This window comes from Strix aluco, chromosome 34 (assembly GCF_031877795.1).
Source record: "Strix aluco isolate bStrAlu1 chromosome 34, bStrAlu1.hap1, whole genome shotgun sequence".
NCBI classification, from domain to species: domain Eukaryota; kingdom Metazoa; phylum Chordata; class Aves; order Strigiformes; family Strigidae; genus Strix; species Strix aluco.
In genome coordinates, this window is record NC_133964.1 from 1647085 (window position 1) to 1789835 (window position 142751).

At 48.2% G+C, this 142751-nt stretch overlaps 1 protein-coding gene and 2 pseudogenes across 1 annotated transcript; 2 read left to right on the top strand and 1 right to left on the bottom strand.

The window, feature by feature from the left end:
• Positions 1 to 26199: 26199 nt before the first annotated feature.
• Positions 26200 to 101831, top strand: LOC141917155 (acrosin-like; annotated as a pseudogene).
• LOC141917176 (serine-rich coiled-coil domain-containing protein 1 pseudogene) lies at positions 61230 to 65487 on the top strand (annotated as a pseudogene).
• Positions 92644 to 96119, bottom strand: LOC141917177 (sperm acrosome membrane-associated protein 6-like). Its single transcript, XM_074810259.1, is given in 10 exon segments — positions 92644 to 92722; positions 93011 to 93191; positions 93505 to 93525; positions 93528 to 93657; positions 94144 to 94247; positions 94491 to 94570; positions 94657 to 94678; positions 94938 to 95006; positions 95341 to 95415; positions 95918 to 96119. Coding segments are annotated over 10 exon segments (963 nt in total).
• Positions 101832 to 142751: the final 40920 nt, after the last annotated feature.

A 142751-nucleotide genomic window follows, 5' to 3' on the forward strand; every position in this document is an offset into this window, starting at 1 on the left:
AGCATGATCATGTTAGCCCTCGTTAGCATATTGAGGGGTGTTAACTTTAATATGCATTTCGTGGATAATGAAGCAAAGGTCATTCACCGGACAGATGGCCCTTGAAGTTTTGGCCAGGTGCACCAGAGCAGAGCCGTCCTGTCTTCACAGGGCTCCCTCCTCCAGTCCCATCTTGTGTTATTCGGGCAGCCTTATCAGCTTCGACCTCCACAGAATGCACCCTGTGACTCATAGTTTTGTCTTGCGAGTGTTTGAGGCATTTCTTTGATCAGCCTCAACTTTTGCTTTCTCAGGCTGTTTTTCTTAGTTTCTCACAGGCCTGGTTTCTCATCTCTCACATCCCACCCTGTGATTCAAACACTCCAAGTTCTTCTTTGACCATTGTGATCCCAAAAGGTATAGGGAAAAGGAAGACAGAAGGTGAGAGAGCATATAGCTAATTGCTGCAAGGCATACCATTAAAAGCAAAAATTTGCATAATATCACAATACTAATATTTACAAGCCATCTTCCCCACCCCGTGAGTCCTGAGGATCCCAGTGATGTGACCCATGACCCAGGGTTCCATCCATCAAACTAGTCCATCAGTCAATAAAAAGGTTCTCACTTCCCGTTGTTGATCATCTTCATCATGGCACGGTCTCCTCTATAGAGGTGGTGGCACTGTGGATGGGGATGCAGCGTTCTCCCTCAGTTAGATTCAGCACACCGCACAGTCCATGTTCCTTCAGCAATGCTAGCCAGATTCTGCAACACCATCTTAGATGCTTGTTGGGTCTGCACCTTTAATTCCTTAAAGGTATACCTTGTTAGTACATATAATTGCTAAGTTAAATTTCCTAAAACTATTTGAGGTTACACAATCACATTATCAGGTCTATAAGGATTTAAATGGGAATACAATTTAATATTCAGGTACAATTCATTAATGCTTAATTTGTGGGATCAGACCCCTTCAACTAGTCTTTGATGACTGCATCTTGCTGTTGATGGATGTGGTGTTGTAAGGACCACATACAGTTATATGAGCTAGCACTGTGATCTGTTTGGTATTTGCAAGCACCAGTTTGCAGTCACAGGTGGCTCACAGGCTTCCTTTATTTTGGAGGTGATTCCCAATAAGGTAACTTAAGGCACAACTCCAGGTTAACCTTCTAATAAGTGAACTCATTAAATGTACCTGTAAAATTTCCTGGATTGTTGATTGTAATTGATTGGCAATGATTTATTCCACACTCAGCAGGTATGATTCCACAAATTATATAATAATGTAAGCAGATTACAAATAATAACTAGCCAATAATGCCTACAACCATTGAAAGTGCTAAAAGTAACATAGGTCTCCTGTTGTCCAGGATCAATGCTCTGTAAAACACATATATACATGACAAAACAATGATGGTTAGAAAGAAGGGACAATCCACCTGGTACTGATGCGGTATTCTTTCCCATGGGCATCAGTAGCCACCCATGAACAAATATTGATGGGAGTTTTTAGGGTTAGGGGTACTTGCCCCACGGTGGGCAAGTCTACTAGAACAGGTTGTCCAGGATAATGGAGCGGGTTTGCAGGGTCTTTAGTCTCTTTTTTCCTGGCGAGTATGGACAGAGGCTTAGGACAGAACGCGGTAAGTCGTGGGCACCCATTAATTCCCCACCGGCTGTTTATCTTCATTACTGCGTCTGACACCCGTTGTGGCCATCCTGGTTCGAGGGGTTTTAGGGCCTGCTTTAACAGTCCATTGGTGCGTTCCACAATTCCATTTGCTTGGGGATAGTATGGAGTATGGAAAATCCACTGAATTCCTTCATCTTGAGCCCACTCCTGAACCACCCTGGCAGTAAAGTGACTACCGTTGTCTGATTGGATCGATTTGGGCTTAGGCAAGTAGCTAAACCAACGTTTTAACCCCTTCACCGTATTTTCTGCAGTTGCTCGAGATACAGCTTCTGCTTGAGTTAGGCCTGATACTATTTCCACCCCCACCAATACATAACGTTTTCCCTCAGAGAGCCGGAAAGGGCCAATATAATCCACCTGCCAGGTGTCCCATAGTCCCTTGTTGTCCCTTAGGTGTAGGGGTTGGTCCTTAAGAGGGTTGTGCTCTCCCAGCCGAGTACGACATAGACTACACGCTGAAATAATGGTATTGCACAATTCCCTGGTTACGGACCATCCCCTGCTTATCGCTTCTTTAAACAAATCTTTGCTTCCTGAATGACCCCGCTTTACATGCAGCCATTCCAGTAAGTGTTCCCATTTCTCCTCCTCACCTTCTGTAGCAGTTCTCATCAAACGAGTCATTGAATCCACCTGGTTGTTTAGCAGGTGGGCAGGGTGATTTCCTGACTGGTGTGCAGCGACCCATCCTACTAAAAAGGACTTCTGTTTTGCAATGTTTAAGATTTCCTCCCACTTTTCACGCTGCCACACTGGTACCCGATTTACTTCCCAGTGGTTTTGTTCCCAAAATGTAAGCCATTCGGTACATCCCTTGAATACGGCATAGGAGTCTGTGTAAATAAATACTGGTTCTGTAGTCTCAGCTTCTTTAACAATCACGCTCCATACCGCTGTTAACTCTCCCACCTGAGCACTTCCCTCACCCTCTGTTATGATTTGGTCCCCCGAGTCAACATGCAGTGCTACTGCTCGGTATTTCCATACCTTTCCCTCTCTTCTAGAAGATGCATCGGTGAACCATACATTCTTTAGATGGGTTTCAAATGGGGGAGCAGGTTTTATGTATGAGGGAGGAGGTTCAGGGTGGTCAGAAGGTGGATCTTGTATTTTGAGCACTTTGGGTGCCCCCTCCTCTATCTGATATGTGTGGCAGTAATGATCTAATTGTGCTCACCACTTCCTCACTGTGTCTCACTGCGCAACCCCCACAGGAAGGGGGGTTCTGGCCAGTACTGGTTTCAGGACCTTAAAGGGTCCTCGTAGAATGATTAGTTGCTGCCTTATGATTTTTTCAGCTTCCTGCAAAGTTAGGGTAACCACAAAAAGACCCTTCTCCCAGATCGAGTAACGCTTTTCTGCATCTTTGAAACTGCACGAATGAAACCCTATAGGGCGAGTGGTACCCTCTGGCCCACGTTGCCACATATGTATGGATAGTCCATGAATTGCAAAACCCCACTCAATTTGGAATGGATCTGTTGGATGTATCAGCCCTAAAGCCTGATATACTCCAGCCTCAAAGATTAACAGCTTTAAGGCTTCTTCATGGACAGGAGTCCAGTCCCAAGTAGCCCTTTTGCGTGTCAAATCATATAAAGGACGAGCTATGATGGAAAAATCGGGAACATGTTTCCTCCAAAATACCAGCAAGCCTAAGGCATGTTGCAGCTCCTTCTTATTTTCAGGGCTCTTTACTTCTTCCAGGGTAGTTAAAGTTTCTGGGGGAATACACACTGTTCCTCCCTGCCACCAAATACCCAGAAACTTTACCTCAGAGGATGGGAGTTGCACCTTTTCAGCTGGAATTTGGAGCCCTAAATTTTCTAGGTGGGTGATTATCTCTGTCTGGGTCTGTCCCACTGCAGCAGCATCAGAGCCACCAATCAGAACATCGTCAATATATTGATATATCCTGACCCCTTCCCTTGGAGGGATTTGAGCAAGCTCCTGTGCTAGTGCATAATGAGCGATGGTCGGCGAATGGCAGTATCCCTGGGGGAGACGTGTAAAAGTAAATTGCACGCCTTCCCATGTAAAGGCAAAGCGATCTCTGTCTGCCTCCTGTATGGGGACCATAAAGAACATATCTTTCACATCAATAGTTGCTAAGATCTGGTGGGCTTGTTCCTGTATGGTTGCAATCAGTTCAGCTATGTTAGGCACTGCAGCTGTTAGAGGACCTGTATTGGCATTTAATCGCCGATAGTCAATTGTCAGACGCCACTTTCCGTTAGGTTTACGGACTGGCCACACTGGGGAATTATAGGGTGAGTGAGTTGGAACGATTATCCCTTGCTCCCGCAGCTCTGCTATTACCGGAGTGATCCCCTCCCTTGCACCTAACGGTAAGGCGTAAGGTTTCACATTAACAGTTTTAGAAGGAGGAAGCGCAGGCGCTTGCTGTAGAAGTCTTATAGAGGCAGTTGGGGACCCAAATTTCCATTCCCTTCCTTTTGAATCCACCCAAGCTTGTCCCTTCAATAGGTCAAGTCCCAGGATATTTGTGGGGAAATTTCCCAGGATCATCATAGCCTCTGTTGCAGTTTCATTCCCAGGTAACCAGCATTTCACCCGAGCAGTTGGCTGTGGCTTAGAGTCCCCGAAAACATCTGTAACCCAGATCTGCTTTTTGTCAGCAATTATGCCATTCCGCTTGGCAACCTCAGTTTGGAGTGCTGAAATCTGAGCACCCGTATCTACTAGAAATGTAACTGGAGTTTTAAAGGGACCGAGCGGAAAGGTAATCAACAAGTCTCCTTTAGTATTCTCTGTGAGCCTCCTTAAGTGGACCCACCCGCCATCCCCCGGCTCACTTACTGGGGATGGCGCATCCAGTTTCCCGACCCTAAATCAATCAAGTCTTCTTCAGGGGCAGTTGGTGTTTGAGAAGCAATTACCACCATCTCGTTAGTTTCCAGCTCTGTCCCTCCCTTTTCTCGAAAGGTCCGCTCGGTTGGGGGGGGCAGCTTTCTTTTGTCTTTCCAGGCTCGAATGAGCTTTTCTAAAACTGTAGTACGCATACCATCCATTAACTCTCAGGGAATCCCCTGTCTAATTCCCTCAGTCCACAAGAGGTTTCTCTTTGCTCTTAAAACTTGCAGAGGGGAAGGAGGCGGATTTTCCTGCTGTTCCACTCTGCGTACCGAGGGCTTAGGTTTACCCATTCCCCTGGTAAGGCCCATTCTCCGGCCATAATTTATTAAGTCCTGAGCTATCTCTCCCCAGGTCATGGCTTCTCCCCCCGCCCGTCTCCCCCCTCGCAGGGCTAATGCATTCCGCAAACGATCTTGTAATTGTACTGCATGTGATTTCAAAGAGTCCGGCAAACCCTGAATCAGGGGAGTCATTTGATCAGGGTTAGCAATTAATAGCATTGGGGAAGGCTGCTGCGGAACCAAACGCCTGTCATGCATTAATTGGAGACAAGCAGCCTTCTGCAGACTTTCAGTCAAATGATTTACGGTTGGGGTCTCAATACATACTGGATCCCCCCTTTCCAAGGGGTCCAGACCCCCAGCCCAATAAGCAGCTCGTTGAGTTAACGACCACGGCTCTCTCTGGTCATCAGTAACTAAGAAAACCCCTGGCCCCCAGTATCCCTGGGCCTCATCTTCTGATAACAAAATTCGGTCGCCACCAGTCAAAGATACCCTCCACACGTATTCAGTCTCAGTTTCCTGAGCTCGTCTGGTATATTTCTCCTGAATTTTTGCAAGCTCAGTCGCTGGATATGGTGTAGTTCGAATGGTGACCTGCGGAGCTCTTCCACCCTGACCCTCGGTGGTCTCCGTTTTAATTAATGGTCTTAAATTTGCCCCCTCATTTCCGGGGTAAAAAATTTCTCGGCTTATCTCTAAATCCTTTGTTGGATACAAGGGTCTGGCTGCTGCTTTTGCCAGACTCGTAACTCCCTGTTCACTATCCGGAACAGAGCCGAAATCTGTCCGGTTGCAGGTTTCTTGTTCATTCCTCTCTTTTTCGGACCGTGAGATTTTTTCTCGGTCCAAGGCATCTAACAGAGCCATGTGAAATCGCTGAGTGGTGTTACGCTCATCAGCTAATTGGCTTTTCAGAACTTCAGTTTGCTCTTGCCAGAGTTTAGCTTTTTGTTCAGTAACTTTACGTTCCTCAACCAATTGATCCTGGAGAGCTTTTACCAGATCTTGTAAGGATTTGATCATTTCCCTTTCTAATTGTTTCTTAACATGTTTATCTTTTTGGGCTGCAGTCAGTGCTGCCCCTAATACAGCGCACACTACAGCTTTTCCTTTGCCTGGTCGCGACCCTTGCACCCCCGCAAGTGCACTGATATAGCTTGCCACTGCTTCTGGATTATGCCAATTATCGTGGGCCCAAACCTCTACTAAATGAGGAGGACAAGCCTTATACTCCTTCAGTTTCTCAAAAATAGGGGAGCAGTCAAGCACCGACATTTCCTGGCCAGTCATGGCTTGCCACTGCTCGAACCTCTCCTGGCTTAGAGCTGAGAGGTCACTTCCCGATTCTCCCTGTCCTTATCGGATAGAGAATCGGTATCCCTCCGACCCTTTCCCAGCGTATAGCTGAGGGGCCAATTCCCAGTTCTCCCTGTCCGAGTTGGTCGGATAGAGAACCAGTATCTCATAAGACTTTCCGACACCGAAGGGGATCCTGCTGACTACGCCAATTTTAATGTCACGTCCCGCTCAGACGAGGGGGACAAGTGACTCAGATTCGCAAATCCCCAGTGGAGCGGACAACAAGTCTCCAAGTCTAAACATTTATTAACTACTCACAATGTACTAATTGAACACATGATAGTTGGCTAAGTACATAGCAAGTTGTGGCAAGCAATATAATATGCCTTGCATTGCTTAATAGGAAAGGGAAAAGAGGGAGATAGAGGGAATGGGGAAACACAGATCACCGGTCTGGGTTTCTGCGCTGATCCCGCCGCCGAGGGTTCCGGGAGGCACGGGAGACATCCGTCTTTTTCGCTGGCATCCGTCTTCTTCGCTTCACTGCACTCTCTCTCCTCGGGGCGCCCCCCCCCTCTTCCCTTCTTGATTTATACCCACTTTCCTTGGGTCCATCCCCTAGGTCGACCCCCATACCTACGTATCCCATGTACGGGGAGGGGTGAGGTGTTTCATGGGATGATGTAATTAGCATGATCATGTTAGCCCTCGTTAGCATATTGAGGGGTGTTAACTTTAATATGCATTTCGTGGATAATGAAGCAAAGGTCATTCACCGGACAGATGGCCCTTGAAGTTTTGGCCAGGTGCACCAGAGCAGAGCCGTCCTGTCTTCACAGGGCTCCCTCCTCCAGTCCCATCTTGTGTTATTCAGGCAGCCTTATCAGCTTCGACCTCCACAGAATGCACCCTGTGACTCATAGTTTTGTCTTGCGAGTGTTTGAGGCATTTCTTTGATCAGCCTCAACTTTTGCTTTCTCAGGCTGTTTTTCTTAGTTTCTCACAGGCCTGGTTTCTCATCTCTCACAGCTGTGAGGGCAGGTCTGGTACTGAATATATATGATTAACGTGACTTCACCAAAGCTCTAGAGTTAGTTTTGGTTCAGTGTGACCAGCCAAGAAAATGGGATGCTTCTAGTCAAATATTTAAAAAGATTGAATGCATGAATTAGCTATAAATTACTGCTCTCTCATCTTGGAAATGAAAGAAATGTTTCCAGGCCCAGCGTCCAGCCCCAGCTCAGGCTCTCCTGGCTGTGCCCCAGCTGCCCTGCTGCAACACACCCTGTCCCTCTGCACATCCGAACTGCAGGCGAGGCAAGCTGGGAACAGGACGGAGGGGCGGTGCTTCAGGGAAACAGTCCTCCAGCCAAGGCAGAGAGCGGCCGCCCGCCTTTGGTCTGTCCGCGAGTAGGCAACCAGGGCTCAGGACCGTTTATTTCCAGAATTATTGCTGGCTTGTTGAACAAAAGCTCCATTTCAAATATCCTACCACTATTTCTTATGTTTGAAAAATGCTAAAGACCTGTTTCTGGAGGATTAGCGATATGTTAATCTCTCTGTAGAAAGAATTAAGTCTGTACACTCACGGGATGTCTATACAAACTACTGAAGGGAAGAATTCAACAAGGTGAAGAGCCTTAGGCGAAATTTTAAAAGATATTTAAATTCCATAACTAGTCTTCCTTGATGATTGTTAGTGGATCACAGAAGACAATAAAAGACAGCTGATGTTCAATTTAAATGGCAGAGAAATGGAAAATTCTGTTGGCCTGGAATTCATTGATTTGATAATAACCTGAGACCCGTTGGAAGTAAGACCTCAGATGGCAACAGATAAACCAGTCTAATCTCCGGAAGAGCCTCTGAGAAATACACTCTCTGACAGATGAATCAGGGCTTTGGGACAAGCTGTGGTAGACACTGTGGAAGTTGCAGCAGCCTCATGAGGGGGAAGGTGAGCACAGCACCAGGAGGAGGAGGAGAAAGCATCACGGGTGGTGACAACAGCAATGCCAGCCACACTGCGTGTAAGGAGAGACTGAGACTTCTCATGCAGTTTTCATCATTTTATTTTCCTTCTTTCATGATGAGGCTACTAACAAGTGCCTCCGAGTCCCCTTGGGGGCTGGCGCGCACCCCAGCTGCTGGCCCGGCCCTGATTTCACCAGCTTCTGGCCACCCTAGCGGCGGCGGCGGCGTGGCCGCTTGTGGGCTGAAGAGTCCTGGGAGCAGCTGGCCTTCCTCTTGGGGCGTCGCCGGGGTCCCCCGGGTGAGCAGTCCGTACCCTGGCCAGCAGCGGAGGGACCTGGCACCGCCTGCCCCAGCTCTTCACGGGGCTCCTCCTGTGCTCTGGGGTCGGGGGCAGGAGTGTCCCCCGGGGCGGCGGCAGGGCCAGAGGTGGCCGTGGGGCTGTGCTGCTGCTCCTCGGCAGCCTGGGAGTCCCGGGGCTCCAGCTGCTGCATGGAGCGCTCCCTGCACCGCTCTGCCACCAGGGCAACCAGCTGGCGCACAAACATCACCGTCCGGTGCTCCAGGAGGGGCTGCAGCTGCCGCACCAAGGCCTCCTCGTCCGGCCCGTAGTAGCACAGATGTGCGATGATGTCGGCCTGTGCAAAATCCACCATCCACCAGTACTCCCTGTACGTCTCCAGGAGCTGCTGCCTCAGCCAGGGCATCAGGGGCTCCAGGATCTCCCTGCAGTCCCGGAAAAAGCGCGCCCAGACACGGGGCAGAAAGCCACCCACGGGCACTGGGTCCACAGCCTGCTGCTCGTCCTGGTGGCCGGCAACCGATGGACGGGAGGGGCGCTGCTGGAAAGTCATCTCCAGACAATCTTCCTCTGCCCGCACAGAGTAGACAATGGACTGGACAGTCTGCCTGCAAAGGGGGCACGACGCTTTCCTCTTGGCCCACCGCACAATGCAGCCCAGGCAGAACTGGTGCAGACAGGGGGTCACATAAGCGGCGCCATCTCGGGTCTCGCCGCAGATGGGGCAGCTCCACTCGCTCTCTTCAGCCATGTTGGCTTGTTGCGGCAGGCTGGGGAGAGCTGAGGACAAGGAGCTGCTCCCTCTCGTTGGCGTCACACGCTGCAAAATGGAGACAGGCCCCGGTCACTCACTGTCCCGGCGAGGGGAGGAAGAAATGCCCAGGCCCCTGGCGAAGGACACCCTCCGGCTCACCGAGCGCCTTCGCCCGCCTCAGGGGGACACTCCCCTGCACAGCTCACCTCCACTGCCACGAGTGCGCCTGTCAGTGCCCGGCTGCCTGACCCAGGCAGGGCCGGGGAAACACAGGGGATGGCTCTGGGACAGGCACCAAGAGCTGCTGCCGGCAGCCCCCAAAGCACCACCCAGCACCAGGATCAGCCTCGCTCGACCCTCCAGACCTCGCAGACACGCTCGGCAGGAGTCCAGGCACGAGCCAGACTGGGCCAGGCTCTGCTGGCCCCCAAATATAAGCAGTGAGGGATGTGACGTCACAATCCATCGCTCGCTGACGTCACAGACCACCGCACGGTGACATGACAGTGGGCCTCCTGTCTCCATGGCACTTGCCCTTGTCGGGGCCTGGCTGGCACTGGCACTTGTGCAGATGGAAAATGTATCCGTTCCCCTATTCCTTGGACGTAGAAACGAGCCACTCTTCTATGGCTTGTACCTGTTCCAGTGCAAGCACAAGTGGTCTAGAGAAGACACAGCTGAAGCGCGGCAGATGAGAAGGAGCCATCAGTAATCCATGTGAGGAAGCTCGAAAGCAGAGGCACAGTTTGCACAGAAAATGCCCTGGTTATGGCCGAAACACAGTTCTCAGTGTCAGAGATTTGTGGAGAGTTGCTCATTACAGGGAACTGACGCCCAAAAAGGGTTTCTCTGCGTTCCTTTCCCTCGTCATCACATACAGCTTAAGTTAAATTTAAACAGCAGTACAATGGAAAATTCTGTTTGCCTGGAATTCCTCCATTTGATAAGCTGAAAGCCACGTTGGAAGTAAGACTTGAGATGGCAATAGCTGGAATAGTAAAATCTCCTGAAAAACCTGTGAGAAATTGACGAGTCGGGGCTTCAGGGGAAGCTGTGATGGACAATGTGGGAGTTTCAAAGCTGTTTGTAAGAGGGTTTAGCACCAAGTATAGAAGAATATTTTTTTAAAAAAAATGGTGGATTTGAAAAGGATTATTGGATCTGCAATGTTATGCCAAGCTTTGAGAAACAGTTAAAGCCTGGCTTTAACACCCTGCTTTGTGCATTTCCAAACTCTGGCCCGTGGATCACCCCACCCACCTCCAGCTCGCAGAGGGAGAGATCCTGGTGCTCCTTTTTGGGGTAACACTGGCTGTGAAACCAGTGCTGGCACCTGTGAGATCTGAAACTTTGCCACGGTACCACATTCAATAAACAGATTAAAGTCTTTGTTTTACCAGGCAGCAACGTTTCAGCTTACCATTTCCCCCACACCTCAAATTAACCCCCTCCAGAATTTGCTCTGCTTTCCTGCATTCTCTGCGTTGGTCACGATTTGCTCCTGTCCCAGACCAGGCAGAAACCCCCAGCAGAGACACAGTCCCGGTGTTGTGAGCTAACGGCATGCCAGCCGGGCCAGGAACGTTTGGCTAACAGATTTCCCCGAACGGCCCGAGCCTCCACTCCCTTCCTCCCCTCGCGCTGCCCTCTGACCCATGCTCGCTGCTGCCGCGTCTCCCACACGTGGCACTTGCCTCACCTCAGCCACCTACGGCCGATTCGGCTTTCCCGTGTGGGCCAAAACGCAGCGCGCAGAGTAATGAGGTGAAGGACAGCACAAGTGTGTGCACCTGGAGTCGTGTGCCACAGCAGCTCTGAGCTGATATGCCAGCAGATGTCACAGCCTCCCCTAAAATTCTTGGTCATCCCCAGGATTTTCCTCCAACTTCTCCTTCCTTTAGCTTCCAATTTCTTTGCTCTTAGAAAAACACTTTGTGCAGCATAACCAGAGCTCCTGACTGGTTTTTCCTGTATTCAATCTATATCCTGATACAGGAGATCAACCCTGACTTCTGAGCTCTCCTCCCCTTCGTGAAGACCCACGGTAAGAACGTCGCTGTCTGAACAGGGAAAAGTGCTCCACGAGGACACATCCTTTGCAATGCTGTGAAAGAGTTGGGTTCAGTCAGAGCATTTGTGAGCACCAAAGGACACTGCAGTATAGAACATTTCTCTCCTAGGGAACTTTTGGACTAAGAAACAGCAATTTTGGGAGCTTTGGGACTCAAAACCAGCTTTTTAGGGAGCTCTTGGCCTGAGAAACACCCACTTAGGCAGCTTTTGGGCCTCCAAAATAACCTTTTAGGGACCTTTTGTGCTCAGAAATACCAGTTTGGGGAGATTTTGGACTCAGAAAGACCCATTTAGAGAGATTTTGGGCTCAAAAGCAGCAATTTCATGAGATTTGGGGCTGAAAAACACTCACCTGGGGAGCTTTTGCACCAAGACACAGCAATTTAGGGAGCTCTGGGGCTCCAAAATCACATAATCACAGAATCGTCTAGGTAGGAAAATACCTTGAAGATCATCTAGTCCAACCATTAACCTTAACATTGACAGTTCTCAAATATACCATATCCCTAAGCACTATGTCAACCCGACTCTTAAATACCTCCAGTGATGGGGACTCCACCACCTCCCCGGGCAGCACATTCCAACGCCTAACCACCCGTTCTGTAAAGAAATGCTTCCTAATATCCAGTCTAAACCTTCCCTGGCACAACTTGAGGCCATTACCTCTTGTCTTATCGCTTATTACTTGGTTAAAGAGACTCATCCCCAGCTCTCTGAAACCTCCTTTCAGGGAGTTGTAGAGGGCCTTGAGGTCTCCCCTCAGTCTCCTCTTCTCCAGACTAAACCCCCCCAGTTCCCTCAGCCGCTCCCCATCAGACCTGTGCTCCAGACCCTGCACCAGCTCTGTTGCCCTTCTGTGGACACGCTCGAGTAATTCAATGTCCTTTTTGGAGTGAGGGACCCAAAACTGAACACAGTCATCAAGGTGCAGCCTCACCAGTGCTGAGTACAGGGGTAAGATCCCTTCCCTGTCCCTGCTGGCCACACTATTTCTGATACAGGCCAGGATGCCATTGGCCTTCTTGGCCACCTGGGCACACTGCTGGCTCCTGTTCAGCCGGCTGTCAATCAACACCCCCAGGTCCCTCTCTGACTGGCAGCTCTCCAGCCACTCCTCCCCAAGCCTGTAGCACTGCTGGGGGTTGTTGTGGCCCAAGTGCAGCACCCGGCATTTGGCCTTATTGAAGCTCCTCCAGTTGGCCTCAGCCCATCGCTCCAGCCTGTCCAGGTCTCTCTGCAGAGCCTCCCTACCCTCAAGCAGATCAACACTCCCACCCAACTTGGTGTCATCTGCAAACTTACTGAGGGGGCACTCAATCCCCTCGTCCAGATCATCAATAAAGATGTTAAACAGGAGTGGCCCCAAAACCAAGCCCTGGGGGACACCACTCGTGACCGGCCGCCAACTGGATTTAACTCCGTTCACCACAACTCTTTGGGCCCGGCCATCCAGCCAGTTTTTTACCCAGCAAAGCGTGCGATCATCCAAGCCTCGAGCAGCCAGTTTCACCAGGAGAATGCTGTGGGAAATGGTGTCAAAGGCCTTACTGAAGTCAAGGTAAACTACATCCACAGCCTTTCCCTCATCCAATAAGCAGGTCACCCTGTCGTAGAAGCAGATCAGGTTTGTCAATCAGGACCTGCCTTTCCTAAACCCATGCTGACTGGGCCTGATCATCTGGTTGTCCCGTATGTGTTGTATGATGGTACTCAGGATGAGCTGCTCCATCAGCTTCCCGGACACTGACGTCAAGCTGACAGGCCTGTAATTTTCTGGATCATCCCTCCGACCCTTCTTATAGATGGGCGTCACATTGGGGACCGGGACCTCCCCGGTCAGCCAGGACTGCTGGTAAATGATGGAAAGCAGCTTGGCGAGCACCCCAGCCAGCTCCTTCAGCACCCTCGGGTGTATCCCATCTGGTCCCACAGACTTGTGTGTGTCTATGTGATGCAGCAGGACTGTCTCCTGGATTGCGGGGGGGGTCGTTCTCCCAGTCTCTGTCCTCTGGCTGAGGAGGCTGGATTCCCTCAATACAACTAGTCTTGTTATTAAAGACTGAGGCAAAGAAGACATTAAGGACTTCAGCCTTCTCCTCATCACTTGTTACCATGTTTCCTCCTGCATCTAGCAGGGGATGGATACTCTCCCTGGTCTTTCTTTTGCTACTGACATAGAAACATTTCTTGTTATCCTTGATTGCTGAAGCCAGGGTAAATTCCAGCTGGGCTTTAGACCTCCTGCTTTCTGCCCTCCATAGCCTCACAGCCTCTTTGTAATCACTGTGAGTGGCTAGTCCCTTCTTCCAAAGGCTGTAAACTTTCCTTTTCTCCCTGAGTTCCAGCCAAAGCTCCCTGTTCAGCCAGGGTGGTCTTCTCTGTCGCCGGCTTCTCTTACAGCAGCTGGGGACTGCCTGTTCCTGAGCCATTAACACTTCCTTCTTAAAGAGTGCCCAGCCTTCCTGGACCCCTATACCGTTCAGGATCGTCTCCCAAGGGATCCTTTCAAGCAGGTGCCTAAACAAGAAAAAGTCAGCCCTTTGGAAGTCCAGGATGTCAGTTCTGCTTAGCCCTCTCCTGGCCTCTCTAAGAATAGAGAACTCAGGGTGATGATGAACCAGGCCCATCACGAGAACAGGAGGAGGCAGAGCCAGTGATAGTCACCCAATCCTTGTCCTTGAGTGAGTTGCGATACATAAGAAAAGATTTCAGCCCCCATCCAGGTGAGCAACTTGTTACCTAGCTGTGCTGGTGCTGGGGTAGCGGGGCCAGTGGCATGGAACTAGAGGGCAGGGAGGCGAGGCAGCTGGGATCCCTGTCTAGGGAAGGGGGCATTGTCAAAGCCATTGGAAAGTGTTATAAGTAGATTGCTCAAATTGGTGTGAGTCAGAGCCAATCAAAATTTCAATTGTTTACTTAGCAAGCGGCAACAAGCAAAACAGCGCTGGGCGGCCGGGGAGTCCTTGCTCCACCAACGGCGCGCACTCACTTCCCGAGGGTCCATCTTTTTTATATCCTCCGCCTTCCGGTATCGGGTCTCTCTGAGAGGTGTACCCTGCGTCTGCGCACTTTGCAGTTAGGGGGTCGCTCCATCCGGGTCTTCCTCGCGTCACCAATTCCTCGTATTTCCTGCTTTCCTGAGAGTGGCTCACAAAGCTTTTGTTTATATCTTACAGAGTACAGACACTTCCCCTTTGTCCTTCTTCCCTTTGTCTTTCTCCCCTTTGTCCTTCTTCCCTTCTCCCTCTTTTCAATCTTTTGTACAATAGGAGTCCTTGCTTCAGCATTTCAACTTAGATAAGCACTTGCAGTCAGTTAGTCGTTACACAATGTAATAGTTAAGACTAAGCTTAGGCCTACATAGTTTATGGAATAACATGTCACGAGCTCCCAGTATCTTTAATGGAATTTGATGAACAAACAGTTTACTGTCTATCACAGAAAGGAGACACAAAATCTCAGTCTCTGGAGGTGACTTCTGTCAATTGTTAGGGAGAGGTATCCCTTCAAGGACGACTTCACATGTCAACCAAGTAAGTGGACCACTATGGAAAGAGGCATTTGATACTTGAGGGAGCTAGCTGTGTGGGAGGCAGTTTACAATGACCCAGATAATGCACGGCTACCCACAGATCCAGATGAAGTCTGATGCACCCGGCCCATGTGGAGGACTTTTGTACAGAGCACACCGTCATCATATGCCAGTGCATTAGCACTAATGGACTGGACAGACGAAGAGGGACCAACAGTGAATGAACTGGCTCGTCGACTGTGACAATATGAAGAAAGTGTCTCTTCCCTCACCATCACAGCTGTGAACAAACTATCTCAAGATGTCCAGCAACTTAAAGAGAACATGTCCTACTCCCCACCTGCACGGACCAGAATCTCAGCTATTAGGAGCAATCATTTCTCTACTCAAGAGAACCGGTACACACCACGGGGGAAGCTGTGGCATTGCCTGCATGACTATGGAGAAGACATGAAGAAATAGGATGGAAAACCTACCTACCTCCTAGAAAAGCAGGTATGTGAGCTGGAAGGAAGAACAAGTACAGAACGTCGTCCTTTCACGAGAAATGCTCCTCCGGTTTCCAGTAATCAAGATGAGGCTGAAACCCGTGCACACCACACTAACCCATTTGTCATTAGCAAGTATTATGATCAACATTAGAGGGGCCCTGCCTCCATCCAGGAGGAGGACAGGGACAACCGAGTTTACTGGACTGTGTGGATTCGATGGCCTGGCACATCTGACCCCCAGCAGTATAAGGCTCTGGTGGACACTGGTGCGCAATGCACCCTAATGCCATCAAATTTTAAAGGAGCAGAACCCGTTTGTATTTCAGGAGTGACAGGGGGGTCTCAACAGCTGACTGTATTGGAGGCCGAGGTGAGCGTAAGTGGAAAAGAGTGGGAAAAACACCCCATTGTGACTGGCCCAGACGCTCCATGTATTCTTGCCATAGATTATCTCAGAAGAGGGTATTTTAAGGACCCAAAAGGGTATCAGTGGGCTTTTGGTATAGCTACCTTGGAAACAGAAGGAATTAAACAGCTGTCTGTGTTACCTGGTCTATCAGAGGATTTTTCTGTTGTGGGATTGCTGAGGGTTGAAGAACAACAGGTGCCAACTGCCACTACAACCGTGCACCGACGGCAGTATCGCACCAGTCGAGACTCTGTAATCCCTATCCATAAACTGATTCGTTAGCTAGAGAGCCAAGGAGTCATCAGTAAGACGTGCTCCCCTTTTAACAGCCCCATATGGCCAGTGCGAAAGTCTAATGGAGAGTGGAGATTGACAGTGGACTATCGTGGCCTGAATGAAGTCACGGCACCGCTGAGTGCTGCTGTGCCAGACATGTTGGAATTGCAATATGAACTAGAGTCGAAGGTGGCTAAGTGGTGTGCCACGACTGATATTGCCAACGCATTTTCTCCATCCCTCTGGCAGCAGAATGCAGGCCACAGTTTGCTTTTACCTGGAGGGGTGTCCAATACACCTGGAATCGACTGCCCCAGGGGTGGAAACACAGCCCCACCATTGGCCATGGACTGATCCAGACTGCACTGGAACAGGGTGAAGCCCCAGAACATTTACAATACATTGATGTCATCATTATATGGGGTAATACAGCAGAAGAAGTTTTTGAGAAAGGGGAGAAAATAATCCAAATCCTTCTGAGAGCCGGTTTTGCCATAAAGTATAGTAAAGTCAAGGGACCTGCACAAGAGATCCAGTTTTTAGGAGTAAAATGGCAAGATGGACGTCGTCAGATTCCAATGGAGGTGATTAATAAAATAACAGCCATGTCCCCACCAACTAACAGAAAGGAAGCGCAAGCTTTCTTGGGTGTTGTGGGTTTCTGGAGACTGCACATTCCAAATTACAGTCAGATTGTCAGCCCTCTCTATCAAGTGACTCGGAAAAAGAATGATTTTGTATGGGGCCCAGAGCAGTGACAGGCTTTTGAGGAAATTAAGCAGGAAATAGTTCATGCAGTAGCCCTCGGGCCAGTTTGGACAGGGCAAGGTGTTAAAAATGTGCTCTACACTGCAGCTGGGAAGAATGGCCCTACCTGGAGTCTCTGGCAGAGAGCACCAGGGGAGACTCGGGGTTGACGCCTGGGGTTCTGGAGTTGGGGATACAGAGGATCCGAGGACCACTATACTCCAACTGAAAAGGAGATACTGGCAGCATATGAAGGGGTCCGAGCTGCTTCAGAGGTGATCGGGACTGAAGCACAGCTCCTCCTGGCTCCCCGACTGCCAGTGCTGGGCTGGATGTTCAAAGGGAGGGTCCCCTCTACACACCATGCAACTGATGCCACGTGGAGTAAATGGGTCGCATTAATCACACAATGGGCTCGAATAGGGAACCCCAGCCATCCAGGAATATTGGAAGTGATCACAGATTGGCCAGAAGGCAAAGATTTTGGAATGGCACCAGAGGAAGAGGTAGCACGTGCTGAAGAGGCCCCACCACATACTAAACTACTGGATAAGGAGAAGCCATGTGCCCTGTTTACTGACGGGTCCTGTCGCATTGTGGGGAAACATCGAAGGTGGAAAGCAGCTGTACGGAGCCTGGGTTGCTGAAGCTGCTGAAGGAGAAGGTGAATCGAGTCAGTTTGCAGAGGTGAAAGCCATCCATCTGGCCTTGGCCATCACCGAGCAAGAAAGGTGGCCAGTGCTCTGTCTCTGCACTGACTCATGGATGGTGGCAAATGCGCTGTGGGGGTGGTTACAGCAGTGGAAACGGAGCCACTGGCAGCGCAGAGGCAAACCCAACTGGGCTGCTGAATGATGGCGAGAGCTTGCTGCTGGGGTAGAGAACCTGGCTGTGAAAGTACCTCGTGTAGATGCTCACGTACCCAAGAGCCGGGCCACTGAAGAACATCAGAACAACCAATAGGTGGATTAAGATTAAGGTGGCTCGAGTGGATCTGGACTGGCAGCATAAGGGTGAACAATTTCTGGCTCGCTGGGCCCATGACTCCTCAGGCCATCAGGGAAGAGATGGAACATATAGATGGGCTTGTGACCCAGGGGTGGACTTAACCATGGATGTTATTGCACAGGTGATCCATGAATGTGAGACATGTGCTGTGATCAAGCAACCAAACGGTTAAAGCCCCTTTGGCACAGGGGACGATGGTTAAAATATAAATATGGGGAGGCCTGGCAGATTGATTATATCACACTCCCACAAATTCGTCATGGCAAACACTATGTGCTTACAATGGTGGAAGCAGCCACAGGTTGGTTGGAAACTCATGCCGTGCCCCATGCCACTGCCCAGAACACCATTTTAGGTCTTGAGAAGCAAGTCCTGTGGTGACATGGCACGCCAGAAAGGATTGAGTCAGATAATGGGACACATTTCCAAAACAACCTCATAGACGCCTGGGCCAAAGAACATGGCACTGAGGGGGTGTATCACATCCCCAATCCCACACCAGCCTCTGGGAAAATTGAGCGGTACAATGGGTTGCTAAAAACTACACTGAGAGCAATGGGGGGTGGAATTTTCAAACACTGGGACGTGCATTTAGCAAAAGCCACCTGGTTAGTCAATCCCAGAGGATCTGCCAAGCAGGCTGGCCCTGCTCAGTCAAACCTCCTACGTACCATGGATGGGGATAAAGTCCCTGCAGTCCGCATTAAAAATATGCTGGGGCAGACAGTCTGAGTTATTCCTGCCTCGCGTAAAGGTAAACCCATGCATGGGATTACTTTTGCCCAAGAACCTGGGTGCACTTGGTGGGTGATGCAGAAGGATGGAGAGGTCCGATGTGTGCCTCAGGGAGGTTTGATTTTAGGTGAGAACAGCCAATGAACCGGACTGTCAAATAACCCTGTTATTGCAATTGGTGCCTTGCAACTTCCCCGTGCCACATCCAAAGCCTCCTGCTCCACCGACTGAGCCAACTCCGCCTCATTCCTCCAGCCTTATAGACTGTCATGAGAGATGGAACCCGAAGTTATGGACTAAATGAACTCAGCAGACATTGTGGAGGGATGTCCCATAGACTAAGGGAATGAGATCTGTGAGACCTGGGAAAAAAAAGGGGGTGGTGATTTCTTAAGATGTATTTGGAAACCTGAGCATGATGTCAATGGTATGGAATAAGGGGTGGAGACTGTCCTGGTCTCGACCAGGATGGAGTTAACTTTCATTGGAGTATTTTACACTATGTGATGTCATACCCAGAGATACAGGGGGGCGGGCTCTCGCTCGGGTTTGGGCTCGCGCCGTTTGCTCGTCGGGTCATGTTGCTGTGGGGGCGGTCACTGCACTTGGTAAACCACTGCTGCATTTTACCTGTTTCTTTTTTGACTCATTATTGTTACTGTTGTTCTCTCGTTATATTTAGTAAATTCTTTCTTTTTATTCAACTTATGGATTCTCTTCTTTTTGTCCCTCCCCTATTTCACCAGACGGGGCGGGGCGGGGGGAGGTGAACAGCCGGCCACATGGCGTCTGGCTGCCGGCTGAGTTCAAACCTCCACACTCTGACTTCTGAGGCTATATATGTCTGTCACACTACAGACATTTCATACACTATAGTTTCCCTCTACCTCCTTCCACGCTTACAGTGGTGCTGCTTTGAATAGAATTTTTCTACTAACAGGTATTCCATATTACGAGCTTGCAACTCTGGTAGCCACAGACGATCATTTTCATGCACACATTGTGGTTGCTTCACTTAAAATAGTGTAACGTCATTGGAACTTACTCTCCCTATTTATCTTAACCCACTCTCCTCAAGTTTTTACACTTTTTTGAGCAGTCCTACTCACTGTTGTCTGCTCTTCCACTTGGAATCAGCATGGAGAAGCCATGCAGTTGCATATTGGTTCTAAGTTCAAAGTCACAATTTTTTCCTGTTTGCTCTGTTAATACAAAGAGTTTTCACAGGCCCAGTGCTGGTGTGAGCTACTCACACTTCACTCCTCTTTCAGCTGGTAGCTTTAGGAGGAGCAGTGGTGGTGACCAGAGACAGTGGGACTGGAGAGGCCCTGCAGTGAGTTCAGATGTGCAGCTCCATGACCTCCCTTCTGATGCAGAGAAGGATCTCAAACCGTATGTTTGCATTATGCGTGATATAAATGCATTTCCTCATGTTCCTCTTCATACTAGTGTTGGCAGAACAAATCTCGCAAAGTTAAAAGTTGTAATAGCTGGTAGGGCGAGAGCGTAACAGAGTTCTGTCAAATTACTTGACTCAATCAAGGATGTTTTTTGGGGCAAGCTGATAGCTTAGCACTTGAGGTGCATGATAATTTGTTTTTATATCTGTTCATTTGATGCTGTACCATTAACACTGGCGTTATCACCATACAACGCCCTCTGATTTAAGTATTTTTGATACGTTTCCTTCAGGAGCAATCAGGAGGTACAGGAGCAATCTCTGCTCCAGCCGTAAACGCTGTTCCCTGATGAGATGAACCCTTCCACCTTGTTCTAGCAGCACTTCCAACGCCCAACAAGTGTCTCTAGTGCAGCTGTTGGGTTTGTCTTTTTACAGTGTGATGTGACAAGGCCGGCTGACAGCAGTGGTCTTCAGCCCACCATAGAGTCTTGGGTATGTTATTTCTGCTGGTAGGAAATCTGATGGCAAATAGCCATATTATAATAATAACATGCAAAACCAAAACAAACAAAAAAACCCACCGAAAAACTCAGTATTTTTATTGTCTGTGGAACCACAAGCACATTAGCAGCCTGTACCTTATGACTCAAACACGTTATGAATGCAGAGATGAAAGTCCCATTAGAAAGCACAGGTGGGTTCTGGGTGTGTAGACACGCCATTCAAAGCTGGCTGACTGCTGCTCCTGCATCTTTGGAGGGATCGCGTGGTCTCTGCTCACTGACAGAACTGGCCTCTGGATCTCCCGCGAGACACTACACTCCCTGTGTAGTGATTCAGCGCTGGAGCATGGGAAGAAGCGATCATTAAGTGGGTCATGTGAAGAAAACGTGATGAAGATTGCTCCCTGACATCCCTCTGAGATTTGCTGGGCACTGATTTACATCACTGCAAGGACAAATACACCGACATTCGTCGTGCTGGCCGATGGCTTTACTGGCTGTAACTGTGTTAGAGCACTCTTACAGCCCTGCTTCCGTTGTGTGTATTGTTGTACAGATACCGCTGATTATGTTCAAAAGAAAACAAAAGTCTAATGCATCAAAGCAGAGCTCTGTTCAAGTGTCTAATGTCTTTTTTCCCTCCCCCTGCCTCCCCTCCTCTTCAGCTTGTCCAGAGGATACAAACGCTGTTGCAGTTGCTCTCCAGTCTTCAGGCAAACCACTATTTACTATCCAAGAGGTTTGTTAGGCATTAAATGTAATGAAATTTATGCAGGTGTGGAGATGAGCTGCCTTGAAAATATCCCCTAAAGCTAGAGTGAAGTGCCCAATTTAAGACCTGAGACTCCAGGAAACAAACTCTGTGTCTGGTATTTTGAAGGAAGTGTTAGATCTCTTGTCTTAACTAATTGTTTCCTTTTTCCGGCTGTCCTGGGTCAGCTGGGATAGGATTAAGTTTCCCCAGCAGTGGGGGGAAGCTCTAGCCGGGTTATTCCATACCGTGCTGACGTCACGTCCTGGCGCCCAAGCGCGGGAGCGCGGGGGAGTCGGTGAACGCGTGTGTTGTGCCATCTCTCTGCTCTCACTGCTGTATCAGTAGATATCTTGCTCTGTTCATTGTTATTACTGTTACTGTTGTTGTTTGTTGTGTTGCTGTTGCACTGCTGTATTAAACCTCTCCTTATCTCAGCCCTGGCGTTTGTATTTCACTCCCTTTGTGGGGGAGGGGCTCGGACCCTGGCAGGGACTAAACGACCACACCAGCTCACTTAAATGGAATTCTTCTGCTGCTTTGAGCTCTGTCTGCTCCCCATGCCCACTTCCTTTTAAAGTTGTTCTTGATATACATGTGTGTGTATGTATTAGTTGTTTTTACTGTAACTTTGTAATCAGCGATATTTTGACTGATTGGATTCTAGGTGCAAGAAATGTTAATTCTGCCATAGGGAAGCATAACTTCTTTGCTCAGCCATCTTCAGAATCGTGTCGGTCCCGATGGGCGGTACAAGCTGGAAGTTAGATCTGCTCCTGAAGGCAGAAGTCTCTGTGATTAATCTGGTAGATGCTGTTGTCTCTTGTTCAGCTGCGCATGTTTGCTGAACCCATGGGTTTCATGCTGAATTTCTTATCTCCCCTCCAGGCAGTGATATCTCAGCAGGACAGCTGCATCGAGATGCAACGAGCCACCATGATAGACCGGGAGAAGCAACACCGGCTGCAGCCTACCCGAGGCAATCTGCTGCTAGAGCAGGAGAAACAGCGGAACTGCGAAAAACAGAGAGAACTGGTGAATGTGCAGAAACTGCAGAGGCAGCTGGAGCTGGAGCAGCAGCACCTGGAACAGGAGAGGAGTCGGCAGCAGAGGGCATTTGAAAGCACAGAAGCTCAGCTGCAGGAGACTCGGCAGCTGAGAGAGAAGTTGAATCAGGGGAGGGAAGAGCTCGAGAGGCAGCGAGAGGCCTGTCAGCATGACCTAGAGAGGCTGCGGGAAGCTCAGGGAGCAGCCGAGAAAGAGAAGGAGCGTCTAGATCAGTCAGGAAGCTGAAGAAGCAGAACACAGTGTCAGGCACGTTCTGCCCAGAAGTGGGACAGGTGAGAAATTAATTTTCTTGGAGTTTTACTTCTGTTAACCTGCCTGCCCCTTTCTGCAGCGCTAACCCATGTTTGCTGTTTGCCGGGCTCCTTGAACCGTCATCTGAAATAGCTGGTGACGGCTACTGTCAGAGACCAGGGCTTGGCAGCTCCCCACTGTCTGTGAAATTCCACCCAGACATTTAGTAATCAGAAATTTTTTTAGAAAGATAGAAACAGAGAATAAGTTATTTTTGAACGTGGCTGGCTGAGGATTTTTTTAAGTACAGGAACTGCCCTATGGCAGGCAGGTGGTTGCAGGGGTGCTGCCTTGATAGCATTTTGTACAGTTGATTCTAAAAACATTTCTCGTGTTTCACAATGTGAAGGTTGGGGTCTGATTAAACGGGCTCATTTGTTACTGTCTTAAAGTCCTGCTTTCCGTCCATCCTGCCATCACCTAATGCAGTGTGCTTCTGCGTTCCTTTGCTAGGTGCAGTATTAAGCAGTCTGGCGCTGCTGAGGCTCTCTTCAGTGTTCAAGGACCTGTAATCTTGCTCTTCCATTTACCAGCACGCTTTGGGCTTCGTCTAACCTGTTGCATTTTTTTCACTAGCAACTGCTTTATGTTTTCAGGGCTGAGGGTGGTCTCTCCTCATTGTATCCGAGAGAGTGAAAATACCCGTTTGACTTAGAATGCCTTTTTCCTCACGTAGAAGCAGATGCTAAGTCATTCTGTTAGCTTCGGTGGAGAAGGGCTGGAGCCATCTGCACCCGTCCTGAAAGCCTCTGTGCCACTGAGCATCTCCGGGATGGGTTACCTGGAACGGCCGGAGGTGGCTCGTAGGGACGGTACCACCCTGGAGAACCGCCCCCTTCCTGCGCTGAGGAGTGAAGGGCCAATACATCTCCTGGGTGCAACTAATCAGATACAGACACCAGCTGCAGTCCGGCAGCAGGTTCCTACTAAATTGGCCACTTTTACAAAAGGAAGCAAAGAGAAAGGTGGGAAGCACAAAGCATCTGGGAACACGGAAGAAAAAAATAACAGCTGTCAGTTACATTGTGCAGTTACGTTGGCAGGGATTTTGTTACTCATTTCCTCAGGGTTTTTAAATTCTAGAAATAAATTCAAACTTTTAATTAGACTTTGATGCCTCCAAACTTTGCCAGTGGAGAGCTGGGTGAGCCTTTTGGTGTTTGTGTCTTTTTAGGATGCACCAAGCAGCTAAGTACAGATCTCAGGAAAAAGGTAAATAAATCATAAAATATGGAATTGAAGCACCTGCCACTCTTACAGCTCAGCCTTAATTCCACACCATCACACACTGACAATAGTCACTGGCAGTGTCTGGGTGGCTTCTGCCAGATTGAACCTTCCAAGAAAAAAATTTGTCTTTTATTTTACAAACAAGACATTGGCATTACTGCTCATGAGCAATCCATAGACATCCCCCACTGTCCATTTCTGCTATTTCCTCTATTAACAAGAACCTTGAGAGCATTTCCAGTGCAGGCCAGGGGCACCGAGTCGCCTATATCCAGATCTACCGTAATCTCCCAGATCCCATAAAGGGCCACATCCCCTGGTAGAAGGAGCCCCTGAATAAAACAAGGGAGAACTGATTTCTGTGCCCCTCTGCCACAAACCTTGGCCAAGCTGCTTCAGTCCTGAGCCCAGCACATGAGCATCTGCTGCTGCCCAGCTGCAGGTGGCAGCTCCTTCAGGCCCAGCACCTCATGCCCTTTCAGCTGGGTGCTCTGCTTTGAGCTCCTCCTCCATCAAACTGGCATCTTTTACTTTCCTTGGAAAGTCTTCCAAGAGCCAGTTAGTGCTTAAAATTCAGATCTATTATTTTATACAGACTACAGAAAAGGGCATTTCCTTCCTTAAAACGCTACTGTGGGACCGAAGCGAGGCCCCAGCTGCAGCCCAGGACTGTCTGACAGGCTGCTCAGCCTGCTGGGCCAGGTCACACGGCCTGGCCTACGGCAACGCGAGCGCTCCTTGCCCCCAGCCCGTCCTGCCGTCTCGGCAGGCAGCTTCCAAAAACTGTATCCTGAGAACTGGAGACAAGGAAAAGATGCCCTGAAACACGGAAGGAGCATCCTGAACTGCTGCTGGGCCTTGGGAACACTCTCCTCTGGACTATCTGGCCATCCCCAGGGAGGGCACGTCGCAGATGGAAATATTAACCCAGTAATGATTTAGCAGCAAATCAAGATTTATTAATGACTAGCAGCACTTAATCATGAACCAATGTAAGGATTTACAAAATAATTCAGTAAAATACACTATGATTCGAATAGCCACTTCACTAGAGGTTCGAAAGTGAAAAAATTCACACTAACTTGCTATAAGGTATCCTAAACCAGAATATATATATATATGCCTATTCATAAATGTAAGATGCACAAACACACGCTTCCTCTCCCCAGAATCACCCCATCTCTCCCTTCAGTTATCTGTGCAGTGTGGCCCCTCTCACATCATTCCCCCTTAACCACCGGCAAACCCTGGTGCTGGAGTAGCCACAGAGGACGAGTTGTCTTCTCTCAGGCCGCCTTCTGCCTGCTCTCTCGAAGCAGATCTGGGGCACCACCTTCAGGTCAACTTCCCCAAAACAAAGCATCCTTGAGTCCCGTTTCTCTGGGGCCCAGCCCTGGTGCCTCAGAAGCCTCAGGGGCCTTGACAGCAGCTGTTCTGCTTTCAGCGGGAGCCTGCCCTGGCACCCTCGGGTCCAGGCTGGGCACTCAGCTGTGTGCCTGATGTCTGTCCACACAAGCCAGGATGACAGCAGGGAGCTCCCGTGCCCTTCGTCAGCTTTGAGACTGCTGTTCTTCAGGCCACTGCTCTCACCCCTCCAGGGACCGGCCCTGCTCAGCAAGCGCAGCGCAGGCGGCTGCCTCCTGCTTCTCTGCCAGGACTGCCATGCACCCCGCACGTGAGCATGGCTCTGCCGTCGGCCGTAGGAGGCAGACTGAGGAGATGAGGCTGCTGCAGCGTTTCCCAAGGCCATGGAGAATGGCACGTGGGGCTGATAGCAGGAGCAGCCTCCTCTGCCTGGAGCTTACAGCTGCCTGTCCTTGGCCACGCACACCAGGGGCCACAACCGCCCTTGTTGGTGTTGGCCCGGAACAGTGAGACAACTCCTAGAGAGCGAGGACATGGCGCCTGCCAGAGGGTGTTGCTGGGGCTGACGTGGCCGGTGCTGCCTCTGTGCTGCCCCATGCTGTGTGTGGGAAGGGTGACACTGCTCGTCTGTGCTGGGCTGAGGTGGCTGCACATCCCTGCTTGCCTGCACAGCTGGAACCAGATGGGCTCTGCCACACCCACACATGTGCTGCTGCCTGTAGCAGTTCTGTTCTCCAGTGTACCAGTTTTGGGAAGGACCTGGTGGCAGAGGGCTGCGGAGAGCAGGGGCGCGGTGAGCTCCCCAAAGAGGTTGTGGTGCCATGCTGGGTTTTTCCTGCTGGCCGTTGGCAGGCAGTGCTGGGGGCCGGGCGCTGCTGCCTGCCACGGGGCCTCCACACCCCATCCCGCAAGCAGAGCATTCAGCGGCGTCTGTCGGGGGTGTCCGATCCCAGCTTCTGCCTCCCCACCTGCTTGGAAACCCCCATGTTGTCCCCCCCCCGGCCCTAGAGACCACCGTGCCCAGCCCCCGGAACCAGCGACGCTGTGACATCAGCCCCGTTGCCAAGGGCACCGCGGGCACCGCGAGCCCTGCGGGCACTGCCTCAGCTGCTGCACTGGTGGTGACAAGCCCTCGGTTCTTGCAGCTGGCACATGCCACTGCAGCGATGCATCTGCTCCGTCTCCTCATCCTGCTGGCTCTGTGCTGGCCTGCGCACAGCGCCTGGGACAGCTGTGGGTAAGTGGCCAAGGCTCTGGGAGGGAGCTTGGGCACCCTGATGGGGGTTCCCTGGAGGGTGCCCGCTGGTCCCCCGTGGCCACACCACGGCTTCCCCATCCCCACACGGGAGCCTCGGCTCCTTGCAGCACCCGGGCTGCTGGCACAACTCGCCTGCGGGGCTCCAGCAGAAACAGGGGTGGCCACCCGCCCACCCCACGGGGCTCCCTGGCCTCGCTGTCCATGCAGCGCCCCATGGGGAGGGCAGAGGGCTGACCTTCAGCCGGGACAGCAGCGAGCCGTCGAGCAGGACGGTGATGAGTTTCTGGTTACAGGGGGACCTGCGGGCTGCAGTCCATTGCTACTGACGACGGCACCTCACACGTGGTGGGGGGCACAGACGCCCAGCCAGGGGCCTGGCCCTGGATTATCAGCATCCAGGATCCCTGGGCAGCGGGCACGGGGCATGTGTGAGTAGGGTCCCTCATCAGCCCGCAGTGGGTCCTCACAGCAGCCCACTGCTTCACCAAGGCCAGGTAAGGAGGGCCAGGAACGGGGATATCCCCTGGCACTCACGGGTGCCCCGTCCGCAGCACCACGTGCTACTCCTGTCCCCTTTCCTTGCGGTACGCCCAGTGCCTGGGCACTGCAGACCCCACCTGGGAGGCTGCTCAGGAGAGGGCTGGGCTCCTGCCACGGCTTCCTACAGCCTCCAGCTCGACACACCATGAGCCCAAGGCATGCAGGGGCAGTCGCAGCCTCTGTAGCACTGCTTTCCTCTCCCCCACGTGAAGCAGAGGGCAGGGAACTGCTGGGCTGCTGCAGCACGTGGCTCCACTCCCTCTGAGCCCTCTCCCCATCTGCCTTCCAGGCACATCACCATGTGGCGCATGGTGGTCGGGGCCACCCGCTTGACTCAGCCGGGCCCAGAGGCCCAAGTGCGCAATATTAAGCGGCTGCTGGTTCACGAAGACTATAGCAACATCTCGCAGAGGAATGACATTGCACTGCTGGAGTTGGACTGGCCTGTCCAGTGCAGCAACTCCATACAGCTTGCCTGCGTGCCTGACGCCTCGCTGAAAGTGTCAGTGCTGACAACCTGCTACATCAGTGGCTGGGGGTCCACAACGACGAGAGGTGAGTTCCCAAAGAGCGCTCGCGTCCCGAGTGCAAGCTCGGCACACGGGGGAGGCGGGCTGGGCTTCCTGACAGCAGAGGCGAGAGCCAGAGCCCGGCTGTGGGGACGTGTGCCCATAGAGAGATGGGCCTGGCCCAGGGCCCACGGCGAGACAGAAGGGCAAGGCCGGTGCAAAGCCAAGCCCCAGGGAAGGGGCTCACCCAGACAGGGCAGGATACCTGGCAACGAGCTGCTGGGTGTTAATTCCTTTCTGTGCTCACAGCTGAAGGACCAACAGATGTCCTGCAGGAGTCCAAGGTCCACCTCATCGACCTCAACGTCTGCAACAGCAGCCGGTGGTACCTAGGGGCCGTCCACCCCCACAACCTGTGCGCTGGCTATCCGCAGGGTGGCATCGACACCTGCCAGGTAGGAGCCTGCGACAAGGCAGCACCCAGCGGCACAGGCAGCCCCGGCACAGCCGCCCAGACACACCCTGGCACGGGCTTTGCCTGGCCAGTCGCCGTCCTACCGCTGGGTCCCCACCACTGGCGGGGCTCACCTCCCCTTCCCCAGCTGCAGCTCCTTGCCCAGGGCCCCACTTGCCCCAGAGGCCCGGGACTCTGCCCAGAAAGCCCACCCAGCGCTCCTGGCAGCCCCGAGCTCCAGCTCCCAGCCCTGGAACATCCCTCTTGCACCCAGCCATCATCACTGTGCAGAGATGAGCGCGAGCCCTACCCCACAGGCCCACGACCCCCTCCCAGACAAGGTTCTGTCGGCCCCAGCACCTGAGCAGAGCCTCTGTGCCGCGGATACAGCTCTGGGAGGTGCTGGCAGAGAGAAGGAGCCGGCCCTAGTGCTGCCAGTGACCACCCGACACCACCTAGACCCTCTCTCCTCCGCTGCAGGGGGACAGCGGTGCTCCTCTCATCTGCAGAGACAACCATGCTGACTACTTCTGGCTCGTTGGGGTGACCAGCTGGGGGAGAGGCTGCACGAGAGCAAAATGGCCCGGAATCTACACCTCCACTCAGCACTTTTACAGCTGGATCCTAGAACAGATGGGGCTGAGCCCAGCAGCAATGGCTGCTCCAACGCCACGGCCAGCCTTCCCCTCAACTCCCCTTCAGACGCCAAGGCCAACACCAACGCAATCAGGCGGGTTCAGCTTCTGCCCCTTTCTACTGCAGAAGTTGGTGGAATTCTTCACTTGGTTGCAGGAGCTCCTGCAGAACCTGAGGGAAGGCCTGAGCAGCAGGATGGACAGGATCCAGTGCAGGCTGCAGTGCACCATGACCATCTCCTGCAGGGGCTCTGCCTGCTGAGCCAACGGCAGCCTCAGCACCAACAGCTTGCTCGGTCCTGCCCACACCCCTCCAACTGCACAAAAAAATGATGTTGTCTTAGTTGTTGAATAAAGTTGCCACATTTCACAGCTCACCATGCTTCAGTTCCATTCCGTCTCCTGTCAAAGGCAAGGATTGCACTCCCGGCACCTGCAAAGTGAGGCTGCAGGCAGCCAAGTTGGGCACAAAGGGAAAGAGTCACTCCAAGGGGTGACCCCAAGCCTGGTTGGAGGGGAGGGGGAGGGTGCGGTGGGAGAAGGGACCACTGGTCACAGGGGGTGAGAGGTCTTGGGGACAGCAGCTGGAAACACAGAGTGTCTTAGGGCAGGTGCTGGTGGGACCCCGCTGTGCGTGTGCACAGTGCACCAGTGAACTTGAAACTGGACTCTCGTGACCCGGCAGACACGGCTCTGGACAGAGCCAAGCTGTGCCTGATGCCAGGGTGAGGAGCTGGACATCCCACCACCGATATCCCAGGCGCTTGGTGTCCCTGCTGCCAGCTGAGCAATCTCTGCACATGCTGTGCTGGTGAATCAGGGAGTGAAGGGTGTTTGTGTTTCACTAGTAAACATCCACTCCTGCCCATCGGGAAAGGCAGAGAAGGACTGGCCTCTGCTCCTGGCTATGGACGGGCTGGTTACGAACTCAGGGGCGCTGGTAAAGGCCTTGGCCTGTCTGTGTCAGTCTGTTCTGCCCCTCACATCAACCGTGTGTGTCTGTGCGTGATTTTGTGTATCTGCTCTTTGGGATGCAGCATCAGTCTTTGGAACACACACACGGGGACAGCAGCAGCCACATCCATGAGAAGAGGAACCTCCTGGGTGTGAGTCCCCCAGATTCAGCTCTAGTGGGACTGAAAGGAGAAATCCCCCGTGCTCAGCGGTGCCCTGGCTGCTCCCTGACAGAACAGGGAAGGAAACCCAGAGAAACTCTGCAGCAGAGATCACGATGGGCAGAGGCAGCGCTGGCTGTGAAGGCGATGGCGAGGGCTGGCAGCTGGGCTGGCACTGGACAGTAACTGGGATGCCTGCTGACAGAAGGGCAGCAAGATGCGAGCTCAAAGCTTTATACAAAAAGTTATTTAGTGATTGTTCTCTCCAGTAGGTACCATGAAAGCATCTTGGCAGGACCCTGCCCTGCAGGCCCAAACATGGCTTCTCTCTCCTGGCCAGCTTTGCCTTGAAGAAACCTGCAGTAACGACATCACCAGAGCTCTCGGGGCCTGAGAAGATTCACTCTGCCGAGGGCAGCTCTGAGGAGCCCCAGAGATCCAGAGCAGAGGGAAGAACAGTCCCAGGGTGCAGGGCTGAGGCAGACGGGGGCTTCTCTTCAGGGCAGCTCCTCTTCCCCCGACAGACTGTCACCCTCCTCCTGCAGGTCAAAGCTCTGGGAAGGAGCAGGACAAAGAGCTGATGAGAAGTACGAAAGCAACACCTGCACTCTGCTGTGGGTCTGTCAGATTCAGTCTGGGGCAGCGTGGGCTCTTCAGAGGGTCCCCACCTCAGCCCTTCCACCCCGGACACCAGCAGCACACAAACCCCGTGGGGTCACCAGCACAAGGCCAAGCTTCCCACACCTTCAGAGTTTTACCCTCTGCCCCAGGCTCTGCTTTCCCCGAGGGAAAAAAGAGCTGAGCTGCAAATGAGCAGTGCAGGAAGTGGAGCCTTTCTTACCTCCAGTTCCCCCGTGACCTCGCCCAGGAAATCTGAATTCTGTTTCAAAACAGCTGCTGGAGATTTTTCCCTTCTGATTTACACCCTGGGCAATGTCACCTGGCGCAGAGCCGGCATCGCGTGCCTTTTGTTCTCAAAGAAATCAGTTCTCTTCCGCCCCAGTCAGAGGGAAAGGGAAAGCTAGGCGCATGACACGTGGCGAACTTTGGTTCTTCCTGCGTGACCAGGGGGAAGACATGAGGAAGTGGGATGGTCAACCCACCTTCAAGTTGGAAGCTCGTGTACATGAATTGCGAGGAAAGACCCCTGCCAAGAAGAAGACATCTAAGAAGGCTGTTAATGTAGCTGGTGTGAAACCACAAGAAAGTAATCAGCGATCTCCCAGGTACAGGAAGACTGAGATCACCTCCCTTGGCCCTGATGAAGGAGTCTCCAGCCTGGCCCGGCAAGGGTCAGACAGTGAATACTCTGACCAAGAACAGGAATAGAGGGCCCCTGCCTCCAGCCAGCAGGAGGAAAGGGATGATCGGGTGTATTGGACAGTGTGGATTTGATGGGCTGGCACATCAAATCCACAGAAGTACCAGGCTTTAATCGACATCGGGGCACAGTGTACATTAATGCCATCAAGTTATAGAGGGGCAGAATCTACCTGGATCTCAGGAGTGACAGGCGGATGTCAAGAACTGTCAGTACTGGAGGCCGAGGTTAGCTTGACCGGGGACAAGTGGGAAAAACATCCCATTGTAACTGGCCCCTTGTATCTTGGGCATTGACTACCTCAAGAGGGGGTACTTCAAAGACCCAAAAGGATACCGATGGGCTTTTGGTGTGGCCAGTGTGAACACAGAGAAGGTCAAACAGTTGTCTAATCTGCCTGGCCTCTTGGAAGATCCTTTTGTTGTGGGACTGCTGTGAGTTGAAGAACAACAGGTGCCAATTGCTACGAGGACCGTGCACCGACGGCAGTATTGCACGAACCGAGACTCTCTGGCTCCCATCCAAGAACTGATCCGTCAACTGGAGACCCAAGGTGTCATCAGTAAGACACATTCACCTTTTAATAGCCCAATATGGCCAGTGCGAAAGTCTGACGGAGGGTGGAGGTTGACAGTAGACTATCGTGGCCTGAACGAAGTGACGCCACCACTGAGTGCTGCTGTACCAGATATGTTAGAGCTCCAATATGAACTGGAGTCAAAGGCAGCCAAGTGGTACGCCACAATCGACATTGCCAATGCATTCTTTTCAATTCCTTTGGCAGAAGAGTGCAGGCCACAGTTTGCTTTCATGTGGAGGGGTGTCCAGTATACCTGGAATCGACTGCCCCAGGGGTGGAAGCACAGCCCCACTATTTGTCATGGACTAATTCAAACTGCACTGGAAAAGGGTGATGCCCCTGAACATCTACAGTACAACGATGACATCATTGTGTGGGGCAACAAGGCAGAAGAAGTGTTCAAGAAAGGACAAAGAGTAATTGAGATTCTTCTGAGAGCTGGGTTTGCCATAAAGAAAAGCAAGGTCAAGGGACCAGCACAAGAGATTCAGTTCTTGGGAATAAAATGGCAAGATGGACGCCGTCATGTGCCTACAGATGTTGTCAACAAGATAGCAACTATGTCTCCACCGACCAACAAGAAGGAAACACAACCTTTCTTAGGACTTGTGGGATTTTGGAGGATGCATATTCCAGGTTACAGTCAGCTGGTGAGCCCTCTCTATCAGGTAACCCAAAAAGAAAAATTTTGAGTGGGGTCTTGAGCAACAACAAGCCTTTGAGCACATCAAACAGGAGATAGCTCGGGCGGTAGCTCTTGGGCCTGTTCGGACAGGACCAGATGTGCAAAATGTACTTTACACATCAACTGGGGAGCATGGCCTCACATGGAGCCTCTGGCAGAAGATACCAGGTGACACTCAGGGTTGACCATTAGGATTTTGGAGCCGGGGATATCGAGGATCAGAAGCCCACTACACTCCAACTGAAAAGGAGATACCAGCAGCGTATGAGGGGATTTGAGCCGCTTCCGAAGTTGTTGGTACAGAAGCACAGCTCCTCTTGGCACCGCGATTGCCTGTATTACATTGGATGTTCAAAGGAAACATCCCTTGTACGCACCATGCAACCAGTGCTACCTGGAGTAAATGGGTAGCGTTAATCACACAACGAGCTCGACTGGGAAAACCCAACCGTCCAGGGATCCTGGAAGAGATCATGGACTGGCCAGAAGGTAGAGATTTTGGAGCACTGCCTGAGGAGGTGGCTCGTGCCCAAGAGGCACCGCCATATAACGAGTTACCAGAAGATGAAAGGCGGTATGCTCTGTTTACTGATGGATCCTGTCGTGTGGTAGGAAACCATCGAAAGTGGAAAGCTGCTGTGTGGAGTCCCACAAGACAAGTCATTGAGGCCACTGAGGGAGAGGGTGAGTCAAGTCAGTTTGCAGAAGTAAAAGCGATCCAACTAGCCCTAAAGATTGCTGAACGAGAGAAGTGGCCAGTACTGTATCTCTAGACTGACTCCTGGATGGTGGCTAATGCCCTGTGGGGATGGCTACAGGAGTGGAAGAAGACCAATTGGCAGCACAGAGGTAAACCCATCTGGGCTGCTGCACTGTGGCAGGACATCGCTGCCCGAGTGGAAAACGTGGCTCTAAACGTACGTCATGTAGGTGCTCACGTGCCCAAAAGCCGTGCCACCGAAGAACATCAAAACAATGAGCAAGTAGACAAGGCTGCCAAAATTGAAGTAGCTCGGCTGGACCTGGACTGGGAGCGCAAGGGTGAGCTATTTGTAGCTCGATGGGCCCATGAAACATCCGGGCATCTCGGGAGAGATGCAACGTACAGACGGGCTCGTGATCGAGGGGTGGACCTGACCATGGAGGCCATCTCACAGGTCACTCATGAATGCGAAACATGTGCTGCAATCAAGCGAGCCACACGAGTAAAGTCTCCCTGGAACAGAGGGCGATGGCAGAGTTTTCGATATGGTGAGGCCTGGCAAATTGACTATATTGGACCATTGCCACGAACACGCCAAGGCAAGCGCTACATACCATGGTGGAAGCAACTACTGGTTGGCTTGAGACATACCCTATAAATCATGCCACTCCCGAAATACCATCTTAGGTCTTGAAAGGCAAATTTTATGGCGACATGGTACTCCTGAAAGAATCGAATCAGACAATGGGACCCATTTTCGAAATAATCTTATAAACTCCTGGGCAAAGAAACACACGGCATTGAGTGGGTGTATCACATCCCTTATTACCCACAAGCGTCTGGAAAGATTGAAAGATACAATGGACTGTTGAAGACTATGTTGAGAGCATTGGACAATGGGGGATGGAAGCACTGGGATATGAATTTAGCAGAAGCCACTTGGCTAATTAACACCAGAGCATCTGTTAACCGTCCTGGTCCTGCCCAAACAAAACCCCTTCATACTGTGGGAGGTGATAAGGTCCCTGTAGTACACACAGGGCAATGGCTGGGGAAGGCAGTGTGGATTGCTCCTCCCTTGGGAAAAGGCAAGCCCACTCGTGGGATTGTTTTTGCTCAGGAACCTGGATGTACTTGGTGGGTAATGCGGGAGGATGGGGCTACTCAGTGTGTGCCTCAAGGAGATTTAACCTTGGGGGGGAAATAATCTGTGGGCTGAGTTGTATGTTGCAGGAAGTGATGGAGGAAGTAGGAACGACGAAGAGTGAACCAGATACCTGTGATGATGACCCAAACCTAGCCGGTGCTGGAGTCCAACAGTCAAACATACTGCTCCTGTCCTGAACATCCATCCTGACAGATGGGAGCCAAGTCACTGAACATCTGGAGGAGTGAAGAAAGCTTACGGAATGAATAAATGAGTGTTATGTGGGACTTGGGCATGACGTAAATGGTATGGAATAAGGGGTGGAGACTGTACCGGGTCTGGCTGAGCCAGAATTGGTTTTCCCCTGTAGCAGCCCTCATGGTGCTGTGTTTTATGTTGGGAGCTGGCAGGGTGTACACTGCTGAGTAGTGCTTACACAGCACCAAGGCTCTTTCTGACATTTCCCCCCCCACAGTGGGACGGGGTGGGCAAGATCTTGGGAGGGGACACAACCAGGACAGCTGACCCGAACTGACCAAAGGGATATTCCAGACCATATGACGTCTGCTCAGTATAAAGCTGGGAGAAAGGAGGAAGCGGGTGGGGTCACTCTTGGTCCTCTGAGGCAACCACTACGCATATTGGATCCCTGCTTCCTGAGAAGGTCCGACATCGTCTGTTAATGGCAAGTAGAGAATAAATCTGTTTTCTCTTTTTGCTTCCGCGCGCGGACCTTTACTTCGCTTTGCTTATATATCCTCTTTACTCTCTTTGCCTTGTTGAGAAAAAAAGGGGAAAGGGGGGATGCGATAGAGCGACTTGGTGGGTACCTGGCATTTAGCCAAGGTCATACCACCACAAAATGGCGGAGAAATGGAAAATTCTGTTGGCCTGGAATTCATTGGTTTGATAATAACCTGAGACCCATTGAAGTAAGACTTGAGATGGCAACAGATAAACCAGTCTAATCTCTGGAAGAGCCTCTGAGAAATACACTCTCTGGCAGATGAATCAGGGCTTTGGGACAAGCTGTGGTAGACACTGTGGAAGTTGCAGCAGCCTCATGAGGGGGAAGGTGAGCACAGTACCAGGAGGAGGAGGAGGAAGCATCACGGGTGGCGACGACAGCAATGCCAGCCACACTGCGTGTAAGGAGAGACTGAGACTTCTCATGCAGTTTTCATCGTTTTATTTTCCTTCTTTCATGATGAGACTCTAACAAGCACCTCCAAGTCCCCTTGGGGGCTGGCACGCACCCCAGCTGCTGGCCTGGCCCTGGTTTCGCCGGCTTCTGGCCACCCTAGCGTCGGCGGCGGCGTGGCCGCTTGTGGGCTGAAGAGTCCTGGGAGCAGTTGGCCTTCCTCTTGGGGCGTCGTCGGGGCCCCCTGGGTGAGCAGTCCCTGCCCTGGCCAGCAGCGGAGAGACCTGCCACTGCCTGCCCCAGATCTTCATGGGGCTCCTCCTGTGCTCTGGGGTCGGGGGCAGGAGTGTCCCCCGGGGCGGCGGCAGGGCCAGGGGTGGCCACGGGGCTGTGCTCCTGCTCCTCGGCAGCCTGGGAGTCCCGGGGCTCCAGCTGCTGCATGAAGCGCTCCCTGCACCGCTCTGCCACGACGGCCACAAGCTGGCGCACAAACGTCACCGTCCGGTGCTGCAGGCAGGGCTGCAGCTGCCGCACCAAGGCCTCCTCGTCCGGCCCGTAGTAGCACAGATGTGCGATGATGTCGACCTGTGCAAAATCCTCCACCAGTACTCCCTGTACATCTCCAGGAGCTGCTGCCTCAGCCAGGGCATCAGGGGCTCCAGGATCTCCCTGCAGTCCCGGAAAAGGCGCGCCCAGACACGGGGCAGAAAGCCACCCACAGGCACTGGGTCCGCAGCCTGCTGCTCGTCCTGGTGGCCGGCAACCGATGGACGGGAGGGGCGCTGCTGGAAAGTCATCTCCAGACAATCTTCCTCTGCCCGCACAGAGTAGACAATGGACTGGAAAGTCTGCCTGCAAAGGGGGCACGATGCTTTCCTCTTGGCCCACCGCACAATGCAGCCCAGGCAGAACTGGTGCAGACAGGGGGTCACATAAGCGGCGCCATCTCGGGTCTCGCCGCAGATGGGGCAGCTCCACTCGCTCTCTTCAGCCATGTTGGCTTGTTGCGGCAGGCTGGGGAGAGCTGAGGACAAGGAGCTGCTCCCTCTCGTTGGCGTCACACGCTGCAAAATGGAGACAGGCCCCGGTCACTCACTGTCCCAGTGAGGGGAGGAAGAAATGCCCAGGCCCCTGGCGAAGGACACCCTCTGGCTCTCCGAGAGCTTTTGCCCGCCTCGGGGGGACGCTCCCCCGCACAGCTCACCTCCGCTGCCGCGAGTGCGCCCGTCGGTGCCCGGCTGCCTGACCCAGGCAGGGCTGGGGAAACACAGGGGATGGCTCTGGGACAGGCACCAAGAGCTGCCGCCGGCAGCCCCCAAAGCACCACCCAGCACCAGGATCAGCCTCGCTCGACCCTCCAGACCTCGCAGACACGCTCGGCAGGAGTCCAGGCATGAGCCAGACTGGGCCAGGCTCTGCCAGGCCCCGAATATAAGCAGTGAGGGACGTGACGTCACAATCCATTGCTCGCTGACGTCACAGACCACCGCTTGGTGACGTGACAGTGGGCCTCCTGTCTCCATGGCACTTGCCCTTGTCGGGGCCTGGCTGGCACTGGCACTTGTGCAGATGGAAAATGTATCCGTTCCCCTATTCCTTGGATGTAGAAACGAGCCACTCTTCTATGGCTTGTACCTGCTCCAGTGCAAGCACAAGTGGTCTAGAGAAGACACAGCTGAAGCGCGGCAGATGAGAAGGAGCCATCAGTAATCCATGTGAGGAAGCTCGAAAGCAGAGGCACAGTTTGCACAGAAAATGCCCTGGTTATGGCCGAAACACAGTTCTCACTGTCAGAGATTTGTGGAGAGTTGCTCATTACAGGGAACTGACGCCCAAAAAGGGTTTCTCTGCGTTCCTTTCCCTCGTCATCACATACAGCTTAAATTTAAACGGCAGTACAATGGAAAATTCTGTTTGCCTGGAATTCCTCCATTTGATAAGCTGAAAGCCACGTTGGAAGTAAGACTTGAGATGGCAATAGCTGGAATAGTAAAATCTCCTGAAAAACCTGTGAGAAATCGACTCTGACAAGTCGGGGCTTCAGGGGAAGCTGTGATGGACCATGTGGAAGTTTCAAAGCTCTTTGTAAGAGGGTTTAGCACCAAATATACAAGAATATTTTTTAAAAAACTGGTGGATTTGAAAAGGATTATTAGATTGGCCAAGATATGCCAAGCTTTGAGAAACAGTTAAAGCCTGGCTTTAACACCCTGCTTTGTGCATTTCCAAACTCTGGCCTGTGGATCACACCACCCACCTCCAGCTCACAGAGGGAGAGATCCTGGTGCTCCTTTTTGGGGTAACACTGGCTGTGAAACCAGTGCTGGCACCTGTGAGATCTGAAACCTTGCCACGGTACCACATTCAATAAACAGATTAAAGTCTTTGTTTTATCAGGCAGCAACGTTTCGGCTTACCATTTCCCCCACACCTCAAATTAACCCCCTCCAGAATTTCCTCTGTTTTCCTTCATTTTCTGCGTTGGTCACGACTTCAAGTCAGTTTTCAGTTCAAAGCTGTGGCTTGTTTATATAGTAAATTTTCAAAAGGTATCACAAGTCCACAAGTCACGTGCACCAACAGCTTAAATAAATCTTCTGTGGGATCACAATGAATGGGATGGAAACACAACGGTAATTCGACCTGCAAATGGGTAGGAGAGGAATCAAAGAAATACACGTCGTTCCCTAGGAAGGCATAAGTGCTTCAGGGAGCTGAGCCGAAATAGGAGCCTGCTCAAACACTCAGCGCATGAGGCGACACGGAGTGTTTCTGTATTTGGGGAAGTGCACTGGTTTTTCTCTCATACTGACTGTGATAGAGCTGTACATCATGGGTGTTTGTGATGTTCATAACAATAATACTGTGGAATAACAGAGTATGTGATGCAGTAATAACTGTCCTTTAGGATGGGAGCCAAAGCCCAGTAAATTCATGAAGCAGACTAGATTTCCAGCCACTAGCTGCAGACCGTGAACTTTAATCAGAATCACAACACGGGTTTCGATGACTGTCCATCTCTACTAGAGACTAGAATATTTGTGGAAACTGACCTTAAAATGAGATGTTTGAATAAAGAAAATGCTCTCTGTTCCATAACTCCTAAGGGTGAAACTAGGCATAATAGACATGAATGTGAACACGGATGCATCTGAGCATGTCTTTGAATCTCAGTTTGATGCTCCCTGTGAGAGCCTGTGGCTTGGTGCCTCCTCTCCTGGAGTCGTGTGCTGGCACACGCCAGTGCGATGGCTGATGAAGCAAAGCTGCCCCTGCCGCTAGAACAATCTGGAGTGAAATGCAAGGCACCAAACTCTCCCAGACTTTGGTACAAAATTTGAAAATTCCCATGCAAGTACTATGCTTTAAAATCACTGTCTCACCTTTGCACGTATCTGCCTGAGATTGCACTACGCGTGGTATCAAATACAAAGTGAGGGTGGTTCTGTGGAAAAGGCAGCAGGGTCAGACTGAGCAAGCTTCCTCCTAGCCCCAGCTCAGGCAGGGGCTTCCAGTGAGAGCCCGTCCGTTCATTTAGTCCCACACGTCCACTCTCAGCTGCAGCCTGAGCATTCAGACACATTGCATTGCAGAAGCCCATAAACAATCTGCCTCCCGGATTAAAAACCTTTAGTTTTTAGTTAAGCCTAAAACGTAACTTTTTAGTTAAATCCAAATGCTCTAATTTTTACTTGGGTACATCTTTACTGTTGTATAGGCATTCAAGGTCTGCCACAGGTTGGTTTGTCTGACTGCTAAAGATCTAAAAACTAATGTGCTTTTTCCTGTGCTTGAGGAAATATGGAGTTGATGTTTTATACAAAGACCAAATCTTTCACCTTGCAAAAAAAGCACATGATCATGTACATGATCATCCATGTACAGCTTTCCAAATTCTTGCCAATGTGACCAACGCTGTGTGGAAGAACATCAGGAACTGAGTCAGCTCATACATTTTTCTGGGTGTTGCCAAGATGCTGGTGTTGGGTGTTGGAAGTGTGGGAAAAGCCAAACAATGAGAAATCTGCAATTTCCTTGACACATGGTGCCCAGAACAAACACAGGACGGGATGAAGATCCAGTCATTCGTGTTTGCTGTGGCACCAAGGAGGAATGCGAAGTGAGGTGGAGGCCGCGCGGTCCCATTCGTTCACGTCTCTCCTCTCAAGGACTGTTCTGCAGCAGTCTGCCACCTTCTCTCTCACCTTCCTCTTCGCCCACAAAAACCAGCGCACCCCTCGCTCCAAGGAACATGCTGTGTCGTTATTTGAGAGATAATGCCTTGGCCACGGTCCCACCCACTCACACATACGTGCTATGATAAATAGTGCCCCGAGTTTGTACCTCCCTGGGGAGGACGATAATCCGACACCAAAGCGGAGGGACAGATGGACGGGTTTGTGCTCTCGCCCCCCCCAGTTTGGACGCCTTTTGGTAAAATTTGAGCCCTCGGCTACGCCAGGCACTAAGTGTGTGTGTGATTGCAGTCGTTTTCCTTTTTGTGTGTAGTGCTCTATAACCAACCTGCAGTCTGTGCATTTATCACAGGCAATCTTACAGAATCTAGAAATGTTGCATAAAAAATAAACCGTACTATTGGTGAACCTGACGGCTTCTCTTGAACGCAGCCAGCCTAAGGGCTGTTTGTGCATCTGGTGTCAGGCCCGTAGTCACAGCCCCAGTTGGCATCCCTGTCAAGAGATAAGTCCAGCCGCCCCCAGCCCCTCTGATCTCTGAGGGCCAGCTAGAACGCAAGGGGATTCAGCTCTTACCAAATTTAGCCTCGCCTTAAACGCAACAGCTGGTTATAGATCATACAAGCCAGTTGAATAATATAAAATACATGACACATTCTTCTGGTTTTGACATTAAATATTCTGTGACCAATATTTAAAGTTTAACTAGATGCTTTGACTAGTAGATTTTTGTCTTTCCATTTACTAAGCTAAAGAAGTAGAGAAACAAGTATTTTCTCCTCTCTAAAGTCAGTATCAATTGATGGGTGCAAGAAGAACGGACATTTCAGGGGAGAAGTGAGATCTACAGCAGCAGAAGTGAAAGGGAGAATTTGGGGAGGGACTGCTGGAAAGCTGGCATCGTTCTACCCGGGTCAACGGTATCGAGCAGACCCTGTGGCATGGAGTGCCTGTAACAGCTGTAACTGTGGGATTGGGGTGTGTTTATTTATTTAAAGTCTCACGAACATCAGCTTGTAGTTGGCACCACCTGTCAGCTTTTCAGTGACCAGTATAAAAGGAGCTGATGCTCCTGGCTTGTTTCTTTGGGTGGAGGTAAGTGTGTGGTGTTTGTCATCTCTGTTGGCATCTGCTCTTAATACCTGTTTAACAGAGCATCTTCTCTCAGGGACTTCTTTTCTAATGCATATTAGGGGATGATTGCTGGGAGTTCTGTGTTGTTACTTCATATCAGACTAGTTGTCAGCAAAATCCCTTTGAATATTGGAGCATTTTTAAGAAAGAAAAGAATGTGGTAGAGTTCTTGCAGCTTTTTTCTTTTCTTCAAGCAATTACAGTAGAAGCCCTACAAGCATAGATCTAGAATAAAAAAAAAAAAAATAAAAAACTTGTGTAAAACATGAAAAAATGAAAGGCAAAGCATTGAAGAAGTGGTCATAGGACTCGGAACTGGCCTTGTTTTGGTTCTATTCTGACTTACCGAAAATATTCTGAAAATAAGAATTCAAAGCAGTAAGTGGAAACATGCATATACTGATTGTCCTTAAAGATTCTGTAAAAGTGTAGGGGAATTTTATTACAGCTGTGCTCCTAGAACAGGAAGAGGAAGATGTATCCTCAGGATATTTTCCTGCAATTTTGGAGCGTTTTTGCAGACTTCCAACAGTGATGTGATAAAAGCTTCCAGACCTCTCTGTTTGGAAGAGCTCTGTCTTGGGTAATTTTCCTGCCATCCTCAGCATGGGCCAAGGGGAGCTGGGGGGCCTGAAGCTTTGGCAAGAGCATGTTTGGTTTTTTTTCCCCTGCAACTTTCTCTGTCAAATGGCCCTCAAGAAAAATAGCCTTCACTTGTGCCTTAGACCCAGAGCCAGCACATGATTCACCAAATGCATCTGTTATCTAAGTGCAGTGAAAGGTGGGGAAGGAGGGAAGAAAACAGGTGAAAAAAAACGGAGTTTGGGTTTTGTGGGGTTTTTGTTTGTTTTGGTGGTGGTGTGGGTGTGGTTTGTTTTGGTTTTTTTTACAACTAGTTAAGTTCTCTGATTTGATTTATCCTATGCCCAGATAGCACCCATGCCAGCAGGAAAGGGTGAGGGGACGGTGAGCCCCTGGGTGGGAGAGGAGGCCAGAGCCCACCTGGGGAGGCAGGAGGGGTTGAAGTGTCTCCCCACTGTTGGCTGGGGGATTTGGCAGGGCCTGACAGCAAACAAAAAGGAAAATCAATGTTGTGTTTTGTTTCTACCCTCAAGAAAGGAAATATTTTAAAAGGGAAGAAAAAAATCAAGAAAAGCGATGAATGTATTTCTTTCAGTACTGAAAACAAGGAGCAGATTCATACTGCCAGATTCGGTCTGCAATCACCCTTCACTTTCTGAATATTATTGAGGTACACACGGTTATGACTGATGAGCTTCCTTAATGGAAAGCAGCATGTCTGGCAGCAGTGTGACAGCCGCAGGGATTTCCAGCTGGTGCCCCGGCTGAGTAGGTAAATGGCTTAGGATGCAGGTTGCACCCCCCTGCAGATGTTGTTCTGAGCCCTCTGCAGTTCCAGACTGCACTGCACTCTTCGTGCTGGTCTTAGAGCCCTTCCTTCAGCTGGGCTCATGTGAAGGATTGCAGCAGAGGAGTGGGGGCTGCATGGGAATTTCCTTTGCTGAGACATCAGGGCTGGTCTGACCTGTGCTGTTGTGTTTTAGGGCACTGCCAAGCACAGGAGTGTTCTTCTGCCCGGCTGGGCCATTCCTGCCAGGTAGGATTCCCATTTCTTAGTCTGAAGGACTCTGTTTCAACAACCCAGTGAAGTTGTGTAAGATGGATTTAAACAAGCCCTTGAGCTGGCTCATGTGTTTTTGCAGTTAATTTAGTACTTTATTAAGCGCAGCTACACTATTGGTTTCTAAATCTGGTGCATTCGGTGTCTTTTTTGTCCATACAGCACATTTGAAAAGGGTTTTACTAATTGCAGTTCAGTAGGTCAGACCTGTTGTATGTTGAGATCACTAATTGCATTCTCAGGGCACGCATAGAGCTTGATGGTGACGATTGTGATTTTTTTTTGTTGAAATTGCTACTCCCATCTCATCCATGGAAATGCTTTCTGTCTGAAACACAGCCGCATTGTGATTTGCTGTGATAAATGTCAATTGATAAATGAGAGTCAGGGTCTCTTATTTGAACCTTATTACAGATTCCAAATTAAAACTCATAAAGCATTTTTCTGGATGCATGAATGGTACAAGGTGTGGGGAAGAACAGGTTTTGGAAAATATGTAGAAGATCCCACAACTGGACAGGCATCATGTTTTTAGCACGGACTGATTCTTGCATTAATCATTAAAGCGAACACTAAAGTGACTCCCATGCCAATGGATTAAAGCAATACACTTAACAATGTGTATTTCCTGCTCATTGATGTGTGAAAAATCTTTGTTTCCATCTTTTGTGCATATATCTAGGAAGGAGGTGATTGATGCTGCTGCTACTTGCAGTTTTATTGCAACTCAGAGCTGCAGCTGCCACAAGTTCAGCAAACAGAATCTCCAAGTAAAGATTAAAAACAGTTTCCGTCTGTGGGAATACAGTAATTCCTGAACTGGGAGAGGTGCTGGTGACCAGATCTCAAAATCATTGCACTTCAGCCAGCAGTGGGAGCTCTCTGGAGCAGATTTCTGTTTGTGGTCATTTATTAGCTAATATGAGCAGCTTCATTTTGCATGGATGATGTAGCTGATGCATGTGAGGTCCACAGTGCCTCACAGTCAGGTCTTACATGTTTATCCGCATTAGGAACCTTGTGGTGGGAGTACAAATGCACCACGATCACTTTGAAGACTTAGGAAATGACACAGCAGCTCTGATCTGTCAGTCCAGTTCATGATTTCAGTTGTTGTCAGTGCAAGATCTGCTGGATTCATATAAAGGTGTATTTCATCACCAGGTTTATTTAGAAAGGGTAGGAGAGTGAATTTGTACTGATGTATATTCAAACTGTCCTGGCACCAGACTCTTCGGTTGATTTAACTCACCTTAATGCCATAATTCATTAGAACCAACTCCATGGATACGTGTACAGTAAGTGATGCTTTGTAGTGAGCAGTGGAAAAGGGTGGTTTTCTGTTTCTTTAACATGTTACAGCACACACAGGTTTGCTAATCTAGTTCTATGTACATATGGATCTATCTTAAGGTTAATTTTTTTGTGAGATGAACACCTGTAGTTCTGCATAGTGGAGCCTGTGGACTTCAGAAAGTATAATTGCATGTGAAATTGTCACACAACCCTTTCCACTTAGTTCTGTTTAAGAATTTTGCAGTAAGCAGGGTGCTTTATCCCAGCCTGTGAGATAGCGATGTTGGTTTGAGTTTAATAGGAGTGTGTTTAGTGTATGTGTTCAGAATGTAATATGTGTGTTTTTGTGGATGTTGACAGTGCTTACGTGTTGTATAATGAGCATTGTCTGTTTTAAAGATTGGATAAGAGGATTGCTAGGTTTTAAGAATGGGGGGGAATTGTTTCTGTTACTATTTGGTGCATCAGTGTCCCTTCCTTATGCCTCTGCATTGTCTATGTTTCTCTGTTCTTACTCCATTTATTGTAGAATGTGCTTCTTCCAAAAATTGTGTTCAGAAGACCGCTTAGAGTATGGAATGTAAGGGCATAGGAATGCAAGACTAATTAAAATGAATGGATTGTGAGGATGTGGCTTGGGCTGGAGGAGAAGGAATGGGCGTACGTGGCAGGTGAACAAGGAGGCGGTGGGTGATACGGAGCTGTGGATGAGGTTGTGCTGTTCTAATAATGCCTTCTGTGTCCTTACCATTGATCAAACTGCTGTGGATGTTAGAAGGTGACTCAGGCTTTGTTTCTGTGGTCTAGTCTGTACAGATGTACAAGTGCAGTGTTTGGTTAAATTTGTGCCAGCTCCATGTAGGTGCTGGGATCTGTCCATGGGCAGCTGACAGGAGGCGGATTGGAGATACCTGAGCTTCAAACATAGAGTGAGGAAAACAGAATTCTGCCTCTGCACTGCTCTGCCAGCAGGAAGGCTTTTTCTCTCTCTCCAGTGCTGTAGTCTTTGTCTCTTCTGATATTCCTCACTCTCCTCTCTGTAAGATCATTTTTGTCTGTAAAACTTATTTTCCCTTATCATCATCTTTTTTCCTCTTTTTTTTTTCTTCAATCCTTTTCCTCAGGGTTCTTGTAGGATTCTTAGCTGTAACCTTTCCTGCTACCTCTGCTGTTTTTTGCTTGCTCTCTCGTGATTGATGACTGTGCTTCTGACCTTACTCTTTAATTTCTACAAACCTGTGTGGCACCCCCCAGAAGTGCCTTTGAGCGGCTGGAGCTGAAACCTGGATGAACAGTTCTTGCTGAACCTGTTTGCCTTCGGGTGGCCATCATGAGATCGTAGTTGGTGGAACTTGGTCAAGAAACTCTGGTTTTCATTGTAATAACACTAAATAATTAAGTGTGCACACCAATCTGTGTGGACCAGAAATGCAGCAGCATAGTTTTCCATACCCTACTGCTTCATTTATTTATATATTTTTAACTATATTTAAATTTAAAGCTCTGCTTCTAGGAATACTTTTTCCATGACTTTTTATATTCCGACTATACTAATTTATTTCTTCATATGCTGTCCTGTTCTGCTTAATTCTGTAGTAAAACCTATGACAGACAACTTGCGTAAGAGCAATACAGGTAAGTCCGTGTAGTTCAAAAGCAGTTACTTGTTTGAAAAGAATTTGTAACTTGAATGAGTATCATCTGACAGTATGTACAGTAAAGCTTTAAGGTGGTTTGCTCTTTCTCTTGTTTGAAGTAGAATAAGATTTTGCTTTAGGAAATTGGCTTCTTTAGAGCGGTTGAGTACTTTCAGAAGTATTCAGTGTGCACATCTATATATTACTGAGAGTGAAGCAGCAATAGGAGATTTATCAGCTGGCTGATGCTGATTACAGACATCTCATTCTGCAAATAATTTGTTTATTTTCTTTCAGGTAAAAAATGACGATACAGTAATTTTTCATGCAGTTAAATCCACAGTGTATTAACTTTCTTTGCTGGTATGGATTTTCTGTATCAATACTGATTTTGAGAAGAGAGACCTTCTATTTGCTCGTGGAAGAGGCCAAGCAGCACACACTGACCCATTCCCTCATTCAGACTGCAGCTGGAATTGGGTAGTGAGGCTTGTAAGGGACTAATGAGCTGTCTGAACTTTGCACTCCCTGAATAAGATCCAGCAAGCTTTTTCCTGGTTTTTAGAAGAAGGAAAATGCTGAAAATTGAGATCTTCATGTACTTTGCCATACAAGAAGCAAATTTAACTGAGGAGATCCACACATAGAGATGTACACACAGTTGCTGAAGTTTTATTTTTAACAATGAATGAATCTGATTCTAAAAATTCCCAAGTTTGTGGGAAATCCCAAATTCTGAAGTTGGAAATGACTTTAAACTCTGACGCTGTTTTGGTGTTTGACCATCGGCGAGAACCTTGTATAACTTTGTGTGAAGTTATCCTTCTGTAATGTCATTGTCTGTAGGGTGGGTGTGTGGCTCCGGTAACACCTACAAACCACCCAGGGCATTTGGATGGAAAAATTCTGAGAAGTCTTTGAATGATGATGACTTTACAAGGTAGTTTGTAAAATAGCACTTTGAGGTTTGAGTGTTGTGGGGTGTTTCTGTTTGTTTGCTTTTTCTTTGTCTCCTCTTGAAACATTGTTTAAAATGGTGATAAAATGCGTTCCTCTGGCCTTGTGCAGTTTTTCTAAGTGTAAGGGGTTTGGGGGGTTTTTTTGGTAATGGTCTTTATTGGAGGTTCTTTGTTGCTTGCAAAGTTCATTCGGTATGTCAGTTGAACCTGAATTTAGTTGTAAAACATGAGGCCTTGGTTTGTTCCTGTAAATTGCTGGGTCATCTTGTTTGACTATATTACGAACTCTAGTATTTGGTGAACTCTGTAAGATAACTCTGCTTCAGAACAAGTAGAGAGACAGTGTGGTGCCACTGGCTCCTTGTGGACAAGCCCTTTGGAAGCTGCACTTCTGCTTTAGTTCAGGGGGTGGTTAAAGTGCTGCAGAGGCTCAGACAAGGCAAAGGCCTCCCTCGTGTTCTGCCACACAGGTCACACGATCTGCTACGCGCGGGGTTCTCCATCGTGCAGTGATGCAGTGGGATATTCACATCGACAAGGCTTTATTAAAGTACTTGTCACTTGAATCCAAAGGTAACAGAAAGACAAGCTTCAGGTTTTTCAGGAAAAGTCTGTGTGGTCATTTTATTATCAATTTAACATAGTCTTCTAAACCCAGACTCTGTTGTGGATTTAGTTTTAAGTTGATCTCTACTCAGTAAAATATTTAAACCTATGGTAGATTTTTGCTGCAAACAGTGGCTTAGGTGAGACTTTCCTTTTTCATAGTTGTTCTCCATTATGAGAAAGTAGAGATGTAAAGGAAACCAGGGGTGGTTTATGTATTAAAGCATCCCTAACTGTCACACCACCCGGTGGGTCCCTTGTCTGCCTCCTGCGGTTCCAGGTTCTGAGGAGTGCCAGCAATTTGGATGTTCACATCATCTTGTGCGGTAGGAAGGAGTACTTGAGTGTGTGTTTTATCTTTACCACTTACCTGGAGTGAAGCAAGGAATTTATTTTTTTTCCTGTTTGGGTTTATTTGAAGGAGTAATTCTAGTAGTGAATCAAAGGCAACTTTTTTACCCATCTCCTGAAGCCATAGTTATAGGCAAATAACACTGTTTTTATCTGAAGTGAGAACATGTGTACATTGTGAGTGGTCCTGGTACAATGGAGGGTTGATTTCAACTATTTCCCTTGTTCTGATTTCTGCTGGCATTTAGCTTGTGCCTTAAGTACTTAGGGAGCAGCCTTTGATTATCTTCTAAAAAAGGTACTGTTATACACTTAGAGACGAAGCATTGCAAGTATTAAGTGATTGTGGATGTAGTGTCAGAGGATTAAAGCCCAGAGCTCACTTTCCCTGTGCAGATACAGTGGTTCCTTGTTCTGGTCAGTGTGATGCCGTGGAAGAGACTGATCACTGCAATACCTCCCTGCACAAACTGCCCTGAGATCCTGCTGATGGCCAGGCTGCAGCATCAGGCTTCAAGTCCCTTGATGTGAGTCCTTCTGTTTGAAACCCCTCAGGGAAGAAGTGTACCTGTGATACTGCCTGGAAGAGTTAACTTGTTCAGTTTTGAAATTAAGGCAATTTTTCTAATTGTGCTACTTCCAAGAGCTGTTCTGTTGTTGGTTTGCCTTTCATATATGGGAGGTTCTGCTTTTGAGAGGCAAAAAAGTTCTCAAGGATTTAAAAAGATCCATTTTTTATAACACTGATTTCTGATCAGGTGTACATAGGGAGGTGGCCAAAGGTAATACCAGCAGTGGTGACTCTGAAAATCTTGGAGTAAACAAAAGCCTTGTTCACATTTTTTGTATTTGATTAAACAGCTTAGAAGGATTTCCTGGTACAGTTATTTGGGCACTAACAAATGGTCAGGCTATTGTAATATGTGTGTTAAGCTCTCTCCAATGTTCAGGTGTAATCAGGATCTTGAACCTGGTATTAGCCCTCTCACTGATTATATGGGCCGGGTGTATCGATGGAGTGACACTGAATGTCTGCAGGTGCCTGACTTGTCACTGTTTTGCTGATTAGGGATATCAATTAAACTCAGACACCAGAGTGAAAAGAGCAGGCGTATTTTACTAGAAATAACTAAATAATATAACAGAATAATACAGAAAACATACAGTAAGGAAAGACAGAATAGTGCACTTAAATAGGAAAATACAGGGTAATGCATCAAATCATTACTACTTGAGAGAGAGAATAGTGATTAAGAAAGATCCATCCCCACTTGCACCCATTCCCACCATCCAGACCTGCAGGCGCTGGGCAGCCCCGGTTACAGCGAGGATTTGGAGAACCTTTCCCGGCAAGTGGGAAATCCTACGCGGTGCGTCCACCCGTAGGTGAGGCTTCCAAAGTCGCTGTGAGCGGGCCCAGCCTTATATATCTAAAAATCAATAAGCCAGAATAGCTGGCACCTTTTGTTTTGAGCGGAAATATCTGGTTTCCATCTCACATTAGGTTCCCCCCAGAGCCTGGCCAGGGCTTAAGGGAGAAGCTAAGGGAGTTTCCCTGCTGGTCTAGTTAATTTATGAGCAAGGTCACAAGGCCAGACAACTGTTTCTGTGGCCCTGTTATCTTGCCCACACATAAAGAAAGATAAGGATACATTCAGGATAGACATGTTTTATGATGTTTAAGCTACATCTTCTATGCATATTTCACTAATGACTACATACTGGGTTAGCAGTTTCAGTTCAGGGCCTGTTGCTCAGGCTTCAGTATTCCCACCTTTTACATCAGAATAGGTGGTTTGCTATAACTTAGTATAATACCTATTAGCACAGTGGTTATCAGTTATAAAATGTACAGGATTCATCTATAGGTCAACTCTGCCTTGGGCTTATTGTCCAAGCGTTAGCACTTCAGTCACACACACACGGCATCTCTGGACATGCAAAGCAGGTGGAGTCTGCAGGTGTGCAAGGGTCAGCAGGTGTGTATTGTGTGAAAAAGGACCCATCAGTCACACAGTGTGTTCCCTGGGTTTTGGTGAGAGCATTTCATGGGTAGAGCATTACACCAATGATCCTTCTCCCAGAGGCAGGGAAGGCGAAGCACCGGGACACTGGTACCTGCCTAAAGTCACCAGAGAGTCCGCTGGCAGGAGCTGCCTCTGCATCTCATAAATCTCTTGTCCATTTTATGTCCACACAACCACAAGGAGACATTCATATTGAACTATTTTCTAAAAAACTCTGGAAGTGCTGCTCTATTGTTACAGGCATTGTATTTCAGAATGCTTTCAGGTGTTTTTAAGCATTATAATTCTCCATGTTCAGAGAAAAGAGGAAAAACCCAGACCCCTTTTTTTCTTGCACCGAAAAAGGCTTTCACACCCAGATGCAAAATCCCATCCCAGAGCAGATTTTACAGCTCAGTTATTAACCCCTGGAAAAGAATTCACACTGGGAGTGCTGACAGTTCCCTAATTACAGTGATTCTAATAGAACCCCTAATAATAAGGTAGCACCCAAGTTCGCTGAGCTGCTGTGTCAGCTGGCGAACCCAAGCTCACAGAAATCGCTTTCTGAGTGGCAATGTGGGGTGATGCCATTCAGGGCTGGTTTGCATCTGCTGTTCTCGGTGAGCATGCCGGCTGATGTATGAAACGGTGTTTTCCTGCTGTTAGGGCTGCCTGGCCTGCTGCTGGAGGTGTGTCTGAACACAGCTGAGGTTATCTCTGCGCCTTTGAAACGAAACCCAGTGCATTCTTAGACTAGATAAACACCAGTGTTATTCTGGGCAATTGAGGAAGGATTAGCAGTGTTAAAAATAAAAATGGTCGTTTTTCACTAGAAAGATCCTTAAGGCAGACTTCACTTTGAAGCAGCGGTATTTCAGTTACTGTGTGATAGTCTCCACAGCAACACTTGCCCACACGGGGTGGGAAACTGATACACCAGTGACCCAATTTTTCAAGGTCTGTCCACTTTCCGTTCTGCTGTGTCATAAGCTAAAGATTTTTCCAACTTGTTTAGACTATAGAAACTAGTTAATGGAGTTGGACTTGGTGAGAGCAAGGGCCTTGAAGGGGCATTGCATGTGCGGTGCTGGAAGTTCCCCTGCGGAACAAATCCTGTCCCAGGTGAGCTGCCGTCCAGAAGTGAGCACTGGGTCACGCTGGGTGCTGTGGGCAGACCACAGTCTCTAGGAGCAGCTGGTACTTGGACTTTTTTTCTGGGCTGTGAACACACTGCCAACACAACACCTGGTAGTGCCAAACCAAACATCTGAGCCTGGGTCCTTCTAAGAACTGACCTGATTGAGCTGTAACTGGTAGTCTGGTGTGCTGCGAGACTTCTGGAGTAGGAGAAAGATACAAAGGGTTGCTGCTAAAAACAAACATCTTCTGTGCTTGATTTGTAAAACATACTTTCAATAGGGGATGAAAAAGTACATTTTTGGAGTAATCTTGTTTAGTAAACAGGGCATTTGAGATAATAGTGATGACAGTGTTGATGTGTCTCCAGGGAGCTAATCTTTAACATAACGGCTTCTCTGATGGCTGCTCAGACAATCACATTGATCACTGAGTGCTGCTGAGACACAGACTGTGCTTCCAGCATTGATCCATGACAGCATGAGAATACTTTGGGTAAGTAGTCATGTATAAAATTAACTGCAGTTTTATTTTTCAAGTGATGTAATGTCAGGAAAAATAAAGAAGTCTTCACCCATAGCAAAAAAATCAGTTTTATTTCATATTTATTGAGTATAGTGTTTTAATTAGCATGACTTCATTTCTAAAAAAATAGCAAAATTGTGTTGCTTTCCTGAAAGTAAGCAGTTAAGTACTAACTGAAACATAGTTACATTTCTTTGGCTCTCTTAGAGATGGAAAGAACAAGTTGTTTTTGCAGGTGGATTCATAACCGTGGCTGTAATATCTAATAATGCAAAGTCTCTTTTATGTTATAAATTAAGACAAATGCCAGGATCTGGTTTTGATGCTACTGGATGTCCTCTCCTGCTAACATTCATTTGGGGGAAAAACGGCTGGAAAATGCTGAATAAAGCTTGAAGGCCTGAAGCCATAGGCTGGGGCTCTCCCAGGCAGCTGCTGCTTCAGCTGCAGCCATTGAGAACCCTCCGCAGAGCCGCCTCGGAAGGGCCAGGCGCTGCCTTGGGCTGGCAGCCGTTTTCAGGCTGTTCTAAAAGCCGGTGGGAGAGCAGTGCTTACCCCTGGAGCCCAGGCTGGGAGCGCTGTGTGCAGGTCATTGCTGCTGACCTAAATCCCAGCCCTGGGGTTCAGTGCTGTGCAGTGTGTGTGCTGCACAGCTCAGGGGGCAGCAGGCAGTCACTGCTAGTGCTTTGGGACTGGGACCACCAAAACTGCAGGTCAGGGGGAGACACGAAGGGAAAAGCTCTGCTGTGCCCTGCAGCCACTTACAGCTGCTGTACAGTTTTCTTACTGTTTCTGTTTGCCATGTCCTGATGGCTGTGGTAGTATGGTGTGTGCTATTTAAAGCTGACTGATATACCAGAGCCAACCCAAGGTGTCGCAGGATCCCACTTCTCTTGTCCCTTAATCAGCAGACAAGCCATCGCCGTACTGTGGTGGGACAAAATTTCTTGTCCTTTCATGCTGCATCCCAGCAAGAACAATGCAAGAATAGAGCTCTGTCAATTTTTTCAGTACTTCAAGCTAAAATATCTCAGTTATTTTAAAACGTTCATTTTGAGATGTCAGTGATGATCCATGAGGCTGGGAAGATTCTTAATTTATGAAACCAGTTTGGCTGTCACACCTCACTTTTCAAACTTAATGGATTCAAATTCCAGGTTATTTTTCCCTTGCATTCTGAGCTGCTCATTTTATTTTGCTGATCTGTGATAGAGAAGGTGGCCGAAATAAAACGAGAAGAAAAATAGCAAAAATTATTAATGTCCAAGTGGTAAGGATATGTTCTTGCCCTTATCTCTTCTTCTCGACACCCCTCACCACCTTTAGCCTCGCTTCTTTCTGCTTTCCATGCTTCCAGTTTGAAACTGGGTTTTTTATCTTTTTGGCCTGCATTTTCTTCCCGTTGCTCTTTGCTGTGCTCAGATCCTGGTTCTAGAAGAGATGGTGAGTCTTATTTTCAGCACTCTGTAAAGAATATGGTGGTGATTCGTGTTAAAATATGATGACTTTGTTAAGAGTTTACCATGTACATAAGTTAAAGGAGATTTGTCATAGTTTTATTGTTAAAAGGGGTTTGGAGGTTTTTTTTCCCCTCAGTGACAGATGCTAAGCAGGTGGAAAATTACTGGCAGGACCCCTGTCAGAAGTCCCCAGCAACACCGGATTGCGCAGGTGAAATATGATTGGAGGAATCCCTGCCAGGAGCCCCAGCAACACCAGAAAGCCCGGGAAAGTTTGAGGGACCCCGCTGCGCATGTGAAGGAGGGACTATAAAAGAGAGTGACGTAGCACCACCCGGTGCTCGTCGGTGCGGAGTGGGAAGCCCCCCCTGCCCCCCGGCGTGCCTAGTTTTTTTTTTGCTTGTTCTTATTGCAAATAAATTTATTAAAGATATTTTCGCCTCTGCCTCGGCATTTATAACAACTCGATGACTGACAGTGGAATTTCTTTGATGAGGCAGACTGTGCCTGTAGAGTCTGTTCTTTGGCTCTGGCACCAGTACAAGCTTTCCAGAGGGCTCGCTGCTGAATGTGATGCTCATCTCTAGTCTGGACAAAACCTTGGCACTTTGATTCATTTACTGTCTCTTTTACATTTCCTTCCCTGTATAACCAAACGCTGATATTGCTTGGAGTCATGTTTAGAACATTTAGTGCAAGCAATTAGAGAGCTTTTTGGCTGCTGTCTTTTTATTTTTAGAATCTCTGTGAGGCAGAGTGAGGGAGTTACCTCTGGGGAGTGCAGCCATCAGCATGTGTTTTAGATTCCATCTGTGGCAGAACTGAATTTCTGCATGGCTCACCAGACCAACCTGCAGCCAGAGGACTGGCTCTAAAGAAATCCATGCTTTTGGTCCCTGAGGTCTTTGACTCAGTCCTGAATATTCTGGCAGCCGCAGCCACTGTTACACTAGCAAGCGCTGGTTTGGGGTCAAAAGATGTTGATGCATTTTATTGTGTTCTGTGTAACAGAAAAATCCAAACTATTGGGTAATTAATCTGTGTTTCAGATGGAGTTCAGTGTGCCTGAACTTGTAAAGCATGGGCACGAAACAAAGCTTCTCCCCGTCCTGAAGTGCAGGTGATGTGATCACACATTAACCTGAAATGATGGGTAGCTGGGCAAGCAGGGTACAACTGGGTGTAACTCAGCCTCCCTTGTGTAAAGGGGTGAGTTGGGCACTCTGTTATTGTGTGTCCTGTCCTGCCTGAGGCAGTTCTGATTGTGAGTTGTGGGCTGTGTTTACAGATGAAGTTCCATACAACCCTTGGTGCTGAATCCTGTCAGGCTGACGTCGTTTCAGCTGGTGTCTGATATTACCTCCTTGTGGCACGGCTGGGGCCGTCCTCTCTTGGGGGTGTTGTAGCTGTGGGCACCGTGGTGCCATCACTGCACCTGGCCTGTTACGCTCAGACGCTTCTCGGCACAATAAATGTTTCCTCCTTTCCTCGTAGGGAGGTTGCATATATTCTCAGAAGTAGGGGTTGATTTGACCTTTTACTCACCAAATGAGTAACTATACCTTAATGAGTTCCACTTTCCATCTGGCTTTTCCCATGCAATTTAAAGAGAGGTGATCAGAACAGGAGCTTGTCTGTGGGTTTTTATTTCTCTCAAGTATTTCTACCTCCCTTAAATAAAGAGACAAAATAGTTCATGTAGGCCAAAACAGAGCATCAGGGAACTGTTGCCAGCTTCTCTTAGAGTTTTTGCCCTGGAAATGCTTCCTGTTACATATTGTGTTCCTGTACAGTCTGCTGCTAAACGGGGGAATGACTCAAGTAAGCATTCCTGGTCAGCCTTACCAGCCTTACCCTCTCTCATTCAACAATATGAATTCACAGAATCACAGACTGGTTTGGGTTGGAAGGGACCTTAAAGACCAACCAGTTCTACCCCCCTGCCCTGGGCAGGTTGCCCAAAGCCCAGTTCCACTAGCCCAGGTTGCCCAAAGCCCCGTCCAACCTGGCCTTGAACCCTTCCAGGGAGGGGGCAGCCACAGCTTCTCTGGGCAACCTGTGCCAGGGCCTCCCCACCCTCACAGGGAAGAATTTCTTTGTTGTATCTAAGGCTTTAAAATTTTACACGTGAACTTAAAATATCCATTAGATTAAAATATTCCTGGTATAACGCATCATAATTCTCTAATAACGCAAGCAATACTTCCCTGCAACGTTCCATCTAGTGTCTCAAGCTGCTTTTAAACGACAAAACTACACTGCCTAAGTATGATCCCCATGTTAAATGAGAGGGACGGGTTCTCATGGGTCCCTTGGACACAGAGCAGATCATTGCTAAGTATCTGGGTATTTATTTAGTACTTGAGGTAAATGGAAACTGTAATGTTCCATCTTTTTGTAACTTCTCTGTGTTGAACTTTGTTTTGGATCCTGACATTAACAGAAGTCTGTGTTGTTTTGTGACTACAAAGCTGTGAATTCCCAAAGAGTTGGTTCCTAAATCCAGAGGAAAGCAAATGAAATTAGGTGTTTATTTTTCTAGGACTCCTATGAATTTATATGCTTTTTTAATCTTGTGAGGCAGCTCTGAGTCTGCAGGCTGGTTTCTTCTTTCCCTTTCTGTGCTTGCTTTGGGGGCTTCAGTTTCATGCTTGGACCTTCTCAACCTTCATTTTTCAAAACCAAATGCAGGTCTTTACTATCTGTGTGTAAACTTTGCGTGTGTGGTTCTGGGCATTAGTGCTGTGGCACTTGATATCCCTGGAGTGTGCTGTAGTCGTTGCTGCAGGAATGTGAGCCACCGTGTTTTGATGTTTGATTAACAACTCGCGATCAGAATTTGAGTATACGAATATATTCACTTGTCTTGAGTTTTCTTCTCTGTCATTGTTTTTATTAATGGGAAGATAGAAATGAGTCTGATAAATCCAGAAATAATTCTATTTTCAATATAACAAAGGGGGAATTGCCTGAGCCTTTGCTAAGATTCATGGAAGTCTTAGGTAGAATGTGATTTAATGATTTGTGAATCATGATTTATTTCTGAACGTAGTATGATTGATCCCTAAAAATGTATTTTTCTTGTAAGTGGTGCCCATTGGAGTACATTAACATATAAAGGAACTGAAGCCGTTAGTTTGCAGTTAAAATAGTAAAATTAGGCAGTATTAGGGGTGGTAATTATGAATGTATTTAATATTGAGCCCCTCGAGGCACGCATCTGATGTGTGGTAAAACCTGCGGGGAACAGGAATCACGTGGGTCCCTTTCATTAGAGTTTAGTGAGCTGTGAGTACCTTGCCTGGAGCAGTCAGACAGGATTGTAAGTTCATTTTGCACCACCAGACTTCTTCCAAGGCGTGAGTTGGGAACTGTTGTTCTCTAATGATGAGCTTAGGGGAACTTGGAAGAGCCTCCTTGCTCCTGTGGCTGTTAATGATCTGTTATTTCGTGGTAACTAGTCAACAGCTGCTGCAGTGGTGTACTACAGTTACCTTATTATTAATCAAAGACCAGTCTGTAAATTAGTCTGCCCAACGTTAGGCACAGCTTTCACTGTTTGCTTTCATGAATGCTGTTAGACACATTGATTTATTTTATTTTATTTTAAAATCATTTCACTTCTCTGGCTCCCCCAGAAGAGTTTTCATTGCTCAGCCCTGTTCACTGTGAGGATGTAAGGTGGCCGTGGTCCCTCTGTCTCAGTGCTCTGTGTTCAGCAGCAGCTCTAAGCAGATGGTTGGGGAGAAGCAGGAATGGAGCACGGGTATATGGATCTTCAGAGCTGCATGATTAATTTGTTAGGGTTTTATCAATTTTCATTATAATTCATTAAGGGATTTTGTACCTGGTCAGCATAAAAAAAGGTGCTAACAAAATCCTGCTTCCATCCACTTCAGTTGGGAGTCTCTGTACTAGGAGTGATTAGATCCTACACATCCAAGTGTTGCTTTTGCACGAGTTAAAGAAGAATTACAGGTGGGGGGACTGAGGCTTGTAGGGATGAAAGGCCAAATGGTTGAAATCAGCGTGAGTCACTTCAGTGGAGCCCCATGAGTTTACACCAGATGAGGATTTGGTCCGTGTTAATGCAGTTAAGGTCACACATTCCGCCGGTGGCAGAGGTGATCAGTGACCCCAGCCCTTGTTGTCACTGTGGTTGCCATGCACACATCAGAAACAAGCAGCACTTGAGACTGAAAAGCAGCTGGAAAATGTGCAGGAAGCTTTAGCATAAAAAATGAATTGTTGATGACGTGAAGTTGTGATTCTGGCAGATAAGAGGAATAGACCCAGGAGAGCACAGGACAAGTACTCGCAGCTCTGCTGGGACCATGCAGTGCTGAGCCAGCTGTGAGATGGTGCCTGAAGCGAGCAGAGGGACGCGTTTGGGGTGCGCTGAGAGAGAGATTTCTAGAAGGAGCACATTAAAGCAGAACTTGTATTTGCACTGGCTGTGCAAATCAACTGGATCGTGCTTTAGAGCCACTTACGGTGTCTTGTGAGCCAGCAGGATATTTTAAGGAAGTTGTTTGGGGTTTTTTTGTGGGGGACCTGATAGAGGTGCTTTGAATGCCTGTAGGAATTGTAGCCAATATTGGTGCTTTGCTTCATGCTACCAACACATTTTAAGCAGTGAACAGCACGCCGTGGGTCTGGAGCTAGGGCCGTGTTATTGCCTGTATTTTCCTCGTGAGAACACCAGCTGGATTCCTCAGCGGTGATCTGTTCCACTCCAATTCCAGAACAAATGACAGGCAAGGAGTCTCTATCTCTCAGTGTCCTGGGCTGAGGCAAATGCTAGATCTGCTGCTCTCCAGTGTGCAGATGAGTGAGTGCTCTAGTGGGCACGTTACACCTATTTTTCCTGCATAAAGAAAAAAGCAGATCCTTGAATACAGCTGAATGTAGAGTTGCTGTCTATAAATGAACACATCCCATATTTATGACTAAATTCTACTATTTAGTGTGAAGACCAAACAATTATTTTCCTTAAAGCCTTAATTGAACGAGATTTTCTGCTGTCTCTAAGCATCATAAAAACACAACCATGTGCATCATGAGTGGGGGTGAGAGGAGAGGAAGATGTGAGGGGAGATGGATGCCATTTGATCCTATTGAGTCCTCCCCAGTCACCAGACTACCACCGCCGTGTCCACCAAAGATGTCTCAACATCAGTCAATGTCTTTTTGTCCCGTTATGATACAATTTCCACGTGCACTCAGGGACCCGCGAAAGTCCAATTTACCTGTTAAAAGTGAATAATTCATTGCTGAAGCACGTTTGGGAAAGGTAATCGGGAGTGGATGCCATGATATTTGAATCACAAAGCAAGCATATACTCTTGGGTACTTCTATTTCCAGGTTGTTATTTATACTTGCAACTGTTTCTAATTAAACTATGAGTGTTGTGAATAGCAGGTGTTGTAGAAACGCACTGTACACTTCTCCAGAATCTGGGTGAGTGATACAGGCGAGATACACGGTTTGTCCTCTGTTAAAAACCAACACAACCCACCAAAAACCAGTGACATGGACGTGACTGCTGCTTCACTGGGGTGTGGTCATTGCCCTGTCTCTGACCTGTTTGTGTCTGATTGGTGACTAGGTGAGAGCTCGTTATTTCTCTTCTTCACACAATCAGCTTTTTGCCAGTACAGGATCCCAGCTCTTACTGAAGAGTAACTGGCTGCTGGGTGTGTGTAAAGACTGCCAGGAAGTTTGGGTCACTCTGTCCTGGTATTTAGTACATTATACAGAAGTGCTTTGATAACCTTTGATAACCTTTGATACAGAGGCTTCTGAAGTAGGGAATGATTGTAATGTAGGTAGGGGAGAGCTGTGGCCTCTAGGTTTCTATAGATGAGTTTCCCTGGTTCTCTTTTAGTAAACCCACAGTTTACCTGGTACAAGTGATTGACAGCCAGCTGAACATGAGCCAGCAGTGTGCCCAGGTGGCCAAGAAAGCCAATGGCATCCTGGCTTGCATCAGAAATAGCGTGGCCAGCAGGGACAGGGAAGTGATCCTGCCCCTGTATTCGGCACTGGTAAGGCCGCACCTCGATTACTGTGTTCAGTTTTGGGCCCCTCACTACAAAAAGGACATTGAATCACTTGAGCGTGTCCAAAGAAGGGCAACGAAGCTGGTGAAGGGTCTGGAGCACAGGTCTGATGGGGAGCGGCTGAGGGAACTGGGGTTGTTTAGTCTAGAGAAGAGGAGACTGAGGGGAGACCTCATGGCCCTCTACAACTCCCTGAAAGGAGGGTGCAGAGAGCTGGGGGCGAGTCTCTTTAACCAAGTGACAAGTGATAGGACAAGAGGTAATGGCCTCAAATTGCGCCAGGGAAGGTTTAGACTGGATATTAAGAAGCATTTCTTTACAGAATGGGTAGTCAGGCGTTGGAATGGGCTGCCCAGGGAGGTGGTGGAGTCCCCATCCCTGGAGGTGTTTGAGAGTAAAGTTGACTTAGCGCTGAGGGATCTGGTGTAGTTGGGAACTGTCAGTGTTGGGTCAATGGTTGGACTGGATGATCTTCAAGGTCTTTTCCAACCTAGATGATTCTGTGATTCTGTGAAGTGGGATAAATTTACACACCCAGTGATAATGACTGAAAGAACGAGTCGTGTGTGACCTGTCTCATGCTAACGTTCGTCTTCTGTCAAATCTAAGGCCGTGAATGTTCACAGGTCAGTTATTAGGAATAATCTCTATTATTATTTAGACACAGCCTTTGTATTTCCAGTGGAAGTTACAATATGTGCTTTTTGCTCAGTTTTCTGCTTCCTTCTGCTCTCAGCTTGGAGAATCTTGTAATTATAAACCCAGCTGGTTTGTTCTCCAGTGAACTGACAGTTGAGGTGTGGGTAGGAAGGGGAGTAATGGGAGCAAATGTTTTGTCTGAGCAGAAAATGCCTGTAGTGATTTAATGTATTTTCAACATATTTTGCTCATCTACGGCAGCTGTAAAACTGCATTCTAAAGTCTGTTTTTCAGCAGTCATGATGTCTCCTTAACACGCCAGGAAAAGCCCTCCCTGTCTGTGTGTAACCCTGCGGGGGGTGCATGTCCATCCCTATCGGCACGCCTGCAGGTGTGCGGTCACACAGGCAAAAACCCGACACACCAGGTCTGGGAGTGGTGAAAGAACCACGAGGGTTTGTAGGGGAGGGTGGAGAAGGCTGCAGGAGGCTTCCCAAGGCCTGTTGTGGGCAGACTGAACTGTGGGCAGAGGAGGCAGCGGGTGCAGTGACCCCTGGGTGAGTTCCCAGGGCTCTGCTGCCCTGTGCCGCGGGCTCTGCTCCTGCTCTGGCAGCCGGTGGGTGCGAACTGCCCCAGGGCCAGGGCAGGGGAGCAGCTGCCGGGCATCAGCTCGGCTGCTGGGGGGGTTGTTCTGGGCACGCCGGGGGGTGCCTGGGCCAGTGCCTCTGGCCCACTCAGACTGAGCTCAGCTTGGGGGTTCAGTCGCAGGACCTGGGTACGGGCTGGGTCGGGTTGGAGCTTGTTATCAGAGATCACCAGTGACTTCTAGGAATTAGTGGTTGTTCCCGAGCTGTTTCTCTCCTCTTAAACTGCAAAATTGCTTATTGATTCCTGGGGCTTGGGAATGTTGTGGCTGCTTGGCAGTGCATGTTCAGACTGGAGCTGTACCAGCTTTTTAACAAAAAAATTACCCGTGTAGAAAGTACAGTCCCATGTCTAGTCAGAAATAGTCTCTGAACTTACTTGTTACCCTTTTTTCACAGTAATATAACATCTATATAGTTTTATTACTCCTTAAATATTCTGTTCCCATTTTGATTTTTATGTATGTGTGTATATACACACTGTATAAATACATATATTGTTCATAGATACTTGTTGTAGCCACATCACACACATTAAATTGCTCATTAGATGAATGAATTTGGTTTTGCACTTGACGTACAAACATCGTTTAGATAAATGACCTGATTTTTGTTCCTATGTGCTGAACACTTGCAGCTCACAAAGCTGCGCTCTGGCATTGTACCTACAGCCTCTCCTGTTCTTGTGATTATATCACATGTTTTTATTGCTCCCTCTGTGGTCCTGTCTCTCACAGCAATAGTTTACTATCATGAGAACAAGAAGGAGATAGAACTGGTATATATTTCATAAAGATGAATTTTCTTCTAGTACATCTGCTGTGCTGATGAAAATATTTATGAAAAATGCCCAGTGTCTGGGTATGAAACACTTTTCGCTACTTTCAAAAAGCTGCAAAAATAGCTAATTATAAGCAGGTAAGCTACAAGAGGATTTCAAAGAAGTGTTCAAATGAAACATTAAAGTTCAAATGTTTTCAAATGTCAGGAAGTATTTCTTTGCAGAACGGGTTATTAGGCAGTGGAATGGATTGCCCAGGGAGGTAGTAGAATCCCCATCCCTGGAGGTGTTTAAGAGTAGGGTCGATATAGCGCTGAGAGATATGGTGTAGATGGGAACTGGCGGTGCTAGGTTAATGGTTGGACTAGATGATCTTCAAGGTCCTTTCCAACCTAGTTGATTCTGTGAAATCTAGAAACATGATCCCGTATTTGACAGTGAATTCCTAGAACTTATAGTTCCTTAGGAAGAAGTTTTGGTGGTGTGTATTTTAGCTGGACTGCAGTGCCAGCATTTTCCCTGCTGTAAGGTGACACATACAGCCTTTAGCAGGAACACAGAAAGGGATTAAAAATCCATCTGAAAGTTCAGTGAAGATTGGAAAATTTAAATCCTCTTTTTTCTTGCAAAAAATCTGAGTATTTAGGAACACAAAATAATGTTTTGTTCTACTCAGATCATGAAAAATCAAGTCTCTAAGAGAGCTTACAGTTTATAAGACTTGTCCCAAGAACTTACAAAAACAAGGACATTTGGGTGATACATTTGTGTATCTTTTGGCATGTAGATTTTATACTGTTACCCAGGGTCATCTCATTGTATAATATATCATACCTAATGCTGTATCTCTCATCTATAGAACGTTTTCAGACACATCTTTGCTCAGCTGCTGGGTTTTCAGCGCTGCCTATTGAACATCACTTTGAAATTCTAAAAATCTTCAGTAAACAACTTGCAACTGTACATAAAATTGATGTTGGCATCTTCGTGTATTTAGGCTGACTTAAAGTCTGTTCAAGTGGACTTTGAGGCTGAATCATTTATATATAATTTTTTTTCTTTTCTTTTTTTCCATCCCAGATTAGTTTATTGGCTGTGAAGAGCCACGGACACTTTGTGCCCTGATGGGGGACTCAGGATCCAGACGATCGACTCTGGTATCTCGGTTGCCAATATTCAGGAGAAGTATGAGCTGGAGACACGACTCCCTTCCTCACCTTCTCTGCTGATGCCACTGGTGCCCACGGCCCCTCCCCATCCAGCACTAACTCCAGCTCAGGGAGCACAGGCAAGCGCCGGAGTATTTTCCGCACTCCTTCCATCAGCTTCCGTAACAGAGAGGGAGTGAGCAGAAGCCTGACTCGGCTGGTCAGAATGTCAACATCTCAAATGGTGCCCAGTCCTCTCGTGGCACTGTTCAAAACCTGAGCTTAGAGGAACACATTAAAAGCAGAGGAAGGCATTCCGTTGGCTTTGGCAGCTCACGTAGCAAGGAGATAACAAGGTCTTTGACAGAGGAGTTTGAAGAGGGAAGGAGCCCTCAGCTGATAAGAATGTCTTTATCAATTGCATAACTCTGGGAAGAATGAGGGTGGCGATCCAGGCTTTGCAGAGGCGCAGAGCCGGTACTCTGTCAAACAATCCACACGGAAACTTCTCCCTAAATCTTTTTGATCACACCACGGGTTTTCCAGACCAGATCCGGAGAGTCAATCCGTTCCCTCCGTGCAGCAATCCAGGCGCTTGCTGGAGGTTAAATCGCACGCAGAAAGCAAACCTGTGATGGCCGAGGCCTCTTCTCCGTGCTCGGCCCGGATGACAGAGGGCGTGGGAAGCTCCTTGCAGCCCCCGCTGCTCTCGGGGGACCTCACGGCTGCCCAGGCCCCTCCGGCTTTGTCGCCCTGACAGAGGATTCTGTTTCGGATCTCGATGCTCTGCCCAGTGGCGGGACTGGGGTGCTGCTCACAGAGGGGTTTGGCCACAAGGGCTCTACCTCTCGATCTTCTTTAATCCTGCTGCTGCTCCTGTGAGGAAATGGAGATTGTGGACAGTGCTGGCCATTCTGCTGGTGCATCTCCCGTGAGTCGTGCAAGCTCCTGTAGCGTTGAGTCTAATACCTTATTCAAAACCCCAGCTGCTAATCAAACAGAAGTATTGTTGCAAGCCAGTGAACTACACGTGAGCGATGCCAGGCACATAGGAGAAAGTAACTCGGGAAATGCATGTTCAGAAACCTTTGCATAGAGAAGAACCAGGGACGCTGTCTTCAAAAGCACAGGGGTTGGGTGGGGGCAGAAATGAAAGCACGGCGTCCAGGCACACGAGAGAGACAGTTCCTGTAATGGAGCCGAAGATTGTTCCATGTTCTGAACCCCAGTCCTGTAAAACACAACAGGGTTATGAAACAAACCCTTCTAAAGGTATGTTTTGTGGTCTTGTCATTGTGGGGTTTGGTGGGGGTTTTTTGCCTCAGTTCTTCTGTAAGAATTGTTTGGTCATAAAGTGCTTTTGTAGAGTTGCAAGTGCTAGCTAGGAAGTACAACGCGTAACTTTTGAGTCCTCCTCCCAAAATTACAGGAATTAAACAAAAAGTCTATGATTTTAAGCTCCCGTCTTACAGTTTGATAACACCCCCCAGTGCTGTTCATAGCTTTGCTTTCCTGTGGTGGAAAATGAATTCAGAGAGAGCACTGCTGCTCGTCTCTTGTTGAGGGCTGGAGCTGGGACTTTTGGGGCATGCCTAGTTTGGACTTGAGCCAAATAGTTGCATTGTTTGAGATGGAAACATTGCCAGAGAAATACACCTTCTTTTAGTCTGGTTATGAAAAATAACACAGTTATCTGTATTGATCTGGGTTTTGAAATTTCCTGACTCTTTCCTGCTCTATTGAACTGATGGTCTAGAATAGCTTGGAGTAGCTGTTTCTGTGGCAGAGTGTGAGACGTCCTGTTTCTGCTTCCATCTGAAATAACACTGTGCAAGTTCTCATTATGTCATCTGTGAAACGGAGAGAGTTAATTACCATCTAAATTTCACACTGGATCTTTAGCTTATGAAGAGAAATTTGGAAATATTAACAAGATTAAGTGGAAAGGCTTTGCCTAGAAATGAGATGCAGATGGACAAAGGCACCAGGCCCCTGAGTGAAGGACACATGTCAGAAGGCATTTATCTCTGACAGTTTATTTTCTCAAACCAACCTAAACACTGGTGCTTTCTTGCATAATTCTGAGGCTGTATCTGGTGGGCCAGAATTTGTGAGTTAACAAGACTTCATTTCTAGTGTTTGCATTAAGAGACGAAAGGGTGTAAACTCATATGAATTCATACCCATCTTTTTGCTTGGACATTTATCCAGACATGCAGATTATAAGCAATCAAAAGCCATCTTGCTTTTTGAATTGTTTGTCAGTGCAGGGCTTGGTTGGCTATCTTGTACATAAATGGCAATATAAAGTCAAATCAATCTACTAGCTTAGCTTTCACCAGAAGGGACCTCTTTCCCTCACAACCTTAGTCAAAACATTTCCCTTGGTGTCTGTTCACAGTCCTGAGCACTTGGTTGGCTTCCTTGCAGCATTGACTCATCTGTGGGTGAGCTCATCCTTTTGAACAGGAGTTACCAGAGGGTACTGCAGAGCACCCAGGGAGCAGCTCGCAGCGATGGTTGGGAACACACCGGGCATTTGGAACTCCCCCATTGGCAGTTGGATGTGCACTCGGTGTTTTTGGAAGGCAGCTCACCGGAGTTGAAACTGTGACAGAGGGATTTTTGTAAATGGGATTCATGTTCACAGAAACACTAGAGCTAATACGTAATAGAGCTAATACGTAAAAGTTGATGATTAATTGTTATGGTTTTATAGTGCTGTTCAAAATGCAATTTTTTTTTACTTGTGTGATGAAGAATGTATTTAAAATTAGAAACTGGCCAAGTGTACAAAAGGACCATTGAAAAAAGATACAAAATCCTGCCATATGAAAAGAAACAAATGTAGGAAAAGCTTACATGGCATTTGGTAAGATACGGTTATAAGTAGTTTTATCTGTTACAAACAGACTGGCTTGGACATTTGGTTTTGCTAAAATAGTATTTAAAAACAGATGTGAATGCAAAATATTTCTGTGCTTTTTTTTAAATAGATATTTTCTGTAGCAGGATTCATAGCTGATGTCATTATACATAGCATTGTGAATGTGACATTAATGTATGAGCAGGTTGATGTCCCACAGATTTCTTAGTGTGCCTTTATGTATTTTTCTGTGATACGGATTTCTTTGAAAAGCCTTAGAGAAAACGTCTGTTCTCTCTCAAAAGGCAGAAGATAAGATTTTCTGTGTTACATTTATTATGCTATTATGTTTTTCTCTTTCCCCATCTCTAAATTTGCCCTAATGCCTCCAAATGTAATTTTTCCTCTTCTTTTCTGCTGTGTTATTGTTTAACAGCAGTAATTGGGACTGGGATTCAGCCTGCTGGCTGCAGGCTGGGTTTGGAGGGTGCGGGTGCAGAGCTGAGCTAGGAAGGGCAAACAGAAACCAAAACCAATGTGCATCCCTGTCCTATGCAGTGATAACAAAGCTGTGACCTGGCCCTACAAAACCTGGACTCGCCTCTGGACACAGGGTGGGGCAGGCTGGGTTGTGGCAGCAGTGGACCAAGCGATAGTTTCTCTCATGGATTTTACTGGACAGCAGTTTGGAAATGTCCTGGAACGAGGGAAGAAAGGAAAGGATGGAGCAAGGGTCCCTCTGGATTCTGTGAGGAGCCGTGGACTCGGCTGTAGCATGCCGAGTGTGCTGGTCACTGGGGGCTGAGCAGTGGCGTGGTGGCCCAGGGGACAGTTTTATCTGGGTGAGCAGGATCTGCTTTCTGCAGAACATGCTCTGTGCCATCGCCTCTCAGCGTAAGCATTTCAAGCAAAGCAGTGTTCCCATTAAGAAAATATTTGTAGAGAGTAGTTCTTTTGTAATGATTGCTGGTTCCTTCTTTATTTCTGGTTGACCTTGCCAACAGCTTCAGTCCATACCGAGAAGGCAGATTTGTGGAGAAACAACTGAGATCCTCTTCAGAGGTACTGCTGGAGGCAGTCGGCTGCTCATAAAACCAAAGGATGGAAATACAGAAGAGCTGAACAGCCTACGGAAGCAGAGAGCAAGCTCACCCTCTTCAGAAATTAACAGCATGGTGAGTTTTATTTCCATATGCCTAAGGTTTTGTTTTTCTGTGTTTGGTGTAACTAGAACGAGAAGCAGCAACTTTACAAGTAATGGATGATAATAAAGGGGGGAAAAAAACCAACGAGCTGTCTCAGGCTTCCAAAATCTGATCCAGGCTCAGCTACAGATATTAAAAAGTATTTTTTTCAGGACATGATGTTGTGGAATATTTTCTGTGAAGAGATTCTTGTCATGCTTTGCTGATCATCCTGGGAGAGGGAGACTGCAGCAAAATTCAGTGTGACTATTTCTGAGGTTAAATACAGTGAACTACTGTGTGGCAACACTTGGTTGTTACTGTGGTAGTTGCTTCATGAACTCATGTCTGGTATGAGGGAGATGAGATTTCGATCAGAAGTTGGATAGAGAGGAAGTGATCTGGAAGGAGGCTCGTTTGAAAGGTTTGAGCGATCCCTTTCGAAACTGGTGACGAGTTTGAATGCTTTCACTCTGAGCACAGGGTACGGAGGAGAGGAAAGGATCTCTTGGACCCTTGAGGGTCCCGAGGACTGGAACAGCTAAGAGAGATCAGATAACTGCAGGAGAGGACTTCTGAAACCTCTTCTAGTAAAGCAATAGTAGAAGGAACTGACTGACTGACAAGTTTGTGTGTTCCTATAGCCAGGGAGAATAAACATTTCAAGGTGAGTGTAATTTATACTTACGCATGTGCTCTCCAGTGAGTGAAGGAAAGGAAATAGTAAGATTGAACATCTGCAGCAGTGGCATCTGCTCTTTAGCTTATGGGAATCACTAAAACAACTTTTATGGACATCATTAGATCAAAATATTTTATTCATCGTGCTAGCTGAAAAAAGAAGGATTCACTTTGTACTCATATCTGAAAACAGCTTTTCACAGAAAGCCAGAAGCTCCAAGTTTCTTACCTCTGCCTAGAGTTTCTAAACAGGTGTGTAAATAAAGGGGCTTTTCTGTTTCAGGTTTACGTAATAGCTGTTATGTTACGATGATGCAAGACCAAACACACCCCTGAGAGACTCAGATGTGAGCACAACTGCTCTTTTGAAGAGAGAGTTTTTTCAGTTTTTCGGAGATGATTGGTTCAAACTGATGTTGGATTTCCAGTTACGTGCGCTTTTGGTGGAGTTTTACAGGCTAATGCCAAAACTCAACAACTCAATCTGTTGCTTAGACAACTTTTATGAGTGTGTGCTGCTTTGGCTGCCCCTAAACGTAGAATCTTCTCTCTCAGCCGAGAAGTCAAGGAAGGCTAAAATTGTCTTCCTTTGTGCGATTTGCCCGTACGAGTTCCTGGTTGGTCATTTAAAAATAGCTTCCCGGAGAAGGAGCTAATTTAGTGTGAAATGCCCTTATGGAACCTGTGGTGGGAAACCGGGGTTTGGAAGTTTCTCAAGAGGATGTGAAGTCTGTGTTTTGCCTCGGTGTATCTCACCCCTGAGTCTGAACGTGGTATCCAAATGTTCCTTTGTGGCTGGGCTCACAAGTGCTGCTGTGGATGGCAGGAGAAAATGACATCAGCACTGAGCACATTCTGACTGTGCACGGCCCATGCACAGCAGATTTTTCAGTGTGCCAGTGTCCTGAAGCAGTGCTCACTGAAAACACTCACCTGACATGGAGTTACTTGATGTCTTTTACAGAAACGCTTGCCCGTACGCTCACTTTGTGTAACCTGGGCAGGTTGGATTACCTGCACTTCAGTGACAGGATTATTCTCCTCTTAGCAGTATCAGATTGTGCAGATTTATCAGTATTCACTGATGAATTTTATACTCCCTGAGAGGGCAGGAGGCCAATTAATTTTAGGAAGGAAGCCTTTCTGGTTTCTAGATTGTTGCTAACTTGTCAGATAAAGTAGTACAGTAATGCAACACTTACTTCAAAAAAACCCTTGATTTTTTAATATTAATTCACCGGATTAATACACCCAGAGATACAGCATAGAAATAAAGAGGTAGAATTGCTAAATAGTAGAAGAAACCTTTGCACTATTAAAGCATATAGGTATAGCATGTTTCTCTGTTTCTGCAGGAAGTTCACATCTAAGTATCAGCGAATAACATTTTTCAAAGCCAGAAAGAACATGATGACATTTGAAGATGCTGTTTCATGTAGGCATGCACAGTGCTGCGCAGGTGTAGTTCCTGCCCTAAAAAGCTGGTTAGCTGTGGCTCCAGCCTGTAAACCTGGTTTGGGTTGTTAGACCCAAGCTGTTAGGCAGATCTGTGTTAATGTTAATACTAGGCTGGACTGATGCCATAGGGCTTCATTCTGTTCAGCCCTGTGTTAATGATGGGACAACACAGTAACAGCAGGAGGTCAGCAAAATGTGCATGGGGGTGGGTGGTGATTTGAGTCTCTTCATGTTTTGTGTATGAAATCCACAGGGGTTTTTCCAGTTCCATTAGCAAGATTGTCCACAAATTCACAAGTGCTTGCTCACGCTTATTGGTATTACAGTCACAGACCGAGAACTTTTACGTCAAGGTAACTGTGCATGCTTATGCGTGAAGGCAAAATATATCCCAATAGCTATGGATATCACCTTCTTATGTTAAGAAAAAATGCTAGATAAAAGCTTTTTTAGTAAAAAGTGAGGTATAAGAAGTAAACCAACCAAAACCAACACTACACTCCCTCACCCCCTTTCACACACGTGCCCTCCACGCCACCCCCATCCCCCCACCCCCAACCAGAAAGCAAAAGAATAAGCAGAGTTCCCTGGAAGGAAAAGGAATTAAAACTGGAAGAAATTGAGTGTTTGTAATAATACATATCTGAACAGATAAAAGGCCCCTTCAAAATACTTCTCACAAGCAATGTTTAGCACCACAGTAACAGATTGTTACCAGTGAATGATCCTAATGAAGAATAAATACTGGGTAAAGAACTGGAGTTATTAAATGAAGTGTTATTAAAAACCTTAACCCAGCTTTCTTGTGTACCTATAAAACCATTGGTCACTCCTCTGTGGCTACCCGTATTCATTTTGTTCACTTTTGAAAGGAGATGAACCCCCGGCATTCAAGGGCTGACGAGTTGATGGGAGGTGGCCTAGGCTCCCTGGCAGGGCAGCGCTGCTGTTCAGTTCTGCTCCCAGGCACCCAGGGAGGGGCAGGAGCTGTGGATGCTGGTTTCTGGCATCATTCAGAGCTCGTGTGAGGAGCTTTGTGGTGTAGAAGATACCCTTTCCTCACAAACTGAAGAAGGTCCTCCAAGACCCTGTTTGCTTTCTTCTCCTTGTTGGCCAGCGTTGTGGGCGGCTTCTGCTGAGGGGCTGGCGGGAGTAAGGAGCCAGAAGAACGGAGGGGTGCTGGGTTTTCACAGGAGGTGAGAAGACGAAAAAAAAGTTGAGCATCTGAGAAACTGTTCTTCCTCCTAAACAACTTGCTCAGCAGAATATTCTTGCATGATTGGCAGTGCTCTTTTTGAAGGCGATCGATAAAAGCTTGGCTGGGTGGATCTCCTAAATACTGAGAATGTGTATCAAACCTGCAAAGATGGTCACCACCTCCCCCAAGAGTGACATTAACTCCTTGAGAGGTGTGGGAAGCAATGATAATCTGGGCAGGAGCAATGCTACTCATAAATGAGATTTAGGGAAATAAAAAAGTCTTTCAAAGTAACTCTGCAAACATGCCAATTCCGTAGTACTGTGAATAATGACCTGAAACAGCCCCTTGAGATGAACTGCTTAGGTTACTGATGATGGGTGGTTTCCATCAGAATGGTTTCAAAGCCATCATTCTTGCAGTGACCGATTTCTGCCACAAGATGCCACCATTTCACTAAAAATGGTGTCAGACTGTAGCACTCCAGTTAACACAAGAGGTGAAAACTGAAGTTGAGGACAGGTTTTTGGGACAGTTTAATGTGGATTAGCCTGTGCAGTATAATAGACCCTTTTCAAATGAACATGGTTGGTACTGATGCAGTTTAAAGAGATTTATATTGCTGTAGAAACTCTGGTCATTCAAACGTTCCAACTATGAAGTCATCAGTTACAACTTTAAAGATTTAGACATAACATATAGACTAGTTACCTGCGTCTCAGAAGATGGATGGCGGCTATGGCTGACCTCTCTGCTCTCCAGCCAGGTGGTGCTTTTTTCCCCGATGTATAAGAGAGGGAAAATGAAAGAAGGAAAATGCAAAGCGGCATGGTGAAAGACCTGAATGACCTGAAATGTGCAGCCCTACAAGACCAATGAAAAGAATGTAAATGTGGGTAGTTGAAATGTAGGAGAGAATTAGAATAACCACATTGAAAAAAATAGGATCTCACCCAGATCACGGTAAGTTCTGTAAGAGGATTAGGAGATGGAACAGCAGGGAAAAGAGTTGATGGGAAAGAGGAGAAATGGAGGTGTGTGTGAGCAACAAATTTATCCATCACTTCTCACAGTAGTGGCTAACATGGAAAGGTGACTATCCTAAATACACCCTTTACCAGCAGTAGAGAGGAAATGTTTTTTAAAAAAAAAATAAAAATAAAAATTGCTATTTTTAAAAAAAAAGAGTTGCTGATAGAGATTTTGAGATACTAACAAATTACAGTCATTAAAACCAGATAGCCATGAAGGATGATACAAATGAAAGTAGCTGTGTGTTACTACAAGTTAAAAAAAAGTTCAGAGGGTTGTTGGAGCTCCTAGAGCACACTGCCCAGCCTCAGGACGTGAGCTGCACTGTGCTGTGTGCACACGTGTGGTGTTACTCTGTCAGAAATACGGCTGCACACGTGCAGTGGAACAAGACTGCCCACTGACATTTGGCATCTCCAATGTGTCTTTCTGTCCCTCTGCAATTGTTTACATGGAAAATAACTGCCTGTGTTTGTGACTGCTCCCTTGCACACACCTGGCTATCAACACATGTGCCATGTAACTAAACGAAACCTTATTTTTCTGCTTTTTCCTGTCTCGGTGAACATGACTCCTGTCCTTTGTCCTGCAGGACTGCATTTCTCTGGGCACTCTCTTGAGCACAGGTCTTTCTTCAGATTCTTGTACTTGAATCTTCTCTAAATGTTGCCTGTTTTTAATTTCTTAAATTCAGCTACAAGTTTCCATCTTTGCAGGTAAGAATACTTATGTTTGCCTTCAGTGCTGCATCATCCTCTTCTTTTGCCTGGAGCAGGGCAGCCTGGCCTGCGTGTGTCAGTCCAACGAGAGCTGCACAACTGATTTTTCTGGATTGTTGCTCTGACTGTGCCCTTTCTTTCTTTGCATCTTTCCCACAGCTCCAGTACATGAGATGAAACTGCTTGTTGCCAGGTAAAGGACTTCCATGGCCTAAGGCCATCCTGGCTTTTTTCCCCTCAGCTTTAACAGTGATACAAGTCTTCCTTGCTGCTTGTCAAACTGTCAAGTAGTTGCATTCCTGTTTTCTCCCGCACTGCCTGTCATGCACTAGCATAATGGCAGTTACCACAAAAGTTTCTTCATTTGCTTTCTCAATTTTAATGTTTTTTTTTTTCACTTGCCCACAAGTAACAACCCAATACTGAACTAAGATAACTTTTCAAGATGCGTGCTGGTACTGTATTACTGAGGTTTTTTTGCTTATCCATCCCATGCTGACACTTGGGCAAAATCTCCTTTTCCTCATGCTTGTACTATGCTGCATATGTGGGGATGCTCTGAGTATCTAACATCTCAGTAAGTATATTTACAATATAAATTAAGAAAAGTATATGCAAACCGCTGTTGGAATGGAGGGTGATATTTCGTGGGCTACTGCAGGGTTCAATATCATAATGGGAGGGGTTGAATATGTCAGTTAAGCATGAAATTTGTAAAATTAATAGACTAGTTTAGTGTAGAGAGGGTTGTCTGAAACTGGGAAGACATAACAAAGGTAAATGCTTGACACAGAAACAGTGAGATGCTACAAAAGAGATATTAACTGTAAGTATTTGAGATTCCTGCTGTATCTCTGGAGGGTGCAGAAAGGCAAAACATAGGTCACTTGAATGGAAATGTGTTATGGCCCCTGCTTGGAATGTCTATTTATGATAATTATCTAATTAGCAGCTGGTGTCTAAATTTTACTTAGGTGTCCTGGATATTCTGTGTGAGCAGCTGTACCTGGGTTTTGATACCTCGGTGCTTTGGGGTGACTCAGCAATTAATAGTTGGGATTCTGGTGTATTTCAGAAATTGTACTTGCAGTGATGGAACAGTTACGCAAACCACTGTGTCCAAATCTGTCCTTGTGTCTGATATTGTACATTATGAATCAGTGTCCAAGTCTGCAGCTCATGAAAGTGTGATCAGTGCTTCTCAAAGATGACTTTACTTTGAATGTTTCCTGAGTAATCTTATTATCAAGCACCAGTTCTAGCCTGGCTGCTACATGATGAAAGAAACAACAGGATCCTGTGCCCCCATGGACTCCACTGAATGTACATGAAAAGGGCAAAAATGTTTTTTTATGTTCCTCTTCTCTATGCTGAATAGAATGATATCTTGCTGGTGTCTGATGAAGCACTGATCATGGGTACAACTGGGCTGACTGCTGGTCTAGAGAGGGTTGAAGTGATTTTCGTATTTGCTCCATGTTGCTTTAACATTATTTTCTTCTGCTCTTTTCTCCTTGAATATGGACTTGACCTTCTGCTTCATACCTTCTGACAGGCTGTGCTGAGACCATTTGGAAGAGGAGATTTTTATGCAATCTGTGGCCAACACATTAGGTGGCAGATGTTATTGAACATACTTGGAGTTCCTAGAAGAACATCATCACCATCGTTCTGGTAAGTCAGATAAATATTGACTATCTTCAGCAAGGTATTATGATTCTAGAAATGTAATATAAATGTATTCAGTACAGTTACTTGGAAATAAAAAGGTCATTTCCTCGGACGGGAAAAGCAGTATGCATTTTGCAGTGTTGTTTCTCAATGCGTTTGCCATTTAACAGAAGGATACTCTTTATAGTGCATTGGGACTTCGTAGGGTCAGTTACGAAGTGAAGTGATTTTTACAGCTCCAGAAGAATTCCAGCACCAAGGGCAGACCCATCTGATTTTCTAGATACTTAATGACTGCTGCCTTCCCCAGGCAGTTACCAAAAAGACCACTGCTGATATAATTGTGATACCATTTTGTGTGTGCTGGAATAATATGCTTCGAATAAAAAGGGTTTGACTTGAGACATGAGTGTAACTTAATCCTTCCTCTCATGGTTGGTGAGGCGCTGTGGCACTGCCTTGGTTAACAGCAGTAGCCAAGGTCAGCTCATGGTGTGTTCAGACTGGTTTGATAACAGGATTCTGCAAGGTCTTGGTGCGTGGTGGCACCTGCAGTGGGGAATCCTGCCTTTCCTCTGGCCGTGCTGTGGGACAGCGCAGGCCTAGTCCGTGAGCAGGAGGAAGGTCCTGCTGCCTCCACAGGCTGTGGAGAGACTTCACGTGTGTGTGAGCTTTGTACTGGGTAACAGGGAGAGCTCGGATCTGTACTCTCTTGTGATACTCTGTTATGGCAGGGACGGGCTTTTAAGCAGGAGCAATTTTCACCCTCTCTTTTACCTGCTGTTTTCTGGCCCCTCTCTCTGCACTGCTGACGTGGGTCACCCCGGTGTGCGTTGGTGCACACGCGTGTGGCAGTAGTGTCCGTGAGACGTGTGCTGCCGCTGTGCACCATCGCCAGGTCCCGTCCCTCCTTGGGGGCACGTTTAGCAACGGTTACGGAGGGACTGCTTGAATTGTGCTCCTGTTTCACATGTCCTGTGTGTGATAATTATCTGGTGGAACGCAAAGAGCCTTTAATCTTTGGTTTGCAGAGACCCCAGCAATATGGCCTCAACAAGAACCACACAAGAACCACCTGTCTAGTCTGGTCATTTCTCTACTTCCTCCTTGCTGCGTGCCTGGACTGCAGCATCCTCATTTCTCCCTCCTGTAAGACAGGGAAAATAAAAGCATTTTTCAGAATGCAGGGGAAATACTTTTCTTCTGCTTTCTAAAGAATCAGGAAGAATTTTCCGAAATTATCTCATGGTTGCTGCATTATATATGCAATGAAGCCTGCGTTTTCCTGTAGTACATCTTCAAAATCTGTGATATTTTTTGCAAAAATGTGATTCTGCAAAGCTGGAAGGAAGTATGTTTTACCATGATGCTTAAAAACACCATTTTATAGGATGTGTTTGTTAATTTCAAACATTCCCCAGACATCATACACATCTGTATATATTCAGTTTGCACTGGGAAATAGGAACTAGGGAGTGAACTTGCCTGTGAACTTTAAATGGAGAGGTTATGAAAGGAGAGAACAAAGAACTCACGTTTGCTTGTAAACACTGCACAAGACTGGAAAAAAACTTTCTGAAACAGCCAGTTTTGAATATGAAAATATAATTCAACTTCATATTAGTCACAAATGTTCGGAGTTTCCAACCTCTTCTTTTTTGTGGGAATTATGTTTCTCTGTAACTGCCAGTTAAAATGTCAGTTTTAGTCCAAATCTTGAAATGAAAAAAGGAAAGAGGGTAAATACTGAAAAAGGAATTAGACATGTAATCTAATCAAGTTACTGTCACAAACAGTACTTCACCTAAGTTATCACTTGAAGGAGGATGCTTTTTTTCTTAATAGAAACAGAAAGATCTTTGATAAGAACCTGAATAAAAAATAACTGATATCACTTTTTCATACTGAAATGCATCAATGAGTCTTGACTTCCCAGAAGTTGATGTGGGGAAAGCATAAATATAAATAATAAACTCCCAAGCAGATGTTCAAAGCATCTAGAAGGGGCAATGGGAATTTATAAAGAAATGCAGTTTTAGTACAAGTGCTCTGCTATTACCGTCATTTAAGTCCGTTAGTGCAAAATGTATTTATTAAAGAAAAAGATTTTCAAAAAAGTCAAACCTTTTATGCAGATGTGATTAAGAAAATTCTTGAAGTAATTCTCAGTAGTGCAAAGAAAACAACTGGGAATGATGCTGCAGCTTTTACTTACCAAAAAAGAGTAATAAAGGTCCACATGTGAAACCTGTGGGAAAAAATAAGGAACAGAAATGAAACCGAGAGTTACTGTGGAAATTCTATATGTATATGTTTAAATTCAGTTCTGGGGAGCTGTGAACACCTCTGCGTGCTTGGCTTTGTCCGAGAGAGCGATTCCGTTGTAGAACCACAGAGCACAGGCGCAGTCCTGCACTGCTGAAGCGTGGGGAATTCTGCCCTCGGTTTGAGCAGATGTTGTAAGCTGAAGCTGGATCTCTTCAGCAGCCACCCCGCCGTCAAGCTCTGCAGGCACACAGTGACCCTCAGCCCAGGGCGATGGCTTGGCTGTTTGTCGGGAAGAGGTGGCCGCACTGCGTGACCCCCGGGGCAGGGAAGAGGTGGTAATGCCATAGTGGTGTTTCTGCACAAGCAGCCAATCTTCGCCTGTGGAGCAGGTTTCTGGAAGACCGACCCCCTGGGCCTGTCCAGCCCCAGCTCAGGCTGAGCCCCAGCTGCCCTGCTGCAACACACCCTGTCCCTCTGCACAGCCGAACTGCAGGCGAGGCAAGCTGGGAACAGGACGGAGGGGCGGTGCTTCAGGGAAACAGTCCTCCAGCCAAGGCAGAGAGCGGCCGCCCGCCTTTGGTCTGTCCGCGAGTAGGCAACCAAGGCTTATTGAACAAAAGCTCCATTTCAAATATCTTACCACTATTTCTTATGTTTGAAAAATGCTAAAGACCTGTTTTTGGAAGATTAGCGATATGTTAATCTCTCTGTAGAAAGAATTAAGTCTGTACACTCACGGGATGTCTATACAAACTACTGAAGGGAAGAATTCAACAAGGGGAAGAGCCTTAGGCTAAATTTTAAAAGATATTTAAATGCCATAACTAGTGTTCCTTGATGATTGTTAGTGGATCACAGAAGATAATAAAAGACAGCTGAAGTTCAATTTAAATGGCAGAGAAATGAAAAATTCTGTTGGCCTGGACCTGAGACCCATTGGAAGTAAGAGTTGAGATGGCAACAGATATACACTCTCTGACAGATGAATTGGGGCTTCAGGACAAGCTGTGGTAGACACTGTGGAAGTTGCAGCAGCCTCATGAGGGGGAAGGTGAGCACAGCACCAGGAGGAGGAGGAGGAAGCATCACGGGTGGCGATGACAGCAATGCCAGCCGCACAGCGTGTAAGGAGAGACTGAGACTTCTCATGCAGTTTTCATCGGTTTATTTTCCTTCTTTCATGATGAGGCTACTAACAAGTGCCTCCAAGTCCCCTTGGGGGCTGGCATGCACCCCAGCTGCTGGCCCGGCCCTGGTTTCGCCGGCTTCTGGCCACCCTAGCGGCGGCGGCGGCGTGGCCGCTTGCGGGCTGAAGAGTCCTGGGAGCAGCTGGCCTTCCTCTTGGGGCGTCGCTGGGGTCCCCCGGGTGAGCAGTCCGTACCCTGGCCAGCAGCGGAGGGACCTGCCACCGCCTGCCCCAGCTCCTCACGGGGCTCCTCCTGTGCTCTGGGGTCAGGGGCAGGAGTGTCCCCCAGGGCACCAGCGGGGCCAGGGGTGGCCGCGGGGCTGTGCTCCTGCTCCTCGGCAGCCTGGGAGTCCCAGGGCTCCAGCTGCTGCATGAAGCGCCGCTCTGCCACGACGGTGACCAGCTGGCGCACAAACGTCACCGTCCGGTGCTGCAGGCAGGGCTGCAGATTCTGCACCAAGGCCTCCTCGTCCGGCCCGTAGTGGCACAGATGTGCAATGATGTCGGCCTGTGCCAAATCCACCATCCACCAGCACTCCCTGTACATCTCCAGGAGCTGCTGCCTCAGCCAGGGCATCAGGGGCTCCAGGATCTCCCTGCAGTCCCGGAAAAGGCGCGCCCAGACACGGGGCAGAAAGCCACCCACAGGCACTGGGTCCGCAGCCTGCTGCTCGTCCTGGTGGCCGGCAACCGATGGACGGGAGGGGCGCTGCTGGAAAGTCATCTCCAGACAATCTTCCTCTGCCCGCACAGAGTAGACAATGGACTGGACAGTCTGCCTGCAAAGGGGGCACGATGCTTTCCTCTTGGCCCACCGCACAATGCAGCCCAGGCAGAACTGGTGCAGACAGGGGGTCACGTAAGCGGCGCCATCTCGGGTCTCACCGCAGATGGGGCAGCTCCATTCGCTCTCTTCAGCCATGTTGGCTTGTTGCGGCAGGCTGGGGAGAGCTGAGGACAAGGAGCTGCTCCCCCTCGCTGGCATCACACGCTGCAAAATGGAGACAGGCCCCGGTCACTCACTGTCCCGGCGAGGGGAGGAAGAAATGCCCAGGCCCCTGGCGAAGGACACCCTCCGGCTCACCGAGCGCCTTCGCCCGCCTCAGGGGGACACTCCCCTGCACAGCTCACCTCCACTGCCACGAGTGCGCCTGTCAGTGCCCGGCTGCCTGACCCAGGCAGGGCCGGGGAAACACAGGGGATGGCTCTGGGACAGGCACCAAGAGCTGCTGCTGGCAGCCCCCAAAGCACCACCCAGCACCAGGATCAGCCTCGCTCGACCCTCCAGACCTCGCAGACACGCTCGGCAGGAGTCCAGGCACGAGCCAGACTGGGCCGGGCTCTGCCGGCCCCCGAATATAAGCAGTGAGGGACGTGAGGTCACAATCCATCGCTCGCTGACGTCACAGCCCACCGCACGGTGATGTGACAGTGGGCCGCCTGTCTCCATGGCGCTTGCCCGTGTCGGGGCCTGGCTGGCACTGGCGCTTGTGCAGATGGAAAATGTAACCGTTCCCCTATTCCTTGGACGTAGAAATGAGCCGCTCTTCCATGGCTTGTACCAGTTCCATTGCAAGCACAAGTGGTCTAGAGAAGACATAGCTGAAGCGCGGCAGATGAGAAGAAGCCGTCAGTAATCCGTGTCAGGAAGCTCGAAAGCAGAGGCACAGAAAATGCCCTGGTTATGGCCGAAACACAGTTCTCACTGTCAGAGATTTGTGGAGAGTTGCTCGTGACAGGGAACTGACACACAAAAAGGTTTTCTCTGTGTTCCTTTCCCTCGTCATCACATACAGCTTAAGTTTGCAAGCGCCAAAGAACACTGCAGTATAGAGAATTTCCTTCTAGGTAATAAGGAAATAACAGAATAGTCTGCTAAAAGGACAGACATAAATGGTGATGAGCAGGAGAGAGCAGCCATTATCAGTAAGACACAAGGAGAAGGTTGTGTGCAGAGAAGCAAAAGATTATTGTGTTTGTTGATAGCAAAAGAACATTGAACCAGGTAAAGGTAGCAAAGAAATAGGAAATTAATGAAGAATTCAAGAAAATATTACATTGTCCTTTGGGTTTTTATCTTTAAATTTAATTCCCTTTCATCTTTTTTTTTTTTTTTTTCTTTTTTTCCCAAGGCAGTGAATTCCTGGCCCCGTACAGACTCCAGGGTTAACAGACTGAAATACCTGCTCTTCCTGCCTGCATGACAGCAAGATCCAGTTTAAGGCTGGGAGGAAGGAGAGGGACTCTTCATTGACTCCTCTCCATGAAAAAGGGTATAATATTCTCCAAAAGATGGCAGATAGCACAGTATTTTCAAAACAAGCCAGTATGCCTATTATTAAAGGAATCAGCAAACCTGCTTAGATTTTTTTTTTTTTTACTCAAGGGGATTCATTTGCAATGTCCACATCAGTGACTGTTCCCTTAGCACATTACAGATCTTTCTGTGAAATCTTAATTAAGCCATCAGATTCTCTTTTCTGTTTCTCACAGAAAGACAGTGTTCCGCGTAACATACAATAAAATCCACTACTGGAGGAAGGTGCTTTTCTTTATCATCTAGCTGAGATTTATTTCCTCGCAGCCTCCTAGCCCAAGGAAGATGATCATCTCCAGGCCACGCAATCCAATTTAAAAATGTCTTCTCATGTTTTGCAACTGTGCATGAGAAACGATTCTCATGTTCATGAGAAGTATTCCAGACGGAGCTGGAACAATAATGTTTTTAAGGGCTTCATAGAAAGAGCTCTTTTAGCAGTTCAGAAGCTTCCCTTGCCAAAATGTCTGTACCAGGTTATCTTATGTCCTGAAGCAGCGGAGCAACGTTTCCCCCTGAGCTGCTGCCTCTTCCTACCACTGTGCCCGTTTGGAGCTCCTTAAGAGTATCCGTTGACTTACGAGGCACGACCAGAGAGCACTAAAAAACCCATCTTGGGTGTCAATGGAAAGTTTCCATCAACATATTCTTTCTATTCTGGACCCTTCCTGAACAACCCACCAGTACGAAGAGACTGAGGTTTCTGCTAGACTGCTGCAAATCTCATTGTCTTTTCATCAGAATTAAGTTTCTTACCACATTTTCCAACTTTTGTCTTTCCTTTCCTGTACCATCTGGAGCCATCTGAAAACCATGGATGATCCTTTCAAGTCAGGATCCAGCTTGTTAACCCTGTTACAGAGTTGCATTTTTTTTTAGTTAGGTTAGATTAACTAAAGAATATGTTTAGTACTTCAGATCCCGCATCCTATTGAAGGTTAAGATGCTATAGTTGATGCCATAACTGAAAATAATCCTATTCTACTCCCTTGTTTAATGGCACGGAAATCCTGCTCCGAGATGAATGTGGTATGTATCTGGCCACTCAAAGGTCATGTTTTTGTGTGCAGTTGTGTGCAATATTAAGCACATGTCTTTTATTTCTATTTTTTTCCCAGGTTTACCCTAATTTCCACATTAGGGAGAGTTGTGCTTCCCTTGAGTTAGGTATATTCACACAAAGAGCAGAAGGAATTTTCCACCTAAAAGGTACTACAGTCTGAAAAAAGCCACAGGGGCAATTAAGAAAATCCCTTTTGAGGCAAGAACCTGCTGAATGAGTCCTACAGGAACACGCACAACAAATTTGAAATAAGAAAAAGAGAAAATTAAAAGTTGTTTAGGAAAGTGCAATGCCTAGACTTCAGGTGAGCAGGGTTGGGCTTAGGCAGGGGGAGCAGGCAGGTGGGATCCATGGCAGGCTGCTCTGGAAGGTGCAGGAGCTGAGGAGAGCTGGCAGACCATTAAGGAGAGCATCCTCCAGGCATAAGAAGGGTCCACTCTGCTGGGAAGGCAGACAAGCGGGTCTGTTAGGACTTGGCTAAAAGGGACATCATGGCAGAACTGCAGCGCAAACATGCAACACACGGGGGTGGGAGCAGGGACAGAGCATGAAGGAGGAACTTAGAGAAGTTGCCTGGGCATGTAGGGCTGGTGTCATTCAAGCCAAAGCTCAGCTGGAGCTAAGAGGTTGTCAAGGGCAACACAAAGAGCTTCTACAGCTGCCTCAGCAATAAAAGGGTGAACAAGGAAAATGTGGGCGCGCTGCTGAAAGGGCTGGTGATTAGTGACAGCAGACACAGGTGGGGCTGTGACTGAACAAGGTTCAAGGGAAGGAGAAGGATCAGCAGTGGCTGAGGGCTGAGTCAAGGGTCACTTGTGAGAACTTGACCCACACAAGTCGATGTGTGCCACAGGCCATACCCAGTGCGCTGGGATCTGGCTGGTGTCCTGTAATGACGCTCTCTATCGTCTTTGAAAGGTCGTGGAGGTTGGGGCAGGTTGTCAAGGGCCGGAAAAGGGCTGTTAATCGCACACAGCTGCCTTCAGCAAAGGCCAAAGGGATGGTCCAGAGAACTGGGGGCTGGAGAAGAGTCCTCTGCTTCTCATGTGTCAGGCTTCACCTGAGGGCTGTGTCCTGTCTGGGGCCCCAGGCAGAAGGTACATTGATAAAGCAAAGGAGTCGAGGGGAGGCCACCGGGCCCATGGGGCTGGATCACTCGCCCTGCGAGGAGGGGCTGCAGGGCTGGGGCTGGCTTGGCCTGGAGCACAGACAGCATCAGGACACCAAGCAGGAGAACGGACCAAGGAGGCAGGGACAGGCTCCTTGCAGAGGCGCCTGGTGGGACGCTGTGGTCCAAGCGGTGATGGGGTCTGACAACCTGTTATGAAATTAAGCTTTCCTGAGGCAAGAGGAAAGAGGAGCACCAACACACCCACACGGCCACTCACCCCAACCCTGACAGCAAAGCCATCAGAAGCGATTCCACAGTGCCAGGGGACTCCCAGGGACACTTGGTGTCTGGGTCCTCCGGCAGCAACAGCCAGTCATGCAACTGCCATTTGAATGGCATCGTCTGGAGAGAAAGAAGAACTTTCTGGCCATGGAGACAGCCCAGGTGGTGCAGCAGATTGCCCAGAGGTGTTGTATCATCTCCATCTTTGGAGGTTTTCGAGCACCAGCTGGAAAAAGCCCTGAGCATCCCCGTCTGATCTCACTGCTGACCCTGCTTTGGGCAGCAGATTGTACTTCAGACCTCCTGAGATGGCTTCCAGCCTGAATTATCCCTGTGATCCTAAGAGGAAATGCTCTTCCCCATGCACAGGAGGGAAAGGCAAAGGATATATGAGAAGGAACATGGCTGGCAGTGCCCACACAGCGCACGAACATCCATGTTTCTGATATTTCGTTTGTTCTGGATACATCTGTTAAGAACAAAGGTCACTGCAAAGGTTTACACGTATTTCCTGTCCCCCAGCAGAGGGGTCGATTCTAATGAGCTGACCAAGCAAACACAGAGCTGAAGTCCATAGAAAAAGGAGCAAATTTCTGAAAAATGGCCATGCAATTATTTACAAAATTAATAAAATTGAGCTTAAGTAAATGCAAAATTTATTGCAATTAAGGAAAAGTTTAGGTTCTAGGATAGGCTGGACTGTTTGCAAGAAACCTCTGCTTCACCAACGGAAACTCACCCACCCCAGAACAGTCACTGAGTCAATGGAGATGACACGGAATTACAAATGACATTCTTTTTCAAACGAAAGCTCTGTATTTTCCTATTTTAAGCACAATATTTTGAAAGGATTAATATGGCAGTTTGCATTTTCCTACATTATTTTCATTATAATATCTCTACACTGCATTGAAAGTTTTACCATTCTATTGAAACTGAACAGAAGATTTTGCTGAAGCTATGACAGGTAATTGAATTAAATTCTTTATTTCTTTTTTTTTTTTCTTTTTGTTTCAGCACAGGCAAGAAGTGGAAAGACTGAAAATTGTACTCTAGTAAGAAGCCCATCTTGAAACATTTTCTGCTTTCTTAAGGAGCCAGGGTTTGTTTCCTGAGAACTGATCTCAGTCTTGCAAATGAAGAAACAGGACTGAGCAGCAACATCACTGAGCAATACAGTCCCATAGTAGCAGCAGTAACATGTAACTTCATCATTACTCAGCCTCCCTTGCTGCTAATTACTCCTTTAGAATGGCAGGAAAAACATCTGCTACTGATGAAAACATGGACCAGCTCGAACAATCTAATTGTGCCTCCAGAGCGAACTGGAAGGCCGTGGTCAGGAGCCGGCCCCCTCGGGATTGCCCTGGTCATGTGTCTCATCTCAGAATCTGCTGCCTTCAGTAAAAACACAGGTATGATGATAGTGGTGCTCTTCATTGTATTCCATAAAATACAGTAGAGTTCCAATGTAACTTTTCAATCAAAGCCCCGGTAATTTAGAGGCTTGATCTCATGTCAGAAGTGACTAGGCCCGCTTCTGTCCCCCAGTCCCTTATTTTAACTGGATTTGGTGCCTTTAGCTCTCCAGCTGTCCTGACAACATGGCTCTGAGCTTTTGGCCTGTTGCATACAAATGAAGTTTAGGCTCAAAGTCACTTCTCACTTTAGACAATTCTTCACAAATATTTCAACTTTGCAGTTCATAAATGACAATAATCACTTCACAGAGATTTATTCTGAATAAGTGTCACTTGAGTTTTTCAAGCATATCTAATACCTGCGAAGTGTTAAATTATGCATCAAGATTCCCAGTTGAATACCTCGATGTTTTCAAGACTTCAAGTCAGTTTTCAATTCAAAGCTGTGGCTCGTTTATATAGTAAATTTTCAAAAGGTATCACAAGTCCACAAGTCACGTGCACCAACAGCTTAAATAAATCTTCTGTGGGATCACAATGAATGGGATGGAAACACAACGGTAATTCGACCTGCAAATGGGTAGGAGAGGAATCAAAGAAATACACGTCGTTCCCTAGGAAGGCATAAGTGCTTCAGGGAGCTGAGCCGAAATAGGAGCCTGCTCAAACACTCAGCGCATGAGGCGACACGGAGTGTTTCTGTATTTGGGGAAGTGCACTGGTTTTTCTCTCATACTGACTGTGATAGAGCTGTACATCATGGGTGTTTGTGATGTTCATAACAATAATACTGTGGAATAACAGAGTATGTGATGCAGTAATAACTGTCCTTTAGGATGGGAGCCAAAGCCCAGTAAATTCATGAAGCAGACTAGATTTCCAGCCACTAGCTGCAGACCGTGAACTTTAATCAGAATCACAACACGGGTTTCGATGACTGTCCATCTCTACTAGAGACTAGAATATTTGTGGAAACTGACCTTAAAATGAGATGTTTGAATAAAGAAAATGCTCTCTGTTCCATAACTCCTAAGGGTGAAACTAGGCATAATAGACATGAATGTGAACACGGATGCATCTGAGCATGTCTTTGAATCTCAGTTTGATGCTCCCTGTGAGAGCCTGTGGCTTGGTGCCTCCTCTCCTGGAGTCGTGTGCTGGCACACGCCAGTGCGATGGCTGATGAAGCAAAGCTGCCCCTGCCGCTAGAACAATCTGGAGTGAAATGCAAGGCACCAAACTCTCCCAGACTTTGGTACAAAATTTGAAAATTCCCATGCAAGTACTATGCTTTAAAATCACTGTCTCACCTTTGCACGTATCTGCCTGAGATTGCACTACGCGTGGTATCAAATACAAAGTGAGGGTGGTTCTGTGGAAAAGGCAGCAGGGTCAGACTGAGCAAGCTTCCTCCTAGCCCCAGCTCAGGCAGGGGCTTCCAGTGAGAGCCCGTCCGTTCATTTAGTCCCACACGTCCACTCTCAGCTGCAGCCTGAGCATTCAGACACATTGCATTGCAGAAGCCCATAAACAATCTGCCTCCCGGATTAAAAACCTTTAGTTTTTAGTTAAGCCTAAAACGTAACTTTTTAGTTAAATCCAAATGCTCTAATTTTTACTTGGGTACATGTGGCAACTGAGGCACGGACTCCTGATGAAATCCAGAAAGAAAGAGAGTTTATTGTTACAACAGTACATACTTATGCTCTCGGATGCTGTCGGTAAAGCTCTTACTTCATAGTTAACAAATCAGCAATTAGACAGCTATCAACCTTTTCTCCTATCAGCATCAGACCACTCTAACACACACTGTGCAGACCAATCACCTCTCGTTCACGCGTTGTTCACGCGGCGGTAACTTCTCACAGTTCAGCACTTTCCCACAGCTCAGTGTTGCAGCTGTCCGTTGTTTTTCCCTGCCACTTTGGCACAACTCAGCAGTTTCTTATCTTTCTCCCAAGGCCTGTTTCTCATCAAAGCCTTGCTGCTTCTCAGGGGCTGCGCAGGGCTGACAGGCCGATGTCTCCCACATCTCCCCTTTCTTTGTTTTGCAGCTGCACCTGCAAGACTTGTTTTGAGACTTCTCAATTAAGGGTTAGGCAAACTTCAAAAATCACAGCATGCTCAAAATAGTTCCACAGAAGGCTAGAAACAATACAGCAGTTGCAGTTACTAATTAAAAAGAGTAGGCTAATTTCACTACCCATAACAAAGGGATATGACTAAATACGACAAAAATAAACAGTAAGGAAAATACGGAATAGGACGTTTACTTAATGGGATACTAACATTCAGATCCGCAATTGCTGGGGAACCCTGGATGCAGCGAGAATTTAGAGTACCCTTCCTTGCAAAGCGGAAATCCTACACGATGCGTCCATCCGTAGGTGAGGCATCCAACATCACTGCAAGCAGGTCCAGCCTCTAAATCAACGGGCCAAAATAACTGGCAATTTTCTTTGAGCGGAAACATCTGATTTCATCCTCCTGTTGGGTTCTACCCAGAGCCTGGCCACCACTCAAGGGGGAAAACCAAGGGAGTTTCTAATAAGGTTATACCCAAGGCAGGGACTGTCTGCTGAACTCAAGAGCGGGACCAAAGAGCTGAGCTGTAGCCTGTTAAAACAGAGTTTATAGAGGAAGAGAGTAAAGAGGGGGTGGGCGAGTTCAAAACAGTCAAGTAAGCAGAGAGGGTCAAGAAAACGGGTATTTCATCAGGCAGCACGCAAATACTGCACTCTCAAATGCAACACCTCAATGCAAACTGCTGAGACTGTCAGAAAAGACATCAAGTTAAATTTCAGAGAGGATACACCCAATAGCTTAGTCCTCAACTTCGGAATACTTGAGAATTACACCAAAAATCTTGTCCCAAGACACCTTTTTTCCTCCTGGCCTCTAAAAATGATCTCCAGCCAAAGTTTTGAAAGCATATAGCAACAGTCAAGGCTTCATCCAGGCTTATGGCATAAGATATTTCATGCAGACAGCAGATGGCTTCACCCCAAGTAAAAACCTGTGCCAGTGGGCTTGTCATTGGACTTTTAATTTGACTTTTTTTTTAATATATAAAAGTTACTTATTATCTTAAGAAAAAAATTTAAAATCTGAAATTTGAGTTTCAAGAAACAGAATTAGAAGAACCTGAATTAAATTAGCTTGCTTTATCTCACCTTTTTTGGGGGGTGTGGGGGTGAAATAGCCAGCAGAACAGAAAGCAGTGTGTTTCCAATTTTGAAAGTTCCTTTTAGCAAAGCAGAGTTCTCCAGCCCAGTATCTGGCAATAAGGTCATCCTGCAAAATTGTCTTTCATTTCTTCAGGTTTTGAAATATCTTTGAGGTATAATGTACTGATTCTCCACGAGTTTTCTCTCTTGCAGAGAGATATTTTTGAGCATAGCAAGAGATATCAAAAGCATTCATAAAGCATCAATGTTTTCTTTGCAGTAAAAACCTTAGTCTGAATAACAAAGTGAATTTTCAGGAACTTGTAAAAAGTTGTATTCAAAACAAAGATGCCACCACTGGCTACAGAACACCACGGTTCCCTCTGTTCCTGTAAAAACCAAGCTATGAAAGTTGGCCAAGTGATGAAATGCCTAACAACTGCATCTTTATCACCATTGAAGATTGGTTTCCTTACTTGTCCTGGTTTCGACCAGGATGGAGTTAACTTTCATTGCAGTGTTTCACACCATGGGATGCCATGCCCAGGGATACAGGTGGCCGGGCTCTCTTGGGCGGGCGTGGGATTTCGGGTCCGGCCCGGGAGTGTGTTGCTGTGGGGGCGGTCGCTGCACTCGGTAAGCCACTGCTGCATTTGACCCGTTTCTTTTTAGACTCACTATTGTTACTGTTGTTCTCTTGTTGTACTTAGTAAATTCTTTCTTTTTTTATTCAACCTACGAATTCTCTTCTTTTTTTGTCCCTCCCCTATTTCACCAGCAAGGGGGAGGAGAGGAGGTGAACAGCCGGCCACATGGCGTCTGGCTGCTGGCTGAGTTCAAACCTCAACAGTTTTCAGCGCCCAACATGAGGCACTGAGGTTTTTTTTGTTTGAGATAACAACAAAATGTGTAAAATGTGGATTGCTTGGCTCCTTCAGATCTTATCACCTCATTTGCAATACGTGTTTCCCATGCTGTTGCTCACCTTCCGTGAGAGTTGGGTTAAGATTTTGTTTCTGTTGTACTATGTGATGCTCATCTATGATAGCGTGCAGTCATCGGCCCTGGGGCTATTTACAGTTGTGTTTGAGAAATTTGGGGAGTTCAAATATTTTTGTAATGGCGCCAGAGGAAGAGGTAGCACGTGCTGAAGAGGCCCAACCATATACTAAACTACTGGATAAGGAGAAGCGATGTGCCCTGTTTACCGACGGGTCCTGTCGCATTGTGGGGAAACATCGAAGGTGGAAAGCAGCTGTGTGGAGCCCCACGCGACGGGTCACTGAAGCTGCTGAAGGAGAAGGCGAATCGAGTCAGTTCGCAGAGGTGAAAGCCGTCCAGTTGGTCTTGGCTATCGCTGAGCGAGAAAAGTGGCCGGTGCTCTACCTCTATAGTGACTCATGGATGGTGGCAACTGCGCTGTGGGGGTGGTTACAGCAGTGGAAACGGAGCAACTGGCAGCTCAGAGGCAAACCCATCTGGGCTGCTGAAGTATGGAGAGAGATTGCTGCTGGGGTAGAGAACCTGGCTGTGAAAGTACACCATGTAGACGCTCACATACCGAAGAGCTGGGCCACTGAAGAACATCAGAACAAGCAGCAGGTGGATCAAGCTGCTAAGATTAAGGTGGCTCAAGTAGATCTGGACTGGCAACATAAGCGTGAACAATTTATGGCTCGCTGGGCCCATGACTCCTCAGGCCATCAGGGAAGAGATGCAACATATAGATGGGCTTGTGACCCAGGGGTGGACTTAACCATGGATGCTATTGCACAGGTGATCCATGAATGTGAGACATGTGCTGCAATCAAGTGACCAAACAGTTAAAGCCCATTTGGTATGGAGGACAATGGTCAAAATATAAATATGGGGAGGCCTGGCAGATTGATCATATCACGCTCCCACAAACTCGTCATGGCAAACTCTATGTGCTTATAATGGTGGAAGCAGCCACAGGTTGGTTGGAAACTCATGCCGTGCCCCATGCTACTGCCCGGAACACCATTTTAGGCCTTGAGGAGAAAGTCTGATGGCAGCATGGCATGCCAGAAAGGATTGAGTCAGATAATGGGACACATTTCTGAAACAATCTCATAGACGCCTGGGCCAAAGAACATGTCGTTGAGTGGATATATCACATTCCCTACCATGCACCAGCCTCTGGGAAGATTGAGCGATACAATGGGTTGCTGAAAACTACACTGAGAGCAATGGGGGGGTGGAATTTTCAAACACTGGGACGGGCATTTAGCAAAAGCCACCTGGTTAGTCAATCCCAGAGGATCTGCCAAGCAGGCTGGCCCTGCTCAGTCAAACCTCCTACGTACCATGGATGGGGATAAAGTCCCCGTAGTGCACATGAAAGTGGGGAAGGCCGTCTGGGTTACTCCTGCATCGGGTAAAGGTAAACCCATGCATGGGATTACTTTCGCCCAAGGACCTGGGTGCACCTGGTGGATAATGCAGGAGGACGGAGAAGACTGATGCGTGCCTCAAGGAGATTTAATTCTGGGTGAAAATAGCCAATGAATTGAACTGTCAAATAACCCTATTATTGCAATTGGTGCCTCACAACATCCTCCTGCCACATCCAAAGCCTCCTGCTCCACCGACTGCGCTAGCTCCACCTCATTCCTCCAGCCTTAAAGACTACCATGACAGATGGAACCTGAAATTATGGGCTAAATGAACTCAGCAGACATTCTGGAAGGATGGCCCATAGACTGAGGGAATGCTATCTGTGAGACCTCAAAAAAAAAGGAAAAAAAAAAAAAAAAGGGGTGGTGATTCCTTAGAATGTATTTGGAACCTGATCATGACATCAATGGTATGGAATAAGGGGTGGAGACTGTCCTGGTGTTGTCCAGGATAGAGTTAACTTTCCATGGGCTGAGAGGGAGCACAGCTGAAGGGCTGGGTCCTGATTGATCACTGGACCATTCCATGTCCTGTGACATCAAAGCTCAGCATATAGGTGGGTGGGTGCTCTCTCACGGGTGTTGTTTGTTTTGGTTTCAGTTTCCGGGTCGGCGGGGCGGGCTTCTCTGGTGGGTCAAGATCACTGCTGGGGATGAGCTCTGTACCGGTTGCCATTCGGTGAGCCACTACTGCATTTTATCGGTTTTGGACTACTATCATTACTGTTGTTCTTTTGCTAAGTAAATTTTTGTTATTTAAACTACAATTTTTTTTTTTTCTGTCCCTCCCCTATTTCACTGGTGGGGTGGGGGGGTGGGGGGAAGCAAACAACTGGCCACGTGGCAGTTTGCTACCGGCTGAGTTCAAACCACAACAATGCATCCCATTAAACACTGGTGTTAGTGATTGGTAACTCAGAGTATCTGTATGTAAAGCACTTCAGCGTTAACACTGAATTTGAAACTGAGTCAATCCTGTTAAACAAAAGTGTGAGCTGGGTTTGCCAGATTGTCTCTCAAGAGTTGTCAGCTTCTGTAACAACAGCTAATGTATTTGCAAAGTACATTTAGGCTTATTCCATTTAGCCTTGTTTAAGAAGATGTAAATTAATATTTTCTTCCCTTTCAGCTAATTGATGACTAGACTTTTCTTACAAACAGTTTATCTAAAAGTCACCGCATTACCTGGCATAGGCACTTGTTGGCAACTAAAGCATCAGGAGAAACACCTGCCTGATGACACGCTGGGCATGTATGTTCCTCAGATTCCAGTAATGCTGTTCTAATACCTGGGTATAATCAGAATCATCAAAACAGGTTTTAGCCAAACTAAGGACATTGTTGGGGTTCTATTCAGTTATAAAAGCCTGTAGACAGTTAATGGGTGAATACGGTCCTGAATGAGAGCATGAAGCTATAAATGTTCAGCAGTGTAAAAAATTTCTAGCATGCAGGAAACAGCTGCCCAGTTTTGATATTTCACTGTTGTAACATTTCAAGACGTAGAGTTGGCCGTGTCTTGATGTTTTGACTAGTCTTTCCTCCGCTGCCCAGCACAGTGAGAAGTCACCAACCTCAAGGTTAATGAATAAGACACATCTCCAAAAACCATTAGTAGGTTCAAGTTCTGATGGTTTTAACCAACTCTCCCGTGGAGAAGAATGTGGATTAAATGCCTAACAAGCCATTTGCTGCAGACCACAGTAAGTCACCAGCGTTGGCTCTATAGTTTTGTATGAGAGAAAGGACTGTGCACAAACTAAATGCATTTGATAACTGTAAGGAACTGTGTTAGACATTGTTTGTCTCAACATTGCTGCTCCGCGACCACCACTTCCCACCCCCAGCATCCTGTTGTTCTAAAGGAGTACGCTACAGAGTCCCCAACAAAACCACGACGTCCGCTCAAAGTGAGAACGACAGCCTTGGCAGTGCCTGCCAAGCTGTACCTGCGCGCAAGCTGGGTGCGGGGCGAAGGGACCGCAGGTCGACACACACACCCCCCACCCCCCGCCAGCACGGCCACCATGAACACCTGGGCATGCGCGTACGGAGGACCACAGGGCGGCACATATTACAATGAGCTCCGTGGAAATGGGCGGACTCTTCGGGGAAATTGTGGGGACTAAAGGACTGCGTACTCCTCTCTTGGTGCCACTGTTTTTGCAACCTGCTTCGACACCTGTTACCTGGAGCTGGGACCTCGGCGGAGCTTGGAGCACCACCACCTGCACCGAGGCCGAGTCTACGGAACATCATTGGATCCCTGGTGGTGGCGGTAATTAGCTGCATCTCTACCGTTTTCTGGCTTAGGGATTCTGGCTTTCTCTTTCCTTTTCTCTCTGTCCTATCACTATTACTAATTGTTACGGGAAATAAAGTTCACAAGGTTATACAGCATCTGACCTCGTTTGTGTCTTAATCTCGCTCTTGGGATCGTTTAAGAACCTGCCCCGATATTGGATCGGGACAATAACTAATACTGTAATCAGCTGCAGCATTACGCACTCTTCTCGTACTCATCCTTCCGCATGGAAAGAGGATTTAACTAGATGTATAAAAAGGGAAAAAAGCCTTCTGCCTTTTTTTTTTTTTTCCTTTCTACAAGAAGAGTCCTTTCCTATTTGGGGTATACTTAAGTATTAAACAGAGCTGGTAACAAAGGAATTTTATGATCTTTCTTCGTTCAGAAGAGCAGGTGTGATGTTTTAAATTAACAAACATGGGAGTAACACTTACATTCATCACAATAACTGTTTCCACGTCAGGGAATAATAACTGCATCGGTCATGATTTCTTTACAAATGAAACATAAGAGCTCCTCTGGAATAGGATCATCTGAGGAGGAGGAAGAGGATGGCTCCTCTGGTAAAAAGGGAGGCTTTTCCATCTTTCCTCTGAGATTTTGTGCTTGGCAGCTGATGGCTTCTGTGCTGGAGCTCCAGCAAGGCTGCCTGAGCTGCTGCTGTACAGTTGAGGGCCCCCCCCCCAACCAGCTCCAGAGCATGCCATAAGGAGTCAGGGTCCTGGAGGACAGCATCACTGCGCTGCATGGAGCAGATGACCACGTAGGAAGCCCTCCACTGCGGGACTGCATCAAGCCAGCTCCATGCTGTACTGAGCCCTTCCAGTGCTTGCTGTTGTATTAAATTTAATAAGTTGCATTATATTGTAATAAAGTTGTAGTAAGCTGTATTAAGTTATCACGGCCAAAATAATTCACACGTCACAATGTTTTTCTTTCTGCAGGGCAGGGGCTGTTTATTTTCTTTAATATCTCTTTTTTGCTTCTTACATTAATAAATACTCATACAATAATACAGACTTTTGCTCTCATCAAGCTCTTACTTCATAATAAGCAAATCAGCAACTAGACAGTCATCAACACTCTTATCCCACAAACAGTTCCGTACCACGCAGGCAGTCTCAGTGCTGCCATTTTCTTCACCACACTAGCACAGCCTGGTATCTCTCTTCAGAGGCCTGCTTCTCCTCCAGACCTTGCTGCTTCTCCAGGCCTACGCAGTTCTTCCCTGAGCAGAGCTCTCCACCTTCACCAAGCTCCCCAAAGCTGAGCTCTCTGACTGAGCTCCCCAAAAGCTGACCAGCCAATGTCCATTTGGCTCTTAAGTACTGAATCTCCCCCAGCTGACAGGCCAATGCCCACTTGCCTCTTAATCATTTACCAGTAACACATGATTTGACTCTTATCATATTGAATCTCCCACAGCTGCACAGAGCTGACACTCCCATGTGCTGTGGCCCGGGGCAGAGACAAGAAAAGAGCCCGAGATGTCCGAGAGGAAGGGAGAGCCCGTGCCTGGTGGTTGCATCTTTGTGTCACCCTCCTTTGCCAGCTGTGCATGCTCTTGTCATCAGCATTCAGGATGGGAAGAGCTTCATCCCCTTCCACTTGTTTCTCACAGCATCCACCTGAGGGAAACCTGTGACTAAAAGGAGTGGGATTTCCATCCCTCCACATCTGCTTGTTAGCAGCAGCCGAAATAGGCAGGGATCACAAAACCGCAGTGTGTTCCTAATGGGAAACATTATTACTTGGATAAGGAATGGGAGCTGCAGCCTCCAGGATGAGCCCAGGGTGGCTCTGTCATGTGGCCAGATGACTTCAAGAGGAGAAGGTCCTTGCCTGAGTCCGGATCGGCCTCTGCAGGATGGGGGAGCACAGGCTGGGTCTTCAGCCCAGAGATCACAGCTCAGGCTTCTCAACCCCCACCAGCACTGACAGCACCAAAGACTTAAACACAGCTGGAATGTCAGCCCAGGTGACGGAAGCGTTTTACCAACTGCTTGGGACCAAAGGCACCAACAGGATATGGGCATACTCTGCGTACTGTGTTTGCAGCCTGTTTTTTCATATTTTTCTGATAGCTGTTTTCTCTAACGTAAGTCTAGGTACATTTAAAGGCAACACAGAGCACTGGAGATACTGTGATCACAGTCTTAAGGGATTTTTCTACTCTCATCTTCAAGGAACTTTACAGCATTCTTCCTCTACTGTTTGGCTGCTTTGTTACAGACACAACATCTAAAAAATCTGTAGCAGCAATTTATCCTGGGTTATACAGTGGTAGAAACGTATGTGATAAAATGCTTTTAGGCAAACAATTGGAGGAGAAAGTAACTTGGCATTTGTAGTGGCCATGACGTAATAAAGGCATTATTATACATTAATATCTCTGATACGTGAGTATCAAGAGAAAGCTTTCCTGCAGCTGACTTTCCCATAGTGCTAGCGGTTGAACTGCAGGGTCAGAAGCGTCACAACTATTTTTTGGACTGCTTACGTGCTGCCCAGTACCCAGTTTTTCTGTATGCAAGCCCGTAGATTTCTGTATGCAAGCCCAAGACCCCCAGATCTCCATCTCCATCATAATCCAGTTTAGAACTCTGTAGTTCTGTTTCTAGACTGTTTTAATTTACACATGCTACTCCCAATGCAAGAAGAGCAACTGCAGGAATTTTGGTCCTCAGGGAGGGAGTGACGTGTCAAGCTCCCCTACGGTGAATCCAGGCTTCTGGAATCCCCTGGGGGACCCTGTTGTCCAGATCTGTGGGATGTCCAGGTGTCACTGAGGCCTAGGATGCTCCAGCATTGCCAGGTGGCCCTGGGAGGCAGAAGGAGGAATGGAGAAAGAGGAGGTGAAATGGAGAAATCTGGGGTGGGGGGAATCACCGGGCATGGCGGGGGGGGGGGGGCGGAAAGGGGCAACTGATGGGTCTAAGGGTGAAAGTACGGGACCCTGGGGGCAACTGGGTCAACTGACTGTAACTGCAGCCCCAAAGGGACAGTGGGGGTTCTGGGGAAAAGGGGTGAAAAGTGGCAGGGTCTCAGGGGCAGTTAGGGAATTTGGGGGAAGCAAGGCAGCCTGGTGTTGTCCTGGGTACAAGGGAGGGGTCCTGGAATGGGCCAGAGGACAATGGGAGTCCCAGGGGAAAGAGGGGGCCTTGTTCATTTAGGAGTCCTGACAGTCTATGCACCACCTTGGACACCTGGGTCCCCTTGCATCTGTAGGGAATCCCGAGGGATCGAGGGTCCAGGGGGTTTGGGAGTCCCATGCAGGGAGCCCCAGAAGCACGGGGATTACAGGGTAAGGTTCACCAGGTCAGGAGGGCTCACCAGCAGCAGCACGAGCGCCATGAAGCCAAGCGTCAGCTCCATCCCCAGCGATGCCATGTGGTGCAGGGGAGTCCTGCCTTCGGGCCAGCGCAGCACAGCTCTGAACTGAGCCTGGAGGCCCTGCTCTGCCTCCACGCTTCCCCCTGATACTGTGGGGACCAAGGCACCTCGGGTCACGGAGCACTGCCCCCCAGGGACCAGGTGTGCCTGCAGCACCTGCTCCAGCCACAGACCTCCCTGCCCCCAGGGACCCAGGTGTCCGGGGGCCCCTGCGCCACCCCACATGCCCCACTGTCCCCAGAGGAGCCAGGCATCAGGGACCACCTGCTCCACTCCACCTGTGGTGTCCTGGCACCCTGCTCACACGCCCATGCACCCCCCTCCCATGGACCCAGGTGTTTGGGGTCCTGCTCCACCCTCCACTGCTCATTGCCCCCAGGGCACGCAGCTGTCTGGGCACACCGTTGAGGTAGAAGTACTTGCAGCCAAGGGCTCAGAGAGGACTCCCAGGCAACAAGCGACGGTTCCTGGAACGGGGCCCTGGAGGGTCAGACTGAGAGGTCCCTCCACACTCTCCTGCAGCTCATCAAACACTGCCAGATCATGTGTGCGCAGCTGGGGACGGGGGAACACATCACTGCAGCCTGGTCCACCAGGTACACCAGACAGCATACATGTGCAGGACGCACATGCCCATCATGGCCCCTTCATCCTTCCTGTACCCTTTGCTCATGCACATGCATGCACCTTGTGTCCCACACGTGCTCCTTGTGCCCTGTGTGTGTGCACACAGGGCTGCACAAGCAGAGCACAGGGAAAAGTCACTTCCTTCACACACAAGTGCACATGAATCTGCAAAACACACGGGTGACCTGCCTCCTGCTTGAGTGCACCCTTCACGTGGGCGGGCACTTGCTTGCATCCTGTGCGTGCTTACACTCACGCTGCTGACAGCACACGTATCTCCTGTATAAGCAATACCCGTATCTATCGATAGTCCTCACGCCAAGCGCATGGCTGTGTGCACGCAGGCCTTGTTACCCATACCCAGTCCTCTCATGAATGTTTACGTACACCCTTGCCCATGGCTTTGCAACTCACATCCTTGGCAAACACCCAGGTAAGGGGCAGGTTGGAGGGGGTGGCAAAGGGCACGTCACAGTGCAGTGTGATGGCTTCACCCGCGCGGGCCCACGTGTCCTGCACTGGGAGCATGGACAGGCACGTGAGCTCCCACCTGCTCAGTCACTGACAGAAATGACCACGCTCCTGGGTGACCGCACATGCTCCGGGGCTCACAGGGGGGGTGGCTGGGCACGCACCTTGGCACTCATGGTGGGCCCTGCCCGCATGCCCATGTGTGCAGAATGAGGGTCGCCCCCGAGCCCGGGAGGCACCCAGCTCCAGGATGGGGCTGTGGATGCCTGGGCCCCCCCACGGCCCCGTACCTGGGCAGTCCAGGGGAAACTGGCAGTCCACGGGGCGGCAGGTAGCACACTGGAAGACACAGGTGGCTGGCTGGTACCCTGGGAGGAGAGAGTGAGTGGTCCCAGGGAGAAGGGACATGTGCTGAGGGACAGGGGGTGGCAAGACAGCGGGATGGGCACTCACCACAGGGGGGGGACGCAGGCTGGAGCTGGTGGGGAGGAAGCAGCATTAGACTGGGGATCAGTGGGGATCCACATCCCTGTGACGAGCTGTCAGGGCTCAGCCCTTGTCCAGCCCAGATGGGGTACCTGGGGGTTTCTCCAGGATGGGGATGCCCAGGGTGAGGGTCCATGGGGTATAGATGTGCAGGGTGGGGATGTCTGTGACAGTCCCTTGAGTGGGGGTCCCAGGGCTCAGGGGTTCCCCAGGGTGGGAGTCCTGGGTGGGTATCCCAACCGGTCCCATACCTTCCTCCAGCTGGCTCAGCTTCGCCCAGATTGTGTTGACAGCTTCCTGCAGAGACGCCTCAAAAGGGTCTGGGGTGTCGCACATGTCCAGGTGAGACAATGTGCGCTCCTCCCAATCCCCATAAACCCTCCCTGGACCCCACAGATCCCCTGTACGACTCAGCTCGACCCCATATATCCATCCTGGAGTCCCATATATCCCCAAATACCCCCTCAAAACCCCCCAGAAGCTGGATACCTTGAAGGCCATATACCCTCAGATTCCCCAAATATCCCCTTAGAGCCCCCAGACCTCCACATAGCCTGTATTTCACCACCCTCCCCATTCAAGACCTCCACGTCCCATCCCCCGTGCCCCATGTCCTGGCCCTACCCCCTCACATGTCCCACGTCCCCTGCTCACTCATGTTCCTCTGCTTCTCCAGAAAATGCAGGGCATCCATGATGATCTCCCAAAGGGCCTCACGCTGCCTCAACCCTGGGACCAGTAAGAACTGGGGGTTTCCAGGGGTTCCTGGAGTCCTGATCAGGGCTTAGGGATACTGGGAAGGGTCAGGTATCCTGGAGATTCCTGAGATCTTAGGTAGGACCAGAGGGTCCCAGGAAGTCCCCAGGGTGTCCCTGGCCAGGGCTGGGTGATTCTCAGAGTCTCAGGAAAGGCTGGGATTCACAGAGGTCCCTGGGGTCCAGGTTAGGAGTGGGGAGACGGTGGCGTGGTTGGGAGTCCCTAGGGTGTTTGTCTGGGGTGGTTCCCTGGGGTCCCTGTTTAGGAAAGGGGTCCCCAACTGCCTGGAATCCTGGCTGGCATCAGTTTGAGGGCCTTGGCTGAAGTGGGGAACCCCAGAGGGTTCTCGGGGTCCTGTTCAGGGTGGGAGACTCTTGGGATGGATGTCCCTGGTGGGATGGAGGTGCCAGTCAGGATGGGGCTCCTTGGGCAGGGTCCCCATTAGGTTGGGTGTCCCTGGGGTTCCATGATGCACCCACGGTGACAGAGGCAAGTGGCACAGCAGCCTGGACAAGGGCCTCAAGGCACTGTCGATGTCGGGGGTCGTTGACTGGGGCCCCAGTAATGTCCTTGCAGAGCCGTGCCCGCTGAATGGCGGGCCCAAAGCAGAACAGGCAGGTGTGCACCCCAGGGAGCCAGGGGGCCAGCACCAGCATCAGGGGCACCCACCACACCATGGCCCCCAAGCCTAGCACCCAGATGCCTGGGTGTCCAGGCAACAGCAGGGTTCCTAGGCGGAGCCTGGGCACCGGGGTTCCAGGGGACAGTAGGGGTCCTAGGCTGGTCCCTGATGCCTGGGTCCCCTCCTGAGAGGAGTGGGGATACGCAGGCACACTAAATATGAGGGAGCTAGGACACTACACAAAACAGATACTTATTTCAGCTTCTTCATCCGTTAAAAACCTTCATTCAAACTGCCTTCAAGCACTACATTCATTTTTCTTTGTTTCTCCATCTCCCTAGCCTTTTCCCTGCACCTTTCTTCCTCCTTCTGCTCCTCAGTCTTCTCTCTCATCTTATTTTCCTGTTTCTAGTCCTCTGCCCTTCTCCCCATCAGCTTAGCCCAAATGCCCAGGTGTCTCTGTGCTCTGGTATTTACCTAGCACTGCCCTAGGGAAGATCCGTGGCTTTAGGACTAGGGATCATTTGGGAGCTGATCTCCTTATGTAGATGGCAGAGCGAGGTGCAGCTAGAGCAGAGGTTGTTCCCAGCTGGTGCTCTATGCATCTTGTTGAAACCGCAGGCTGCGGATCTTGTTTTGAAGCGCGGTTTCTTATTCTGTGCTTATTGCTCCCAGGGAGGCTGCACAGGAGTGGTGTTGGGGGCTGGAGGCACAGATGGGGCCTGCTGTGATTCCTTGTAAATATGAACTGAACTTGTCCTAATGCACTCGAATGAAGCCAGACTGACTGCAACAAGGCACTTGTAGCTGGCTTTTTCAGGCAGTCTTCATAGGGAGCTTTTGATATTGATTGATTTCTGGAAGGCAAGACAGCAGTGGGGAAAGAAAACTGCAGCTTGTCTAAATGATTTCTTCACTGTAGGAAGGGTCCAGGCCACCTGCTAACCAGGCCCTTACTACAGTTTATGAACACAGAAAATGAGCTATCTGTAAGGAAAGTTTCAGTAGAAGTAAGGCTAAATTTGCACCTCTGTATCTGATGAGATGAGGAGCTAGGAAATTAAAATAGGATATAGAAATAAGGCACTGTGGTGGTTTGACCTTGGCTAAATGCCAGGTACCCACCAAGTCGCTCTATCACTTCCCCCCCCTTCCCCTTTTTTCTCAACAGGGCAAAGAGGGGAAAGAATATAAGATAGCCAACCCTTGTGGGTAAAACAAAAGCAGTTTTAATATAAACAAAGCGAAGTAAAGGTCCGCGCGCGGAAGCAAAAAAAAAGAAAACAGATTTATTCTCTACTTCCCATGAACAGGCGATGTCGGGCCTTCTCAGGAAGCAGGGCTCCGATACGCGTAGTGGTTGCCTCGGAGGACCAAGGGTGACCCCACCCCTTTCCTCCTTTCTCCCAGCTTTATACTGAGCAGACGTCATATGGTCTGGAATATCCCTTTGGTCAGTTCAGGTCAGCTGTCCTGGTTGTGTCCCCTCCCAAGATCTTGCCCACCCCGTCCCACTGTGGGTGGGGGAAAATGTTGGAAAGAGCCTGGTGCTGTGTAAGCACTACTCAGCAGTAGCCGCAACACCAGTGTGCTATCAACACCCTGCCAGCTCCCAACATAAAACACAGCACCATGAGGGCTGCTACAGGGGAAAACCAATTCCGGCTCAGCCAGACCCAGCACACTGAGTTATATAGTTTAGGATGATAGATTATTTCCTTTAGAATTGAGGCCATTTCTTTCATGTGGTTTCCACGTCTCTGATTTCTTGTTCTTCAAAATATGATTAAAGACTCAGCAGACCTACACAGCTAATGACACAGTGGGAAGTTCAATATTTTAATGACTTAGAGGCATAAAGCCCCCCCTCCATGTTTATTTCTTCATTAAAAATGTTATTTAATAATCTGTGCTAATGAAATACGACAAAAATGAAACCACAAAATACAGCATCTGTGGCAAAGCTGAAGCTCGGCTGTCCAGGCCATTGCAACTCCAGGGTGTGTTCACAGGCTGTGCTTTGTGCATCAGCTGAACTGCCGGGATGCTGTAACAGGCTGTAGTGGGAGCTCTGGCTCTGACTGAGAGCTGGGCATAAGCGTTGGGGTGGGGGTGCCCTGTTCTAAGGACTGTCCTTGTTTCTGTCCAGTCAGCTGTAGCAGACGAATTCCCGTACTGGTTTGGATCAACCGCTTCAATACCATGTTCCAGTTGGGTTACAGCAAAAGATACGAGGGATCCTCAGGACACGGGTGGTGCCCGTATCAGAAATGGAAACGTGCCCTCAGGGAAAACGTGGACGAGGAGTGGTAGAGGTAGGGAGGGACAGCAGTGAGGGCTCATGAGGAGGGAATGGGGAAATCTGGTGTCAAGGAGAGAGTGATGTGCAGGGTGTGTGCCGGGAGGAGCTTGGCGGTGTGTCAGAGGATGGCAGCTGGACTGCTGACCTTGGGTGATGCTCCGTTTGCCATCTGACAGCCGGACAGCTGCAGCCCTTTGCAGTGCCCTGTTCGGCCGGGGACCAGGAGAGGCTTTCACAGAAAAGGCAGCAGCACCACTGTTAGATGGACAGTCTGACAGTGAATGCTGCTTCGCTGCTTTTTTGTTCTGAAAAAGTTTCTGAGCAAATGTGACGTACGCTGTGTTTGTGCATATATGCTGTGCAAAACGTACATATTTACATCAGCTTCCATCCTTTTGTGTACATGATTTCTATGATAAAGGTGTTTGCTACTGCCTGGTGAAAATACTTGTGTGACCCCTTTGACTAAATGTTGCTTTTGGCAAGAGATTTCTGCAGTAATGATGGCCTTAAAAATTGGTTTAAATTTCTTTGTTTTTTTTTTTTTTAATTTCTATTTCCCTGTGAACTACGGTGTAAGTAAAAGTAAGGTGGATGAAAATTTAAGACCAAATATCTGCTCTGCTATAAGAATATGTAATGCTTTATTAAAACCAATAGCATATATTTTTCAACTACTTCAAAACCATTTCTATCTCCTTACTATAGCAGTAACATTTACTGCTTACACAGTGCTTGACCTTTCCAAAAATACTTTACAGATATTAATTAATTGTTTTCTGAGGTTGGAAAAGCCACCCAGTGCAGAATGTGGGCAGGAGCGATGGGGACAGCCAGGCCAGGAGAACAGAGTGGGCCTTGCTACACCTCGTTATTTCGTGTTGTAAAGACTATTGTCAGAGGTGCCAGCTGCCTGTCATCGTCCTTCCCTCCTGATAGCTCTTACCTTGAGGAGTCACCCTGCGTATTTCTTAACAAATCTCTGACAGTACACCATGAAGTTTTGCCTCCTGTGTACTTTTAGGCCCTCTGAGGTTTTCACTGGAAACCAGCTGATATAGCTATGTTCTCTTAGTATGCCTCAGATGAGGAGTGATTAGCATTTGTGTGGTACCTGCCAAAGAGTGATCTCGAGGAGTCTAACAAAGTTGGCATGTCCTCATTTTGCAGATGTATAAAAAATTAAAGCTCAGAGAAGACAGAACTGGAAATAGCGTATTGGTCTCCTGGCAAATAGCTTCTCCTTAAGTGAATGAGTAAGATTGTCTTAATATGGAAAGCAGAAATGCTTTGAATTATGAAAAGGAACAAGATTACAGGATTTAAGAGGTGCAATATATTTCACACCCTATGCTTAAGTCAGAGGAAAGGAAGAACAAATATCCATGCATGTCAAATTGGGTTCACAGCAAGAGAGTGCATACACCTGGGAATTGGTGTAGAGAAACAATTGCTACCATTGTTATTTAATGTCATTAGCAGATTGAGTAGCAATATCCAAGTGAGCTGAGTACCAACAGCAAAAAATAGTCAGCCCACACCACCACCATTGCTTCCTGCGCTTTAGTAGCCCTTTGTTAATCTTTGCCAGCAGAGGACCTGGCACAAATCTCTGCTTCAATCCCAGTTCTGTCCCCAAGCCCATTAATGTATGTTCCTCCCGAGCGCTTTAGGAGCACTCAGACACTTCCCAGCGCTTCTTTCGCTGGGACGTCAGAATCAGGGCCGCTGCTGTGACAGATTCTCCTCACCTCCAGCTGCCAGCTGTGGGCGCAGCTTTGGTGTTTGCTCCTCTGCCTTTGGTGTGGGGCAGGATAATCCTGTGTGCCCGGGGCTCCTGCAGCCTCTGAGCTTCTGCAGCAGCTGCCTGGACCGTGGCTTTGCCAAGTTCAAGGGCACTTCTTGTGTGTCTTGGCCCATCCTGTCCAAGGAGAATAGGATGTCACTTCCAGTGATCCCACAGGGGCTTGGGGTTGAAAAATCCTGTAGGAAAGAGAAGAAGGTGTCAAGTAAGGGGGAAAAAGGCTGATCAAATCGGGAAAGAAGATTCATGTTCAAACGTCTCAGACTTTTTTTTTCCTTAACCTGGTATGAGTTTTTTTCGAGCAATGTTTGCTACAGTTTCAGGAAATGGTATTGGCATTTAAATATTAAAAAAAAAAGATTGCTTTTTATTTAAAGTATTTTTTTTTACCTTCTAGAAACAGAAACTTGATTAGCAGATGATTATGATAAATGATTATTTCCTGAGAAGTCAAATGGACTCAGCTGAGATGATAATTTTCTTTATTGTCTTTGTCAGATGAGAATAATCAGTCCAAGATGTCGTTGCCTCTTTGCTGTCTTTCACTGCACAACTTAGTGAAGGTTTGGACTTTCTATCGGGCATTTTGCAAAGCAGGAACACAGATGTGGCTGAAATAGAGCAGTCTGTGGGCTGTTCATTCTCGTGTCCTGCCTCGTGCTGTAAAGAGTGGCAAGGGCTCTGGGAGGAGCTGCAGGTGTGACTCCTACAGAGGCACTGCTTTTATTCCGTGCACTTCTGAGATCTGCTAAAGCACTGAAAGTTGAGATTTAACAGAATATTGGAATAGGGAGTTGGCATTAAATATTGTGGTCATCAGCACTGTCTTATCCATAAAACTGCACACAGTTTTTGATTCATTCCAAATTCTGGCCTTTGCAATTGGTAATGGGCCAGGTATCTGCAATCCTTGGTACCCCTCCAACCATGAGAGCTGGGAACAGAAATCACTGTGTTGTAAAGCATCTAGGAAATAGGGCTGAAGCAGCTAATACAATTTTATTTTTTTTTTTTAAAGACCAATCTGTATAGGTATAATTAAACATCTAGTTCATCACCTCAGTAGGCAGCAATTCCACTCGTGTTCTTGTGTCTCATTGCACTGTCTGGTGACACCTGGTTAACATGTCAGCTGGACGTTTGATCTGGTCAGTGGTGAAGTTCCCAAGATTGCCAAGTTCCTGCACTGTTTATACGAATACCAGCAATCCAGTATCACACACAGGCCTATGCTTTTAGTCTTTTCTTGATACAGAGAAACAACTCTGCTTTGTTTTCTGTCTACTCATACTGAGAAACTTAGCTTGGAAACAGAATTTATTTTTTCTTGGCAGTTTAGATCTTGAAGGAATGGTAAATACTGTGATCAGAGCAGGAAGTCTGAATTCATCCAGGAAAAATAGTGACGCTCCTTTAACACGAGTCTTGCATAGCTTTGGAAAGAACAAAACCCAGGTGTGTTTATGTGTAGTGCTGGGTGTAACAGAATTCTAAGTGTGTATTTCCTACATCAGAAACATCTTTGACTATTGCAGCTCTGGTATTAATGTTGGAAAAATACCAAGTAGAATGTCTGTGAGTTGTTGGGATAGGGGATGGTGTGCTCTTTATTTATGCCAGATCTTTTCCAGTAAAGAAGAGTAAGTCCAGTGTCTTAGCTGAGGGTGTGCAGGAGACTCCTGTCAGCAGGTTGTTTGGAATGTGGTGAGGATGGTTACTAAGCTTTCTGTGCAAACGTGCTCATCCCTTGGAAGTGATGTTGATGGCACAGGGGCTAGAGGATTCTCTTCTAACCAGGTCAGAGGTTAACATTACTGCGTGGTTGCCCCATTGGGACACAACCCAGCATTTGAACAGTAACAACTGTAATGCTATAGGAGTTCATCTGCAGGAAGAAAGCCTGCCTGCCTTGGAGTGGCTCCTGTGACACCTGAATTCAGCATGAAGGAATTGCCACTTGGGGAAAATGAACTGGCTTCCAGAAGATGGGTACAGCTGGTAAAAACTCTGCCTAGCATTGGTTAGATCCGAATCTGTTACGGTAAAACTGCAATTTACAGTGAGGGAGGCAAGAACAAGGGTTTGAAAGATCTTGCTTAGCTTGTGCTTCGGGTGAAATCAAAATCAGATGATAACCCTTTCCTTTTCTTTTCCTCCTAAAGTATCTGCTATTGTGCTTTTCTTTAAAAGACACTAAAAAAAAAATCAAGTGAAATTGTTTCTTGAAAATTGGCGTGAGGTTCTTTGTGTGTTATTTACACAGAAATAGTCTCCAAAAGGAAGCCTTGTGGCTTTCTACCAGGGAATTGTATTTCCTTGTATTTGGTAATTGTAATGTTGTTAATTTTAATAACCTTACTTAAAATACTTTGTGTGTGTGTAACAATCACAAACTTTATGCAATGGGCTATATTATATTTTGTTACATTTTGGCAAAATGGCGAGTATGGATTTATTTTTTTCACATTTTAGTGTATTTTTTAAACTTTTCCTACTGGTGAAGGTCAGGTGGTTAGCTTAACGCTAACTAAGCTTAATGTGGCCAAATGGAGGAATCTTCTGGGTTTAATCCCCTGACATGCTTCAGGAAACTTCCAGAATATTTTCTGCTACCCTCAAGATATGGTGGGCCACGTTCCTCAGATTTCTGAAATAATCTCTGTGTGGCATAGCAGATGGAGAATAATTTGGGAATGGTTGAACAATCTCCTGGAAATGATGTCTTCTCCATAACCCTTCCTAATCTCCTGGGTGGTTAAATGCCGGCTATGGGGTTCCACCTCTCTCGGGCTATAACGCTTTATGACGACTACAGTGTTGGAATAATTTTGATACTTTTCAGCCCGGAGAGCAATGGCAGTGAGTTTGCTGTGGGTGTCTCAGCTTTATTGAACTGAAGTGTGACTTAAGACAGGAATTTAGTGGGAAAGAGGGGGCTTCTTGTCATCTCTGCTGCACGTCTGAGGTGGTGTGGAGTGAGCAGTGGGTGAGAATGGCATTTCTGCTGATGTTACTGGTGAAAGGGGAGTGTGTGTAGTAGAAAACCTGTTCTGGGTTACATGCTTGGAGGAGAGAGCGGGGTTTTATGTGGCAGCTGCCATCCTGGCTTACACGTGAGTGAGTGAACTGTCCTGTGAGTTATTCAGTGTTAGAGGCAGAACTGTGTACCTGAAGTGGTGGCGGATCTCGTTGGTACTGATTATCAGTAGGGGATGGGACATGCTGACACCAGTTGGCTGCTTCTTCAGGGAAGGTGAGGTGTGATGTAGAGGCGCAGCCTTCCAATGTGTTTCTTCAGTTTCACGAGCAAAGGGATAAGTAGTCGTATTTCAGAATGTGTTTTGATTTTAAAGATGTGCATTTCTGAGGGGAAGAAGCATCCGCATCTTCTAACTTCAGTCACAGAACTTGGATTCTTGTGTTAGAAGTCTGTTTTTCCTCTATGGTTGGTGCAGACAGAGCGGCTTCTCTGTAAAGCAATTAAGAACATCTAAATTGGATTACTTCCCTGCTTTGCTCCCTGATGGAGCCCACTGTCCTTCATAGAAGGAGCTTAGGGAAGCTGGATTCATAATATACTCTTAAGTCAGATATGGTGGAACTCCTCTAACCAACTTAATTACATATACTTGCATTATATGGTGGAAACCACCCAAAATTCAGTATTATGACACCAAGTCTTTCCTTTTCATTTTAGAAAAACTTTTCCATAAAACACTGGTGATCAGCAGCAAGTATTGCAATGACCATGTAATGGTGCTTTCAGAATTTCTCAGTGTAACGTTATTGAAAGTAACAAGCTCCAGATGCCTTTGAACATCTCATTCAGGATGGGATCATCAAATACACTATTGTGCTACACGCTTGAAAATATTTATTATGACAAGGGGGCAAAAAGAACCTAGTCAGTTGTAAGGAATATGTGATTGTGTCTCTGCAAAAATAGTCTTGATGTTGTCCATGATGCAGGTATTTCAGTTTTGGACGTTTTGCAATTGGGAGGGAGTGATGGTCAGAGACACTTTTTGAAAAGATTATACCCATGCTTTTGTTTTTATATAAAATAACTAGTTGCCTGATTTCAGTAAAACTTCCCTAGTGTGTGTACAAGTGTTTGGGTTCATCTGACTTACTAACACATTAAAATGGCACCATTTACAGTGGACGGGAGAAGTGCTGCTGTTGGATCTCCATCCCTGACCAGCAGAGTTGGCACACAATGTCAAGGATGATTGCAAGCCGCCAGGCTTTCTCCCTGGCTGGCAGTTGAGCAGATTTTTTAATAGTTCTGTTGAGCTGTGTGGGATCACTTTGTGTACTTGAAGTTAATCATTGGCAAAATTCTCTGTCGGATCAGTCACTGGTTCACTTCCTTAAAGGATCCCACCTCTATTTATCATCATCTGGTTTTCAGTCTGTCTGTAATTTCCAATTGAAAGGGGGGCCTGTTTTGTTGGGTTTTGCTGTTAGGAAAAAACCAGACTGGAAGAGGTGACCTCAGTATCAGGCATTTGCTAATAATTCATTTGGGCTTGTTCCATGTTCCCTGCAGTCCCAGGGGAAGGTTCCTGGCGCAGGGGGTCGCAGCCTGCCGGGAGGCGATGGGAGCAGGGCGGCAGCGTTCAGCTGGCCTGGCCGGGAAGGACCCAGCGGTGGCTGCAGGAGGTCACAGGGTGACCCCAGGTCACTCCGTGTGCATCCTGATTCAGTTAGCCCGCTGGGACACGAGTTGCTCACTAAGCTGAAACAAAATGTGCTGAAATGTAAAAACACATTCTTGGAACTTCTTGCTTCAGTGATTTTCATATGAAATAAGAAATGTTAAAACTCAGTCCCAAGCTGACAGTGTTTATACCATCTGCTGCTCTTGTTCCTCGCAGTAGCATTTTCTTAGTGATCTTGATCCAACAGCGGGTGTTTTCATGCCAAAGAAGTGTGCCGTGGAGAGCAGCAGAATGGCCAGAGACACTCTGGCTGGCATTGGACAACAGGATTAAATGAGAAAATGTCTGTGTAGTCTGTTTGGATTTATAGCTCTTTATAATCCCATAATGAAAATAAAATCAAATATATGAATCAGAGTGGTACATTCAGCTGACAACTGTGGCTTGTCAGAAAGGACAGAAAATAAAAAATATTTTAATGAACTGTAACTCTTTCCTGGGAATATTTGGGTTTACAGTAGAGGCCAACATAAAAAAAATATTCTTAGAGTAATTTACATGATGCTAAGCTAGTGAGCTCTGAGGGCTTTCAAGGTTTCTTCCCTTTGGAGGATAATACATACATCTGGAGATAAAAATACTTACAGAGTCTGAATGACTGATCTTAGGAGCTGTCTCATTGTCAGAAGCACAAATCTGCAGAATTAAAGAATTCAAGCCAAGGAATCCACTGTCTAATTCAATATGGAGCTAACTATAGACTGCCCAGGCCCCAACTTTGTATTTTGCTGCCTCCCGATCTGTGAAATCCCTGACACCAAACCCCAAGGTGTGTGACACTGCAGAAGGGCCCGAGAGCTCCAGCAGGAGCTGCCCGTGACCTTTCGTGTCCCTGGAGCTGGCAGCAGCCCTGGCTGGGCAGTGGGGTCTGGCCTGGCCGTGGGGCTCAGCGAGGACTCTGTGCCACTGCCAGCTCAGCACAGCCTCTGCCTGGAGCTGCTTGGGGCTGGGCTGGAGCTGGCATCTTTCTGGGCAGCGCGTCCTGCGCCTGCAGAGCAGCCCCTGGGGAAAGGGCCCAGAACGGCCTGAGCTGGGTGAGCAGGGACTGGGAACGCTGGGCACGGAACGCTGGGCATTGGGAGAAGGGACATGGTATCCTGGATCTCACCGGGGGGGGGGTGTCTGCTCTGAGACAGCAAAGAATGACATTGTGCCTACGAATGGAAATAGTCGTGCTTGAAGGCTTCTATGACTGTAGATAGTGTCCCGAGAAGCAACTGTGTCAGCTGGCGAGACAGGGTGCTAGCAGGGAACTCTCTGCCTGCCTTTCCCCAGTGCTCTGCAAGCTCTCCAGGACAACATAGAATCTGGGGCTCTGTGCTTTCTTTCGTTCTGAACAAGTGTTACTGTTTTCTGCACAAAAGCGATTCTGCGAAGCAATGTGAACACTTCTGCTTCCCAGGCACAGAGAAGGTGCTAGCAGGGAATTCTCTGCCTGCCTTTCCCCAGTGCTCTGCAAGCTCTCCAGGACAACATAGAATCTGGGGCTCTGTGCTTTCTTTCGTTCTGAACAAGTGTTAGTGTTTTCTGCACAAAAGCGATTCTGCGAAGCAATGTGAACACTTCTGCTTCCCAGGCACAGAGAGGGTGCTAGCAGTGAATTCTCTGCCTGCCTTTCCCCAGTGCTCTGCAGGCTCTCCAGGACAACATAGAATCTGGGGCTCTGTGCTTTCTTTCGTTCTGAACAAGTGTTAGTGTTTTCTGCACAAAAGCGACTCTGCGAAGCAATGTGAACACTTCTGCTTCCCAGGCACAGAGAAGGTGCTAGCAGGGAATTCTCTGCCTGCCTTTCCCCAGTGCTCTGCAAGCTCTCCAGGACAACATCAAATCTGGGGCTCTGTGCTTTCTTTCGTTCTGAACAAGTGTTAGTGTTTTCTGCACAAAAGCGATTCTGCGAAGCAATGTGAACACTTCTGCTTCCCAGGCACAGAGAGGGTGCTAGCAGGGAATTCTCTGCCTGCCTTTCCCCAGTGCTCTGCAAGCTCTCCAGGACAACATCAAATCTGGGGCTCTGTGCTTCCTTTCGTTCTGAACAAGTGTTAGTGTTTTCTGCACAAAAGCGATTCTGCGAAGCAATGTGAACACTTCTGCTTCCCAGGCACAGAGAAGGTGCTAGCAGTGAATTCTCTGCCTGCCTTTCCCCAGTGCTCTGCAAGCTCTCCAGGACAACATAGAATCTGGGGCTCTGTGCTTTCTTTCGTTCTGAACAAGTGTTACTGTTTTCTGCACAAAAGCGATTCTGCGAAGCAATGTGAACACTTCTGCTTCCCAGGCACAGAGAAGGTGCTAGCAGGGAATTCTCTGCCTGCCTTTCCCCAGTGCTCTGCAAGCTCTCCAGGACAACATAGAATCTGGGGCTCTGTGCTTTCTTTCGTTCTGAACAAGTGTTAGTGTTTTCTGCACAAAAGCGACTCTGCGAAGCAATGTGAACACTTCTGCTTCCCAGGCACAGAGAAGGTGCTAGCTGGGAATTCTCTGCCTGCCTTTCCCCAGTGCTCTGCAAGCTCTCCAGGACAACATCAAATCTGGGGCTCTGTGCTTCCTTTCGTTCTGAACAAGTGTTACTGTTTTCTGCACAAAAGCGATTCTGCGAAGCAATGTGAACACTTCTGCTTCCCAGGCACAGAGAAGGTGCTAGCAGGGAATTCTCTGCCTGCCTTTCCCCAGTGCTCTGCAAGCTCTCCAGGACAACATAAAATCTGGGGCTCTGTGCTTTCTTTCGTTCTGAACAAGTGTTAGTGTTTTCTGCACAAAAGCGATTCTGCGAAGCAATGTGAACACTTCTGCTTCCCAGACACAGAGAAGGTGCTAGCAGGGAATTCTCTGCCTGCCTTTCCCCAGTGCTCTGCAAGCTCTCCAGGACAACATAGAATCTGGGGCTCTGTGCTTTCTTTCGTTCTGAACAAGTGTTAGTGTTTTCTGCACAAAAGCGATTCTGCGAAGCAATGTGAACACTTCTGCTTCCCAGGCACAGAGAAGGTGCTAGCAGTGAATTCTCTGCCTGCCTTTCCCCAGTGCTCTGCAAGCTCTCCAGGACAACACAGAATCTGGGGCTCTGTGCTTTCTTTTGTTCTGAACAAGTGTTAGTGTTTTCTGCACAAAAGCGATTCTGCGAAGCAATGTGAACACTTCTGCTTCCCAGGCACAGAGAAGGTGCTAGCTGGGAATTCTCTGACTGCCTTTCCCCAGTGCTCTGAAAGCTCTCCAGGACAACACAGAATCTGGGGCTCTGTGCTTTCTTTTGTTCTGAACAAGTGTTAGTGTTTTCTGCACAAAAGCGATTCTGCGAAGCAATGTGAACACTTCTGCTTCCCAGGCACAGAGAAGGTGCTAGCAGGGAATTCTCTGCCTGCCTTTCCCCAGTGCTCTGCAAGCTCTCCAGGACAACATAGAATCTGGGGCTCTGTGCTTTCTTTCGTTCTGAACAAGTGTTACTGTTTTCTGCACAAAAGCGATTCTGCGAAGCAATGTGAACAGGCACAGAGAAGGTGCTAGCAGGGAATTCTCTGCCTGCCTTTCCCCAGTGCTCTGCACGCTCTCCAGGACAACATAAAATCTGGGGCTCTGTGCTTTCTTTCGTTCTGAACAAGTGTTAGTGTTTTGTGCACAAAAGCGATTCTGCGAAGCAATGTGAACACTTCTGCTTCCCAGGCACAGAGAGGGTGCTAGCAGTGAATTCTCTGCCTGCCTTTCCCCAGTGCTCTGCAAGCTCTCCAGGACAACATAGAATCTCGGGCTCTGTGCTTTCTTTCGTTCTGAACAAGTGTTAGTGTTTTCTGCACAAAAGCGATTCTGCGAAGCAATGTGAACACTTCTGCTTCCCAGGCACAGAGAAGGTGCTAGCAGTGAATTCTCTGCCTGCCTTTCCCCAGTGCTCTGCAAGCTCTCCAAGACAACATAGAATCTGGGGCTCTGTGCTTTCTTTCGTTCTGAACAAGTGTTACTGTTTTCTGCACAAAAGCGATTCTGCGAAGCAATGTGAACACTTCTGCTTCCCAGGCACAGAGAAGGTGCTAGCAGGGAATTCTCTGCCTGCCTTTCCCCAGTGCTCTGCAAGCTCTCCAGGACAACATCAAATCTGGGGCTCTGTGCTTCCTTTTGTTCTGAACAAGTGTTACTGTTTTCTGCACAAAAGCGATTCTGCGAAGCAATGTGAACACTTCTGCTTCCCAGGCACATAGAAGGTGCTAGCAGGGAATTCTCTGCCTGCCTTTCCCCAGTGCTCTGCAAGCTCTCCAGGGCAACATAGAATCTGGGGCTCTGTGCTTTCTTTCGTTCTGAACAAGTGTTACTGTTTTCTGCACAAAAGCGATTCTGCGAAGCAATGTGAACACTTCTGCTTCCCAGACACAGAGAAGGTGCTAGGGGGGAATTCTCTGCCTGCCTTTCCCCAGTGCTCTGCACGCTCTCCAGGACAACATAAAATCTGGGGCTCTGTGCTTCCTTTCGTTCTGAACAAGTGTTAGTGTTTTCTGCACAAAAGCGATTCTGCGAAGCAATGTGAACACTTCTGCTTCCCAGGCACAGAGAAGGTGCTAGCAGGGAATTCTCTGCCTGCCTTTCCCCAGTGCTCTGCAAGCTCTCCAGGACAACACAGAATCTGGGGCTCTGTGCTTTCTTTTGTTCTGAACAAGTGTTAGTGTTTTCTGCACAAAAGCGATTCTGCGAAGCAATGTGAACACTTCTGCTTCCCAGGCACAGAGAAGGTGCTAGCAGGGAATTCTCTGCCTGCCTTTCCCCAGTGCTCTGCAAGCTCTCCAGGACAACAGCAAATCTGGGGCTCTGTGCTTTCTTTCGTTCTGAACAAGTGTTACTGTTTTCTGCACAAAAGCGATTCTGCGAAGCAATGTGAACAGGCACAGAGAAGGTGCTAGCAGGGAATTCTCTGCCTGCCTTTCCCCAGTGCTCTGCACGCTCTCCAGGACAACATAAAATCTGGGGCTCTGTGCTTTCTTTCGTTCTGAACAAGTGTTAGTGTTTTGTGCACAAAAGCGATTCTGCGAAGCAATGTGAACACTTCTGCTTCCCAGGCACAGAGAGGGTGCTAGCAGTGAATTCTCTGCCTGCCTTTCCCCAGTGCTCTGCAAGCTCTCCAGGACAACATAGAATCTGGGGCTCTGTGCTTTCTTTCGTTCTGAACAAGTGTTAGTGTTTTCTGCACAAAAGCGATTCTGCGAAGCAATGTGAACACTTCTGCTTCCCAGGCACAGAGAAGGTGCTAGCAGTGAATTCTCTGCCTGCCTTTCCCCAGTGCTCTGCAAGCTCTCCAGGACAACATAGAATCTGGGGCTCTGTGCTTTCTTTCGTTCTGAACAAGTGTTAGTGTTTTCTGCACAAAAGCGATTCTGCGAAGCAATGTGAACACTTCTGCTTCCCAGGCACAGAGAAGGTGCTAGCAGGGAATTCTCTGCCTGCCTTTCCCCAGTGCTCTGCAAGCTCTCCAGGACAACATAAAATCTGGGGCTCTGTGCTTTCTTTTGTTCTGAACAAGTGTTAGTGTTTTCTGCACAAAAGCGATTCTGCGAAGCAATGTGAACACTTCTGCTTACCAGGCACAGAGAAGGTGCTAGCAGGGAATTCTCTGCCTGCCTTTCCCCAGTGCTCTGCAAGCTCTCCAGGGCAACATAGAATCTGCGGCTCTGTGCTTTCTTTCGTTCTGAACAAGTGTTACTGTTTTCTGCACAAAAGCGATTCTGAGAAGCAATGTGAACACTTCTGCTTACCAGACACAGAGAAGGTGCTAGCAGGGAATTCTCTGCCTGCCTTTCCCCAGTGCTCTGCAAGGTCTCCAGGACAACATAAAATCTGGGGCTCTGTGCTTCCTTTCGTTCTGAACAAGTGTTAGTGTTTTCTGCACAAAAGCGATTCTGCGAAGCAATGTGAACACTTCTGCTTCCCAGGCACAGAGAAGGTGCTAGCAGGGAATTCTCTGCCTGCCTTTCCCCAGTGCTCTGCAAGCTCTCCAGGACAACATAGAATCTGGGGCTCTGTGCTTTCTTTCGTTCTGAACAAGTGTTACTGTTTTCTGCACAAAAGCGATTCTGCGAAGCAATGTGAACACTTCTGCTTCCCAGGCACAGAGAAGGTGCTAGCAGGGAATTCTCTGCCTGCCTTTCCCCAGTGCTCTGCAAGCTCTCCAGGACAACATAGAATCTGGGGCTCTGTGCTTTCTTTCCTTCTGAACCAGTGTTACTGTTTTCTGCACAAAAGCGATTCTGCGAAGCAATGTGAACACTTCTGCTTCCCAGGCACAGAGAAGGTGCTAGCAGGGAATTCTCTGCCTGCCTTTCCCCAGTGCTCTGCAAGCTCTCCAGGACAACATAGAATCTGGGGCTCTGTGCTTTCTTTCGTTCTGAACAAGTGTTAGTGTTTTCTGCACAAAAGCGACTCTGCGAAGCAATGTGAACACTTCTGCTTCCCAGGCACAGAGAAGGTGCTAGCAGGGAATTCTCTGCCTGCCTTTCCCCAGTGCTCTGCAAGCTCTCCAGGACAACATAAAATCTGGGGCTCTGTGCTTTCTTTCGTTCTGAACAAGTGTTACTGTTTTCTGCACAAAAGCGATTCTGCGAAGCAATGTGAACACTTCTGCTTCCAAGGCACAGAGAAGGTGCTAGCAAGGAATTCTCTGCCTGCCTTTCCCCAGTGCTCTGCAAGCTCTCCAGGACAACATCAAATCTGGGGCTCTGTGCTTTCTTTTGTTCTGAACAAGTGTTAGTGTTTTCTGCACAAAAGCGATTCTGCGAAGCAATGTGAACACTTCTGCTTCCCAGGCACAGAGAAGGTGCTAGCAGGGAATTCTCTGCCTGCCTTTCCCCAGTGCTCTGCAAGCTCTCCAGGACAACAGCAAATCTGGGGCTCTGTGCTTTCTTTCGTTCTGAACAAGTGTTACTGTTTTCTGCACAAAAGCGATTCTGCGAAGCAATGTGAACAGGCACAGAGAAGGTGCTAGCAGGGAATTCTCTGCCTGCCTTTCCCCAGTGCTCTGCACGCTCTCCAGGACAACATAAAATCTGGGGCTCTGTGCTTTCTTTCGTTCTGAACAAGTGTTAGTGTTTTGTGCACAAAAGCGATTCTGCGAAGCAATGTGAACACTTCTGCTTCCCAGGCACAGAGAAGGTGCTAGCAGGGAATTCTCTGCCTGCCTTTCCCCAGTGCTCGGCAAGCTCTCCAGGACAACATAGAATCTGGATCTCTGTGCTTTCTTTCGTTCTGAACAAGTGTTAGTGTTTTCTGCACAAAAGCGATTCTGCGAAGCAATGTGAACACTTCTGCTTCCCAGGCACAGAGAGGGTGCTAGCAGGGAATTCTCTGCCTGCCTTTCCCCAGTGCTCTGCAAGCTCTCCAGGACAACATAAAATCTGGGGCTCTGTGCTTCCTTTCGTTCTGAACAAGTGTTACTGTTTTCTGCACAAAAGCGACTCTGCGAAGCAATGTGAACACTTCTGCTTCCCAGGCACAGAGAAGGTGCTAGCAGGGAATTCTCTGCCTGCCTTTCCCCAGTGCTCTGCAAGCTCTCCAGGACAACATCAAATCTGGGGCTCTGTGCTTTCTTTCGTTCTGAACAAGTGTTACTGTTTTCTGCACAAAAGCGATTCTGCGAAGCAATGTGAACACTTCTGCTTCCCAGGCACAGAGAAGGTGCTAGCAAGGAATTCTCTGCCTGCCTTTCCCCAGTGCTCTGCAAGCTCTCCAGGACAACATAAAATCTGGGGCTCTGTGCTTTCTTTCATTCTGAACAAGTGTTAGTGTTTTCTGCACAAAAGTGATTCTGCGAAGCAATGTGAACACTTCTGCTTCCCAGGCACAGAGAAGCTGCTAGCTGGGAATTCTCTGACTGCCTTTCCCCAGTGCTCTGAAAGCTCTCCAGGACAACACAGAATCTGGGGCTCTGTGCTTTCTTTTGTTCTGAACAAGTGTTAGTGTTTTCTGCACAAAAGCGATTCTGCGAAGCAATGTGAACACTTCTGCTTCCCAGGCACAGAGAAGGTGCTAGCAGGGAATTCTCTGCCTGCCTTTCCCCAGTGCTCTGCAAGCTCTCCAGGACAACAGCAAATCTGGGGCTCTGTGCTTTCTTTCGTTCTGAACAAGTGTTACTGTTTTCTGCACAAAAGCGATTCTGCGAAGCAATGTGAACAGGCACAGAGAAGGTGCTAGCAGGGAATTCTCTGCCTGCCTTTCCCCAGTGCTCTGCACGCTCTCCAGGACAACATAAAATCTGGGGCTCTGTGCTTTCTTTCGTTCTGAACAAGTGTTAGTGTTTTGTGCACAAAAGCGATTCTGCGAAGCAATGTGAACACTTCTGCTTCCCAGGCACAGAGAAGGTGCTAGCAGGGAATTCTCTGCCTGCCTTTCCCCAGTGCTCGGCAAGCTCTCCAGGACAACATAGAATCTGGATCTCTGTGCTTTCTTTCGTTCTGAACAAGTGTTAGTGTTTTCTGCACAAAAGCGATTCTGCGAAGCAATGTGAACACTTCTGCTTCCCAGGCACAGAGAGGGTGCTAGCAGGGAATTCTCTGCCTGCCTTTCCCCAGTGCTCTGCAAGCTCTCCAGGACAACATAAAATCTGGGGCTCTGTGCTTCCTTTCGTTCTGAACAAGTGTTACTGTTTTCTGCACAAAAGCGACTCTGCGAAGCAATGTGAACACTTCTGCTTCCCAGGCACAGAGAAGGTGCTAGCAGGGAATTCTCTGCCTGCCTTTCCCCAGTGCTCTGCAAGCTCTCCAGGACAACATCAAATCTGGGGCTCTGTGCTTTCTTTCGTTCTGAACAAGTGTTACTGTTTTCTGCACAAAAGCGATTCTGCGAAGCAATGTGAACACTTCTGCTTCCCAGGCACAGAGAAGGTGCTAGCAAGGAATTCTCTGCCTGCCTTTCCCCAGTGCTCTGCAAGCTCTCCAGGACAACATAAAATCTGGGGCTCTGTGCTTTCTTTCATTCTGAACAAGTGTTAGTGTTTTCTGCACAAAAGTGATTCTGCGAAGCAATGTGAACACTTCTGCTTCCCAGGCACAGAGAAGCTGCTAGCTGGGAATTCTCTGACTGCCTTTCCCCAGTGCTCTGAAAGCTCTCCAGGACAACACAGAATCTGGGGCTCTGTGCTTTCTTTTGTTCTGAACAAGTGTTAGTGTTTTCTGCACAAAAGCGATTCTGCGAAGCAATGTGAACACTTCTGCTTCCCAGGCACAGAGAAGGTGCTAGCAGGGAATTCTCTGCCTGCCTTTCCCCAGTGCTCTGCAAGCTCTCCAGGACAACAGCAAATCTGGGGCTCTGTGCTTTCTTTCGTTCTGAACAAGTGTTACTGTTTTCTGCACAAAAGCGATTCTGCGAAGCAATGTGAACAGGCACAGAGAAGGTGCTAGCAGGGAATTCTCTGCCTGCCTTTCCCCAGTGCTCTGCACGCTCTCCAGGACAACATAAAATCTGGGGCTCTGTGCTTTCTTTCATTCTGAACAAGTGTTAGTGTTTTCTGCACAAAAGTGATTCTGCGAAGCAATGTGAACACTTCTGCTTCCCAGGCACAGAGAAGGTGCTAGCTGGGAATTCTCTGCCTGCCTTTCCCCAGTGCTCTGCAAGCTCTCCAGGACAACATCAAATCTGGGGCTCTGTGCTTTCTTTCGTTCTGAATAAGTGTTAGTGTTTTCTGCACAAAAGCGATTCTGCGAAGCAATGTGAACACTTCTGCTTCCCAGACACAGAGAAGGTGCTAGCAGGGAATTCTCTGCCTGCCTTTCCCCAGTGCTCTGCACGCTCTCCAGGACAACATAAAATCTGGGGCTCTGTGCTTTCTTTCGTTCTGAACAAGTGTTAGTGTTTTGTGCACAAAAGCGATTCTGCGAAGCAATGTGAACACTTCTGCTTCCCAGGCACAGAGAGGGTGCTAGCAGGGAATTCTCTGCCTGCCTTTCCCCAGTGCTCTGCAAGCTCTCCAGGACAACATAGAATCTCGGGCTCTGTGCTTTCTTTCGTTCTGAACAAGTGTTAGTGTTTTCTGCACAAAAGCGATTCTGCGAAGCAATGTGAACACTTCTGCTTCCCAGGCACAGAGAAGGTGCTAGCAGTGAATTCTCTGCCTGCCTTTCCCCAGTGCTCTGCAAGCTCTCCAAGACAACATAGAATCTGGGGCTCTGTGCTTTCTTTCGTTCTGAACAAGTGTTACTGTTTTCTGCACAAAAGCGATTCTGCGAAGCAATGTGAACACTTCTGCTTCCCAGGCACAGAGAAGGTGCTAGCAGTGAATTCTCTGCCTGCCTTTCCCCAGTGCTCTGCAAGCTCTCCAGGACAACACAGAATCTGGGGCTCTGTGCTTTCTTTTGTTCTGAACAAGTGTTAGTGTTTTCTGCACAAAAGCGATTCTGCGAAGCAATGTGAACACTTCTGCTTCCCAGGCACAGAGAGGGTGCTAGCAGGGAATTCTCTGCCTGCCTTTCCCCAGTGCTCTGCAAGCTCTCCAGGACAACATAAAATCTGGGGCTCTGTGCTTCCTTTAGTTCTGAACAAGTGTTACTGTTTTCTGCACAAAAGCGACTCTGCGAAGCAATGTGAACACTTCTGCTTCCCAGGCACAGAGAAGGTGCTAGCAGGGAATTCTCTGCCTGCCTTTCCCCAGTGCTCTGCAAGCTCTCCAGGACAACATCAAATCTGGGGCTCTGTGCTTTCTTTCGTTCTGAACAAGTGTTACTGTTTTCTGCACAAAAGCGATTCTGCGAAGCAATGTGAACACTTCTGCTTCCCAGGCACAGAGAAGGTGCTAGCAAGGAATTCTCTGCCTGCCTTTCCCCAGTGCTCTGCAAGCTCTCCAGGACAACATAAAATCTGGGGCTCTGTGCTTTCTTTCATTCTGAACAAGTGTTAGTGTTTTCTGCACAAAAGTGATTCTGCGAAGCAATGTGAACACTTCTGCTTCCCAGGCACAGAGAAGCTGCTAGCTGGGAATTCTCTGACTGCCTTTCCCCAGTGCTCTGAAAGCTCTCCAGGACAACACAGAATCTGGGGCTCTGTGCTTTCTTTTGTTCTGAACAAGTGTTAGTGTTTTCTGCACAAAAGCGATTCTGCGAAGCAATGTGAACACTTCTGCTTCCCAGGCACAGAGAAGGTGCTAGCAGGGAATTCTCTGCCTGCCTTTCCCCAGTGCTCTGCAAGCTCTCCAGGACAACAGCAAATCTGGGGCTCTGTGCTTTCTTTCGTTCTGAACAAGTGTTACTGTTTTCTGCACAAAAGCGATTCTGCGAAGCAATGTGAACAGGCACAGAGAAGGTGCTAGCAGGGAATTCTCTGCCTGCCTTTCCCCAGTGCTCTGCACGCTCTCCAGGACAACATAAAATCTGGGGCTCTGTGCTTTCTTTCGTTCTGAACAAGTGTTAGTGTTTTGTGCACAAAAGCGATTCTGCGAAGCAATGTGAACACTTCTGCTTCCCAGGCACAGAGAAGGTGCTAGCAGGGAATTCTCTGCCTGCCTTTCCCCAGTGCTCGGCAAGCTCTCCAGGACAACATAGAATCTGGATCTCTGTGCTTTCTTTCGTTCTGAACAAGTGTTAGTGTTTTCTGCACAAAAGCGATTCTGCGAAGCAATGTGAACACTTCTGCTTCCCAGGCACAGAGAGGGTGCTAGCAGGGAATTCTCTGCCTGCCTTTCCCCAGTGCTCTGCAAGCTCTCCAGGACAACATAAAATCTGGGGCTCTGTGCTTCCTTTCGTTCTGAACAAGTGTTACTGTTTTCTGCACAAAAGCGACTCTGCGAAGCAATGTGAACACTTCTGCTTCCCAGGCACAGAGAAGGTGCTAGCAGGGAATTCTCTGCCTGCCTTTCCCCAGTGCTCTGCAAGCTCTCCAGGACAACATAAAATCTGGGGCTCTGTGCTTTCTTTCGTTCTGAACAAGTGTTAGTGTTTTCTGCACAAAAGCGATTCTGCGAAGCAATGTGAACACTTCTGCTTCCCAGACACAGAGAAGGTGCTAGCAGGGAATTCTCTGCCTGCCTTTCCCCAGTGCTCTGCAAGCTCTCCAGGACAACATAGAATCTGGGGCTCTGTGCTTTCTTTCGTTCTGAACAAGTGTTAGTGTTTTCTGCACAAAAGCGATTCTGCGAAGCAATGTGAACACTTCTGCTTCCCAGGCACAGAGAAGGTGCTAGCAGTGAATTCTCTGCCTGCCTTTCCCCAGTGCTCTGCAAGCTCTCCAGGACAACACAGAATCTGGGGCTCTGTGCTTTCTTTTGTTCTGAACAAGTGTTAGTGTTTTCTGCACAAAAGCGATTCTGCGAAGCAATGTGAACACTTCTGCTTCCCAGGCACAGAGAAGGTGCTAGCAGGGAATTCTCTGCCTGCCTTTCCCCAGTGCTCTGCAAGCTCTCCAGGACAACAGCAAATCTGGGGCTCTGTGCTTTCTTTCGTTCTGAACAAGTGTTACTGTTTTCTGCACAAAAGCGATTCTGCGAAGCAATGTGAAGAGGCACAGAGAAGGTGCTAGCAGGGAATTCTCTGCCTGCCTTTCCCCAGTGCTCTGCACGCTCTCCAGGACAACATAAAATCTGGGGCTCTGTGCTTTCTTCCGTTCTGAACAAGTGTTAGTGTTTTGTGCACAAAAGCGATTCTGCGAAGCAATGTGAACACTTCTGCTTCCCAGGCACAGAGAGGGTGCTAGCAGTGAATTCTCTGCCTGCCTTTCCCCAGTGCTCTGCAAGCTCTCCAGGACAACATAGAATCTCGGGCTCTGTGCTTTCTTTCGTTCTGAACAAGTGTTAGTGTTTTCTGCACAAAAGCGATTCTGCGAAGCAATGTGAACACTTCTGCTTCCCAGGCACAGAGAAGGTGCTAGCAGTGAATTCTCTGCCTGCCTTTCCCCAGTGCTCTGCAAGCTCTCCAGGACAACATAGAATCTGGGGCTCTGTGCTTTCTTTCGTTCTGAACAAGTGTTACTGTTTTCTGCACAAAAGCGATTCTGCGAAGCAATGTGAACACTTCTGCTTCCCAGGCACAGAGAAGGTGCTAGCAGGGAATTCTCTGCCTGCCTTTCCCCAGTGCTCTGCAAGCTCTCCAGGACAACATCAAATCTGGGGCTCTGTGCTTCCTTTTGTTCTGAACAAGTGTTAGTGTTTTCTGCACAAAAGCGATTCTGCGAAGCAATGTGAACACTTCTGCTTACCAGGCACAGAGAAGGTGCTAGCAGGGAATTCTCTGCCTGCCTTTCCCCAGTGCTCTGCAAGCTCTCCAGGGCAACATAGAATCTGGGGCTCTGTGCTTTCTTTCGTTCTGAACAAGTGTTACTGTTTTCTGCACAAAAGCGATTCTGCGAAGCAATGTGAACACTTCTGCTTCCCAGACACAGAGAAGGTGCTAGCAGGGAATTCTCTGCCTGCCTTTCCCCAGTGCTCTGCAAGGTCTCCAGGACAACATAAATTCTGGGGCTCTGTGCTTCCTTTCGTTCTGAACAAGTGTTAGTGTTTTCTGCACAAAAGCGATTCTGCGAAGCAATGTGAACACTTCTGCTTCCCAGGCACAGAGAAGGTGCTAGCAGGGAATTCTCTGCCTGCCTTTCCCCAGTGCTCTGCAAGCTCTCCAGGACAACACAGAATCTGGGGCTCTGTGCTTTCTTTTGTTCTGAACAAGTGTTAGTGTTTTCTGCACAAAAGCGATTCTGCGAAGCAATGTGAACACTTCTGCTTCCCAGGCACAGAGAAGGTGCTAGCAGGGAATTCTCTGCCTGCCTTTCCCCAGTGCTCTGCAAGCTCTCCAGGACAACAGCAAATCTGGGGCTCTGTGCTTTCTTTCGTTCTGAACAAGTGTTACTGTTTTCTGCACAAAAGCGATTCTGCGAAGCAATGTGAACAGGCACAGAGAAGGTGCTAGCAGGGAATTCTCTGCCTGCCTTTCCCCAGTGCTCTGCACGCTCTCCAGGACAACATAAAATCTGGGGCTCTGTGCTTTCTTTCGTTCTGAACAAGTGTTAGTGTTTTGTGCACAAAAGCGATTCTGCGAAGCAATGTGAACACTTCTGCTTCCCAGGCACAGAGAGGGTGCTAGCAGTGAATTCTCTGCCTGCCTTTCCCCAGTGCTCTGCAAGCTCTCCAGGACAACATAGAATCTGGGGCTCTGTGCTTTCTTTCGTTCTGAACAAGTGTTAGTGTTTTCTGCACAAAAGCGATTCTGCGAAGCAATGTGAACACTTCTGCTTCCCAGGCACAGAGAAGGTGCTAGCAGTGAATTCTCTGCCTGCCTTTCCCCAGTGCTCTGCAAGCTCTCCAGGACAACATAGAATCTGGGGCTCTGTGCTTTCTTTCGTTCTGAACAAGTGTTAGTGTTTTCTGCACAAAAGCGATTCTGCGAAGCAATGTGAACACTTCTGCTTCCCAGGCACAGAGAAGGTGCTAGCAGGGAATTCTCTGCCTGCCTTTCCCCAGTGCTCTGCAAGCTCTCCAGGACAACATAAAATCTGGGGCTCTGTGCTTTCTTTTGTTCTGAACAAGTGTTAGTGTTTTCTGCACAAAAGCGATTCTGCGAAGCAATGTGAACACTTCTGCTTACCAGGCACAGAGAAGGTGCTAGCAGGGAATTCTCTGCCTGCCTTTCCCCAGTGCTCTGCAAGCTCTCCAGGGCAACATAGAATCTGCGGCTCTGTGCTTTCTTTCGTTCTGAACAAGTGTTAGTGTTTTCTGCACAAAAGCGATTCTGAGAAGCAATGTGAACACTTCTGCTTCCCAGACACAGAGAAGGTGCTAGCAGGGAATTCTCTGCCTGCCTTTCCCCAGTGCTCTGCAAGGTCTCCAGGACAACATAAAATCTGGGGCTCTGTGCTTCCTTTCGTTCTGAACAAGTGTTAGTGTTTTCTGCACAAAAGCGATTCTGCGAAGCAATGTGAACACTTCTGCTTCCCAGGCACAGAGAAGGTGCTAGCAGGGAATTCTCTGCCTGCCTTTCCCCAGTGCTCTGCAAGCTCTCCAGGACAACATAGAATCTGGGGCTCTGTGCTTTCTTTCGTTCTGAACAAGTGTTACTGTTTTCTGCACAAAAGCGATTCTGCGAAGCAATGTGAACACTTCTGCTTCCCAGGCACAGAGAAGGTGCTAGCAGTGAATTCTCTGCCTGCCTTTCCCCAGTGCTCTGCAAGCTCTCCAGGACAACATAGAATCTGGGGCTCTGTGCTTTCTTTCGTTCTGAACAAGTGTTACTGTTTTCTGCACAAAAGCGATTCTGCGAAGCAATGTGAACACTTCTGCTTCCCAGGCACAGAGAAGGTGCTAGCAAGGAATTCTCTGCCTGCCTTTCCCCAGTGCTCTGCAAGCTCTCCAGGACAACATCAAATCTGGGGCTCTGTGCTTTCTTTCATTCTGAACAAGTGTTAGTGTTTTCTGCACAAAAGTGATTCTGCGAAGCAATGTGAACACTTCTGCTTCCCAGGCACAGAGAAGGTGCTAGCTGGGAATTCTCTGACTGCCTTTCCCCAGTGCTCTGCAAGCTCTCCAGGACAACACAGAATCTGGGGCTCTGTGCTTTCTTTTGTTCTGAACAAGTGTTAGTGTTTTCTGCACAAAAGCGATTCTGCGAAGCAATGTGAACACTTCTGCTTCCCAGGCACAGAGAAGGTGCTAGCAGGGAATTCTCTGCCTGCCTTTCCCCAGTGCTCTGCAAGCTCTCCAGGACAACAGCAAATCTGGGGCTCTGTGCTTTCTTTCGTTCTGAACAAGTGTTACTGTTTTCTGCACAAAAGCGATTCTGCGAAGCAATGTGAACAGGCACAGAGAAGGTGCTAGCAGGGAATTCTCTGCCTGCCTTTCCCCAGTGCTCTGCACGCTCTCCAGGACAACATAAAATCTGGGGCTCTGTGCTTTCTTTCGTTCTGAACAAGTGTTAGTGTTTTGTGCACAAAAGCGATTCTGCGAAGCAATGTGAACACTTCTGCTTCCCAGGCACAGAGAAGGTGCTAGCAGGGAATTCTCTGCCTGCCTTTCCCCAGTGCTCGGCAAGCTCTCCAGGACAACATAGAATCTGGATCTCTGTGCTTTCTTTCGTTCTGAACAAGTGTTAGTGTTTTCTGCACAAAAGCGATTCTGCGAAGCAATGTGAACACTTCTGCTTCCCAGGCACAGAGAGGGTGCTAGCAGGGAATTCTCTGCCTGCCTTTCCCCAGTGCTCTGCAAGCTCTCCAGGACAACATAAAATCTGGGGCTCTGTGCTTCCTTTCGTTCTGAACAAGTGTTAGTGTTTTCTGCACAAAAGCGACTCTGCGAAGCAATGTGAACACTTCTGCTTCCCAGGCACAGAGAAGGAGCTAGCAGGGAATTCTCTGCCTGCCTTTCCCCAGTGCTCTGCAAGCTCTCCAGGACAACATCAAATCTGGGGCTCTGTGCTTTCTTTCGTTCTGAACAAGTGTTACTGTTTTCTGCACAAAAGCGATTCTGCGAAGCAATGTGAACACTTCTGCTTCCCAGGCACAGAGAAGGTGCTAGCAAGGAATTCTCTGCCTGCCTTTCCCCAGTGCTCTGCAAGCTCTCCAGGACAACATCAAATCTGGGGCTCTGTGCTTTCTTTCATTCTGAACAAGTGTTAGTGTTTTCTGCACAAAAGTGATTCTGCGAAGCAATGTGAACACTTCTGCTTCCCAGGCACAGAGAAGGTGCTAGCTGGGAATTCTCTGACTGCCTTTCCCCAGTGCTCTGCAAGCTCTCCAGGACAACACAGAATCTGGGGCTCTGTGCTTTCTTTTGTTCTGAACAAGTGTTAGTGTTTTCTGCACAAAAGCGATTCTGCGAAGCAATGTGAACACTTCTGCTTCCCAGGCACAGAGAAGGTGCTAGCAGGGAATTCTCTGCCTGCCTTTCCCCAGTGCTCTGCAAGCTCTCCAGGACAACAGCAAATCTGGGGCTCTGTGCTTTCTTTCGTTCTGAACAAGTGTTACTGTTTTCTGCACAAAAGCGATTCTGCGAAGCAATGTGAACAGGCACAGAGAAGGTGCTAGCAGGGAATTCTCTGCCTGCCTTTCCCCAGTGCTCTGCACGCTCTCCAGGACAACATAAAATCTGGGGCTCTGTGCTTTCTTTCGTTCTGAACAAGTGTTAGTGTTTTGTGCACAAAAGCGATTCTGCGAAGCAATGTGAACACTTCTGCTTCCCAGGCACAGAGAAGGTGCTAGCAGGGAATTCTCTGCCTGCCTTTCCCCAGTGCTCGGCAAGCTCTCCAGGACAACATAGAATCTGGATCTCTGTGCTTTCTTTCGTTCTGAACAAGTGTTAGTGTTTTCTGCACAAAAGCGATTCTGCGAAGCAATGTGAACACTTCTGCTTCCCAGGCACAGAGAGGGTGCTAGCAGGGAATTCTCTGCCTGCCTTTCCCCAGTGCTCTGCAAGCTCTCCAGGACAACATAAAATCTGGGGCTCTGTGCTTCCTTTCGTTCTGAACAAGTGTTAGTGTTTTCTGCACAAAAGCGACTCTGCGAAGCAATGTGAACACTTCTGCTTCCCAGGCACAGAGAAGGTGCTAGCAGGGAATTCTCTGCCTGCCTTTCCCCAGTGCTCTGCAAGCTCTCCAGGACAACATCAAATCTGGGGCTCTGTGCTTTCTTTCGTTCTGAACAAGTGTTACTGTTTTCTGCACAAAAGCGATTCTGCGAAGCAATGTGAACACTTCTGCTTCCCAGGCACAGAGAAGGTGCTAGCAAGGAATTCTCTGCCTGCCTTTCCCCAGTGCTCTGCAAGCTCTCCAGGACAACATAAAATCTGGGGCTCTGTGCTTTCTTTCATTCTGAACAAGTGTTAGTGTTTTCTGCACAAAAGTGATTCTGCGAAGCAATGTGAACACTTCTGCTTCCCAGGCACAGAGAAGCTGCTAGCTGGGAATTCTCTGACTGCCTTTCCCCAGTGCTCTGAAAGCTCTCCAGGACAACACAGAATCTGGGGCTCTGTGCTTTCTTTTGTTCTGAACAAGTGTTAGTGTTTTCTGCACAAAAGCGATTCTGCGAAGCAATGTGAACACTTCTGCTTCCCAGGCACAGAGAAGGTGCTAGCAGGGAATTCTCTGCCTGCCTTTCCCCAGTGCTCTGCAAGCTCTCCAGGACAACAGCAAATCTGGGGCTCTGTGCTTTCTTTCGTTCTGAACAAGTGTTACTGTTTTCTGCACAAAAGCGATTCTGCGAAGCAATGTGAACAGGCACAGAGAAGGTGCTAGCAGGGAATTCTCTGCCTGCCTTTCCCCAGTGCTCTGCACGCTCTCCAGGACAACATAAAATCTGGGGCTCTGTGCTTTCTTTCGTTCTGAACAAGTGTTAGTGTTTTGTGCACAAAAGCGATTCTGCGAAGCAATGTGAACACTTCTGCTTCCCAGGCACAGAGAAGGTGCTAGCAGGGAATTCTCTGCCTGCCTTTCCCCAGTGCTCGGCAAGCTCTCCAGGACAACATAGAATCTGGATCTCTGTGCTTTCTTTCGTTCTGAACAAGTGTTAGTGTTTTCTGCACAAAAGCGATTCTGCGAAGCAATGTGAACACTTCTGCTTCCCAGGCACAGAGAGGGTGCTAGCAGGGAATTCTCTGCCTGCCTTTCCCCAGTGCTCTGCAAGCTCTCCAGGACAACATAAAATCTGGGGCTCTGTGCTTCCTTTCGTTCTGAACAAGTGTTACTGTTTTCTGCACAAAAGCGACTCTGCGAAGCAATGTGAACACTTCTGCTTCCCAGGCACAGAGAAGGTGCTAGCAGGGAATTCTCTGCCTGCCTTTCCCCAGTGCTCTGCAAGCTCTCCAGGACAACATCAAATCTGGGGCTCTGTGCTTTCTTTCGTTCTGAACAAGTGTTACTGTTTTCTGCACAAAAGCGATTCTGCGAAGCAATGTGAACACTTCTGCTTCCCAGGCACAGAGAAGGTGCTAGCAAGGAATTCTCTGCCTGCCTTTCCCCAGTGCTCTGCAAGCTCTCCAGGACAACATAAAATCTGGGGCTCTGTGCTTTCTTTCATTCTGAACAAGTGTTAGTGTTTTCTGCACAAAAGTGATTCTGCGAAGCAATGTGAACACTTCTGCTTCCCAGGCACAGAGAAGCTGCTAGCTGGGAATTCTCTGACTGCCTTTCCCCAGTGCTCTGAAAGCTCTCCAGGACAACACAGAATCTGGGGCTCTGTGCTTTCTTTTGTTCTGAACAAGTGTTAGTGTTTTCTGCACAAAAGCGATTCTGCGAAGCAATGTGAACACTTCTGCTTCCCAGGCACAGAGAAGGTGCTAGCAGGGAATTCTCTGCCTGCCTTTCCCCAGTGCTCTGCAAGCTCTCCAGGACAACAGCAAATCTGGGGCTCTGTGCTTTCTTTCGTTCTGAACAAGTGTTACTGTTTTCTGCACAAAAGCGATTCTGCGAAGCAATGTGAACAGGCACAGAGAAGGTGCTAGCAGGGAATTCTCTGCCTGCCTTTCCCCAGTGCTCTGCACGCTCTCCAGGACAACATAAAATCTGGGGCTCTGTGCTTTCTTTCATTCTGAACAAGTGTTAGTGTTTTCTGCACAAAAGTGATTCTGCGAAGCAATGTGAACACTTCTGCTTCCCAGGCACAGAGAAGGTGCTAGCTGGGAATTCTCTGCCTGCCTTTCCCCAGTGCTCTGCAAGCTCTCCAGGACAACATCAAATCTGGGGCTCTGTGCTTTCTTTCGTTCTGAATAAGTGTTAGTGTTTTCTGCACAAAAGCGATTCTGCGAAGCAATGTGAACACTTCTGCTTCCCAGACACAGAGAAGGTGCTAGCAGGGAATTCTCTGCCTGCCTTTCCCCAGTGCTCTGCACGCTCTCCAGGACAACATAAAATCTGGGGCTCTGTGCTTTCTTTCGTTCTGAACAAGTGTTAGTGTTTTGTGCACAAAAGCGATTCTGCGAAGCAATGTGAACACTTCTGCTTCCCAGGCACAGAGAGGGTGCTAGCAGGGAATTCTCTGCCTGCCTTTCCCCAGTGCTCTGCAAGCTCTCCAGGACAACATAGAATCTCGGGCTCTGTGCTTTCTTTCGTTCTGAACAAGTGTTAGTGTTTTCTGCACAAAAGCGATTCTGCGAAGCAATGTGAACACTTCTGCTTCCCAGGCACAGAGAAGGTGCTAGCAGTGAATTCTCTGCCTGCCTTTCCCCAGTGCTCTGCAAGCTCTCCAAGACAACATAGAATCTGGGGCTCTGTGCTTTCTTTCGTTCTGAACAAGTGTTACTGTTTTCTGCACAAAAGCGATTCTGCGAAGCAATGTGAACACTTCTGCTTCCCAGGCACAGAGAAGGTGCTAGCAGTGAATTCTCTGCCTGCCTTTCCCCAGTGCTCTGCAAGCTCTCCAGGACAACACAGAATCTGGGGCTCTGTGCTTTCTTTTGTTCTGAACAAGTGTTAGTGTTTTCTGCACAAAAGCGATTCTGCGAAGCAATGTGAACACTTCTGCTTCCCAGGCACAGAGAGGGTGCTAGCAGGGAATTCTCTGCCTGCCTTTCCCCAGTGCTCTGCAAGCTCTCCAGGACAACATAAAATCTGGGGCTCTGTGCTTCCTTTAGTTCTGAACAAGTGTTACTGTTTTCTGCACAAAAGCGACTCTGCGAAGCAATGTGAACACTTCTGCTTCCCAGGCACAGAGAAGGTGCTAGCAGGGAATTCTCTGCCTGCCTTTCCCCAGTGCTCTGCAAGCTCTCCAGGACAACATCAAATCTGGGGCTCTGTGCTTTCTTTCGTTCTGAACAAGTGTTACTGTTTTCTGCACAAAAGCGATTCTGCGAAGCAATGTGAACACTTCTGCTTCCCAGGCACAGAGAAGGTGCTAGCAAGGAATTCTCTGCCTGCCTTTCCCCAGTGCTCTGCAAGCTCTCCAGGACAACATAAAATCTGGGGCTCTGTGCTTTCTTTCATTCTGAACAAGTGTTAGTGTTTTCTGCACAAAAGTGATTCTGCGAAGCAATGTGAACACTTCTGCTTCCCAGGCACAGAGAAGCTGCTAGCTGGGAATTCTCTGACTGCCTTTCCCCAGTGCTCTGAAAGCTCTCCAGGACAACACAGAATCTGGGGCTCTGTGCTTTCTTTTGTTCTGAACAAGTGTTAGTGTTTTCTGCACAAAAGCGATTCTGCGAAGCAATGTGAACACTTCTGCTTCCCAGGCACAGAGAAGGTGCTAGCAGGGAATTCTCTGCCTGCCTTTCCCCAGTGCTCTGCAAGCTCTCCAGGACAACAGCAAATCTGGGGCTCTGTGCTTTCTTTCGTTCTGAACAAGTGTTACTGTTTTCTGCACAAAAGCGATTCTGCGAAGCAATGTGAACAGGCACAGAGAAGGTGCTAGCAGGGAATTCTCTGCCTGCCTTTCCCCAGTGCTCTGCACGCTCTCCAGGACAACATAAAATCTGGGGCTCTGTGCTTTCTTTCGTTCTGAACAAGTGTTAGTGTTTTGTGCACAAAAGCGATTCTGCGAAGCAATGTGAACACTTCTGCTTCCCAGGCACAGAGAAGGTGCTAGCAGGGAATTCTCTGCCTGCCTTTCCCCAGTGCTCTGCAAGCTCTCCAGGACAACATAGAATCTGGATCTCTGTGCTTTCTTTCGTTCTGAACAAGTGTTAGTGTTTTCTGCACAAAAGCGATTCTGCGAAGCAATGTGAACACTTCTGCTTCCCAGGCACAGAGAGGGTGCTAGCAGGGAATTCTCTGCCTGCCTTTCCCCAGTGCTCTGCAAGCTCTCCAGGACAACATAAAATCTGGGGCTCTGTGCTTCCTTTCGTTCTGAACAAGTGTTACTGTTTTCTGCACAAAAGCGACTCTGCGAAGCAATGTGAACACTTCTGCTTCCCAGGCACAGAGAAGGTGCTAGCAGGGAATTCTCTGCCTGCCTTTCCCCAGTGCTCTGCAAGCTCTCCAGGACAACATCAAATCTGGGGCTCTGTGCTTTCTTTCGTTCTGAACAAGTGTTAGTGTTTTCTGCACAAAAGCGATTCTGCGAAGCAATGTGAACACTTCTGCTTCCCAGACACAGAGAAGGTGCTAGCAGGGAATTCTCTGCCTGCCTTTCCCCAGTGCTCTGCAAGCTCTCCAGGACAACATAGAATCTGGGGCTCTGTGCTTTCTTTCGTTCTGAACAAGTGTTAGTGTTTTCTGCACAAAAGCGATTCTGCGAAGCAATGTGAACACTTCTGCTTCCCAGGCACAGAGAAGGTGCTAGCAGTGAATTCTCTGCCTGCCTTTCCCCAGTGCTCTGCAAGCTCTCCAGGACAACACAGAATCTGGGGCTCTGTGCTTTCTTTTGTTCTGAACAAGTGTTAGTGTTTTCTGCACAAAAGCGATTCTGCGAAGCAATGTGAACACTTCTGCTTCCCAGGCACAGAGAAGGTGCTAGCTGGGAATTCTCTGACTGCCTTTCCCCAGTGCTCTGAAAGCTCTCCAGGACAACACAGAATCTGGGGCTCTGTGCTTTCTTTTGTTCTGAACAAGTGTTAGTGTTTTCTGCACAAAAGCGATTCTGCGAAGCAATGTGAACACTTCTGCTTCCCAGGCACAGAGAAGGTGCTAGCAGGGAATTCTCTGCCTGCCTTTCCCCAGTGCTCTGCAAGCTCTCCAGGACAACAGCAAATCTGGGGCTCTGTGCTTTCTTTCGTTCTGAACAAGTGTTACTGTTTTCTGCACAAAAGCGATTCTGCGAAGCAATGTGAAGAGGCACAGAGAAGGTGCTAGCAGGGAATTCTCTGCCTGCCTTTCCCCAGTGCTCTGCACGCTCTCCAGGACAACATAAAATCTGGGGCTCTGTGCTTTCTTCCGTTCTGAACAAGTGTTAGTGTTTTGTGCACAAAAGCGATTCTGCGAAGCAATGTGAACACTTCTGCTTCCCAGGCACAGAGAGGGTGCTAGCAGTGAATTCTCTGCCTGCCTTTCCCCAGTGCTCTGCAAGCTCTCCAGGACAACATAGAATCTCGGGCTCTGTGCTTTCTTTCGTTCTGAACAAGTGTTAGTGTTTTCTGCACAAAAGCGATTCTGCGAAGCAATGTGAACACTTCTGCTTCCCAGGCACAGAGAAGGTGCTAGCAGTGAATTCTCTGCCTGCCTTTCCCCAGTGCTCTGCAAGCTCTCCAAGACAACATAGAATCTGGGGCTCTGTGCTTTCTTTCGTTCTGAACAAGTGTTACTGTTTTCTGCACAAAAGCGATTCTGCGAAGCAATGTGAACACTTCTGCTTCCCAGGCACAGAGAAGGTGCTAGCAGGGAATTCTCTGCCTGCCTTTCCCCAGTGCTCTGCAAGCTCTCCAGGACAACATCAAATCTGGGGCTCTGTGCTTCCTTTTGTTCTGAACAAGTGTTAGTGTTTTCTGCACAAAAGCGATTCTGCGAAGCAATGTGAACACTTCTGCTTACCAGGCACAGAGAAGGTGCTAGCAGGGAATTCTCTGCCTGCCTTTCCCCAGTGCTCTGCAAGCTCTCCAGGGCAACATAGAATCTGGGGCTCTGTGCTTTCTTTCGTTCTGAACAAGTGTTACTGTTTTCTGCACAAAAGCGATTCTGCGAAGCAATGTGAACACTTCTGCTTCCCAGACACAGAGAAGGTGCTAGCAGGGAATTCTCTGCCTGCCTTTCCCCAGTGCTCTGCAAGGTCTCCAGGACAACATAAATTCTGGGGCTCTGTGCTTCCTTTCGTTCTGAACAAGTGTTAGTGTTTTCTGCACAAAAGCGATTCTGCGAAGCAATGTGAACACTTCTGCTTCCCAGGCACAGAGAAGGTGCTAGCAGGGAATTCTCTGCCTGCCTTTCCCCAGTGCTCTGCACGCTCTCCAGGACAACATAAAATCTGGGGCTCTGTGCTTTCTTTCGTTCTGAACAAGTGTTAGTGTTTTCTGCACAAAAGCGATTCTGCGAAGCAATGTGAACACTTCTGCTTCCCAGGCACAGAGAAGGTGCTAGCAGGGAATTCTCTGCCTGCCTTTCCCCAGTGCTCTGCAAGCTCTCCAGGACAACAGCAAATCTGGGGCTCTGTGCTTTCTTTCGTTCTGAACAAGTGTTACTGTTTTCTGCACAAAAGCGATTCTGCGAAGCAATGTGAACAGGCACAGAGAAGGTGCTAGCAGGGAATTCTCTGCCTGCCTTTCCCCAGTGCTCTGCACGCTCTCCAGGACAACATAAAATCTGGGGCTCTGTGCTTTCTTTCGTTCTGAACAAGTGTTAGTGTTTTGTGCACAAAAGCGATTCTGCGAAGCAATGTGAACACTTCTGCTTCCCAGGCACAGAGAGGGTGCTAGCAGTGAATTCTCTGCCTGCCTTTCCCCAGTGCTCTGCAAGCTCTCCAGGACAACATAGAATCTGGGGCTCTGTGCTTTCTTTCGTTCTGAACAAGTGTTAGTGTTTTCTGCACAAAAGCGATTCTGCGAAGCAATGTGAACACTTCTGCTTCCCAGGCACAGAGAAGGTGCTAGCAGTGAATTCTCTGCCTGCCTTTCCCCAGTGCTCTGCAAGCTCTCCAGGACAACATAGAATCTGGGGCTCTGTGCTTTCTTTCGTTCTGAACAAGTGTTAGTGTTTTCTGCACAAAAGCGATTCTGCGAAGCAATGTGAACACTTCTGCTTCCCAGGCACAGAGAAGGTGCTAGCAGGGAATTCTCTGCCTGCCTTTCCCCAGTGCTCTGCAAGCTCTCCAGGACAACATAAAATCTGGGGCTCTGTGCTTTCTTTTGTTCTGAACAAGTGTTAGTGTTTTCTGCACAAAAGCGATTCTGCGAAGCAATGTGAACACTTCTGCTTACCAGGCACAGAGAAGGTGCTAGCAGGGAATTCTCTGCCTGCCTTTCCCCAGTGCTCTGCAAGCTCTCCAGGGCAACATAGAATCTGCGGCTCTGTGCTTTCTTTCGTTCTGAACAAGTGTTAGTGTTTTCTGCACAAAAGCGATTCTGAGAAGCAATGTGAACACTTCTGCTTCCCAGACACAGAGAAGGTGCTAGCAGGGAATTCTCTGCCTGCCTTTCCCCAGTGCTCTGCAAGGTCTCCAGGACAACATAAAATCTGGGGCTCTGTGCTTCCTTTCGTTCTGAACAAGTGTTAGTGTTTTCTGCACAAAAGCGATTCTGCGAAGCAATGTGAACACTTCTGCTTCCCAGGCACAGAGAAGGTGCTAGCAGGGAATTCTCTGCCTGCCTTTCCCCAGTGCTCTGCAAGCTCTCCAGGACAACATAGAATCTGGGGCTCTGTGCTTTCTTTCGTTCTGAACAAGTGTTACTGTTTTCTGCACAAAAGCGATTCTGCGAAGCAATGTGAACACTTCTGCTTCCCAGGCACAGAGAAGGTGCTAGCAGTGAATTCTCTGCCTGCCTTTCCCCAGTGCTCTGCAAGCTCTCCAGGACAACATAGAATCTGGGGCTCTGTGCTTTCTTTCGTTCTGAACAAGTGTTACTGTTTTCTGCACAAAAGCGATTCTGCGAAGCAATGTGAACACTTCTGCTTCCCAGGCACAGAGAAGGTGCTAGCAAGGAATTCTCTGCCTGCCTTTCCCCAGTGCTCTGCAAGCTCTCCAGGACAACATCAAATCTGGGGCTCTGTGCTTTCTTTCATTCTGAACAAGTGTTAGTGTTTTCTGCACAAAAGTGATTCTGCGAAGCAATGTGAACACTTCTGCTTCCCAGGCACAGAGAAGGTGCTAGCTGGGAATTCTCTGACTGCCTTTCCCCAGTGCTCTGAAAGCTCTCCAGGACAACACAGAATCTGGGGCTCTGTGCTTTCTTTTGTTCTGAACAAGTGTTAGTGTTTTCTGCACAAAAGCGATTCTGCGAAGCAATGTGAACACTTCTGCTTCCCAGGCACAGAGAAGGTGCTAGCAGGGAATTCTCTGCCTGCCTTTCCCCAGTGCTCTGCAAGCTCTCCAGGACAACAGCAAATCTGGGGCTCTGTGCTTTCTTTCGTTCTGAACAAGTGTTACTGTTTTCTGCACAAAAGCGATTCTGCGAAGCAATGTGAACAGGCACAGAGAAGGTGCTAGCAGGGAATTCTCTGCCTGCCTTTCCCCAGTGCTCTGCACGCTCTCCAGGACAACATAAAATCTGGGGCTCTGTGCTTTCTTTCGTTCTGAACAAGTGTTAGTGTTTTGTGCACAAAAGCGATTCTGCGAAGCAATGTGAACACTTCTGCTTCCCAGGCACAGAGAAGGTGCTAGCAGGGAATTCTCTGCCTGCCTTTCCCCAGTGCTCGGCAAGCTCTCCAGGACAACATAGAATCTGGGGCTCTGTGCTTTCTTTCGTTCTGAACAAGTGTTAGTGTTTTCTGCACAAAAGCGATTCTGCGAAGCAATGTGAACACTTCTGCTTCCCAGGCACAGAGAGGGTGCTAGCAGGGAATTCTCTGCCTGCCTTTCCCCAGTGCTCTGCAAGCTCTCCAGGACAACATAGAATCTGGGGCTCTGTGCTTTCTTTTGTTCTGAACAAGTGTTAGTGTTTTCTGCACAAAAGCGATTCTGCGAAGCAATGTGAACTCTTCTGCTTCCCAGGCACAGAGAAGGTGCTAGGAGGGAATTCTCTGCCTGCCTTTCCCCAGTGCTCTGCAAGCTCTCCAGGACAACATCAAATCTGGGGCTCTGTGCTTTCTTTCGTTCTGAACAAGTGTTACTGTTTTCTGCACAAAAGCGATTCTGCGAAGCAATGTGAACACTTCTGCTTCCCAGGCACAGAGAGGGTGCTAGCAGGGAATTCTCTGCCTGCCTTTCCCCAGTGCTCTGCAAGCTCTCCAGGACAACATCAAATCTGGGGCTCTGTGCTTCCTTTCGTTCTGAAAAAGTGTTACTGTTTTCTGCACAAAAGAGATTCTGCGAAGCAATGTGAACACTTCTGCTTCCCAGGCACAGAGAAGGTGCTAGCTGGGAATTCTCTGCCTGCCTTTCCCCAGTGCTCTGCAAGCTCTCCAGGACAACATAGAATCTGGGGCTCTGTGCTTTCTTTCGTTCTGAACAAGTGTTAGTGTTTTCTGCACAAAAGCGATTCTGCGAAGCAATGTGAACACTTCTGCTTCCCAGGCACATAGAAGGTGCTAGCAGTGAATTCTCTGCCTGCCTTTCCCCAGTGCTCTGCAAGCTCTCCAGGACAACATAGAATCTGGGGCTCTGTGCTTTCTTTCGTTCTGAACAAGTGTTACTGTTTTCTGCACAAAAGCGATTCTGCGAAGCAATGTGAACACTTCTGCTTCCCAGGCACAGAGAAGGTGCTAGCAGGGAATTCTCTGCCTGCCTTTCCCCAGTGCTCTGCAAGCTCTCCAGGACAACATAGAATCTGGGGCTCTGTGCTTTCTTTCGTTCTGAACAAGTGTTAGTGTTTTCTGCACAAAAGCGACTCTGTGAAGCAATGTGAACACTTCTGCTTCCCAGGCACAGAGAAGGTGCTAGCAGGGAATTCTCTGCCTGCCTTTCCCCAGTGCTCTGCAAGCTCTCCAGGACAACATAAAATCTGGGGCTCTGTGCTTTCTTTCGTTCTGAACAAGTGTTACTGTTTTCTGCACAAAAGCGATTCTGCGAAGCAATGTGAACACTTCTGCTTCCCAGGCACAGAGAAGGTGCTAGCTGGGAATTCTCTGACTGCCTTTCCCCAGTGCTCTGCAAGCTCTCCAGGACAACACAGAATCTGGGGCTCTGTGCTTTCTTTTGTTCTGAACAAGTGTTAGTGTTTTCTGCACAAAAGCGATTCTGCGAAGCAATGTGAACACTTCTGCTTCCCAGGCACAGAGAAGGTGCTAGGAGGGAATTCTCTGCCTGCCTTTCCCCAGTGCTCTGCAAGCTCTCCAGGACAACATAGAATCTGGGGCTCTGTGCTTCCTTTCGTTCTGAACAAGTGTTAGTGTTTTGTGCACAAAAGCGATTCTGCGAAGCAATGTGAACACTTCTGCTTCCCAGGCACAGAGAGGGTGCTAGCTGGGAATTCTCTGCCTGCCTTTCCCCAGTGCTCTGCAAGCTCTCCAGGACAACATAGAATCTGGGGCTCTGTGCTTTCTTTCGTTCTGAACAAGTGTTAGTGTTTTCTGCACAAAAGCGATTCTGCGAAGCAATGTGAACACTTCTGCTTCCCAGGCACAGAGAAGGTGCTAGCAGTGAATTCTCTGCCTGCCTTTCCCCAGTGCTCTGCAAGCTCTCCAGGACAACATAGAATCTGGGGCTCTGTGCTTTCTTTCGTTCTGAACAAGTGTTAGTGTTTTCTGCACAAAAGCGATTCTGCGAAGCAATGTGAACACTTCTGCTTCCCAGGCACAGAGAAGGTGCTAGCAGGGAATTCTCTGCCTGCCTTTCCCCAGTGCTCTGCAAGCTCTCCAGGGCAACATAGAATCTGCGGCTCTGTGCTTTCTTTCGTTCTGAACAAGTGTTACTGTTTTCTGCACAAAAGCGATTCTGAGAAGCAATGTGAACACTTCTGCTTCCCAGACACAGAGAAGGTGCTAGCAGGGAATTCTCTGCCTGCCTTTCCCCAGTGCTCTGCAAGGTCTCCAGGACAACATAAAATCTGGGGCTCTGTGCTTCCTTTCGTTCTGAACAAGTGTTAGTGTTTTCTGCACAAAAGCGATTCTGCGAAGCAATGTGAACACTTCTGCTTCCCAGGCACAGAGAAGGTGCTAGCAGGGAATTCTCTGCCTGCCTTTCCCCAGTGCTCTGCAAGCTCTCCAGGACAACATAGAATCTGGGGCTCTGTGCTTTCTTTCGTTCTGAACAAGTGTTACTGTTTTCTGCACAAAAGCGATTCTGCGAAGCAATGTGAACACTTCTGCTTCCCAGGCACAGAGAAGGTGCTAGCAGTGAATTCTCTGCCTGCCTTTCCCCAGTGCTCTGCAAGCTCTCCAGGACAACATAGAATCTGGGGCTCTGTGCTTTCTTTCGTTCTGAACAAGTGTTACTGTTTTCTGCACAAAAGCGATTCTGCGAAGCAATGTGAACACTTCTGCTTCCCAGGCACAGAGAAGGTGCTAGCAAGGAATTCTCTGCCTGCCTTTCCCCAGTGCTCTGCAAGCTCTCCAGGACAACATCAAATCTGGGGCTCTGTGCTTTCTTTCATTCTGAACAAGTGTTAGTGTTTTCTGCACAAAAGTGATTCTGCGAAGCAATGTGAACACTTCTGCTTCCCAGGCACAGAGAAGGTGCTAGCTGGGAATTCTCTGACTGCCTTTCCCCAGTGCTCTGAAAGCTCTCCAGGACAACACAGAATCTGGGGCTCTGTGCTTTCTTTTGTTCTGAACAAGTGTTAGTGTTTTCTGCACAAAAGCGATTCTGCGAAGCAATGTGAACACTTCTGCTTCCCAGGCACAGAGAAGGTGCTAGCAGGGAATTCTCTGCCTGCCTTTCCCCAGTGCTCTGCAAGCTCTCCAGGACAACAGCAAATCTGGGGCTCTGTGCTTTCTTTCGTTCTGAACAAGTGTTACTGTTTTCTGCACAAAAGCGATTCTGCGAAGCAATGTGAACAGGCACAGAGAAGGTGCTAGCAGGGAATTCTCTGCCTGCCTTTCCCCAGTGCTCTGCACGCTCTCCAGGACAACATAAAATCTGGGGCTCTGTGCTTTCTTTCGTTCTGAACAAGTGTTAGTGTTTTGTGCACAAAAGCGATTCTGCGAAGCAATGTGAACACTTCTGCTTCCCAGGCACAGAGAAGGTGCTAGCAGGGAATTCTCTGCCTGCCTTTCCCCAGTGCTCGGCAAGCTCTCCAGGACAACATAGAATCTGGGGCTCTGTGCTTTCTTTCGTTCTGAACAAGTGTTAGTGTTTTCTGCACAAAAGCGATTCTGCGAAGCAATGTGAACACTTCTGCTTCCCAGGCACAGAGAGGGTGCTAGCAGGGAATTCTCTGCCTGCCTTTCCCCAGTGCTCTGCAAGCTCTCCAGGACAACATAGAATCTGGGGCTCTGTGCTTTCTTTTGTTCTGAACAAGTGTTAGTGTTTTCTGCACAAAAGCGATTCTGCGAAGCAATGTGAACTCTTCTGCTTCCCAGGCACAGAGAAGGTGCTAGGAGGGAATTCTCTGCCTGCCTTTCCCCAGTGCTCTGCAAGCTCTCCAGGACAACATCAAATCTGGGGCTCTGTGCTTTCTTTCGTTCTGAACAAGTGTTACTGTTTTCTGCACAAAAGCGATTCTGCGAAGCAATGTGAACACTTCTGCTTCCCAGGCACAGAGAGGGTGCTAGCAGGGAATTCTCTGCCTGCCTTTCCCCAGTGCTCTGCAAGCTCTCCAGGACAACATCAAATCTGGGGCTCTGTGCTTCCTTTCGTTCTGAAAAAGTGTTACTGTTTTCTGCACAAAAGAGATTCTGCGAAGCAATGTGAACACTTCTGCTTCCCAGGCACAGAGAAGGTGCTAGCTGGGAATTCTCTGCCTGCCTTTCCCCAGTGCTCTGCAAGCTCTCCAGGACAACATAGAATCTGGGGCTCTGTGCTTTCTTTCGTTCTGAACAAGTGTTAGTGTTTTCTGCACAAAAGCGATTCTGCGAAGCAATGTGAACACTTCTGCTTCCCAGGCACATAGAAGGTGCTAGCAGTGAATTCTCTGCCTGCCTTTCCCCAGTGCTCTGCAAGCTCTCCAGGACAACATAGAATCTGGGGCTCTGTGCTTTCTTTCGTTCTGAACAAGTGTTACTGTTTTCTGCACAAAAGCGATTCTGCGAAGCAATGTGAACACTTCTGCTTCCCAGGCACAGAGAAGGTGCTAGCAGGGAATTCTCTGCCTGCCTTTCCCCAGTGCTCTGCAAGCTCTCCAGGACAACATAGAATCTGGGGCTCTGTGCTTTCTTTCGTTCTGAACAAGTGTTAGTGTTTTCTGCACAAAAGCGACTCTGTGAAGCAATGTGAACACTTCTGCTTCCCAGGCACAGAGAAGGTGCTAGCAGGGAATTCTCTGCCTGCCTTTCCCCAGTGCTCTGCAAGCTCTCCAGGACAACATAAAATCTGGGGCTCTGTGCTTTCTTTCGTTCTGAACAAGTGTTACTGTTTTCTGCACAAAAGCGATTCTGCGAAGCAATGTGAACACTTCTGCTTCCCAGGCACAGAGAAGGTGCTAGCTGGGAATTCTCTGACTGCCTTTCCCCAGTGCTCTGCAAGCTCTCCAGGACAACACAGAATCTGGGGCTCTGTGCTTTCTTTTGTTCTGAACAAGTGTTAGTGTTTTCTGCACAAAAGCGATTCTGCGAAGCAATGTGAACACTTCTGCTTCCCAGGCACAGAGAAGGTGCTAGGAGGGAATTCTCTGCCTGCCTTTCCCCAGTGCTCTGCAAGCTCTCCAGGACAACATAGAATCTGGGGCTCTGTGCTTCCTTTCGTTCTGAACAAGTGTTAGTGTTTTGTGCACAAAAGCGATTCTGCGAAGCAATGTGAACACTTCTGCTTCCCAGGCACAGAGAGGGTGCTAGCTGGGAATTCTCTGCCTGCCTTTCCCCAGTGCTCTGCAAGCTCTCCAGGACAACATAGAATCTGGGGCTCTGTGCTTTCTTTCGTTCTGAACAAGTGTTAGTGTTTTCTGCACAAAAGCGATTCTGCGAAGCAATGTGAACACTTCTGCTTCCCAGGCACAGAGAAGGTGCTAGCAGTGAATTCTCTGCCTGCCTTTCCCCAGTGCTCTGCAAGCTCTCCAGGACAACATAGAATCTGGGGCTCTGTGCTTTCTTTCGTTCTGAACAAGTGTTAGTGTTTTCTGCACAAAAGCGATTCTGCGAAGCAATGTGAACACTTCTGCTTCCCAGGCACAGAGAAGGTGCTAGCAGGGAATTCTCTGCCTGCCTTTCCCCAGTGCTCTGCAAGCTCTCCAGGGCAACATAGAATCTGCGGCTCTGTGCTTTCTTTCGTTCTGAACAAGTGTTACTGTTTTCTGCACAAAAGCGATTCTGAGAAGCAATGTGAACACTTCTGCTTCCCAGACACAGAGAAGGTGCTAGCAGGGAATTCTCTGCCTGCCTTTCCCCAGTGCTCTGCAAGGTCTCCAGGACAACATAAAATCTGGGGCTCTGTGCTTCCTTTCGTTCTGAACAAGTGTTAGTGTTTTCTGCACAAAAGCGATTCTGCGAAGCAATGTGAACACTTCTGCTTCCCAGGCACAGAGAAGGTGCTAGCAGGGAATTCTCTGCCTGCCTTTCCCCAGTGCTCTGCAAGCTCTCCAGGACAACATAGAATCTGGGGCTCTGTGCTTTCTTTCGTTCTGAACAAGTGTTACTGTTTTCTGCACAAAAGCGATTCTGCGAAGCAATGTGAACACTTCTGCTTCCCAGGCACAGAGAAGGTGCTAGCAGTGAATTCTCTGCCTGCCTTTCCCCAGTGCTCTGCAAGCTCTCCAGGACAACATAGAATCTGGGGCTCTGTGCTTTCTTTCGTTCTGAACAAGTGTTACTGTTTTCTGCACAAAAGCGATTCTGCGAAGCAATGTGAACAGGCACAGAGAAGGTGCTAGCAGGGAATTCTCTGCCTGCCTTTCCCCAGTGCTCTGCACGCTCTCCAGGACAACATAAAATCTGGGGCTCTGTGCTTTCTTTCGTTCTGAACAAGTGTTAGTGTTTTCTGCACAAAAGCGATTCTGCGAAGCAATGTGAACACTTCTGCTTCCCAGGCACAGAGAAGGTGCTAGCAGGGAATTCTCTGCCTGCCTTTCCCCAGTGCTCGGCAAGCTCTCCAGGACAACATAGAATCTGGGGCTCTGTGCTTTCTTTCGTTCTGAACAAGTGTTAGTGTTTTCTGCACAAAAGCGATTCTGCGAAGCAATGTGAACACTTCTGCTTCCCAGGCACAGAGAGGGTGCTAGCAGGGAATTCTCTGCCTGCCTTTCCCCAGTGCTCTGCAAGCTCTCCAGGACAACATAGAATCTGGGGCTCTGTGCTTTCTTTTGTTCTGAACAAGTGTTAGTGTTTTCTGCACAAAAGCGATTCTGCGAAGCAATGTGAACTCTTCTGCTTCCCAGGCACAGAGAAGGTGCTAGGAGGGAATTCTCTGCCTGCCTTTCCCCAGTGCTCTGCAAGCTCTCCAGGACAACATAGAATCTGGGGCTCTGTGCTTTCTTTCGTTCTGAACAAGTGTTACTGTTTTCTGCACAAAAGCGATTCTGCGAAGCAATGTGAACACTTCTGCTTCCCAGGCACAGAGAGGGTGCTAGCAGGGAATTCTCTGCCTGCCTTTCCCCAGTGCTCTGCAAGCTCTCCAGGACAACATCAAATCTGGGGCTCTGTGCTTCCTTTCGTTCTGAAAAAGTGTTACTGTTTTCTGCACAAAAGAGATTCTGCGAAGCAATGTGAACACTTCTGCTTCCCAGGCACAGAGAAGGTGCTAGCTGGGAATTCTCTGCCTGCCTTTCCCCAGTGCTCTGCAAGCTCTCCAGGACAACATAGAATCTGGGGCTCTGTGCTTTCTTTCGTTCTGAACAAGTGTTAGTGTTTTCTGCACAAAAGCGATTCTGCGAAGCAATGTGAACACTTCTGCTTCCCAGGCACATAGAAGGTGCTAGCAGTGAATTCTCTGCCTGCCTTTCCCCAGTGCTCTGCAAGCTCTCCAGGACAACATAGAATCTGGGGCTCTGTGCTTTCTTTCGTTCTGAACAAGTGTTACTGTTTTCTGCACAAAAGCGATTCTGCGAAGCAATGTGAACACTTCTGCTTCCCAGGCACAGAGAAGGTGCTAGCAGGGAATTCTCTGCCTGCCTTTCCCCAGTGCTCTGCAAGCTCTCCAGGACAACATAGAATCTGGGGCTCTGTGCTTTCTTTCGTTCTGAACAAGTGTTAGTGTTTTCTGCACAAAAGCGACTCTGCGAAGCAATGTGAACACTTCTGCTTCCCAGGCACAGAGAAGGTGCTAGCAGGGAATTCTCTGCCTGCCTTTCCCCAGTGCTCTGCAAGCTCTCCAGGACAACATAAAATCTGGGGCTCTGTGCTTTCTTTCGTTCTGAACAAGTGTTACTGTTTTCTGCACAAAAGCGATTCTGCGAAGCAATGTGAACACTTCTGCTTCCCAGGCACAGAGAAGGTGCTAGCTGGGAATTCTCTGACTGCCTTTCCCCAGTGCTCTGCAAGCTCTCCAGGACAACACAGAATCTGGGGCTCTGTGCTTTCTTTTGTTCTGAACAAGTGTTAGTGTTTTCTGCACAAAAGCGATTCTGCGAAGCAATGTGAACACTTCTGCTTCCCAGGCACAGAGAAGGTGCTAGGAGGGAATTCTCTGCCTGCCTTTCCCCAGTGCTCTGCAAGCTCTCCAGGACAACATCAAATCTGGGGCTCTGTGCTTCCTTTCGTTCTGAACAAGTGTTACTGTTTTCTGCACAAAAGCGATTCTGCGAAGCAATGTGAACACTTCTGCTTCCCAGGCACAGAGAAGGTGCTAGCAGGGAATTCTCTGCCTGCCTTTCCCCAGTGCTCTGCAAGCTCTCCAGGACAACATAGAATCTGGGGCTCTGTGCTTTCTTTCGTTCTGAACAAGTGTTACTGTTTTCTGCACAAAAGTGATTCTGCGAAGCAATGTGAACAGGCACAGAGAAGGTGCTAGCAGGGAATTCTCTGCCTGCCTTTCCCCAGTGCTCTGCAAGCTCTCCAGGACAACATAAAATCTGGGGCTCTGTGCTTTCTTTCGTTCTGAACAAGTGTTACTGTTTTCTGCACAAAAGCGATTCTGCGAAGCAATGTGAACACTTCTGCTTCCCAGGCACAGAGAAGGTGCTAGCAGGGAATTCTCTGCCTGCCTTTCCCCAGTGCTCTGCAAGCTCTCCAGGACAACAGCAAATCTGGGGCTCTGTGCTTTCTTTCGTTCTGAACAAGTGTTACTGTTTTCTGCACAAAAGCGATTCTGCGAAGCAATGTGAACAGGCACAGAGAAGGTGCTAGCAGGGAATTCTCTGCCTGCCTTTCCCCAGTGCTCTGCACGCTCTCCAGGACAACATAAAATCTGGGGCTCTGTGCTTTCTTTCGTTCTGAACAAGTGTTAGTGTTTTGTGCACAAAAGCGATTCTGCGAAGCAATGTGAACACTTCTGCTTCCCAGGCACAGAGAAGGTGCTAGCAGGGAATTCTCTGCCTGCCTTTCCCCAGTGCTCTGCAAGCTCTCCAGGACAACATAGAATCTGGGGCTCTGTGCTTTCTTTCGTTCTGAACAAGTGTTAGTGTTTTCTGCACAAAAGCGATTCTGCGAAGCAATGTGAACACTTCTGCTTCCCAGGCACAGAGAAGGTGCTAGCAGGGAATTCTCTGCCTGCCTTTCCCCAGTGCTCGGCAAGCTCTCCAGGACAACATAGAATCTGGGGCTCTGTGCTTCCTTTCGTTCTGAACAAGTGTTACTGTTTTCTGCACAAAAGCGATTCTGCGAAGCAATGTGAACACTTCTGCTTCCCAGGCACAGAGAAGGTGCTAGCAGGGAATTCTCTGCCTGCCTTTCCCCAGTGCTCTGCAAGCTCTCCAGGACAACATAGAATCTGGGGCTCTGTGCTTTCTTTCGTTCTGAACAAGTGTTACTGTTTTCTGCACAAAAGCGATTCTGCGAAGCAATGTGAACACTTCTGCTTCCCAGACACAGAGAAGGTGCTAGCAGGGAATTCTCTGCCTGCCTTTCCCCAGTGCTCTGCAAGCTCTCCAGGACAACATAGAATCTGGGGCTCTGTGCTTTCTTTCGTTCTGAACAAGTGTTAGTGTTTTCTGCACAAAAGCGATTCTGCGAAGCAATGTGAACACTTCTGCTTCCCAGGCACAGAGAAGGTGCTAGCAGTGAATTCTCTGCCTGCCTTTCCCCAGTGCTCTGCAAGCTCTCCAGGACAACATAGAATCTGGGGCTCTGTGCTTTCTTTCGTTCTGAACAAGTGTTACTGTTTTCTGCACAAAAGCGATTCTGCGAAGCAATGTGAACACTTCTGCTTCCCAGGCACAGAGAAGGTGCTAGCAGGGAATTCTCTGCCTGCCTTTCCCCAGTGCTCTGCAAGCTCTCCAGGACAACATAGAATCTGGGGCTCTGTGCTTTCTTTCGTTCTGAACAAGTGTTAGTGTTTTCTGCACAAAAGCGACTCTGCGAAGCAATGTGAACACTTCTGCTTCCCAGGCACAGAGAAGGTGCTAGCAGGGAATTCTCTGCCTGCCTTTCCCCAGTGCTCTGCAAGCTCTCCAGGACAACATAAAATCTGGGGCTCTGTGCTTTCTTTCGTTCTGTACAAGTGTTACTGTTTTCTGCACAAAAGCGATTCTGCGAAGCAATGTGAACACTTCTGCTTCCCAGGCACAGAGAAGGTGCTAGCTGGGAATTCTCTGCCTGCCTTTCCCCAGTGCTCTGAAAGCTCTCCAGGACAACACAGAATCTGGGGCTCTGTGCTTTCTTTTGTTCTGAACAAGTGTTAGTGTTTTCTGCACAAAAGCGATTCTGCGAAGCAATGTGAACACTTCTGCTTCCCAGGCACAGAGAAGGTGCTAGCAGGGAATTCTCTGCCTGCCTTTCCCCAGTGCTCTGCAAGCTCTCCAGGACAACAGCAAATCTGGGGCTCTGTGCTTTCTTTCGTTCTGAACAAGTGTTACTGTTTTCTGCACAAAAGCGATTCTGCGAAGCAATGTGAACAGGCACAGAGAAGGTGCTAGCAGGGAATTCTCTGCCTGCCTTTCCCCAGTGCTCTGCAAGCTCTCCAGGACAACATAGAATCTGGGGCTCTGTGCTTTCTTTCGTTCTGAACAAGTGTTACTGTTTTCTGCACAAAAGTGATTCTGCGAAGCAATGTGAACAGGCACAGAGAAGGTGCTAGCAGGGAATTCTCTGCCTGCCTTTCCCCAGTGCTCTGCAAGCTCTCCAGGACAACATAAAATCTGGGGCTCTGTGCTTTCTTTCGTTCTGAACAAGTGTTACTGTTTTCTGCACAAAAGCGATTCTGCGAAGCAATGTGAACACTTCTGCTTCCCAGGCACAGAGAAGGTGCTAGCAGGGAATTCTCTGCCTGCCTTTCCCCAGTGCTCTGCAAGCTCTCCAGGGCAACATAGAATCTGGGGCTCTGTGCTTTCTTTCGTTCTGAACAAGTGTTACTGTTTTCTGCACAAAAGCGATTCTGCGAAGCAATGTGAACACTTCTGCTTCCCAGACACAGAGAAGGTGCTAGCAGGGAATTCTCTGCCTGCCTTTCCCCAGTGCTCTGCAAGGTCTCCAGGACAACATAAATTCTGGGGCTCTGTGCTTCCTTTCGTTCTGAACAAGTGTTAGTGTTTTCTGCACAAAAGCGATTCTGCGAAGCAATGTGAACACTTCTGCTTCCCAGGCACAGAGAAGGTGCTAGCAGGGAATTCTCTGCCTGCCTTTCCCCAGTGCTCTGCAAGCTCTCCAGGACAACACAGAATCTGGGGCTCTGTGCTTTCTTTTGTTCTGAACAAGTGTTACTGTTTTCTGCACAAAAGCGATTCTGCGAAGCAATGTGAACACTTCTGCTTCCCAGGCACAGAGAAGGTGCTAGCAGGGAATTCTCTGCCTGCCTTTCCCCAGTGCTCTGCAAGCTCTCCAGGACAACAGCAAATCTGGGGCTCTGTGCTTTCTTTCGTTCTGAACAAGTGTTACTGTTTTCTGCACAAAAGCGATTCTGCGAAGCAATGTGAACAGGCACAGAGAAGGTGCTAGCAGGGAATTCTCTGCCTGCCTTTCCCCAGTGCTCTGCACGCTCTCCAGGACAACATAAAATCTGGGGCTCTGTGCTTTCTTTCGTTCTGAACAAGTGTTAGTGTTTTGTGCACAAAAGCGATTCTGCGAAGCAATGTGAACACTTCTGCTTCCCAGGCACAGAGAGGGTGCTAGCAGTGAATTCTCTGCCTGCCTTTCCCCAGTGCTCTGCAAGCTCTCCAGGACAACATAGAATCTGGGGCTCTGTGCTTTCTTTCGTTCTGAACAAGTGTTAGTGTTTTCTGCACAAAAGCGATTCTGCGAAGCAATGTGAACACTTCTGCTTCCCAGGCACAGAGAAGGTGCTAGCAGTGAATTCTCTGCCTGCCTT